This window comes from Diadema antillarum, unplaced genomic scaffold (genome assembly GCF_040938485.1).
Source record: "Diadema antillarum isolate AM-2024a unplaced genomic scaffold, OU_Dant_1.0 scf00000093, whole genome shotgun sequence".
Classification (NCBI taxonomy): Eukaryota; Metazoa; Echinodermata; class Echinoidea; order Diadematoida; family Diadematidae; genus Diadema; species Diadema antillarum.
Window position 1 is genome coordinate 196,127 of NW_027270982.1, and position 120,122 is coordinate 316,248.

Here is a 120,122-nt window from a genome sequence, read left to right on the forward strand (position 1 = left end):
TTTAGCAAAAATAAGCATGTACAGACTGATAGTTGGGGGGGGGGGGGGCTAGGGCTCAAAATGGGTCGTTTGGTTCAGATTCTTCCAAAAGCACCAAATTTGGCTCATAGGTCCCTTGTACCATACTCTTTCGATTTTTGATGGGCGCCAAGACTAAAAACCCTTGGGGCCGCCATATTGGTGAAATCCAATATGGCCGCCATCCGGGTTAAAGGTCAACTGCAATTACAAATTGAAAAGGTTGATTAATGTTATGAATCCCATGTGGAAGATTTTACGGGGTTAGAGAATTTGATTCTAAATATCATTTCTGCAATTCAAGGTCACTATCACCTCTCAAGGTCACTTTCAAGGTCAAATAAGGGTCAAATCAGGCATTGTGTGCATTTTCGAAATGGCGTCTGTGAGCATTCAACTGCAATTCACTGGTACCCCTATTATTTGTCGCATTTGTCATCTCTTCAATACTCCTTCAATGGTCAATTAGGGCCAAGAGTGGTTCCACCCCCTACATATCAATAATGATTATGACAAATAAATGAAAAAATATATATTGAAATCTTTGCGCACAGAAAACGGACTTCCATCGGTTTCGTTTTCTTTTCTCATTTTCTTTGCTCGAAGTTTTCACTATTTATCAATTATTTCTGGTCAGTTTTCCTTTCTTTGTTTCAATAAGTATATATATATATATGTATATATATTTACATGCATAACTCTTTATGTGCCATGGTGGAAACCCCCTGTGTGCCATGTTATTCTGAGACACGAAGGTAGTCATGCTTTGAGAAAGAATTCTGTTTTTCCAATTTGTATAACTTCTACAAATTTCTGTTAGGATGGGCATAATAGTAGGCAAAGTTAAAGAGGAATGCCAAGCTTTGTTTCGATATTAATTGTATGACGAATCTATTTTCAATTTTTCTTTTGAATGACCAGTTGCTACATTACGTAAAGGCATGACTTCTGCACATAAACCGTGAAAGAAACTTAGAATGTACGAGCAAATCTAGTTGGGAACATCGCTTGATAGTCGATCACCACATAGAATGCAAGCCGTATATGAGATGAACAAAGCACGAGAAACGCTTTCATCGTGCCGCAGGATTAGCAGTAATTAGCGGTTTATCGATCGGTCTTGGCGGCTTTGTTTGTTGAGCAGAATATGCGAAGTTGGCACGCCGTCGACTGAGTCGGACGTGCGAACGTGGCACATAAAGAGTTAAATACGGCCGCCATCCTATTCCAAGGTGCCGAATCAGGGTGCATTGGCAAAGAGGGTAATAAGCACGCCTAATCTTATTTTGTCTTCTTTTTCCTTCTGACGAGATAGCTGGATAGCCCGTATGCAACTAGCTGGTCAGTTGTGTGTACTTGGGGTGGACTACTTTACCGGTTTATGCACCTTGAATTTTCCGATAACGGAATGTCGATTCAGGATCTTTTCATGTGTCTGGGTTTGTGATTTTTTCACACAAGGGACTTCCACTCTTTATATCCAAGTGATGAGGTGCAAAGTGTTGTGCCTCTACTAGAGGGGACGGTATGACAACACACACCATTGCTCAGCTAGACTTGAGATAAGTGGGATTCGAACCCGCGCCGGAACACAAGTCTTTAGACCGCAAGCCATACGCTACCGACTGAGCCACCTCGTCACCTTTCATGGTCAATTATATAACTTTCAAGCTGGCAAGCGATATGATGATTCTCCTCCTGCTGAAATTGGTGTATGCCTGCTCCCCCTTGACAAGACAGCGTCTGCTTCTTCAGTGAAGGAAGCAATGGCCGAACCTTCCTGGGAATCGAGCTTCTCAATCCAGGTCAGACCAGTATTCTAGGAGCAGTTAACTAAATTCGATCATTAAAGCCCTTTAATCTGTTAATGGCAGTATCTTATCAGAGTAGGTGAAGACAATTCAGCTGAAGGATTTTTATATCTTTTTTAATTCTCTTTTTATCAAACGAAACCGTTTCTTTACTGAAAGCGCAAATGACTAGGGAAACTGAACACCTATTGATGTTGTATGGGATACTGATCCTGAAGAAAATAATCTTAACATTTTTGCGCAGCAACACTGTGCAGTCCTCTGACAAGAGATGGTGATGGCACCACTCAAATCTCAAATTATGATTGGAAGAGCGTAGCGGCTTTCTGAAAATTAAGATTGAAAAATAAAGAACTGACGCCCTCATTTATCAGCGAACAGATATCAAAGAATAAATGGCAAGGACAACTCACCCTGAGCACCTGATTCGAGACGGAAATATCCAACAAGAATTGTGATCTCACAACCCTTCAGCTTTCCAACAACTTAGATGCGATCTACGCAAAGATATCCTTACAAAGGATGACATAATTTTTTCTGAAAGCATTTTCTGAAAACAGTGTACAATCGCACGGATGAGCATAACATCACATTTTCGGTAGTGTGCTTTTTTTTAAATCCCTTTGATCTGAGGGAGTTACGGGTGGGTCGTGGTATTCAAAAGATAAATGACTTTTCATCTTTTTCTTGTTCAGCATACCTCTCTTCCAGAGCCCAACATCAGGCACTGACAGGGTGCGACATTACTTCAGACTTGCTTTGATGTGACATGAAAAATGCCTAAGTAGTATGGGTCAGCAAACCAGAGCTCACTGACACATTAACCATGTTAACTACTTTAATAATCGTGCTCATGTCCAGCAAGGACTGATGAGCAACAAGGTTTATGGGGCAGCCAGCGTCGAGGGTAGGCATCATCTCGTCATAACGTGGGAGTAGATCATCAGAAACCACCTTATCTGCTCAAGCGGCGCTGTATCAACATTTCGGAGATGAGTGCTGCTATAGTGAGTTTCTACTGGAATCATGACTGCGTGGGTCATGATGTGATCCCTGACTTCAGGGAGTGGAGTTGGAGGAAAGATGGCACAGGTACATGGCAATTACTAGTACTATCAGCCACTCTCCGCAATGCTTCAGTACCAAATTTCATTCTTCTGCACCACAGCTGTTTCAAGGCATGCATTGGGAGGTGGAAAACATGGAAATGGAAAAAAAAATGAATGAAATGAATGAATGAATGAATGAATGAATGAATGAATGGAGGTGAAAATGCACAATGTAGAGCAGGTGTCAGACGAGCCATGGTCAGTAGTTTGATATTGCTGCAAACTTAAGGGGGGGGGGGGGGAGGGGATTGAGGGCCTATCTGACGGGAGGAAACATTGTCGCAATGCCAGCGTCTCGAAGAAATTATTTTCGCTGTCACAACTAACGCGATTTCCAGGGCGACGTCCAAGATGTCTCCAAACAAAGGGACAACTTATTTGCTTGGAAGTCACGGGGATGTTGGCAAGGCTTTTGCAGTCGCAGGGACTTATCAGAGACGTCTTTTCTCAGTGACTTCTCCCTTTCGTCGCCATTATGTTATTACGGTCTCCACAAGATGTGGGGACATCTCGAAGATGTTGGAGACAAATTTAGTCCCCACAATCTACATGGCCACAGTGATGGAGACTTCGCAGAGACGTCTCGGAGACAAGCTGGAAGACGGAAGTAGTCTCTGCAAAAATCGAAAATGTTCGATTATCCTGCGAATCCTGGAGATTGGGCTCGTCTTCGGGAGACTTGCGTCGTAGAGATGTTGCGGAGAGTAGAGTTGCAACATATAGTCTTCAGACCAACGAGATACCAACTTATAAAGTCTTGTGATATCATACCAATTTGCGTCCAAGCACTTTGGATAGAATCTTAATAGACCCTAGAAGGTGTCATGAAAGTTGTACTATAGCATATCTAATCTGTACCCTGTTAATGGTGTCACTGTGGCACCTGTGAAATATGCTTGTTCCCTACATGGCGTCACCAGGACCGTCATGTTCTCTGAACGGCATATTTAGCTGTGGAGGCACATAAAATTTCCTATAAGGACTTTAGAATCGAATTTTCTTACACAAGTTCGAAAATAGCAAATTGATGCCAACCTGATGTACTAAAAACTCTCTAAAACACGACAGATTTTTTTCTTTTTTCATCCAGATTAGGAGTGATCTATATAATTATTATTCCATTGAATTTAAATCTGAATTATGAATATCTATTTTGATTGAGGATCCCTGAACTGCAACAGAGAAATAAAACACTTCTCTTTTTAGTTGCAACGTCAAGGACGCCGGTAATATAAGAGTAGCCCCCCCCCCCCCCCCTTATTGCTAAACTATATGGAGGTAGCAATAGGATTCTATTTCTCATATATGTATGTATTTATTGCATTCCTTACAGATGAAGATGAAAATAATAATCCAATAATCAAATCTTGAAAACTCTTTGAAAAGGCATTACCCATAATTATAACTAGCTGTTTTTGGCTGTCATTAAAGCAAATGCAAATATATTGAATTCCGCAAATATGACCAGTCGGTGAGGACATTTCCTCTTAGCGCCTGTAATATAAAAGTGATTAATGGAATGATTGTGACATGAACTATGATATTCCATAGCTTTGGACAGAGCCTCACTCTAAAAGCTTGTGTAGCCATATTATAACAGACCATAATTGAAATGATGCAGAAAAAAAATTACCGGAAGTAATCATTAAAAATGAAATTGAAGGGTTGCCAAGTCTTCAAATTTAATTGTGAAATAAGGATCTGAGTAAGATCCCTTAAACCTAACTACTCTCAGAAAGGGGTTCTTATTATAATTCATGAGTGTATACCTATTGAAGTGTTTGAAATCTTAACACGAAAGCAGATACATCGATGTTACTAGTGAGAAAGCCCACCTGTCCCTCTCCCACAGCCTTCAACTGCAATTCTATTAGCAGGGCTGCCATTAATCCTATATTTAGTATAGGCAAGCCATTTTCTATTGTGAATATAATGGTTTGACCCCAAATGACCTTTAGGGAGACCTTATAAGGAAAAGTTGACATCAGACCATAAAAACAACTTCAGAATCGAATTCCTTGACCCTTAAAATCTCTGAAGCTGACTTTTCAAATTATTGTAATACTTTAAAGGGGATGGCTAGTAACCGATCAGTGGGAGTCAGTGGGAATGCTGAGGGATGATTGTTCCAATCCTTGTGGGATTTATTTAAGAGTACATTATATATCTACTGTTGTGTGAAAATTATTTGCTTCAGAACGGTCTCACATTCAAGTAATGTGCAGATTAATGCCCCGTCACTGACCAGGGATGCTTACCTGGAAACATTAAACTGCACATTACTTGAATATGAGACCATTCTGAAGCAAATAATTTTCACACAAGAATAGATATATAGTGTACTCTTAAATGAATCCCACAAGGATTGGAACAATCATCCTCCAGCATTCCCACTGATTCCGACTGGTCAGTTACTAGCCATCCCCTTTAAAGGCTTTTAATTGTTATACTGGCCTCTAAACGTAGGTGACAGCCATATTGGATTTTGCAAATATGCCGACCCGGAGGGCACCCTTCACAAGAAATACGCCTTTTTCCAGCTGTCGGCAACTGCAATTCTATTACTAAGGCTGGCATTCCTGGAATATTGACCATTGGCAAGCCTTTTTTTTTTCAATAAACTTATGAATACAATGGCTTGACCCCTAAATGACCTTAAGGTGACCTTATAAGTAAAAAATGACTTCAGACCATGAAAACAACTTCAGATTCGAATTCCTTGACCCAGAAAACCTCTTAACCTGACTTTTTAAATGATTGTAACCCTTAGATGTTTTCAAATGCAAGTGACCTTTAAACATATATGGCGGCCATATTGGATTTTGCCAATATGGCCGCCCCAGAGGGCGCCCTTCTTGGCGCCCATCAAAAATCGAAATAGTATGGTTTGGGCTACATGTGTGCCAAATTTTGGTGCTTTTGGAAAAATTTGAACCAAAAATCCCTTGCGCCCCCCACTATGACATTCTGATGCAGTTTAAAAAATGTTCTTGCTGGGATGATTGTGTTGGAGGAAGAAGTAGGGAGTTGATGGTGCGGGTGATTATGTACTGGGTCGACTTGACGGCGCATAGCGAGTAACGAATAGCGAATACCGTATACCGAATATCGTATACTTCTATACAATATGTGAACGCAGCTTAATGGACGCATATCTAGAGTAGTAGCTCGGCTATTTATCTTCACTGTTTGCATTGGGTGGAATTAATATGCTGTTAGTTCTGCATTGTGCATGTCGTTATTGGCGTAAGCACTAGTGTACCCCTTTATGTGTATTTTTTCACTGTTTCGTAATTACATTCAAAATCGTAAAATGATTTGTCTATCTGCACTAGTTTTGAATAATGATGTTCGACTATGAAAACAGAAACGGTTATTTGATTTTATTCCCGAGAAAGGCATATTTTTAAATGTCTTTGCTAGGATTCTCAGTTTCACATTTGAATTATACTGTTAATTTTCTGTGCTTTTGTTGGACTACACTACTTGTTACCTATAATGTGCTCCAATTTCCCCCTCCTTTGTTTCTGCAGTATGACAACCATGCATTACTTCATTAGTATCTTTACGACCTAGCACGCCGGGAGCTCCGCCATGCTACACGCATGACGTTAAGGTAGTCACGACCTGGGTTTTGCGTGCGCCCCTGTCTTGTTTATTTATATATTGCAGCTTATATGTTTTCATGTTTATGTTGTCGCTAGTCATGCATTAAATTAAGTTTTAATTCAGTCTTTATCCTATCTCTTCTCCTTTAACAGGTCCCGCTCTGCATAAGCAAAAATGCATGTCAAATTCTATGTAGGATATTTCATCCTCTGTTCTGTTATTATGACACAGATAAATAATATTTCGCTTTTCAATCTCTTAATGATGATGATTTCAGTATCGATATTATCGACATCGCTAAACGATAATTATCTGGCGGCCGCCACTTAATTATCGTTTAGCGATATCGATAATCATGAGAAATATCGACCACAAGTAGCGTTACAAGTAGCGTTACACAAGTAGCGTTACATGTAGCACTTCGTCATATAAAAGACGTCTGAGTGGTGATGAAGGCGATCGACCAGCTGTAGACTGAATTGTGATCTGTAACGCTACTTGTGGTCGATATTTCTCATGTGGCGGCCGCCACTTAATTATCGTTTAGCCATATCGATAATATCGATATCGATAATTATGTGGCGGCCGACAGATAATTAAGTGGCGGCCGCCATTTAGCTCCACTGAAAGTTTTATCCTGTGTGGCACGAATGGGCTTCCGTACATTATTATAGTATTTTGTCATTCTTTCCCATTCATTTAAGGTATATAACATCTTATCTCACTTCAAATAAGAAAATGATAGCAGTCAATGCAACTACATGCATTTGAAAAATCAGGAGGGTTCTGCACGTGGAAACTACTCCAAAATTACTGCCGAATGCAAACCTCTCACTGTTGTTGTAAAGTCTTCGAGATATTCACTGTGATTGTCGCTTCTGAAAGTGTAATCTATGATCTTTTCCCATTGGTATTTTTTTTTACTTTGAAATACTCTATATTTTCATAGTAAATCTATTAAGATATTTGCTAAACAGCAATAAAATCTGCCGTCAAGATAACAATCTCTATTGCCAAGCACCATCTACATTAGACAGGCATTTCGTGGGTGATCACACTATTATAGGAAAACCCGTCCGTGGTACATTTCATGTTACAGGGGAAAGAGAGGATCTGCAACACAAAAGGATTCCTACAAAGCCAAAGTGCCAGGGGAATATGGTGCATTCTTTGCAATCATGAAATCATTAACGTGACGCCAGTGTCACAGAAGGCTCAATATATATAGGTATTGATTAACATTTTAATCTCAAATGTAGACAAGGACATCTCTTCTAGATATTCAAAATGCATGCCTATGTAGAAAGTGAACTCTGAATTAAATAACATTAACGAGCTAATCTATGTGGATGGCGGGCGCGCACACACACACACACACACACACACACAATGACCAAAAAAACAAACAAACAAACAAACAAAACAAAACAAAAACCCCGACATGTTACCAAACTAGAGCACAACGCACAAAATCTATGACCATGTCAAAAGCGCCAGAAAAGATCCATGTGGCTCAAAGTTTAATGAAGCGTCTGGTACCACTGTTTAGAGGAGGGCCATTAATTGTTGATTACGAATGTACAAATTTGTTTAGATCTGTCAGAGATAAACACTCTCTGCCTTTTATGACAACATTTCATAAGAATTGTGTTCTTTCATGTCATTGCAACTGATTGACAAATTGCCCTACATCGACGTAAATAAGCACTGAATATTTATTGATCAGTGTTTTAGTAGTAGCCATGATAAAAATCATGGGCGTACATACTCGAGCAGGATTCGAACCTACGACCTCCTGATAACCGGGCAGGCGTCATCTCCACTAGACCACCGAGCTTTCGCCCGACAGCAAGTGGCAAGTGTTGATTCTAATCCTTTTTAGCATGCAGCGGGTACTGCCATGTTATTCAAATTCATTAAATTCTTCCGTCGAGATGTTTTTTCATTGCAACTGATTGACAAATTGCCGTACATCAAAAACATTGATCAATTCACTGATCAATTCAGTGCTTATTTACGTCGAGAAATAAAGTTGCATAATCAAAATAAAGTAAATTGAGAAAAACATAATTGTGGAACCTTGGAGTAACAATAACAAAATATTACAGTCTTCGGTCTCTAAAAGAAGTTCATTTCATTTTCGGAATTTGAACTTTATTTCGTTTTCGGATTAACGATCATTCGAATACCTTTGACAAAGAAAATGAAAGAACACAGTATTAATAAAATCCTGTCAAGAAAGATGGGAAGAGCATATTTCTGACAGATCTAAACAAATAAGTATCTACGTAATCAACAATAACATTCCTCTAACCGAGATTAACGGTGCCAGACGCTTCAATATTGAGCCCCACCGATATTGACTGGCGCTTTGGACTCAGTCATAGATTTTGCGTGTTGCGCCCCACTTTCCTAACATGTCGTTTTTGTGCATCATCCACGCACATACAGCTGGTGTTATTCAATTTAGCTTCACATTTTTCTACATAGGCATATCCGAATAGACAGAAGAGATGTCCTTATCTACATAATAATTATTTGTGTAGAAAATGTTAATCAGCATCGACTTCCCTTTACTAGTATACCTGTACCGCCATCATTAAGCCTTCTGAAAGACTGGCGTCTCGTAATTTCGTGATTGCAAAGAATGCAACATAATTCCCCTGGGCCTTTGGCTTTGCAGGAATCCTTTTTGTGTCGCAGATCCTCTCTTTTCCCAAGTTTCTCTTTCACAGGAAATGAATTACGGACGAGTTTTCCTATGACGAGTCGTGTGAACACCAAAGAAAACGTCAGGAAATGCCTGTTTAATGTCAGTGGTGCTTGGCAGTAAAGATTGTTATATTGACGGCAGATTTGATTGATGTTTAGCAAATATCTTAATAGATTTACTATGAAAATATAGAGTATTTCAAAGTGAAAAAAAAATTGCCAATGGGAAAATTCATAAATTACATTTTCAAAACCGACAATCAAAGTGAATATCTCGCAGACTTTACAACTACAGTGAGAGGTTTGCATTCGGCAGTAATTTTGGAGTAGTTTCCACGTGAAGAACCCTCATGAATTTTCAAATGCATGTAGTTGCATTGACTGCTATCATTCTCTTATTTGAAGTATATAAGGTAAGATGTTATACACTTGAAAATGAATGGGAAAGAATGACAAAATACTATGATAATGTGAAAGAGACAGGGAAATTCTATTTTCACTGAAAGACAATCTGTATTATACCTAGGAGAGTAGACAAGAATGTCTGTGGGCTCTGCAACGTGTTTTGATTGACATTGGTGCTCAGCCAATGAAACTTCGATATTAAATACTGGCAACTGTCTTGCCACGCCCGGTTCCACGCCTCTATTGGGAGGTTTCTGAGTAGACGTATTTTTAGTCGACTTGACTTCCACACCGTCACGCCCTCTATCGACTGGCGATCAAAGACTGATTCAGGCTAAAAATACGTCGCCCGCTAGCGTTTTTTTTTAGACGGCACAGATTGGGCACGGTGCGTATTAAACCTATGGGAAACACGTTGGGTAGGGTTTAGGGTTAGGGTTAGGGTTTGATGGTTAGGGTTAGGCCTAGCTAGGGTTAGGGTCCCCAATGTGTGCCGTCTAAAAAAAACACGCCGCCCGGTAGACCATTCTCTCCTTTGTTGAAAAAGTTGCCAAAGCCGTAGACCAACATTACTATATAATATGGGGAGTTTTCCTGGACTTCTCCAAGGCCTTCGATACCATCGATCATGAAATACTTCTTTATAAATATTATTGTGTCACTATGGTATCCGTGGGAAGGCCTTGGAGTGGTTGAGGAGCTACCTTACAGATCGCAAATATATTTGTATCTTTATCCGGTCACAGTTCCACAAATCGACATTGTTTTTTTCTTTGTATTTTCCAACCATGTTATCAGTTCTTCTTCATCTTTCTGTCTTACATTCTATGTTCTATTTTCTGCATGACAGCGACTTATTATAGTTTGTGGATTTGTCTGAGTGTTTGTCTAGGGCTAGTTAGGTTTTTATCTGTAGCTTGTGTAATTATTTTTGTAAATTTAGTCTCATGTGCTAAGTAGAAGATCAATGATATAAGATGATAATATAAATATGTTTGGGGGAATGCACCCTACAAGCTTTGCTTCTTCAGCATTCCTCCCCATCTCCTGCATTTTCGTAACTTCAGAATGTTTTTTTTTTTGTGGTGCTTTTTCTTTTTCACCTTATCCTTTGTATATCTATAACTTTCATTTATCATGTTTTGTAATATTCACATATATGTATATATGTATCTATATTTTATGTGGAAGGAAAAATGTATTTACAAGTTCTGATGGAGATGGAAAAAACTAAATGAAGTGAAAAAAAAATATAACGATTTTTGCTAAAAACAGACTTATTTATGTAGGCCCATATTATTGGAATTCTTTGAATCATGACATAAAAAAACGCTCCATCCATATATTCTTTCAAGAGAAGACTGAAGTCCTTTTTATTGCAATCGTATGACTCTACAGTACTGAACTAGCCATTTGGCCTTCTTTCTTGTACATACTGACCTGCTCACTTTGTCCCCTCTTCGAAGAATTAATGGTATTTTTTCCTGGATGTTTGTTGTCATCAATGCCATTTTGCCCAAAGCGTCTAGGAGTTTAATTTCCGTATGTTACTCCTGTTCATACGTCCCTCTATTTTCTTGTCGGGGTCATCCCACGAGACCGCATGGGCGTCACCAGGGGGGGGGGGGGGGTGCGTTGGGTGCGAACGCACCCCCCTTCAGATCCTTAAAAAAAAAAAAAAAAAAAAAGAAGAAGAAAAAAAATCAGTCTGCGAGCGACCTCAACGCCGGACGCAAAATAATTATTCTTTTCTATTTTTTTTTTAGATATTTGACACCAGGGACACACACACACACACACACACACACACACACAAATCGTCGGCAAAAACAATTCGCACCCCTGGTTCTGGCAGCACTGATTTTATACATATCTATTAGTATTCTACAGTGTTTACTATCTATCGACCGTATCGTACATCCGTGCGATACGGAGCACTTATACACGTTTGCATGTACGTGTGCTACTTACAAGTATGTAGGGACTATGTACGTTACTTCTGACCAATCCATATTGCCAGCCCAAGAGCGAGCCTTAGCCTCATAAAAAAAAATGAAAAAAAAAATGGAGGGGCAAGCATATCATTTTGCCCACCCCCCCCCCTCTCCATAATTCCAGAGACGAGAAGATTTTCTTTTTTTTTTTGACAGAAAAACAAAATGTTACCCCCATAAAAATATTGGAGGGGCAAGCATATTTGAATTTTGCCCCCCCCCCATAATTAATAATTCCCGTAATGAGAAGATTTTCTTGCTTTTGAAAGAAAACAAAAATGTTGCCCCCATAAAAATATTGGAAGGCAAGCGCACCATTTGCCCCACCCCACATAATCATAATTCCCGCGATGAAAAGATTTTCTTGCTTTTTTGTTAGAATTTAAGAAATCTGTCCAATTATTTCACCCAAAAGCAGTGGCGTAACTACGGAGGGGGGGGGGGGGTGCGCCCCCTCCCAATCCGCTGGTTAAAAAAAACAAACAAAACCTACCGAAATAGTAGTTCAAGTGTTAGTAAACTGCTTTTTGAATGAAAGGGTGATCAAGAAATAAGATATTTTTTCTATGATTTCTTTAAACCATAATTAAATAGGTATATAGTGTGAAACATTGTTCAAAAAACCCGAACGCGACAAAAGATTGTGATTTAGCGTGATTCCTGGTTGGCATTCTGCATATTATAAGCAGGATGTGCGCAGTGTACTCGGTACATCCGAACGAAGAGTCGCTACAATGTTGCGCAATGTGATGTGAGAATGTACACCTTTGTACCTCACGCTTCGTTATATCAAAGCGAGATCATTGATTTTGCAGTGTTGCTTTACATACTAAATGTCTTGCATTGCCAATAAAAAGACTTGACCTGGGCTAATTCCTAACTTTTCCATGTATATAATACACACACACAAACAAACACAATTAGTTTAGGGAATGCTCTAAAGTGCAGATTTTGGACATCCTTTCCACGACGCCACCTCGCTGGTCATAGCTCCCCCAGTCATGAACATAAACCCACACCCTTGACTACAGTGGCGGATCCGGGGGGAGGGGCGCACCGGTCCCCCCCCCCCTTTAATTTCCAAAGAGAAAAAAAAAATAATATAGCTTCAAACGACAGTTTTTGGACAGTAAAATGTCAAAATTTTCAAGCTCGCTCGCTCCTCTCGCTCGCATTTAGTCGTAATGCCATTCTCCTGAAGTTGCTGCCAGTAATTGCCGGCAGTTGCGCCTGGTGCGCCCCCCCCCCTTTGATTTCCAAAGCGAAAAAATATAGCTACAAACGGCAGTTTGGGGACTGTAAAATGTCAAAGTTTTCAAGCTCGCTCGCCCGTTCGCTCGCATTTAATGTTTATGCCATTCTTCTGATGTTGCTGCCAGTAATTGCCTGCAGTTGCGCGCGGTGCGCCCCCCCTTAATTTCCAAAGCGAAAAAATATGGCTTAGAACGGCGGTTTTTGGACTGTAAAATGTAAAATTTTCAAGCTCGCTCTCTCCGCTCCCTCGCATTTAATCGTTATGTAATTCACCTGATGTTGCTGCCATTAATTGCCAGCAGTTCCGCCCGGTGCCCCTCCCCCTTAATTTCCAAGACGAAAAAATATGGCTAAGAACGGCAGTTTTTGGACTGTAAAATGTAAAATTTTCAAGCTCGCTCGTTCCGCTCGCTCGAATGTAATCATTATGCTCTCCTGATAATGCTGCCATTATTTGCCAGCAGTTGCGCCCGATGCGCCCCCTTAAATTCTAAAGCGAAGAAATATAGCTACAAACAGCAGTTTGTTTTTTACTGTAAATGTCAAAATTTTCAAGCTCGCTCGCTCGCTCGCATTTAATTGTTACGCAATTCTCCTGATGTTACTACCAGTAATTACAAGCAGTTAGGCCCGGTGCGCCCCCCCCCCCTCCTTTATTTCCAAAGCGAAAAAATATGGCTACAAATGGCAGTTTTAGGACTGTAAAATGTCAATATTTTCAAGCTCGCTCTCTTCGCTCGCTCGCATTTAATTGTTATGCCATTCACCTGATGTTGCTGCCAGTAATTGCCAGCAGTTGCGCCCGGTGCGCCCCCCCCCTTAATTTCCAAAGCAAAAAAATATGGCTACAAACGGCATTTTTTGGACTTTAAAATGTCAAAATTTTCAAGCTCGCTCGCTCGCTCGCTCGCATTTAATTGTTATGCAATTCTCCTGATGTTGCTGCCAGTAATTACCGGCAGTTGCGCCCGTTGCGCCCCCACCTCTCCTTTATTTCCAAAGCGAAAAAATATGGCTCCAAATGGCAGTTTTGGGACTGTAAAATGTCAAAATTTTCAAGCTCGCTCTCTTCGCCCGCTCGCATTTAATTGTTATGCCAATCACCTGATGTTGCTGCCAGTAATTGCCAGCAGTTGCGCCCGGTGCGCCCCCCTTAATTTCCAAAGCAAAAAAATATGGCTATACAAACGGCAGTTTTTGGACTGTAAAATGTCAAAATTTTCAAGCTCGCATTTAATTGTTATGCAGTTCTCCTGATGTTGCTGCCAGTAATTACCCGCAGTTGCGCCCGTTACGCCCCCCACCCCTCCTTTATTTCCAAAGCGAAAAAATATGGCTCCAAATGGCAGTTTTTGGACTGTAAAATGTCAAAATTTCCAAGCTCGCTCTCTTTGCTCGCTCGCATTTAACTGTTTAATTATTATGCCATTCTCCTGATGTTGCTGCCAGTAATTACCAACAGTTGCGCCCGGTGCGCCCCCCTTAATTTCCAAAGCAAAAAAAATATGGCTACAAACGGCAGTTTTTGGACTTTAAAATGTCAAAATTTTCAAGCTCGCTCGCTCGCTCGCTCGCTCGCATTTAATTGTTATGCAATTCTCCTGATGTTGCTGCCAGTAATTACCGGCAGTTGCGCCCGTTGCGCCCCCACCCCTCCTTTATTTCCAAAGCGAAAAAATATGGCTCCAAATGGCAGTTTTGGGACTGTAAAATGTCAAAATTTTCAAGCTCGCTCTCTTCGCCCGCTCGCATTTAATTGTTATGCCATTCACCTGATCTTGCTGCCAGTAATTGCCAGCAGTTGCGCCCGGTGCGCCCCCCCCCCCTAATTTCCAAAGCAAAAAAATATGGCTATACAAACGGCAGTTTTTGGACTGTAAAATGTCAAAATTTTCAAGCTCGCATTTAATTGTTATGCAGTTCTCCTGATGTTGCTGTCAGTAATTACCCGCAGTTGCGCCCGTTACGCCCCCCACCCCTCCTTTATTTCCAAAGCGAAAAAATATGGCTCCAAATGGCAGTTTTTGGACTGTAAAATGTCAAAATTTCCAAGCTCGCTCTCTTTGCTCGCTCGCATTTAATTATTATGCCATTCTCCTGATGTTGCTGCCAGTAATTACCAGCAGTTGCGCCCGATACGCGCCCCCCCCTTAATTTACAAAGCACAGAAATATGGCTACAAACGGCAGTTCTTGGACTGTAAAATGTCAAAATTTTCAAGCTCGCTCGCTCCCCTCGCTCGCATGTAGTCGTTATGCCATTCTCCTGATATCGTTGCCAGTAATTTGTCGTTTCACACCGTCATTCCATAATCCATTTATAGGGGGTACACCCCCCTCCGGCACTTCTACACCCTCCCCCACCCTTGCTCGCTCCCTCGCATACTAACCCCCCTCCCCCCATCCCCCCCCCCCCCAAGATGAAATCCTAGTTACGCCGGTGCCCTTTCCCCGCTTGGTTTCCCTAAAAAACAAAACAGTAAAAGTCTAGGGATTGAGAGCTTCCTATATTCCAAATGTCTGTCCAAAAAAATCTCGTAAACATTTTAGTGTCAAAACGCACCCCCCTTGAAAAAATGCTGGTGACGCCCCTGGACCGACACCCACGAGTCATACGGTCCACGAGACCGACATCAATAAAAGGTCCAGGAGTCATACAGCCCATGAGTTATACGGCTCAGGAGTCATACAGCCCATGAGTTCGACACTAAGTACAAAAGGCTCATGAGACCGACACTAAGCAAACACAGCCCACGAGACCGACACTAAACAATAAAGGCTCACGAGACCGACACTAAGCAAAGAAAGCCCACGAGGGCAAAGAAGGCCCACGAGACCGACACTAAGCAAAAAAGGCTCACGAGACCGACACTAAGCAAAGAAAGCCCACGAGACCGACAGGAGGCAAAGGAGGCCCACGAGACCGACAAGATAAACAGCGCCATCTACATGTCAATTACCTGTACAGGGTGTTACATGAACGGAAAAATAACATACTGGCGGGTGCAATTTCGTCACGCTATCAAGTGAAAGATGGTAACCATCTACATATGAACGACATCAAATATGTATTTCCACATACTTCCAGGGGCAGGTCTGTCAGAGAGCGACATTGTTATCAATCAGAAAAATAGAATTGCATTCTTCATGCCCTTCCCCCCCCCCCTCCCCCCAAAAAAGGAGAAGACAAAAAAACACACGGTCAAATGAATTGATAAAAGAGGACAAGAACGATGTATGGATTCATTTTAGAGCTTTGATAATGCCACCGTGCTACTTTTAATAGGCTTTCCTAGTTTTTAGCTAGAAGATGGACAGGATGTACTTTTTACCTCTTCTCTTTCTCTATTCACTATTTTCTTAGGCTATATTAGATATCCTACCCCCGTGCTTAGACGTTTTGGAGAAAGATCTATTTGTAATTTTCTCTGTAACTATAATGTATGTAATTCAACTGATTAAAACGTTTTATATCGCAGGGAGTCACCTCGATTTGTGGCTTGTGTTATTCTCCTCCAAAACAGTACATTTTTCGTGAAATACAATAGCTGTTTTCATGGATGCATCTTTTTATTTCCGAATCCGAATCGAATATGTATATATGATATAGGACCTATATGAGAAATTGTCATGTTTTAATCATTTACTGCCATCACATTTTGTGATATTTTTTTCCTTGATAATCTGATTCGTCGAGCCAATGCAGATTAACATCATAGTACAACAGTATCTCATAAGATCCCAGAATTCGTGAAGTATAGCTAAAACCACTTATCTCTCATCAATTCAATGTATTGTATTTGCATTAAAAAAAAATGTATATGCTTTATTTTCTTACTAATTCGTTGACTTGTATTAAATTCTTGTCTGCAGCTCCACCTCTCATCATGTAATTTAAGTGATGTTAATTTGCCAGTTCTGTGACGAGTTTTCCGCAAGCAACCACCTACAAGAATAAAAACGTAATGATTTTGGTAGCCACTTTGTTTATACAGATTACATTGAATTGCACTAACAATTTTTCTTACAAGCCGTTTTTTCTCTATTCAACCCATACGCATACTCGAATCATGCCGATTTTTACTCTATAAAATGCCTCCCACTAGAATATAATAACTTAAAATCACCAAAGGCAGATCTCTCTCTCTCTCTCTCTCTCTCTCTCTCTCTCTTTATTTTTTTTTGGGGGGGGGGGGGTGGGTGCCGGGATTAGGAATATATAAAAGAGGTCAAAGGGTTAACATGCAAACAAGGGTGTCTTGGTATCTTTAGTTAATGTGGAAAGATCTGTTGCACACTTTTACTGAATTTTGTTCACTTTTTTTTTTCACAAACACACACCCACGCAAACACAACTAAAGATCCTGATCATTTGGGGGGGGGGGGGGGGGCAACTGATGGGGTAACGCCCCGGTAACTCTTCTTTTCTATCTCTCAGATCTTCCTTATGCCATTATCAGGACACCCTATACTATTTATTGGTCTATAGGTGGCGCTGTTCATCCTGTCGGTCTCGTGGGTCTTCTTTGCTTAGTGTCGGTCTCGTGAACCTCTTTTGCGTAATGTCGGTCTCGTGAGCCTTGTAAGCGTAGCGTCGGTCTCGTGGGCCTTTTAAGTGTAGTGTCGGTCTCGTGGGCTTTGTTTGCCTATATAGTGTCGGTCTCATGAGCCTTTTGTGCGTAGTGTCGGTCTCGTGAGCCGTATAACTCCTGGGCTTATTTCATTCATTCATTCATTTATTTTCTATTTCCAACAAAAACATATAAACATATTACAAAAATTGAATACAGTGCATAAATTTCATCATACAAAGTAAAGGATAAATTTACAGAAAACTTGTAGGTATAGGAAAATGTTGGAAATGGGGAGGAATGCTAAAAAGCTGAGCTTGTAGGCTGCATTCCCCCAACACGTAATACAAGAAATTATATGATCGATAGACTGATAAGCATTGAAAATGGATGAAACAAAGAAACTAAGACAAAAAGACCTATAACCTAACTTATCCGAAACAAAAACCCTGAACAAATCCCTACACTAAGTCGCTGTCATGCCGGAAAAGAGAGGAGAGAAACAAAGTAGTATGTGTGTGTGTGTGTGTGTGTGAGTGTGTGTGTGTGTGTGTGTGAGAGAGAGAGAGAGAGAGAGGGGGGGGGGGAGAAAGCAGCTTAATGCGTGGAGTGAAGATAAAAGAAAAAAAAATAGAAGGACACGAGTGGAAGTGGATGGATGGAGCCGCTTAGCTGTAATTTCAATAGAATATAAGGTTGGATTTTACACTTCTTTGCAAAAAATAAAGAATCAACAATTCTTATAACTATTCAAAATATTTTTCTTCAGATTACTCTTAAAAGAACTTAAACTTGGAGATGTCCTCAAACTGTTAGAAAGGTTGTTCCAATATCTAGGTCCAGCAAATGTAAATATAGATTGTGTAAACATTGTTCTAGTAAAGGCAGATGGAATTCATCTGAGTGACGAGTTGGATATTTATGGAACGAGCGGTTTCTCGCAAACATGCTTGTGAAGACAGACGGCAGCAAATTATTAGAAAGTTTATACATAAATTGGCCAAGACAATAATAATAAATATCAGTTATCTTTAAAATTTTGTTTTCAGAAAATAAAACATCGGTGTGGGCTCTCCAAGAAACATGACAAATTATTTTACTTGATGACAAATTATTTTACTTGATGTCGAACTCGCGGGCTTTATTTACTCAGTGTCGAACTCGTGGGCTGTATAACTGGTGGGCTGTATGACTTGTGGGCTGTATGACTCGTGGGCTGTATGACTTGTGAGCTGTATAACTTGTGGGCTGTATGACTCGTGGGTGTCGGTCTCGTGACGTGCACCCTTTCTTGTCTTTTTTTTTTCAGGCGTAATAAAATATTATTTTCCCCCACAACTATCATCTGTTTCTCTTGGCATGCTACTGCCTAACATCGCTGTCTCCGTTGTGCGTTTTTGTCTGCTATTTTGTCTTCTGTTTTTCAGCCTTGTAGATCCCATTTATCCCGTACAGTATTTTCTTCAGTAGTCGTTTTGTTGTCTAGACCTTGAGTGAGTTGGCTCAGTCGGTAGCGCGTCTGTCTCACGATCACGCGGCCCGGGTTCGAACCCGAGTCTGGACTGAGCAATGTTGTGTGTAAACATACCGTCCCCTCTACCAAGAGGCAAAACACTCTGTCCCTCGGATATGACATAAAATGGAGTTCCCGTGTATGAGAGAGTCACAGCTCATGCACGTAAAAGATCCCGCTTCATTCATTCATCGCAAAGAGCAGGGTGTCTAACCCGGTGAAGTGGTCCCACCCCACATCCAACTGGACCCCATGGAAGACCAGCTTATTGTAGCTGAATATGGGCTATCCAGCCATCTTCACAGATGGAAAATGAACAACAACAACAACAACAACAAACAACAAACAACAAACAACAAACAACAAACAACAAACAACAAACAACAAACAACAAACAACAAACAACAAACAACAAACAACAAACAACAAACAACAAACAACAAACAACAACAACATTGTTTCATGGTTTGTTTGTTTTTATTTCGCGTCTATGAAAGTGTATTTATCTGTGAATCTTTCCATCGATGTTCTTTTCCAGAGGGGCCCACATTCTATACAAGCTCTGTCTTTTTAGTGGGTCCCTCCATTTTTCCCAGTTTAAACAACGACATACATGCACTTCATTTCGATCACTTCAGTTTCTTTTTTTAATATACAAAGTATAATTACTATAGGTCCTCAATTGTTGTACAGTCTTTTCATTTCACAATGTTCTGTTTACATTTTTCTCTGTTATCAAAGGAAGTGAAACATATATGTTTTGTCGAAAAATGAAATAAACTTTGAAATTGAAATTGAAAAATTGTTGTTCAGAAGGTTCATTTTTTCCAAAGTTTCGTCAATCCGATATTGAAAAAGGGTACATTATTCCGAAGATTACATCAGTTATACAAACAATTGGGGTTCTAATTTAAAGGGTTTGTATACGCACCTTCTTGTAATTTTCGGATTAACGAACCTTCGAAATTAACTAACCAAATTTTCCTATTACAGGGAATTTGTGTATTTCAAAACAACGGACCTTATACTTCATTTCGAATTATGAGCAATAACGAACATCACCACCGCATTTAGGGCCTACAGGTTATGATATTAGCATGAATAATCATGACTGGGTATACATGACCTGAGCACTAACGAAAAAATTGTGTTGAGCCTGTTGAAAGTACTCTTTGCTAAAATACTTTAGTAGACTTGTATATCGCAAATTTTGGTTCGAACTTGAGGGATGATAATAATGAAGTAATTATCGCCCATTGTGATGGATATTTCTGAATTTCTGCGGCGAAATGCATGTTTTCCAGTGCTAAGAAAGTTTAAATGTCATTAAATTTTTACCACATATACGTTTAGATAATGATTTCTGTATGAAATACAAGTACAGTGTATAATTATCAATAAGCAAAGTTATCAGAGGAGAGTTAAATTTCACACTTAGCACGTATATACTAGTATTGTAGAAACTTGTATTTGTTCCCTTTCTTTTTTCTTTTTTCATTAGTATAATTCACGTCAACTTGTATGTTCTGGAGTGAAAGAGACAGCATCCATTGAGGGGGTTAAAGAAAGAGTTTAAGGGGTTATCGCCGGTGGACTCGCGGGGGTGATGGGGGAAATTTTACTGGAAAAGCTTGGAGTTGATCCACGGTAAGAGGGACGCCCACATCATACAAGCTTATATTCTTTTCAGCGGGTACCTCCACTTTTTTATTTCGCAGAGTGTATGAATACGAGCAGTGTAGTCTCTTTTTGTTGTTACTAAACTTAATGATCAAGTAGACATCATTAGAACATCCGCTATCTCTTGCCATGCAGGTTATGTATATTTCTAACGATACGCATGTCAAATTTCATATATTTCTTATAAGGCCTACACTATGTTAAAAAGTGAAAATAGCAAAAGTTTGAAAAGGCGTATAGACAGTGCTCTCAAAGTGATCTCTGTTATACTGTGCATGAAATTTGCTGATAACACTTCACTATCACACACAATAGGCCCAGTAGACATCATAATGTGCACATATTATTCAGGAAAGGATTTTAAGAGAGCGACGAAAAAAAGACACACGTCACAATTGAGTATATGAATATATTGTAAGAACGACCCAAGTCCATGGAAGACCATGTCGAGTAAACTAAAAAAAAAAACTACATATCTTTTTTATTTGTCCAATAATATTCTATTTAACTGTGATGGGAAGGCAACATTGTATATGCAAATTAGAACATATATCATTATGACAATTCGGATTAATTGTGGACAGGCCATTTTGTGTGGTGGACTTGGGTCGTTCTTTGATGCATATGGACTTGGGTCGTTCTTTGATTCATATACGTGATAGAGATGAGAGAACGATGAGAGAGGGCGCTATAATATGAATGTAAGAATGGCCCAAGTCCTTCATTCTTACATTAATATAAGATTTAACTCATTCATTTCAGGCACTTCCGGGGGTACCCAACACAAGATGAGTCCATGCATAAGCTACAATTTCCCATTTCAAACTGAATTTGGCCAAAAATTGGACTTGGGTCGTTCTTATATTCAGGTCTTCAATTCTCCGAGACAATGACGAGAGAGGAAAATCAAAACAGTTTTGTTTTGTGACATGCTGTTATACGCTCCAGCTAGCATTGCGTATTATCCTTTCCCGCTTTATTTGATGAATGAACTTTGCCTTTGTTCACAAGCAATTAAAAACAGCGTGAGGAACACTGTCACGTATGCCTGTGTATACATGACCATGAAAGCGAGTGATCATTTAAAGACGTTGAAGGAGTAAAACTTTCCTGGTTTGTTTCTGTATTTGCTTTCCGATTTAATTTGTTTTTATTTATAGGCCTTTTAATCCTTTCTATACCAATGAGCCTAATGTGCACAAATTTCACAAATTATCATATGGAGAGGAATTAAGGTGGCACGTACACAAAGATTGAAAGAGTTGATGTTCTGTATCTTGATTAACAGTGTATAGTCATTACAGAAACAAAATGTAGAGAGGGAGACTAGTGTCGGTCGTACTAATTAAAAGTGGCAAAGAAAGTGAAAGTTAGTTATTTTAGGACAATAAGAGATTACTTCGTTGGCAGGGGACCGATCGATGGACAGGCCCTGTCCTATACGTAACGTAATCTCACCATCGTTCTGGATCCTGAAAATTAAAGGACAAGTTCACCTTCATAAACATAAGGATTGAGAGAATGCAACAATATTAGTAGAACACGTCAGTGAAAGTTTCAGGAAAATTGGACAATCGATGCAAAAGTTATGAATTTTTAAAATTTTTGTGTTGGAACCGCTGGATGAGAAGACTACTACAGCTTGTGAGTCATATGCGTACAACAGTATAAAGAAAATGTAAAAGAAAATTCAACATATTTTCACTTTTTTCGCATAATAAAAGAGCTCTTGACTTGCCTCTTTCTAAAGGCAGGGGGAATAATATTGCCCATAACATTTGTCGGTAACGAGTCAGGGGAATGTGTACTTTTTTCAAAAGATGGAATTTTGTGAAATTCTCTTTATATTTTCCTTATATTGTTGTACGCAAGTTATTCTTACACTGCAGTAGTCTTCTCATCCAGCGGTTGCTGCACACAAATTTTAAAAATTCATAACTTTTGAACGGATTGTCTGATTTTCCTCAAACTTTCAATGATGTGTTCTACTAATATTGCTACATTCTCTCAATCCTTATGTTTATAAAGGTGAACTTGTCCTTTAAGGAAAGTAACGATTTTACTTGGAAGTAAAGTGAAACAGTGCCAATCGACTTCTCGTCTCAGTGCGATATCTGTAACTTATAAGAAACAAGCAGCCCCACCCCCAAAGAAAAAAACAAAACAAAAAGAAACAAACCAACAGCGTGTACGTGACCCCCCCCCCCCCCCCCCCTTGCCTAGAGCTGTGACCCTGCTTGAATGCACTAACAGGTCAAAGGTGATAATTGAGCAAAGTGGGTCAAGGTTATAAACCACGGATATTATTGTCAACGTGTGTGTGATGTGTTGCCCCCATGACCCACTCTGGACTTTACACAAGACTTCAGTGGCCCAAGCCACTAATTTTATGTACCAATCTAAGCGCGCGAGACGTCGACGTGCATCTGCATCCCTCTTGTGCAGTGTATCATTTATGACGCAATTTGGGATCTAGAGCATACAAGTATCCATAACGAGACAAGAGCTCAGAGCTAGAGGCGTACGTCAAGGCCAGATGTGAAAGTGAGAACTTGGTGAAGAGAAAGGCGACTTTTCAACTTAATTGCATCATTCCATAGATGGGAAAACGATCAGCCAAGTTCGTCGTCATCGATCTCCTATCGTTACGTTAGGGGACTACGTTACGATGTCAAAGTTATTGAACTTCGTCAGAGATGCGAAGTTTTTATCGAGCCCTGCTATCCATATCCAGCAAGTGCCAGTTCAACGCACGGATGATCATTGACACGTACGTGTACGTGATCAGTACCACAGTGCTGATACTACAGGCAGGCCCAGCCCAGCTGCTTTTGTTGGGGGTTTCCCCGATTCAGGTACCGTATGTGGCTTGCTATGCTGTGCCCCTGTGGTATAGATTGTACGAAATTAGAGTAGATCTACTTGTTATGATAGGTAGTTCCAAAACATTTTTGTAGTTATTTAGCTCTATCAGCAGTAATAGTGCACCCCTCTTTTGTCTGAACCATGTTTTGTTCTGCACTGCTGAAGAGTAGCCAAAATTATAACTGTAAATTGTGATACATCACTGAGCTGTGAGCATTGTTTGAATGCGAGTACCCATGTATGGCTATTTGGGCCTCAAAAGTTTTGGCTGTAAGCTAGCTGTGGTCCTTGGACGTAATTACTTGTGTGCATTTTTATTGTAATAATCATTTCTTTCAAAGCTTTTTGACTAAAACTTGAGTTTGGAAAATGCAATTTTAAACTACTTTTGTGTAGTCAGTTAATGTGATTGCAAGATGTGCGCAACAATCAAATTTTGAGTTCATGTGTAAAAAACGTAAAAATATGGAACGCTTCACGATTTTGCGTGTCATCCTTGCGCAGGGGCCATGCTAATCTTCTCTGTATCGTTCCAATTTTAATAGATGTGCTGCCGGAGCGAGCACGACTGAGCACTGAAATCGTACCATTATATACCCCAGAGCAGACATCAACACTCTAGGTCAGGTTGCTGCGCACAGAAGACCAGGGAAGTATCGTTTGCCATGAATAGTCATTAAATCATTGTTGAAGTGCGCACTAGCGGATCGGATAAAAGAACTCACGTAAATTATGCCCCGTCCCGTGCCTGGTGCTGTGTGTGTGTGTGTGTCCCTGTGTGTGTGTGGTATTCAAATGCAAACTTCCTTTGTCCGTGTGCGTTGAGAGCTATGCTGTTATACTGCAGCAGGAAACCAGCATGTGTTCAGGTTTGCCGGAGGCTTTGTATGTGAGAGACAGGTCAAAATGGGAAGTTATTCTGTAGTCTGCATATTCAGCCTGTCCGCTGCTTTCATTCACATGGCAACAGCAAAGAGTGCCATAACTAACATCGTCTGTGTTACGAAAACCTTTGCAATCAGTATTCAGACAAGATGTAACGCTGAAAACAAAGTGTAATTGCAGATTTCATTATCTATGTGGGGCAAGAAACTTCATGAGGGTCTAGATTACTTACATGCAAAGGTCACCTGCACTTCGTAGTCTGGTAGAGGGAACACTTTTATGCTATAATTCTTGTCCCACAAGGGTAGCTTTCATGCACCAAAGAACTCATCTTTTTTACTTAAACAGAAAATGGAATACATAGTCCGCTGTTCTATTGGGAATATATGAGTTGCGAGGAGAGTATAAAAGTACATGTAAGTCAATGAATTATACCACTCGGAAGCTCTATGGATATCAGTGAGCTGTACCACACTTGTTTACCTTGAAGGTTTGTGAGGCAGTGACAAAAATTAAAGGGTTAGATGTTCAACAGGTGAAACGTTCATAGACAGGGGCGTGTGAGCTATGCAGTAGTATGCATAATAGTTTTTTGTGTGTGGTGCTATCCTACAAATGTACATGTTTTATAGCTCAAAATCAACCAGTGGTGTGTTGTGTCTGTTATGATAAGCTGATATCAGTGTGGAGTGCCTAGCTGTTGGTACGTACGTATTACTATTATTTATATGTAACTGTAACTGTGTGTTAGATGACTACATTCATCAGTCAGTTAAGTGGCAGTGCATTACACAGAACACTGATATCACTAATATGGGCAAACAGTTTAATATAAGGTGCTTGGGTGGTATCTTCCAAAGGTAAATTCCAACCAATTTGATGGTGTTTTCTGTATTGTGTGTTTTGTAATTAATGTGTCCAGTATGTAGGACCTACTGTACTGATGTGAACCTACAATGTATGTGATTGTGATTGGTAGTTTGAAGTCATGCTGAAGACAAGCTATCTTGTCAATCTCATTCATTTTACTTTGTATTGCTCCTGGCCATATAGTTATTATAGAAAGGGTTGTATGTTGGTACATGTTGATCAGAGGGAATTGTTATTTCATATTGTAAGAAGCTGTAAACAGTTAGAGCTTCAATTCACTTCCCTATAAAAGAAGAGTGTTTCTATTATTTGCAGTTGAAGTGTATCACTTACATTGTCTATGCAAACTGCAGTGTGACATATTTCTCATAGTATTCAGCTAACACATTCATAATTGTATTCTCTTCTGGACATTGCATTTTAAATGTACCACATGATGCTATTCATGTTTAACTTTCTTTCTGTGAGTGACAACCCAGACTGGAATCAGATATTTATTCCCACCAACCTACTTTGGATTTGTTTTCACAGGCCAGCCCCAACCATATCAATAGCATCCCCAACCATTACATGTCAAATATATTGGCAAATTTTCAAGTTCCTCTGAAAGGCACTTTCAGGAATGATTTCCCTTCTCCAAACTGAATTGCAATTTTAGTCGGTGGGCATACATTTTTTAAAGAACAATATGGTGTACAATGAAATTGCTACACAAATGACATTTTGTATAGCAGTTATATCAAAAATACATGGTGAATTGCTGTGTGATACCAGGAAAATTATTCCGATTTCTGTTCCGTGGCAAAGATGAAGATACAAATGGCAGTGTTGTAAAAACTTTTTTATACGTGTGGGATTTATTGTGTACTATGAGTTCAGTGTCACGTGCTATTTCATGTCATCATACTTTCCTGTTACAGCCTGTGCGTGTTGTAATGAGTTCGGCCACACCTCCGCCTTTCTTCACCTGGGTGTCTGACCTTCTTGCCGCCCATGGCATGCCCTCCGAAGTGGGCCACCTGCAGTTTCTGCGGGAGAACAACATCCGGTATCTGGTCTCCCTGACGACGGAGAGTCGTCCACCCGTAGAAGCCATGCAAGACATCACCTGGGTGCCCATTGGCATCGACGACTTCCATCCGCCCACCCTGGAGCAGGTGTCAGAGTTTGTTCGGGTCGTCGAAGAGGCGGAGAGCAAGAAAGAGGTGGGGTAATGATGGATTTAAGGTGAATGCTGTCAAGGAAGATGTGTACAAGTGCATTTGAATTGTAAGTCAGAGAATATTTGAAGTGGTGCAGTGAAAATTTACTTGTAGTTTTGAAAAAGATCTGCAAGACAATGAGGATACATAGATGAAGGAAGTGAGGAGAAAAATTGGTTTATTGCCACTTGGTTTAATATCAGATTATCTACTGTCCAGTTCGTCTAACACCACTATGGCTAAACTCATTTCGTCTACTATCAATTTCATCTAATGTCTGTTTGGTCTAATCCTCACTTGGTCTAATGTCCAGTTTGGCTAAAGTTGATCATTTCATCTAATGAGCAGATGGTCTAATTGCAATTTTGTCTCCTTGAATTATTTCCCATTTTGTCTAATAAACTGTGGGTATTAGACAAAATGGGCATAGCCCATCTAGAAGTAGACCAACTGGTAATAAGGCTAAGTGGCAATTGGAATAAATGGCATTAGTTGAATTAGTTGTAGATGAATGGGATTCGACCATGTGGGTTGAGACTAAATGGCCATTAGATGAAGTAGGAGTAGACCAAGTGATAGATCACCAAAAAATCATCAAATATCTCAGACTAGGATGTTCCCTGGTTTGAGAAGTGTAAACTAGATTTTGTTGCTTGTGAGAAAAAATAGACTGTCCGTTTAAATCTTGTACAGTAATTAGTTTCAGGTTGTAGTCATTGAAAATGAAAATAACATAAGGGCTCTTGTCTCATGATTCAAAAGGCTGTCTCGGTGCACTGTATGCGCGGACGAGGGAGGACGGGAACCATGGTGGCGTGCTATCTTGTCAAGCATCTCAAGATGTCGGCCGCCGAGGCCATTGCAGAGGTGCGGAACAAACGGCCGGGCTCTGTCGAGACAGCCGAGCAGGAGAGTCTGGTGCACGATTACTTCACCCTCCTCCAGATGCAGTCCACATGAATTGTGAAAGTTTATTCTTGCCATAGCTTTTTCTCTTTTTTTTTTTCAAGCTCTTGGAGGTATGATGTAAGTAGCCATCCTTCATAAGTCATCTTGAAATCTGCCTTGTGCTTCTGTTCAATCTCTGGTACATGGTGTTCTACAATTGTACCAGTATGTTGAATTTCAGATTGTTTTAGGCAATGTTGCAGACTTAGTAGCTTTCATATGTACAGATTTGGCTTTGGTAGTTTGACTGCCATTCAAAAATTTGTCTCTTGATTGTAACATCGGATGTGAAATGACTTCATTGTTTTTAGAATAAAAATCTTAATTGTCTCATTTTTATATCATACAGAAAGCTATCTGAGAAACTTGCTATAACTTTATCATTTTCTTTCCTCTTGTTAACAGCAATAAAACTGTTCTGTCAGTGGTTATATGGTTTACACGTATATCATTGTCACTCATCCATGTCATCAGGTGATAGTATCATATGTGTTGATAGCCTGACTTCTGACGAAAAAGCGTAGCAACGTTCCTATGTGTACGTTGGAAAATAGTGTGTGATTTATAACCTGAGAAAGATGAAGTATATCTTAGTGCTTGACAGATCACTTCTATCATTATCACTATGCTTTCAGCATTTGTCGTTGTCTGTTAACAACCCTGTAAAAGAATATCCTGTTCAAAGAAAATTGTCAGGTCTGGCTAATTCACTTTCTTACTGTATTTATACCGGACTCTCGTATCCAAACGCGTGGAACACACCCACAAATGTACACTGTATGAACATGTTCTGCTACCCAATAATAGAAGCACATACATAGTATGACACAATAGGTGCGATGGGCAAATGCTAAGAGTATTCTCACGAAAAAGTCTGATTTTTGTTAGATGTCTTAGATTTGACAACTATAGCGCAGACAGGACCTGCCTTTCATCACATCCTTGTCCAGTAAGCCAGTTGGAGCTCAGTTTATATGGATCATACATTTACAATTGTAAGTGGTGCTGGTCATTGGGATAGTCACTGTTAGCACGCAACGATAATGAAGACCAGTTTTCCTTGTTATCATATTCACACAAAGTTAATTGCCTTTGTTTTTTGCTTGCTTGTTTGTTTGTTTAGTTTTGTTTTGCCTTTGTTTTTTGCTTGCTTGTTTGTTTGTTTAGTTTTGTTTTGCCTGAATTTTATTTTGCAAGAAAAGAAACTTTGAATTTAGGTTAAAATGTAATGTTCTAAAAGTTGAGAATCAATGATTTACCTCAGTAAAAATGGATTTTGGTTGTACAGTATGTGACGTCACCATACCAGGACTCTGTGGTACTTCGATTTTTGAACAGAAAAATCTTACCCGAAGCCACAAGGCCACTTGCTGCATTCTGCAGTCAAAAATTGGATGTATTCACAGTTGTGATACTATTAAAAAGGCAGCGGTTTGGTTTGAAGTGCAAATCAACAACGAACCTTGGAATATACAGTATATACATGTACTGTATGTTTTGACAAATGGAATGCAAATATGATGACAAACAGACAAGATGACAAACGGGTACATACAAACTCCTCTATCGCTGTGATTGCAGAAAGGCATGACAATGAATATGTGTACACAGAGTGGAATCAGTGTGATTTCAAGGGTGAAGGTACTCTACAAAGCTGTCGTCATGGAGCACAAAAAAAAAGAAGAAGAGAAAGATGCAATGAACTCATTCCATCATTTGCCAAGTATGAAACATTTCTTCTGTCATGCGCACAACTCGGTGTTTATACCTCTATTCTCCTCACAAAATGTGTGTGTTATGATATCATTTTATCATTTTGATTTGTATATAAATACATGTAGTATACTGGTATTTTTGGATGGCTGAAAGTCATTTTTTTTAAATGTCTTGGGTTGATTTTGAAAACTTGATAAACTACATAAGTTTAATACATGTAAAAAATGTAGTTGGCACCTGGCTTGTTGTTGAGATGATAGTGTACCAAAAGGAGAAGTGTATGATACTGGAGAGATTTGAGAACAGAAGATGAAAAAAGTTGTATTTTCATGGTTTAAAAGATGTGTACTTTCTCATGAAATCCTTTTCATACACAAAATGGGGTCAAAATGTTGATTCTTTAACTGTGCTATAGGACATTATACAGTAAAAACAACCTTGTTTGGGACACCATAAGTGTGACATGCATTTGGTGTACATATATAGCAAGAAAGAAGCTTGTGAACTTTCTTCAGATGCAAGTGTACATACTGAATAATTTGTTATTTCAGATTTGATTTTTCGCAAAGTGAATGCAACTTGCAATTTTGCAGTGAATATCAAAAAATCCCACAAAAAATGTTTGTTTGAGTACTTCATCTAGCTAGTTTCCCATGAGTGTGATGCGCATTACCCTTGGCATCCAAAACGTTTTGTATTTCGAGCCTTACAGATGAGATGAATATGGGATTGAAATTTCTGGTTTTAAGCTCCGAATGCAGAATAACAACACACCAAAATGTAACCCAAACAGCAGTGTCATTAACATAGTAAAGCTGCAGGGTACTAAGATTGAAATACAACATTGTACTGTGCATGTGGTTGGTGACCAAAATAATGCACTTTTCAGCTGAATTGACTTATTGCCTTCACCAAGCATTTCTATCATCTTTAGGAGAACTTGATGCTTCAGAACTATGGCACACTTCATTCACCAATAGGTCTACTGTAAAAGTAGTGGGTACTTATATATTTTGAATGAACATGGAGAAGTAGAATAAACAAATTAGAAAACGTGGGCAAAGTTGCACAAATACTAATTTGATGCAGTTATGGCTAAGCGAATATCATTCATCAATTATTGTACCTCTGAGTTGCCACTTTAGCCCTGTCACTTCAACAGTGCTTGTACATTCCAAAATACTTAAGTTATGCTTATTATTAATAAGGATTGTGATCCTCTTATTTAACTCTCATGATTTCATAGTCCAAGTTTTTAGACTTTTCTTGTGATTTGACTAATATGATATACTCAAAACTATGTCTCCTTCATTCTCATTCTTCTGGAATGACACACATTAAAGGGATATATTGCTTCCTTAAGTACACCATTCACATCAACAACTCACCATTTAAAGTGCAATGAGAGACACACTTTTGAGGGAGAGAAGGTTGTATTTGTATTTCCTGTAAACTCTCAAAGTCGTTTCCCTTGCTAGCACTCAGCAGAAGAATCAAAAGATCATTCACATCACCAGTCTATGATTTCATGTTTGTATGATATTGTGTCTTGAGAGTTGTTTGGGTGTAATCTTTTGACCTTGTCATGAGTCAACTTTGATTTGCTGAGTAATAAGATTATTTACAGGATGTGCTTTGCCAAAAGAAACCATTAATCAATTTTCATGTATTCCATTTGTTGTTTTTGTTTTTGTTTTGTTTTTGTTTTTTTTTGCTGCAAAAATTATCATCTCATCATTAATGTGGCAACTCTAAAATTTGCTGTATGATACTCTATCAGGGAATGTTTTGGTTGAACTGGGCAAAGTCTGTGTGAGTGCATAAAATCTGAGAATTTCTGAGAAATATACCTACAATACTGTATAAGCTGCTGTTTTCACAAGGGTTTAATAATTTTTGTGAATTTCACAAATCATGTTTGGATTGCCAATTTAACACCATGATGCAAAAATATCTTGAACTGACAGGCATTAGTGCACATATTTGTTGTAGCTTGCATTGTCAAAATTGCGAAAATGTCCGTAACCTCATTTGTGAAAATATCTGTATACAAAATTAACAGCTTGTTATAGTTCTGAACGGATGAATGTTTCCTTAATAATCGAAGCGTGAAACTCTCGGGTGATTGTCATTGGATTTGAAAAAAGTTTGAGTGAAAATTGCCCACGAACTGTACCAAATTCCACCAGAAACTTTGCACAAAATCTTACAAGTCAGAGTGCAAAATTTTTAACATCACACAAAACTTTGCTAGTTGTTTTGTAATGACAATTATGCATACAGTGGGAAAGTCATTAATTTACTTAAATATGTATTTTCTGCAGCCACAAGGCATGTTATCATCATGAGTAAACTGGGCATTTGCAGTTCTTCCAGAAACTTTACACAATTTTCATCAGAGCCAACACAGAGTTTCTGGAGTAATGAGGACACACAGTGTAAAGTGTGGCAAGTTTTCATGTCACTTTTTTTTTTTTTTTTTTTTTAAATGAGAATGGCCCTTCTGTATAACTTTGCTGCAGTGAAGGAGAAACAGTGTATACATGTATCAAGGATATGTATGATTCTAGTGCTGTCTGTAAAACCTAATATCTTGATGCCTCTGTGTCTTCGTATGGACCATTCATCTCAGACTTGCCAATTGAAAAGTTGAGATTCTTTGCCTGATGTACACTTTGTGATAGAGTTTAAATGTAATTAGACAATCTATGCAAAGTAAATCCACTTGAATGAACTGAGTGAAATATATCCATCTGTAAGTGGCAAGTGATTTTCCCATGATGTTTTCAAAATCACTTTTTTTTTATTTTATACAATGACTTGAGTATTTGCAATGTAATAAGAAAATGCCTGTTTTACATCTTTATATTGATTTTTAACAACATGTATGTAATTGTTTGATGGTACATAATTATGTAAGCTGGTACCATAAAAAAGTAGACAGGTTGACTCTCTTTATTTTGTCACCTCTTTTACCCTGGTATGAGTTATAGAGTGTACAGCAATACTAATCGCACAAAGTACATGTACTGTAACTTGTAGTCACACTGCCCTATGAGGTAGTACATGTAAAAATAATACATTATTCATTTTCAATACTCCTATGACTTACCAGTCATAATGTATAGTGTGTGATGATGTTGAAAAAGGAATGGAACATGGTATATATTGCATTCCCATTGTCTTTCAGAAAAAGTACATCTTCCTAGACATATGTGACTGTGCAGCACAAAATCAACAAAAAGTCGCACCCCTTGATTTTATGTGAGGACTCGAAAAAGGTAAAACGCGTCAACCAATCAATCTTGAGTTTTTCATGTTTTTTGAAAGAACTATTCTTCTTCTACATGATTTGTAAGCTTAGGATCATGAAATGGAGTGGGAATTCAGTATGTTTTCAGCAGTTTTTCTAAAACCCCTTTTTTGTAGATATGTGTGATCAGGTATGTCTTAGAGGCCCCTTTTCATTTAATGAAAATCCTTTGCACTCTTCACTTTCAACTCTGATAACATTTGAAAGCAAAATGCTACTGCTTTGAAAGCTGGCACTAATCAGGGAGAGAATGTGTTGATAGAGCCTGCTCAATTTCCGCTTAATCTGATAATCCCTTCATTGTTGCTGCTCTGGTGGTTTACAATGTACATCCTCTTTTTGTCCAATTCATCACACAGCTTGCACAGCTTGGTAAATTAAGCACTTTAAATAGACCTTGTACTTTAGAGCCTCTTTTCTCAGTTCACACCTTTCCAATGTGTGCTTTCTTTCCAATATTGAGATACATTGTAGGTTAGAAGAGTCCATTTGAATGGAGTTATATATCATTTTAAAGCTTAGAGTCTGCTCTCTCAGAATCTGCCCTTAACTAAAAATCTGTGTCTGGCAACAATTTGTTGGTTTTGTGATGCAGGGTCATATATTGTATAGATGAGTAGCAATTTGTACTTCACAGTGCAGTTGTACATCATTTCAGGGACCAGGGCAAGAAAATTTGCAGACCGTTTATACTCACTAGAACTTGGTCCTCATTTCGATCAAGTGTTTTGATGTTTGGGTGATGATATCATGGGTTTCTACGTAGGAAATCAGTTGTATTATAACCTTGCCTTGTAACCAACTCTGCTTTCATCTGATGTCTTCTTGCCATCACAGTGCACAAAACTTCTTTGCTTGTAGGAAAATGGTACTAATGAATTTATATTACAATAAAATGGTATATTGTCCTAACAAAATGATGTCTCCAGTCAGAATGTATTATTGTGTGGAAATGAGCTGATGGTGCTGACTTTGTATGAGGAGATTTACCTGTTTGTGTGTTCCTTTTGCTACACTGAAAATTAGATTCCTTCTCTATTTACAGCTGGTACAGTTCTACTAGCATTATAACGAACACTGATAATGAAATTCTCGTTCCAATGAAGTAAAAATTCAGATCCCCAAATTATCATCCGTATGCTCTACTGCTCAGCCATGAAAAAATAAAAACAAGTTCATGTCTCCCACCTTCAGTCTCTGCTTTCATACACATATGTATCACACACATACAACATAGTACACTCACAGACAGAATTATGATGTGTTTCTGTCAAGATTTCCTCACTTACCTTTTCAACACACACATACACTTCTCACCTGTGTACAGTAAAGAAAATAACAGTGTACAGCCCCACAAATTATTCAACCACAAACTTGCAAATTGAGTGTCAACTTTTTTTCTTTCTTTTTAATTCTGAATTCAAGATTCCATCATCTGATATAAAACAAGTACAGTGTATCTGAATTTGTATCTTCACAATCATTCACACAATTATACATATCATATCAATTATGAACATGCCCAAAAGGTTTGGAGCACTCGTCCTAATATTAATTGAACTCTATATACATATTAAGTATACCATCAAAACATGTAGTACATAGACCTGAATATATTACTCTCAATAGGTTTTAAAAATACACCTGCCACAGGAATGAGACGTAAGTGCTTCCAGTCGACGAGGAAGTTTGCCAGAATCCCGATGGAACACGATACTTGGTACTGAGCTATCATCATGGGTGGTAGGAGGAGTAGGTCCCTCACAAAAGACAACACAAAATACTGATGTATTCTGAGGGGGATGCATTTCAGAGTTTTAGAACATTTCTGGTAGCATTTCATGAACCGCCTAGCCCCACGGTGCCTCTTTTTCGTCATCACCAATTACCAGTAAACTGAATGTCTTGCACAATGATATTTCAATTTTTTTTCCAGAACAAAAAAAGTGTGTCTTAATCACGAGTGTTTACTGTGTGTAGTAATATCCTGCAAATCCAATCATAACGAAAAGGGGTAATACACAATTTCATTAGAACAAGAGGATTTGTGCATTAAAATTTTCCCCCATTTACTCTGTCTGTTCCAGCAAGATTTTTTTTCCCCCCAAGAAAAATTAATGTGGTCGTACCATGATATAACAGGATTTGCCATTATTCACACCCAAAAGAAAACCAAAACTAACCCCCCCCCCAAAAAAAAAACCCAAACAAACAAACAAACAAACAAACAAAAAAACAGTTGATCTGGGACACTGAAGAACAGAGTTTCTATTTTGTTGCTTTGCTATCCCTTTATACCTAATCTACAGCATTACCAAAAAATTTAGACTGGCTTATGCAAAACATCCTAATATGATGTCCTTCAATTCTAAGAAACTGAACCGACATCACAGAAGTGAATACTCTCTATTTTCTCGCCGTCAAGACATGAACCTTGAATTGAGATTGATCAGTACATCTACTTCTACAAGATGCTACATTACAAATGCCATTCCATCTCTCATTCAAAAAGAGCTACGTATATGAAAATTATTCTCAAATAGAGGAGTATTTATATGCACTTAATATGACATACACCACTGCATAGTTGTAATTCAATGTTGCACCTGTGACAAAAGTGCATACCATGGTAGTGCCTTTATTTGATATGCAATAATATCATCCAAAGAAACTCCTGTGTATTAAAAAACCAAAAATCAAAACTTTTGGTCATACAAGTCAGCCTGATTTCTGGACATCAATATAATGTTCTGGTCAGCATCCATCTGCTGTTCAAATGAAATGCATGTACACTGTATATAGCTCTTGGGGCAGTGCTCTGGTGGACATCTTAATGAATCGTGACAGATGGGCAGCGAAAATGAAGAAGGATCAAGCTCGGCAAACCTAATATATGTTGCTCTTTAACTCTGGTGATGTCACATTTTAAATCAAAAATTTTCCCTCAATACAAATTCTTTTAAATACAACAATTACAACAAATCTATGTAGTGCAATATATAAACATACATTAGAAAGTTGGTACAGAACAGTGTTTTTTTTTTTTCACTTTCTTTTCTAAACTTTCCAATTTTATGTCTTGTCTATTTTGTATTACATTGATTTGATTACTGTAAAACGAGGAATGTTCGCGTGCATTTTAATTTCGCGAATTTCGTGAGTGCCAAGATTCGCAAAATTAAAATGCACATGGAAGTTCTTGTATACACTATATGCATTGAATACTAGTGGCAATTCGCGAAAATTACATGCCACGAAAAAGGCCATCGGCTCCAATTCACAAAAATTTCATGCCGCGAATATATCATGTTTTACAGTAACTGTTGTATTTGAAAGAATTTGTGATATTGGAAATAAAATCTAATTTGATTTGATTTACTTCTATAGAAGCTGATTGTCATGCTATCTTACAGATGAATGACTTTTGGCTTAGCAGAGGTTTCTTTAGCTCATATCGTGTCAGTTTAATTTTATTCTGCATAATTATGATACAAGTCCTGTACCATATAAAACACAGTGAATAAACTAAACTGTAAGGCCTGCCAACCTCTAGATACTACAAAAAAATTGACTGGTGTTAAAGAAAAAAAAATCAAACACCAAAATAAACTTATGTTAAAAATGGGAAAATATCACGATAACTACATTTGGGATTTTCTTCATTTCATAGCTGCACAGTCATATTTGAAATGACGAAAAAAAAATTCTGCCTATACAGGTTGACTCTGGCACATTGCTGCATAGGTCCTATAGAGAACGACTCATATAGGATGAAGGAAATGACATAATACACCGAATACATGATGAATGAATATTCTGTTAAGCCTCTGTTTTCACCTGGTGCAATAAACATGTGCACACATCCTTTTAACTGGTAGTTGGCAGGTTACTGAAGAATACAGGGAAATGGTCCAAAAGGAAAAATGCTTCAGGCAAATGCAATGAAAGTAATGGAACTGATAAATATTGAGCAAAGAATTACCAGTAAAGGAAATATTGGAAAAGAAGTTACCATGGTGAAATATTAAAACCCATGTCCCCTGAAGATCACAGCACAGATGCCCACTCAAATTACCATACACTGTATTATTGCTTCTTGAATCCCAACTCTGTCTTGTTTGCCAATTAGCAAGCATGATGGAGAACCTTCTTCACCAATGCCCATAAACAAACTCCTATTTGTGAAATACTTGGTATGGCTGCTTTTTTTGTTTTGTTTTGTTTTGTTTTGTTTTGTTTTATTTTAATTTTAATTTTTGATTTTTTGCTTTGATTGTTTTAATTTTATGTATGATTTGTTTTTGAAAATCAATAAAAAAAACCAAAAAAAACAAAATGTCAATGAATACTGTATACACCATATATTAGCGAGTCTGGTGCAATTCGTAAATGGAACAACATGAGAAAATACCAACTCTGATCCCGACCATAATGCGACATGCATGCATCCATTTCTCTGTTCATACACTGTAGCTGAACTCCCCGTTTGCGAAATTTGACTAACTCGCATAATTGTCGGGGAGTCCCGATTCATGAAAAATTAGACTCGCTATCTAAAATATATGGCGTACTATACAGTTGGTATTACCTAATTCCCCTAATCCCTATTGTCTCAACGCCGCCATTCTGCTGGACTGAAGCACACTGCTACACCTTAGTGGGCTTACTAATCTGCAAATGTGACTGTGCATCACAAAATGAACAAAAAGTCGCACACACTGAATTTGTGTGAGGACTGAAAATAGGTGAACTGGGTCAACCTAGCCAATCTTGACTTTTTCATATTTTCTGAAAGAGCAAGTCTTTTTCTACATTATACTAAAATTTGGGATCATAAAACAAATGGGAAAGCGTGTTTTTGGCAGATTATCTCGAACACTTTTTAAAGAATAGTGTGATTAGGTGTGTCCTGAGAGTCCCCTTTTCATTTCTTAAAAAAACCCTGTACACACTCTTCACTTTCAACTCCCAATAACATTAGAAAGGATGATGCTACTGCTTTGAAAGTTGAAATCATGGACAGAATGGGTTAATGGAGCGTGCTAAATTTCAGCTTCATCTGATAATCCCTTCATTGTTGTTACTCTGGTGGTTTACATCCTGTTTTTTGTCCCATTCATCGCACAGCTAGCACAGCTTGGTAAAGATTAAGCACCTGAATAAACCCCATGCTTCAGAGCCTCTTTTCTCATTCCGGAATGTGTGCCTTCTTTCCAATATTATTATTTTTATATTAATAATATTATATGATAATATATAATAATATTATATTAATATTATTTGAGTTATGCATCAATCTCAAACTGTGTTTCATAAACAACTTTGTGATTGATCGCAAGTAACACTCAATCTACTGAAAGTTACGCTTGATTTTTCTTGAATTGAAGCATAAGTGTCTTTATGAAATGGGACTTACGCTCAATGTTAAACTTATGCTCATTTCAAAGAGTTACGTTCAATAAATTGAGTGCAAGATCAATCGCAACTCTTTATGAAACAGGCCCTAGGATGGATTACTGAGAAAACTGATCAAAGAGCTTGACAAGTTGAGCTAATTAGTGTCTGGGCACATGAAAGGTTGAAAAGAGCCTCTTATGTCATGTTCATTTATTGTGACCAAGTCTGAGCTTTTTTCGAGACAAAGTCAGCTTCTTCCGCGCTATAAAATCCTACCCACAGCCTGTGGAAGAAAATCACATTCTCACACATCAACCAAAATATGGGACATCTAGCTCTCTGTGACGAATGGAGAGAAATCAAATTCTAATGTCACTGTCTACAAAGCAAATATATATTTGTAGTACTATGCATACAGTGTCACGGTCAGCAAACCAAGACAGCAATTGTTTTTATGTGGTCATACAAAGGTAGTGTCTGATCGGTCACTTTGGTACGTGTCACGACCCGTTCGCCAAATTACAATCTCCCTTGAGGTAATTTTTCTAGCCACTCTAAAATTCTCCTTCAATAACTTGTAGATTAATTTCCACATATTCCACATCTGTTTCTAATTGCACTAATTACTTTTCGTACAGTTGGCAGCAGAGACAAAAGAATGCCCACCAAGTTTCCCATAGATGCATACTATATGAATGTATCTTCTGTAGGCAGCATGGCTTTTGGCAGGTGCTGATGTTGAATTACCAGTATGCCCACTGCTCCACTACGTACATAACCTTCCCCATCAACCCATGGCTTATTTTCTAGTCATTTCAAACTTCTTGAAGGTCAAATGTGATCCGCTGCTTTTTCCTTAACATCATTCACCCTTCCACTCTATTTTCAGCATCTAAACTTCATAGATAAGACCAGCTTTGACAAATGCTTTTGCTCAGTCCCACACAATCAATATGATGTTTGCTTAACTCAAAGAGGATGCATAGGCTACTGTGCTGGCAGTGCATATTCCTCATCAGAATACTTTTTGGCAATGCTCAATCTTCTGTATAGGTCTCGACTTCACACACTGGATAAACAAAAGGCCTTATCAGCACTAAATTTATGAATCTGCTCTAATCTTTGCATGTCCGCACCATTTCTTTTTGTTGCTCTACAAACCAACCTAGCACACACTATGAGTGAAGCTATACGGGCATAAGGACGTTGCAATGCTGTACAGATAAAAACATGGTGATAGTCTCACTGTGGCGATAAAAGGTGTTTAGTGCTGTTACGTATGTGTAATACTATAAATATATCAGCCATTAGTAATTCATAGTACATAACATCTTTGCAGAATGATGCCTTAAAGTGAAAAAATGAAATGGAGAAATAAATAAATAAACCAGCCTCCCAACATTCTGTCAGCACCACAGGTATTCATGCTTTACATGCTATCAATGGTACTTCCTAGCACTTAGTCTGCGGAGGGTAACGGAGTGGGGCAAATAAACACCCATGACATATTTGACTGTGAGCGCAAATGTTGAAGAGCTACCAGTGATGAGAAGATTTAACACAAGTATGATGGCAGCGGTGCAGAGACGATGATAAATATGCAAGTTGTGGAGCGAAACACGTGAGAGAACATTAAAAAAAATAATAATGATCACACCGATGCTCAAGACTGCAACACCAGACTGACAAAGGCACTATAAACCAACAGGGTGGATCCTCATCCACATTGGACCTTCTACAACATGTAGGCCCAGTGAAAGTATCGTAATACTGTAATAGTAAGCAAATGAGTGCTGACACAAATCCTTACACACAATAATTACATTTCGTGATCAGAATGTAGTTATATAAAAAAATAAATAAATAAAAGCGAAAGTTGGGCCAATGGTCTCCATGCAAATGCCTGAATTAGGGTATGTACCTCTTGCAGTGAATTACCAATAAATTTTAGGAATGGCCAGAAACTCAGAAAAGAAACTACTGTAAAAGTGGATATTTTCACGCGAGTAATTTTTCGCGCTTGGCCCGTTGAGAAGTGTTTCGCGTGTTTTTAATTCCGCGGAATCAAGACACCAAGTGCAGTAACATACGGCAAGCAAAAATATTTGCGTGCTTTTATTTTCGCGCTAGTTTCTGGTTGCACAAAATGGCACGAAAATTTCCACTTTTACAGTATTTCCCTGGTATGTTTTGCAGAGTTTATTTCTTTCCATCATTTCATTTTCCTTTTCTCGGTTGTCTTCTTTATAGTTGCACAGGATGGTGAGAGTTCTTATTATAAAGGCAAATTTCACCCACTGTCAAATCTGCAGACCTCCCACTCTTTCTGACTGAAAAATAGGAATGATTTGACGCAAAAGCAGGAAAGAAAGAGCAGTTCCCATCGGAGTGTGTAGCAAAATTATCCAGAAAGAAATAGGAAACTCCAGTTGAAACAAGAGCTGGGAATGGTCAAAATTCAGATTCTTTCCTTCAAATTCAGAATGGTTTGGAGGTCTGACTTTGTCTTACTCGTCCACATTAGTCAAACATTAGAGCACTTGTGAAATATATGCCGCATGAAGCAAAGGGGAAAAGATATCTCACACCCATGTTCCACCCGACCTCAAGCTTTCCAGTCAATTCATACTCTTTCACCCATGCAACATATTGCACTGTGCGCTTGCATGACCTGAGGTCCGTTTCATGAAGGTCTTACAAGAGACTTTTCACTCATAAGACACACTAGTATGAGGGACTTAATGAAATGGATTTTGTTCCTCTTTGAAAGTCTCTCATAGCTACATATCAGCGACTTTAGCCATTCTGAGACTTACTGTATATGCCATATATTTAGCGAGTCTAAACTTTCGTGAATCGGGAATTCCCGATGATTTTGCGAGTGGTTGAATTCGCGATCATGGAGTACTGCACTGAACGGAGAAATGTATACATATGCGTCTCATTGAATATCGGGATCAGAGTCATTATTTTCACGAGTCTATAATTTTGTGAATAGCATCCAACTCACAAAATTCGTGCAAATAAAAACCTTGCGAAATATTTGGCGTATACAGTACGTAAAGACTGTTTGATGATTTCATGACACGGACCCCTATGTTGTTGCATTTCCATCCATGCATGTTTTGCATAATTCTGCGTAAGATTCTGTCTCTGTCATGGCACCATTAGGCTTTAGTTGGGTGGCCAAGGAGTTTTAATGCTGGGTGTACACTTTTTCAGAACCAGAAGTGAATATTTCCAATTTATCATTCATAACAGATGTACATTAATATTGATTGTCTTTAACGTGGAATGAACATCCCATGTCTTAACCCTTTCTGCCTAAGAGACTTTGGACAGAGTTTAGATGCTATGAGGTTTTTTGATGCCAATTGACACTTGAGGCAGACAAAAGGGAAAATGAACAAGAATATAATTTCAGCAAAAATAAGTTTTGTCTAGCAATAAATAAACGCAAGAGAGAAACAATGTTGAAATGCAGGTCGGTAAGGTAAAGTATGTATTATAAGAATGATGAGTGAAGAGGGTGTCCCATTACAACGAACAATGCTGTAACAAAATTTCAGTTCAACAGAGTAAAAATTCAGGTCCCAAAATCACTATTATGAAAGTCTACAGTACAGTGCAAAAATTCCCTTTGGTTATAACAAAATTTTGCTATAATGAAAGAAAACTGCTGGTTCCCAAAGCTTTGTTATAACAGGAGTTGTCCTCACTTAGTTTGATATTCCTTGTGACATCCTTGGAAGGTTTACAGCAACAGAGGAAAAAAACCCACTCCCTTTAATGTACAGACTGGTCCCAATACCAAAATGTAGTTCCATAATAGTAAGACCTCCACCTCAGAGTCAAGAATATAAATACCCCATAGAGTAATTTCAAAAATTGTGTATTCGTTTTTCACGGTACTTCCACAGTAACATAGGGAGTACCATTTCAGAAAAGGATGTAGAAAGTGTCTGTCTATCTATTTGAAGAAGGTCAGTCCTGCAACCATCATGAACTTCTCGATGAAGAGCTCGGAGTCGAGCACGGCTATGTGGGCGGCGCGACCGATGATGGAGTTTGCCGACGTCTGGAGGGTGTGGTGGACGTCATAGCGTACGACGGAAACGTCCGGGTTGATGACCAGGGGATGTAGGATGTTGTGCAGCATCTCTGTGTAAACGGAACCTGCCACAGGAGAAAAGCGTAAAAGACAAGAGTAATAACCTACCCCCTTGAAATAATAGGAAATTTGATCATATAACTCCCATTCTTCGTAGTCTTCATTGGTTGCCCATAAGAGCTCGTATCAGGTTTAAGATTTTGACCCTTGTATTCAAATGTTTTCATGGAAATGCCCCTGTATATCTCAGTGAACTCATCAAGCCATATCATCCTGGTCGTAATCTGCGCTCAAAATCAAAAAATCTCCTCTCTGAAATAAGTGTCAAATCGAAGACATATGGTGATAGGTCTTTTGGAAAAATGGCACCCTCATTATGGAATAATCTCCCTCTCAGTGTTAGATGCATTACAGATTTTGATAAATTCAAATCTGTGTTAAAAACTCACCTTTTTGACAATTGTTGATTATATGTTTGAATAGAGAAATATGTGATAGATTTTGTTTCATTAATTTTGTACACGCATAGAGACTATCTTATGGTATTATGCGTTTCTAAGAACTGACTATTATTATTATTATTATATGGTCAATCGCATCCAATTTCAAATCATTGAAGGGGAAGAGGTGAGATACACCTGTATCCACTGGTACATTTGTCATATCTTTTCCTTTTTTTTTCTGTATCTACCATATTGCTCTCTCTCTCTCTCTCTATTTTGACCGTTTATCAGCTGAAGTTTCAATAATATAGCATGTTATTATGAGGTTAGGAAATTAGCCCGATGTCAAATTAACTCGCTATTTGTGCTATGGAGATGAAAATAGTGCGCTAATTGACTGGGAAAACTTCCCCTAAAATCTTACTCTAGTTCGTGGAAGAGCAAAGCATGCTAATCTGTGAATTAGGGCATGATTTGGGTTGCATCTTCATCTGTCCAAAATTTTCTTGATCCCATCATACTGGGGAAACCACTTTCGAACCTTGGGCTGCACTGAGCAGAGTAATGATACCAAGTCCGCATGCGTCAATTTCAGGCTAATTTCCCAAGCTGGCTGTTTTCGAGCTTAATGAAGACGCACATTCATAATATCAGGCTATCATCCCAAACCGCAAAATAGCTCCCTAATTAAAACTTCGGTCTGATGAAGACACACTTATTCTCTTCAATAATCTTTCATTGATCATTCTTCAGAGGGTGACAAGCCCCTACAAAAGAGCAGTTTTAAGCTGTAAGAAGAACTGCATTTGAGCGGAACCACTTGACTAGACCGAATGCATCATTGGACTAATGTTTGCTCTTTTGTTACGGAGCTCAACAATCTTGGCCAATTCATCAAACATTTAAGGGCACAAAATGAGTCTGACACGACAAAACACACACACATATGCACACACACAAAAAAATCTCTCTCACTATCTATATCTGTCATTCCCTCTCTCCCTAAAAAAAACCCATGAGAGTCAAATCCTATATATGATATCAACACCCCTACATTTGACCAAGATGATGCCCTGAGGATGAACTCACCATAGAGTGACCGGTCCTTCAGGGCTGCCCGGCAGAGTTCTATTCGTGCCGAGTGGATGGGAACGTATCGGTCCTGAAGTGACCCTACTAAAACCACATGCTTAAAGTTGGTGAGGCCTGCAGAGAAAGATAAATAATACTGTGTAAATCCTAAATAGCTCTTGTAACAGATGTGTACAATATTCTTCGCCAAAATTGCAATTCATTAAATCCATCAAGGTATTTGGTATATTGGCTACAAGTAAACAAACAAAAACAAATTTCCACTAATTAAAACGTTTCAAAGAAGTTGAAATCACACTAGAATAACAGAGATGAAGAATTCATTCCATATCAAACTTTGCCATATACATGCTGTACCTACATGAAAAATATGTTACACAATGACTTTTCTAAAACCATCACGGTAGTTCAACAGGTGAACTTTCTGATGTTGCCTTTCACACAGAAATTGGTAAAAATGTATTTTTCCTCTGGTTTTATGCAAATGGGCATTCATTAATTCATTCAAACATAAAGCACAATGTGTCTGATTGATACCATTTGCTGACTATGATTGCTAGTCACCTGGGGCAAACCACATGGGGTTGGCATCTAAGTTTTGGACATCATCACTTTCCTGAGCTGAAAGGAGATCTATGCTTTGGACATTGTCACTTTTGTGAGCATCTTGCTAATGGGTGTTTAGAGGACATCTTAGTTTTGGACATTGCTACTTTCATGAGCAGTCTCGCAAACAGGTGTTGAGAGGACTTTTAAGTTTCGGACATCATCCTTTTCATGAGCAGTCCCACAAACAGGTGTTTCCGTTGTCATGAGCAGGTGCAGTTTTTCCCGATGTGAGGGAGAAGTGGAAGAGGGAAGAGGGTGTGGTACGCACCAGGGGCCTTGCTGAGTTTGTAGAGGAATGTTTGTCGGAGGTCAGTGTGGTCCCTCAGTGCCAGCTGGAGGAGAGAGTTGGACTTCTTCCACTTCTGCATCAGCCACATGCCTGGAAACAAAACAAATTGAGTATGCATATATGCAAACCTCAAATACGTGCAGCTTGAATTTCCAGGTTCATTTACCCTATCTGCCAAAACATAGAAAATCCTTCAAAAATTCATTAAAGTTCCCAGATCACTAGCAAAAGTTACTAATCTGTTTCCTGTGTCTCTATCAACATTCTCTGTAAGTTTCATGCATATCTGTTTGCAACATTTTAAGTTATTTTGCACACAGACAAACAAACCAACACCGACAAACAAACCAACACCGACAAAAACATAACCCCCTTGGCAGAGGTAACAATGACAATTATACGGCCATATACAACACAGAATTCTACTAGAGAAGGCTGTTTCACCTGTATTCACGATGGTACTGCTGTTGTAGAGCTGACCGAGATGGGGGCCAGACAGGGAGAGAAATGTATGCAGCTTGTCCTGGAATGGCTGTAGCTCCGGCCTGGTCAGGGCTGACCGGATGATGATGTTACCCAGCGAGTGACCGATGAAGCTACCGGAGAAAAAAGAAACTAGACTCTAATCGTTTGCTAGATCATGTGGTTGGATTTATTAAAGTAGCCACCAAGGAAGTATGGGGAAACCTCTTTATAATGAGCTTGCTTACAATGAGGTACCCCTTTTAATAAGGCAAATTCAGCTGTTCTTGATTTTCCATCAGTGTATCTAGCTGGTCTCATTATCTATTGTGTCTGCAACGAGGGATGGATTATAACAAGGTAAAGTCTGCAGTCACAGCAACGAAAGTTTAATGGGGGGATGTTTATGGGCAATCGACGATGGGACCTTTTGTATGGTCTACTCTGACGGACTACGCAATGAGAATAAAGTGCCTTGGATGGGGCCACAACTATTGCTGTCAGGACTTGAACTAGGGACCTCACAATTGAGAGTCCCTTGCCTAATCCACTGAGCCATGATGTCTTCAAACATTCCCACATTCTGAATACATAGAGCTAAAACCACAAATGTAGGCATTCTATACATTTATTCATTTCGTTCATTGGCCTTTGCTTTGGACATGGCAGAGAAAATGTAAAGGCATTAGGCACAGGAGGGGAAAACTTACCTGACTCTGTTGGGTTTGATGCGAAAGACTTCAGTGTAGTACACAATCTCACGGACCAGTCGGTCTGTCATCGTCTCAAAGTTAGCGAATGTGTCGCCCTGGATCGGACCAAAAATATCAGTTTAAGATTTGTAAGAACAACTCCTTTTCTTCTCTTTGCACTGACAAATCTCAAACTTCCTGGGAAAGAAACTCTTTGTTTTCTCCATAATACAATCTATGATGCCCCAACTGCCTAAATCCTCCCACTTTCCACTCCTGACCTCAAACCACGGATTCGATTGGTAAGGACAGCAGAAATGGAAAGATATCTACATTGTGTAATTATTCATTTATTTCATTTCATTTCAATCATTTATTGTCCATATCATAGATATTTGTTTTGTCTGCATTCAGCAACTCTTTCACAGTGACACATATAACCCATTTGACCTTAACCCATAGAAGACTAGTCCCAAGTATAATTGGGTTAAGGTCAAGGGTGACTGACCTGGTTGCTCTCCGACATGAGGAAGTCCAGTTTCTCTCCCGGCAGGCCGAGTTCCAGGTACGTCCTAAGCAGCCGGAGATCGGCCCGGTTACCGTCCAGGCCGTGGACACATATGACCAGGTGGACCTCGATGCCCTGCTCCTCATCCTCAGGGTGAGGGGTCAAAGGTGCGACGCTGAAGTAAGGTACCTGGGACGCCCTCTGTGGCAGGTCGCAGTACATGCGGCCGGGATAGTGCAGCTTCTGCTTGAACACGTTTCTGGCATGCACATAGCTGTTGTTCGTTGACAACAATCGAGAAGATGGAGAGACAGTAGTAAAATGAACACCATTCGGGCAAGATAGGCACTTGATCTCAGAGCTTCTGTAATATTTCTTTCAGGGATGGTATTGTTTTGGTTGAGACGGGGATTAAGATTTGAACTTTTTGTGAGATAATAATAGAAACCACTTATATGAAGTATCCAACAGCATACAATTCTAAGAGGAATCAAACATATTTCATGAAAATCAGTTTTGAAATGGCTGAGATATCCACAAACGAAGCAAAACAAAGTGGTTCTAAAAAAAGGTGGGTCCCACCTTTTATCGGGACCCATCCAAATTCTCCAACATGCTATCTTGTGGGAGACTGCCTCCTTTCCAAAGAAAAACAAAGAATTGGTACGTTGGGAGAAGGCAACTGATCCACACTGAAGACACATGCAATTCCTAAAACCAAACAATACGTGCAGTCTGTGGAGGGAGATACACTTCATACGCTACAATCAGCTAAAATGAAAGTGATCAATAGTGTGTGGGGTTAATGAAGTTTACCTCTGTCCGTCGGTCGGTTTGGGGTTGTCCCCTTCCGTGCCGCCGTCTTGGGAGCCCGAACTGGACGCGCCATTGCTCTGGCCTATGGCATTGACGCTGGAGGATGAGGTACTGGTGGATGACTCCAGGGGCAGGACCGGTTTCACCAGGCATGGCTCGGTGAAGGAGTTTGATGGCGACGCCGAGGAATGAATGAAGGAGAAGCAGCCGGCGCAGTTGCCGACCCCGCCCGAGGGCTTGTGCTCGTGTTTCTTGCTCTTCTGGCCCTTTGGCTTCTTGGACTTGCCGCAGGGCTCGATGTCCGTGATGACCGCGGGGGCTTCCACGCTTTCTCGGCTTGGCTGCCTGACGATGAGTTCGCCCTCTGAAGTGGCGTCCGCGGGCGCATCAGTATGGATCACGTCAATATCCAAAGTCAGTTCCGCGGCTCCCTCCATTGATGAGGTGGGTGCAGGCCAAGAGCCAATGCCCTCCTCTAATCGATCTTTAGTTCTGTCATCGCTATCATCATTACCTTGCTCACCCACACCTCCTATATGCATGTTATTCCTGTTTGAATGCACCCCATTTGTGATTGCATTTGTCAATTGCACATTTCCACTTGCACCTATTGCAGCATTTTCCTCTTCCTCACTGTCAAGCGTCATGCCATTCACCGCTAAGTCATCAAACTCCTCATCCTCCTTCTCTGGCGTTTCAATACCATTTTCCATTTCACCATGGTTACGAGACACACCTTGTTCCTCTTGCTGATGCTGGGAGGAGTCGGCATTCTCGTTCTCCCTCTGCCGCGCTGCTGCATCAGCCTGTTGCAGGTTCGCCTCCGACATGGTCATCTGCTTCTGGAGGTACTTGGAGAGGCTGTTCAGGATCTGGTCCTCGCTGGGATCACCGCTCTGCAGGAAGCTCAGACGGACGCTCCTCCGCTGATCACTGCCGTCCGAGAGCCCCGTGTGGTCCAGAAGACTGATGTCGATGTCGTCAGCCTCGAGCATGGCGATGCTCTCGCTGGTCAGCACGTCCAGTGGGCCATCGGGATTCAGGACAGCATCCAGGAGAGGGTTGCCTTCCTCCTGAACATCGCCCGTAATACTGCTCAAACTTGTTCCATTGCTCTGCTCGCCCAGCTTCCCATTGAGGATGTCCTCGGCAGACATGGCATTCCGTACTGGTCTCACGGAGCATCCGTTTCCCACGGTGTCATAGAGACTGCCCTCAGCCAAGAGATCAAGATCTGCAGCAGCAGATCCCACGCTTGGAGACAGGATTGGCATTGATATGGAGTTGGGGACGGCTCCAGACAGCATGGGAGACGTCGCCTTACCGCCCTCCTTCAAGGAGGATCGCTTCTGCAGACCAGAACAAGTCCCCTCGTTGATCTCATAGCACTTCACATCCCGAGGTATGGCACCTCCGCGCGACGACGGCGAGCCGAGAGTCTTGCGCAAGAACTCAGGCTTTATGTGTCTGATGGATTTCACCATCCCTCTCTTGGCTTTACTCTTCACCGTCGGACTCTTCTCTCCACCTCTGCCATCAGTCACTAAATCTCTGTGAGTCCTTCTCTCCGCAAATGGAGATCTACTCTTGATGCTCTTGAAAGGAGATGAGGGCTTGGTCAGATTCTTGAGGCTCAGCGTAACTTCCTCCAAGTTTAGCCTCCGTCCTGGGGAGAAAAAGTACAAATGATTTGTGTCTGCACTTTTCAAGCTCCCAATACCAATGAAACACATACACAAACAAACTCTCCACTATCTCACATTCCATCATTTAACTGTATTTTACAGATGCTATATTTCATGGAATAATGGCATAATCATGATCACCAGTAGCATTTGAGATTTTCCATGACACTTTGCTGCATTTTGAGACAGTCAAAACAGGTTAGTATTTTGCAGGTTACATTTAACAAATTTGGGCACTTATAGGCTTGCTAAAATAAGCACTAACTTTCACAAGGAACTGCTTCTGTCAACTACAACCTTCCTATAGATGGAACTCCGCAGAAGTGAAATCATTTCTGAGAGAGAAACTGGCATCAAGAAGTCAATTAAAATAATAAAAAACTAGCAATGTCGCTATGGCGACTGGTATGCCTCCGAAATAATGCATTCATTCTCCCAACAGGTGTATAGTACAATGTCTTCACAATGTGTGATGACAGTTTCACATAACTGGCAAACTATTGAAATGACAGGTTTGTCAGAAATGTCTTCAATGTTCACTTTCCTTGAACTAGGTTTGCTATATTTGTCTAAGAGTGCAGGTACATGTATTTGGGGAATTGAGGATTTTTACTTTCAATCGACTTTTGACAAACCCTTTTATAAGTTTATGCATTGAGTAATTTTCAAGGTATAAAGAAAAAACTGTAATTACAGTAAAATATTTTTGCGCTTTAGCCTGGCCTTTGACCCTTAACCTTTGACCTTTGATGTTCTGGCAGGAAATCTCCCAGAGAATCTCCACTAGGCAATATATGTATAAGTTTTAAAAATAATCCTGCAAGCATTGCATATATTAGTATATGAGGAAAATAGTGAAATTTTGAGGGATTGACCTTGACCTTTGACCCCTGACTATTGACCCATGACCCCTGAATTCCCTAGATAATCCCTGCCAGTCAGTACATGCAAATGTACCAAGTTCCATGAAGATACATCGAACCATTTGCGAGAAAAGTTAAATTGTAACAATTTCACCTGACCTTTGACCTTTTGACCTTTGACCTTGTGACATGAAACTCTCTCTGAAGAATCTTTACGCAGTAGTACATGTCTACACTAAGTTTCAAGAAAATACCTTTGTGCATTGCATAGATATGGGGGAAATAGCAACTTTTTAGCATTTGACATTGACCTTTTGACCTTTGACCTCTTTCCAATTTCACTTAAAAACTTTTCAAGTAATTGCCTCATCATACATCATCCTTGGACCAAGTTTGGTGAAAGTTGCTTCTTCCAGTTTTGAGTTATCACGTAAACAGATAAATTTTAGAATTTGACCTTGATCTTTGACCTTTGACCTCTGTCCAATTTCACTCAAAAACTAATCAAGTGATTGTTCCATGATACATCATCCTCGGACAAAGTTTAGTGAAATTTGCTTGATCCAGTCTTGAGTTATCGCATAAACGGATACAATTTCATGATTTGACCTTGACCTTTGGCCTTTAGCCGATTTCACCCAAAATCTGATCAAGTAACTGCCCCATCATACTTTATACCTGGACCAAGTTTGGTAAAATTCCAGTCAATATTACTCCAGTTATCGCGTAAACGAATGCGGACGGACGTACAGACAGACGTATGGACGTACGGACAACCTGAAAACATAATGCCTCCGGCACCACTTCGTGGCGGAGGTATAAAACAAGGCAATCGCCAAATTGTGTCTCGCCCATTCGCGTACAAGGAATTAATAATTTTTATAACTACCAGAAGTTAATTGACCTGCTTATGACCTTTGACCTTGTGGTGACCTTCAACACCCTAAGGGACATTTACCATCCAAGTTTGGTCACAAACGGACAAAGGGATCAAAAGTAATGAGCCATAATTGAAATGCGCCATAAAAACTTAACATTGGGCCCTAAAAATTTGTTGACCCCTTTTTTTGACCTTTGACCTTTTGATGACCTTTAACTCCCCTAGGGACATCTACCATCCAAGTTTGGTCACAAACGGACATAGGGATCAAAAGTTATGAGCCACAATCAAAACGCGCCCTAAAAACATAACATTGGGCCCTAAAAGTTTGTTGACCCCTGTTTGTGACCTTTGACCTTGTGACGACCTTCACCTCCCCAAGGGACATCTTCCATCCAAGTTTGGTCACAAACGGACAAAGGGATCAAAAGTTATTGAGCCATAAACGAAATGCGCCCTAAAAACTTCACATTGGGCCCTAAAAGTTTGTTGACCCCTGTCAGTAACCTTTGACCTTGTGGTTACCTTCAACTTCCCAAGAGACATCTACCATCACCCAAGTTTGATTGCCATTGTAGCAACATGTGTCGAGTTACGTGTGATAAGAGAGTCTTGCAAGTAAACTTTAACGTATGACCTCAAATGACCTTTGACCTTATCCTGTGACCTCCAACGGCACCATAACATGAAGGTACCCCCAGTGCATCTATGACCCAAGTTACGTGGTAATCCAAGTAACTTATGTGAAGTTATTTGTCAAAAGAGAGTCTTGCAGGTAAACTTTAACATAGAAAAGAGAGTCTTGCACATACTCTTTAATATGACCTCAAATGACCTTTGACATCATCACATGACCTCCGACAACACCGTAACATGAAGATACCCCTAGTGCTTCTATCACCCAAGTGTGGCTGCCATTGCTGTAACAGTTGCCAAGTTATGCATGAGTCTTGCAGGTAAACTTTAACATTTGTGACGGATGACGGATGACGGACGGACGACGGACGGACGACGGACGACGGACGGACGACGGACGACGGACGGACGACGGACGGCGGACGGACGCCATTTGGATCCCTTAGTCTCGCCTTCACCTCCGGTGGGCGAGACAAAAACTATTCTGATACAGAAGGAAAATCTGATATTCCTTGGTCCTCAAGGGAAGTGGAGATTTAGTTTACCAGGACTCTTTGTGACCTCTGCCAGATAGCGATCTTCAAACACCACTGGCACTGAGTTGGCATCACCGTCCAGCTCCGAACATTCGATGGCCAGCGGGGGTAGGGTGGAACCATATGCTGACCCACGCAGGGTCTGGACGATGGACGGATAGCCCGAGCAGCTGAGCTCAGAGAAGGCCAGGCAGTCAGACTTGGGGTGATCCAGGGTGAAGAATGACTCAGAGAATCGCTGGACCTGCACCAAAAATAATGGGACGGGACTATGGTGATAAAATGGAATAAAAACAATGACGACAAAGAAACTACAAGACTAAAATATTTTCTCACAGTCTCCATAAATATCTTTCTTCTCAGTGCACTCATCAACACTCATCAACAATCACTCTGGTACTATCCTTTGTGTTCTAAAGCCCACAAGCAAATTGCTTCGGGTTCTCTTTCATTCCCAACGCAATTCATCTCATCAATAACAATGTCACAGGATAACTAGTTTTCTCTTCCCCAGAGCAATCTTCCTCAGTCCATGTACACACACATACCTTACCATGAATGGCTTTACCTGCAATAAGGGAGTTCACGGTTGTGATTTGCGCACGTGCAGAACAAAAGTCAAATCAGAATGTCTTTGTATTTGCCACTGACTTTAAAACGTAAAGAAGTCTCGAGCAACTATGAGAATCTGAACTATGTCAGTACAATGTATGTGTTTCAGACTAAATTAGAACGTACAGGTGTAAGTCATTCATCAACGCTGTTTAGCAAAATCTCTCCATGCATTTTCTCAACATTGATAATACAAGATGACATGCTTCAAGAAGGAATTCTTGATCACAACACATGTCCATGTTATTTCAAAGTCTGTGGTGTAGGGGTCAATTGAGACATGCACTAACCATGAACTCCCTTATTGTCTCATTTGGTTTCCGAGTTCCCTCTCTTGAATTTCCTCTATTACACGCCCTATTCTTTTCTAGTTTCCTACTTCCTAATTTATTCGTGATTCTAGCTTCTCATATTGACTGCAATTTTAGCGTCAAGAAGTTGGAAATTTGTTCTCTTAACTTAAAAAAAAAAAAAATTAATGTATGAAACATGTATTTGCGTAACACATGCACAGTTTCTCTTCTTTAATATGCCTCATTATTTGACATGTTCTTGCAAGAAATTTATAATGAATTTATTTTTTTCTTAATTTTTATTTAGCCAGTGGAAGTTAATTTTCTATGTATTTCTTATCATGGACGAATGAATGTAATAAATGAGTGAAATGAACCATTTATAACAGGTTGACTCTCTCTAACCTTCTAGTTCTAGAATCCAGGTTTCTGTGGTTTAGTGCTGCATGTTCTTTAATCCTGATCTTTTCTGTTCATTTTTGATCTTTTATAGAACAAAACGTAACTTCTACCTCCTTTGAGCCCTATTTCACTCAGGCACCATTGTTCATCATTGTTTCAGAATTATCAAAAGCCTCTAAATCTCTCAATTCAAAACTGATGCTTACTTTGGCAATGCATTTTGGATGATCAAAGTTTCTGTTTCAAATCAGCATTCCCCCCCCCCCCAAAAAAAAAAAAATGTTGTGCATACTTACTGAATTAGAATAGTTCCATCTAATCTTTCTAATATGTCTGAAAACAAAAAAAAATCTGAGTTAATAATTCCATAAGGGCAAGATGATAATTCTGCAGCAAAATTACTCCCGGTGATTGAAGGGTTAAATAAAGTCATTCTGTAGCAGGAAGTCCATTGTCAATCTGCCTTCTACCACGGATTAGTGGCCCACTGGGAGTGCTACAGGGACTGTGGTGGTTTTGCGTCTCCAGCACTAATCCCTGTTTGCGGTTGCCATGGCGACACACAGGAACAAAGGGATGACATGATGGCTGTAGGTAAATCTCTCTCTCATTCTCACCATCCCTCTCACTTTCTAAATGAGAATTAGATGTGTATTTCTCTTTCATGTGTGAATGTTTACACGTGCACGTACAATAGCTTTCGTCCGTTCTAATAGTGTCTCTCTCTCTTCTTTTTCTTTTTTTTTTCTCTTTTGCTCGACAATCATTTAGTTTCACTGTAAATGATGTGCAGCATGAGGGAAAATCGGCCCATCAGACAGTCTCACAACAAATCTGCTCAATGACATGTGTCTGAACTACAGTGCAGGACAAACTAGCATTATAGAAGTGTGGAGACGCTATAGGAAAATCACATTACTTCTCATCTTCTCTTCTAATAATCATGGTCACTGGGAAAGTCAACAGCTACCTTGTCCATTATGTTTTCAACAAAGAGTTTCTCCTTGCACAAATGAGTTCGCTATTAGTTTGCATGGAGAAACAAACTTTTCCCTTTTTTTTGTCATCATATGAAAAAACAGTAAGCCTGCATACATATCATAAGCAGAGTCAACATCTCCATGTAGATGTTGACAACGGTGTTACTTCAATGACATTCCATGCACAAAGAAATGGGGAGCTCTGTGCAAAGGAGAGTTTCACTACAGAGTTCTATGTGCTAACAAGATGTCAAGGTTGTTGAATGATCGACATTTAGGTGGTCTGCAGTCTTTTTCAGTACTTGGCTTACCATTGCAGATATCTCATTTTCTTCTCCATCGTTTTTCAGACTTTCATCGATAATTGCTCTTTCCCAGGGTTAATTCTTCTAGTAGATGTTCACACAATCACATGATATCCCATAAATAGATCATGAAATTCCCAAAGAAATCCAGATAATCATTCTTAACAACCAAAATCTCTGCTTCCAGTCTGAGCAATTCATGCACTGTGGAACCTGTGAGTAATGGCCCCCTGTCAATAAAGGTCAATTAACAAGATATACATACTGCATGTAAACACACACATATACAGTATATTTCCATTACACTACAGAACTAAAGAAGTGGAGAAATTTATATGGCAGGATTGCTATTTTATAGGACAATATCAATACCCAGCATCCAACTTCTTACCAGGTACCTATTCATTTCTACACTTGAGTAAAGAGAGGCATTGTACATTATCATATTAAGTGATTTGCTCATGAACCAAAGTAGTATTATTGCAGGGTTTGAACCCCCAACTCCTCACTCAAAGCACACTACAGAATCCACAGGACCTCATGACAGAATATCTAATCTCCCCATACATCACTTTTCTTCTTTTCTCACTAGTAGGAGAATTGGGGGTGGGGGGAGGAGGGCACGGTTTATAAGAAATCAGGTCAGCTTGGGATGAGGTACAGCTGCTCACCCTTGCTTGGTGGTACTTGTCTCGGAGGTGCGTCCTCACCCTCTCCTGGCCCACGATGACCTCCATGTATTGGGTCCAGACCAGACAGATCTCCCCGGAGAGCTGGGCGAGGGAGGTATTCACCGCCTCCACGATCTCCTCTTCGCTGTTCAGGTTCTGTCCCCATTCAGACCCAGACACATAAAATTTACACATGAACGACAAGGCCCCTTTCAAAACCTTTTGCACTGAAATACAAGTACAACCCAATTCACAGGTTCTTCATTATGAAAAAAAACTGCCATTCATGCATAGGTCACAGAAAAAGAGTTAGCTTACATTGTAACTTAAAAGTTAGCGTCTCAAGATGAATTGCCCATTTTTGACTCATCTCCTTTCCCAAATAAACAAACTTTGCCTGAAGGCCATTCAAAAACACAGTTTTACTCTGAACAAGCCATTGTTTACAAAGCTCCAAACTTGATCCATTGCTGTTGTATGAAATCTATGAGACTAAGAACAGTCACACTGATCTTTTGAGACATGTGAGCTGATATTTCCCAACCGCTTATCTTTAAAAAGCTATGTAATACCAAAGACAACAGGTGAATTTATCTTAAACAACATTTTGCAAAAAATAGCGAAAGAAAAAAAATCAGGAATATACATACTGTTCCACATTTAGCACCTGATTTATCTATGATAAGGTTTTTACTTTCATACTTACCAAAAAATTAGCATATGACAGAACACTTATGATCAAGAAACAGGTATCCAGGCAGCAATAAATATCCCCTGTGTAAAGACTGCACCATTGTCACAGAGGGAGTGCTATTGAATTCTGTCATATTTACATTAAAATATCTTTGATCCCATTAACTGTAAAGGTGGAAATTTTCGGTAGGAGTTTTCCAAACTCAGTTAATAGGTAAAATGAGTTTCACATGGTTTTTATTCCAAATATATTCCCACTCTTATTTTTGTGCTACTTTCATGTTGCGCAACATGTGTGACAATTTCCTCGCCGCAACCATTTCTACTTTTGCAGTAGTTTCAGGTATAAAGTTTGATTGCCTGCATTTACAAACCATTGCAGCATTTAAAATGTGACCACAGGTCATTTCTGACTCTATAATGACCTTTGACCAAATGACCTCTGTCTGAGTGGCAGCGCAACAAATAAAACTGTCTCCCATGGTTACTTCTCCTTTCTTTCTTTTTTAATTTTCATACCTTATTTCCCCATGAAAAACAACAATAAACAAGCTGTATTTGAAAAGAGCACTGAAGTGGAACTTACCCTTATGACCTCACACATGACCTCTAACCTCTCCTTGTCATTGAAGGGCTCTGAAACCAAAAAAAAAGAAGAAAACTTATATCAGTAAACAAAGGCAGAACAACTACTGCTCATGCTATAAGATTTAAACAAAACCTGAAATGCACAGAAGGAAAACCTGATTTCTTATTTTACATCGTTGTCACATCTGAAGAGTGGAGTTTAATGGCCAAAAGATGTCTATCACTATAAAAGCTCTGATGCAAAATGCATTATTACATTAACAAGACAGTTTACTGTTCTTTTTATCATTTCTGTCTTTCAATAATCTGACGAGACGGAAGACACTTTGGTTTGGACAACAGATCTATATCACATTTATAAAATCTACTTTGGTCAACAGGCTGACACCCAAAGTGGCTGAAAGTGGTATGACATGAGTGCAAGGAAAGAAACCACTGGTACGTCTCATTAGATGCCAAAATTTGTTTTATAAGGAACAATGATGGTGGTCCTCGTGAGGGCTGGAGCCATGAAGCTCCCCCCCCCCCCCCCCCCCCCCCCACAAAAAAAAAGAAGAAAAAAAAAGTGACAATTAAATTCCTAAATACTAACCCTAAGAAAAGACACTTTAAAATCTTGGCACGGAAGAAGACTGGATGATAAAGAAAAGTAGGGTAAAGTAAGAAATGTAAAGGTTGGAGAAGATCACGGAGATGAGGAAGAAGATGAGAATGAATAGGATGAGAACTTAAAGAAGAGACAGGGAAACATAAGAAGGTGACAACAGGAAACAAGAAGGTAAGGACAAAGACAGGGGAAAAAAGAAGGCTTTAGGAAAGGCAGAGCAGGAGGAGGAGATTGATTAAAAAGACAACAACTTGAAGGTACTGTAGATGACAGGGAGGAGGGGGAGGTTATAGGAGGGAGAAGGGGAAGGAAGGAAGGGGGAAGAGGAGAAAGGAGGTGAGGGAGAACATGAAAAAAACACTTGGAGGTAGAGGACAGGGACAAGGAGTAAAAGGAAGACTTGTGAGTGGCATAGGAAGAGGAAGAAGAGGAAAAAGAGATGGGAGGAGAACACGTTGGTTAACCCACTGAAGATGAGCTGATTTCACTATAACACATTTCCCATTGACACCTTCCCGAGTAATAGTCTTCAATGGGTTAAGATGAGAAAGACAGGAGCGCAAAAGGTCCTTGATGCCGTACTCACCCATACAGAATTGTTGATTCGGTGGCAGTAGCACGATGAACTCATTGAAGCTGTTACAGAGGCCTGTCCGAAGCCGCAGCAACGTTGTGCAGATGCTGCGGTATATGTGGTAGGCATGTGCAAGTATGCTGGCTGCCACAGTATACTTTTCAACCTGGCATCAGGAGAGAAAAGGCTTGGAAGTGTGTTCCTGCTTCAAAATATGAGTATGGCGCATGCGGTATTTTTTTTTTTTTTTTAGGGGGGGGGGAATTTTGCACGTTGACTGTTCTTTGCAAAATGACCAATTTGCAAAGATATGGCCTAAAGTTTTGGCGTTGAATTGCACTGGGGCTTCTCCATGCAAGTGTTGGAAAGTTGTTGAAATAAAATAAATGTTTGTTGCATCATTAAACAATCATCTTGGGGCTTCTGTATGGTTGGCTTTAATAGTGGGTTTGAAGGGGGACAAGTGAAAAAAGGTGGCTCTAAAACTATTTGCTTGCTTAACCCGTTGAGGACAAGTCCTGAGCATACTCGGGCAGGTGTCTATGGGAAATGCGTATTGTAGCAAAATCAGCCCGTCCTCAACTGGTTAATTCGGGAAAAGATTTGTTTCTCATTGTTCCAAAACCTATCTGACTTTGATTTCCACTTGCCCAGGGCAATCGGGCAAGCACTAATATGTAGCACCTTGCTTATATACAGAGGATACAGTATGATAGGCATACGTTGACTCAATAACTGAAACAAGCTGGTGGGCAAGCAGAAAAAAATTAGGATTTCAGAATCTTGTGAGGAAAGCGTTCATTATACCAGTCCATCTACAGACTACTGGTATAAGACATGAACACGTGGATAAATAACCATGTGGCAATTTTCCCTGGTGATAGCAATGCAAATATTTGTACAAGGATCAGTGTGTGCAGGTACTTGTGGCGTGTGATCCAAAGCCTGCAAACTGAAGGTAGGTTCACACGCTGTTCCTAAACTTTAAGTTTAGGTCGAAAATTAACTCTCGATGATTAGCCTGTAGTTTAGCGCCATGTGGACGCACTCAAAAGTTAGCAATCTTAACGTTTAGTCGATGATTAGAACCACAAGATACTTTAGGGTTTACACTCTATCTGCGAGCCACGGGGGGTCCCCACTCGTAAATTCATTCCGTGTGGACACAATAATCAATGAGCTTGTGAGTTAGCGCGCCCCTCGCTTCTCGTTCGCTTCTGGGTCAACCTCCAGCTATGCTTTTTTTTTGTATGGGCATAAGGTCATAGCGAAGACTCTGCACTTATGGTATAATCATCGAGCAGGATTTGCTCGTAAGTTGTATCTTAAAGTTTAGGTTTGCGTGTGGACCCATGTCATGAATTCACGAGTGGGAGTGGAGTTTATCATTGACAGTTAAGTTTCCGACCTAAACTTCAAGTTTGGCAACTGCGTGTGAACGTAACTTGAGACTCACATTGGCGCTGACAGGTGGGCGTGTCTGGTTTCCGAACAGCACACATTCCAGTGTTGGGATGGGGGCCTGGCGGGCTGGAGAGTTGCTCCCTGAAATTTTGTTTAACCATCCAGCTTTGGGCGCTCTTGGTACACTGCATTAAAAAAATAAAAAATAAAAATAGCATCTTGGATCTTTTCAACAAACTCTTTTCACACTGAATGTAATAGACAGAAAGATAGATGGCTAGATAGATAAATAGGGAAACAGATTCTGAAAGGAAGAAGAAAGAGAGCTCCGCTCAATCAGAATGTCTTCAGTTTGACAGATAGATGGACAAGTACATGTAAGTTAATAGACGGATGAAATAAGAGACAAATATAAAGTAAATTGGCACACAAGAGAAGATAGATAGATGTACACAGATAGATAGATAGATAGATAGATAGATAGATAGATAGATAGATAGATACGACAGATAGATGAAAGATACATAGATGCTGAACTCTACAATGATAATTACATGTAAGTTGTTTTTAAAATAGTCAACATCACAATGTCACTGAATATGGCTACATAAGATTATAGTATTCTGTAATTACATGTAGAGCAGTACTAATTAGCAAAGTGTCGCATATTACTTCTACTATGTAATGAGTTACAGGCATTACTAGACAAACAAAGACAAGCAAAAAAAAAAATACATAAAGACTGGCTTTGAGCATCACCTAAATGTGGCTTGATGTAGACTCGTGATGGTGCCATGTATCGTCATGGAAACAGCGGACAGGTGGAAGTAGTCGAAGAGGACCGGGATGTGGCTGTGGAGACCGGTGGGCAGGCCTAGATGCAGCTGCAGCGTCCGGCTACTGACAAGTTCCAAGGCTGCAGGAACCACGGGCCTAGGCAATGAAGAAATGAGTATCAACACTATTTGTACTGCACATCCACAGTGACTGAAGTACCTTGCTTTAATGGGAAATTGGGCACTTGGTTTGGTACAACTGTAGATTTCTTGCATTTTGGTTGCACAGTCTGGAGTGAAAAATGTGAACTATATCTTGTGTGTTTCAAAGCCATGTTAAATTGTGCTTTTAAATGTGAGTGTGCAAGTGTTTCTAACATATAGGGAGTTCGCAAGTTTGCATGTGATTGTACAGTGAATACACTTGGCATACAGTTGTATGTGTGTGTTTGTATTTCAAAGTGTGTGTGTGTGTGGGGGGGGGGGGGATAGTGTACATACTCTCATTGGAAAGAGATTTCTTGAAGACCCATTCTCTGGGAAATCAAGTCAGTTTCTTGCACAAACTGATTCCCTTTTCGGCTCCAATCCACAACACACATCCACACAAACACTTTGTTCAGTGACTCTACTCACGGCTGTTCGCTGGTCCCATAGTGGAGTTCTATGCCCAGCTGTATGTTGGCATTTCTTATGCAGTCCTCGATCTGAAACAGCCAAAAGATGGCCAAAGGTAAAGAGAATACAAATCGATCGTGTCTTCTACAACTGTATTTAAACCAGCACTATATATCATAGAGCATCTTCTAAGACACTATTAATAAACACTTCTGCTTTATCACACTTCATTTCCAGTCTTATTCCATCACTCTTTATGAACAAACCAATCTGGTTTATACATTCTCTTTCAATAATTTCAACAATCAGTATAATTGCATTACAGGTGCAGATATTCTAGCGGACACAATTATCTATTATACAATATTATTTGGTTTTGGATTTATATGTCATTGGATACATATGATTTTATGGGAGGAGCTTATAAGACCCTTGGTAGCATATCATATCATTTGGACTGATTAGTATTACTATATGTTCCCTGCCATGCCTAAAATCCTAATAATGTAATTCGTAACCAAAAATATTCTCAGTGCGAAATTTGTGAGAACTTGACCCAATGGCTTTGTTTTTGTTTGTTTTTGTTTTTGTTTTTTGCGGCATGAAATTTTAGCGAGTTGACACTACAATTCAATACATAAATGTACAGATAAGAACTTTTGTGTGCAATTTTAATTTCGTGAATCTTGGCTCCTTGCCTGAATTCATGTAACTTCCATGTTCTATGCTCGGCCGTCGACCACGTGATCGCGATGAAAATTGGTACACACATTGCCAATGACGTAACCAAAAGTACAATTGTACCATGAGGTTAAATTTTTCAAAAAAGTATCATTTATGCTATTAGAAACTTAAAGGGATAGTACAGTATTGGTGGAGATGAGAATTGGGCTTTTAACTTTTTGCGAGATACCAAGAAAACACTTATGATATAGTACAGAGCATACCATTTTAAGAGGAATTCAAAGTTTATTTGATGAAAATCGGGTTTGGAGTGAATGGAACATCCAAAAACAAAGTAAAACAAAGCGATCATAATAAAGTGTGGGTCCCACACTTTATAGAATCGATCTTTTTTGGATATCTCAGCCATTTCAAAACCAATTTTCATCAAATAAACGTTGAATTTCTCATAGAATTACATGCTCTTTCATATTTCATAAGAGGTTTCTCATTATCTCACCCAAAAATGTTAGAAACCTGAAATTATGTCTCAACCAAAACTGTATGATCCCTTTAAGCTAATTCATGCATAATGATGCAAGAAATCAGACAATTTGGTATAAATCACTAGATAAAGCTCAAAACAAGCACATTTTTTGTGTAAATATTCTCTTTAGTGTTCTTAGAAAATGTAAGAAAAAAAATTGTGGCATCAGAGAGTTATTTCCCTACTTAGTCTTAACCAAAACCCATTCAAGTGGGAGATATTGTGGCCGAAACACTTCTAATTTAATGTCCCTCAGTAATGTCTGCAAGTATGCTGACTGAAAATCCAGAGGAACAATTACAGGGATTTCCTTTCCTTGCAATAAATGTTCTTTTCTAACCAATCCCTGATAGACTCTGCCGATTACCAGTAATTTGTGGGACTACACAACAGACAGGGTGACGTTGTGCTGGCGGTCACACATTCCCAACATCTGATCATTTGCACCATTCCAGCAGGAGCCTTGCTTAAATGGGAGGAAAAAAAAGTTTGCTTCCCAACCCCTCCAAATCAAGCTGGGGGCCACCGTACCCCAATACCAGAAATAGAGAAAATGAGCAATGGTGAAGATCGAATAAATTGGGGGTGGGGCCACAGATGGGACTTTGAGGACCACAGCCAATCAAGATCAAGGCAATGAGCTTTGGATGATGAGCATGTACTAGTCTGTGAATACAGACCCCCAATCTCATACTCTATACCAAATCACTGCATAGAAAATATTGACTGATGGATGAAAGTACCCACAACATCAACTGCCCCATCAGAAGAGATCCCCAACGAGGTCAAGTCACAAACGGGGACAACCAAGTATCGTTCACAGCCGGTGGAAATGATCACTCTGCTCACATCATACAGGGAAAGCCTGAATAAAGACTAAACCTTTGAGTTACACAACTTTCCCTACGGGAGCAAAGACTGCTATGGCTTTAGGCATATAATAAAGAAAACATGAGTCATATCCTCACACACACACCCATCACCCAGGAGTACACATGGCCTCCAGTCGTTGATGGTAATTACTCTCTTGTTGTTGTTGTTGTTTTCCTTTCTTCTCTATCTTCAACACTGGCTTCATCTCTCATCAATACGAGAAGAGGCCAAGAACGATGTGTTCTCATCACAAATTGCACCTCCGACCAAAAAGCATTTAATGGTAATTAAACTTGCCCGTACACAGGCCATGTCAAGCCAAGCTTTACTATCGGACGTTGCATGATGCCAGTGCTGTGTAAAAGTGGATGCTGAAGGAGACCCTGGCATAAATTATAATTTGACTGATTTACCTGTGGAAATGACTGGATTAAAGATTGATCATGCAGAATAAATCTATGTCCTTGTTTAAGAACATGGGCACCTGGACATAATATCCAAAACAACTATTTTTTTTATTTCAATTTGTAGCACAAATTACCATGAAACCTCTCCCTCCCTGAAAACAAACGGAATGGAGAATGACTAAAGAAACTAACCCTCAAGAGGGACACAACTACAGAGATTTTCTTTAATAGAAATACTGATCTTTACAAAAAAAAAAGTGAGCGAATTTTCATGTGGGACTCGAGTTGCTCAAGATTGGGACACACTGCTGAGCTTGGTCTAGTAATCCATCTGAAAAATTATGCAAAACACATCATTCTTTCACAACCTCCAGAGGTTGTGCTGTGTTTATCACAGACACCTGGGACTCCAAACAGACATGGCACAAAAGGAAAAGCACGAGTCTGAGGTAAATGTCATGCTAGACAACCTCTGGAGGCTACCTCAGACAAGGGAACTCATGGGCCCGAATTCACGCAGGTGGTACACAAATGAAACCATGGTTTTAACCATGGACAAAAACCATGGAGTGCCAAGTGTCACATGGAATATTTCGTTACGAAATCAGTCATTTCGTCGATGAAATGTTTATTTTGTAACAAAATGACAACATTTTGTAACTAAATGAACATTTCGTCCACGAAATGATAATTTCATTAACGAAACGGTCATTTTGTTGACGAAGTGACCAATTTCGTAACGAAATATTCCGTGCGACACTTGGCGCTCCATTGTTTTTGTCCATAGTTTAAACCATGGTTTCATTTGTACCACCTTTGTGAATTTGGGCCATACAGTCATGGGGTAGACACGATACACACTTACAGTGACCTGCATTGTCCACTGCACTAGTACGCATTGTACATGTGTGCACTAAACCTGCCCACCTCTCTCAAGGAGACATGCATGGCCACTGATTTCCATAGAAAAGCATTGCCATACTCTGACTTCATGCTAGATGACCACGAACTATAGAAGGGGGTCGCTCTTAACCCCCGCTGGGTTACCCCAGTTCTACTGCCCGTTTACATCTGGCATGCCCTCGGATCTTGAGGTTCTCTGGGTAAAGGGGATTCAAAACAGGGTACACGAGACCTACTTGATTCTTTCCGAGGGAGACAGTATTTTTTACCTTTTGGGACAGGGGACAGCATGATGAGAGACACAACGCCTCCCCTCCCCCCCCCCCCAAAAAAAAAAAAAAAAATTCAAGTCCCTACTGACCCCTAAAATTCACCCACTACCACCCCATACAATTCACCCACCAAGACCCCTAAAAATTCACCCACGTACCTTGGTGCTGTCGACCAGGAGGGACACCTTGAAGAGAATGAGGTCGTCAAGCTGAACCTCTTCCTTCTTGTACAGGATCTGGAAGGTGGTGGAGACAGCCGTGTTGTCCTGGGCGATGCAGGGTGGGGCCACCAGCTCCACGGCTAAAGAAGGGAGGAGGAGGAGAAAGAAGAGGATGGGGAGAGAAGGTAATGAACAAACTTTTTGGTGGATATTGTCACATAATTATGATGTAGAAAAATTTCGCACAGCCTCTACATGTGCTGTGTGCACGTATCACGATTATTGTGCAGTTATAGCAAAATTATTGTTTAAATATTCAGATTACCCTGTCTAAGTTAATCTCACACATGTCATAACTGTGGCTATGATGATGCTGTTAAAAAGAAAATGTTAATTCCTCAATGAATGATTATCATTAATTGAAAAAAAGTCATATGAATATACTGTATTGAGATACAGTCTCCAGTACAACATATCATATAGTCTAATGCCCTACTTTTCAACCAGTGGGCTGCAAAGCTCTTGAAGGTGCCCACACTGTCAATTAAAAAAAAATGAACTACAAAAAATTCACATTTGATAGATCTACAATAAACTGTGGGCCTCCAAATAATTTGTAGAAGCCAATGTGGGCCTTGGGCTGAAAAAAAAAAGGTTGAGAAACATGGGTTTAATCCATGAAATAGACCGGCTTTACTAGTGGTTGAAAACACACACTATACAAACAAACAAACACATTATACACAGATTAAAAAGTGAAGAAGGGAAGGATGAACACATCAGTGAAACCCATTACATAGATTATTAATCCATTGATTCTTCCTGACTCAGACACTATGCAGTGCATTGGTGGCAATTCTATACTACAATCGGCATTCACTGCTGCATGAGTATAGCATGAATGCTTGATGGGTTATCATGATACTTGTGCCATTCAACCTGAATTTTTTATGAACTTATTAGAGCTAACTGCAAAGAAGCTTTTATACTCTGATTGTTTTTGTCAGTAGAAGACCCAAACATAAACACAATTTAAACACCAATGAAAAAACACACAAACCACATTTCCCTTCCCACATGCCGTCAATCCCTCGTTTGAGGCGAGTCCCCAACTGGGGCATACCCAAAGTGGGGTGCGTATATTTGTCGTTTGGGAGTTGGGAGTCGAAGGACTTGTCCATTGCAAATAAACTTTCTGCTCAGGCGTGACAAACCTGGAGGCCAAGCCAGGGTTTGATGACTCCAGCAGCTGTCGTATTACGTAAGAGCATGATAAGGATATCTGCCTGTGGCAGACCATTCAAAGTGAACTCAATTTTCTCTATCCTTTCTAAAGTTTTCAATTTTATATTCTATTGAGAAATTCTATGGTCATCCATTTTACATTTCGAACGAAAAAAATTGACCCGTAAATAACGAAAATACAGGAATAAGAAGGAGAGCATTGCTAGTTTGCCGGTGCTGACAATGTGCTATTTGGCAGTGAGTTACAACGGGGAGGTGAGACTACCTCCCTGGTTACGGAATCAGCCTGCTGACTGGATCTTGAGAAAGCAGCTGTCGTATTACGGAAGAGCATGATAAGGATATCTGCCTGTGGCAGACCATTCAAAGTGTACTCAATTTTCTCTATCCTTTCTAAAGTTTTCAATTTTATATTCTATTGAGAAATTCTATGGTCATCCATTTTACATTTCGAACGAAAAAAATCGACCCGTAAATAACGAAAATACAGGAATAAGAAGGAGAGCATTGCCAGTTTGCCGGTGCTGACAATGTGCTATTTGGCAGTGAGTTACAACGGGGAGGTGAGACTACCTCCCTGGTTACAATCAGCCTGCTGACTGGATCATGAGGCGTGTCTTCATCAGCCCGAAGTTCAAACTAGCGGGACATTTTGCGGTCTTAGAAAATAGCCCGATACAGCGAATGTGCGTCTTCATCAGCTCGAACAGCCTGCTTCGGGAAATTAGTCCGAAAATTGACGCATGCGCACTTTGCAATATTACTCTGCCTGGCTCGCGGTTCGAAAGTGGATTTCCCCGCTCAAAATCTCCCATATCACCGTATGTACGATTCTACAACCAGGGAGGTGAGCAGTACAGCAAATTCTCTCCAAAGGGATATTAATAACGCTGCTCTTTCTTCTGTCCAGTGAGGTATCTTATACACGTGTATGAAATTAACGAATTGAAATGTTTAAACAAATCCAAAATGCACACAATCTGCAAGAATCTTCAGCTAAGGTAGAGTGGACCAGAAGAAGAAGTTTACAAAAGAACAGCCAGCATGCACGGCTCTGTTTTAATAGGGAGGTGAGAGAAATCACCTCCCTGGTTCAGATGACAACAACAGTAGGCCTATAGTACACACATGTGATCCTTGAATACACCGTGCATGTAATGTACTACACACAATCACTAGCTGCTTGTACATGCGCTTTCCATTGCCAGCTGGCTAACCAGAAGCGTGGAGAGATCGAGAAAATTTCGGGCTGATGGAGACGCACCCAAGATAGCGCGCTATTTCACGAATTAGCGCTCTAGTTGACGAACTAGACCAAGATTTTGGGGGAATTTTTCCCGATCAAATAGCGCGCTATCTGCGTCTTCACTACACAGATAGCGCGCTATTTTGACATCGGACTAGTTTGGTAACCGCAAGATAGCGCGCTATTTTGAAACTTCGGGCTGATGAAGACATAAAGAGAGAGAGAGGGAGAGAGAGAGAGAGGGGGGGGGGGGGAGCGAGGGGAAGAGAGGGAGGGAGAGGGGGGAGAGATGCGGAAGGGAGAAGGGGAGAGCAAAATGGAATGACAATAGTTCCGGTCACTACAGTACAGGCATGGAGCTACTAACACTAACTGATCTCTGTTAGTAGCTCCATGGTACAGGCATGCTCTGTCTGCATACGCTGAATGTCTACACTCACACACACACACACGTACACACACACACGCACCATGGAGCTACATGGCCCATGCCAAAACCAAAACAATCTCCTCCTCTCGCGGTGCCCCCCCCCCCCCCCCCCCCCCTCCTGTGGCGCTGTGGCGATGACTGATGCTTAGATTAGGCCAGGGTCAAGAAACAGGTGTTTTATATCTTTGACTTTAAGTCATTGATTGCCAAGATATGCACTGGCATTATTTACTGGGGTGTAGCCTCTTCAAACGAGAGATTTGCGTCATGCAGAAGGAAAAAAATATTAAACAGACTTGCAAAATCCTGGCCCGGGGCAGTTTCAAAAACATCTTGTCAACATACAAAAGTTTGTAATCAAAGTCACAGTGAAAAAAATCCCCCATGAATTCACAGTATTGAATTTCCCACGAGAGATGGAGCAGAAAAAGAAAGAGAGACCGGAAAGGAATGAGACACAAACAGATCATAAGCCACTGAAAACTAGTCTTGTGTATAATCGGTAGATATGTCTATGGGAAATGTGTGTTATAGCAAAATCAGCTTGTCCTCATACTGGCATGGGGAACAGAACAGATGTGAAGGAGGTATGAGAACATAATATGTGACAGTGCACCTCAAAACGAACATAAAGTCGCACACACTGATTTTGCGTGAGGACTGAAAATAAGTGAAATGGGTCAACCTAGCCGAACTTGACTTTTTCATATTTTCTGAAAGAGCAAGTCTTCTTTTACATAATGCTAAAATTTGGGGTCATAAAAAGAGCGGGAAAGTGTTTTTTTTTAGCAGTTTATCTCGAACATTTTTGGGAGAATAGTGTGATTAGGTGTGTCTTTTAGAGTCCTTATTTCATTTTTGAAAAACCTTGTCCATACTCTTCACTCTCAACTCTAATAACTTTTGAAAGGATAGCGCTACTGCTTTGAAATTTGGCATTAATTATGGACAGAATTTGTTAATAAGGCATGCTTAATTTCAGTTTAATCTGATAATCCCTTCATTGTTGTTACTCTGGTGGTTTACTTCCTGTTTTTGTCCCATTCATCGCACAGCCAGCGCGGTTTGGTAAAGATTAAGCGCTTGAATAGACACTGTACTTTAGAGCCTCTTTTCTCAGTTCACACTTTTCCTGAGTTTGTGCTTTCTTTCCAATATTTAGATAGGTTAGGAGAGTCCATTTGATTTGAGTTATACATCATTTTAAAGCTTAAAGTCTGCTCTTTCAGAATATGGTCTTAACTAAAAATTCATGTCTGGCGACTTTTTGTTTGTTTTGAGGTGCACTGTCACATATGTTCTCTATGGCTAGATATCTAAAGTAGCGAGTCTTATTTTTCACGAATCGGGAATTCGCAAAAATTTTGCAAGTGGTTAAATTTGCAATTGTGGGGCACAGTACTGAATGTAGAAAAGTATGCAGGCATGTCATACACTACATGTATGTTGGGAGGAGAGGTTAATATTTTTGCGTTCGTAAATTTGCGAATATAATCTGACTTGCAAAAGTCGCGAAAATAAAAACCTTGTGAAATATTCGGTCTATACAGTACTCAGTAAAGGCGATAGATAATCTGCTGTATACGCCATATATTTTGTGAGTCTAAATTTTCGCAAATTGGGACTTCCCGAGTTCCGACAATTTCGTGAGTGGTTAAATTCGCGATCATGGAGTCCTGTACTGAACGGAGAAATGTACAGCGTATGTCACACCCATATCGGCATTAGAGTCATTATTATTTTTGTGTGTTTTTAATTTTGCGAATAGCAGCTCACTCGCGAAATTCGCTAAAATAAAAATTTCGCGAAATATAAGGCATATACAGTAGATGCGGTGGGGGGGGGGGGGGGGTGGGGGGGGGGTGGGGTGGGTCCCACAGGGAAAGAGAACAATTTCTTACCAGAGGTGGATGAAAACAGAATAGAAATTTTAAGCATAAACTGCCCATGAGCAGAGATGAAAACGGAAGGACTTGGAATATATGAAAGGGAAAGAGAGAAAGAAAGAAAGAAAGAAAGTGAGACAGAGGAGAGAGAGAGAGAGAGAGAGAGACGAGAGAAAGACAGAGAATGCATAGAAAGAGCATGCAACATACATATAAATTTAATATACATCATGTATTTTATATATTATATAAAATCAGCGCCATTTTATTTCAGTTGAAATTTGCAGCGTAATGTGCAAGAGAAGGATTACAATAGGAGGTGGACCAAAAGGGAGAGGGAGAGAGAGAAGATAGAAAGGTCTATTTTATCTGTGAGTGAGCCAAATATAGTCCATCTGGGAGAGAAGAGCTTGTCGAAGCGGTAGCACAAATTCTCTGAGAGCTCTCTCCCAGAATCCTTGATGCATTCACACTTTTTTTTTCTCTCTTTTTTTTTTTTGAATACAGAGTATATTACATCAAGAGTAAATGAGATTCACTGCGCTGGGTCAGGAAAAAGAGATCAGTGCGTACTTGACAGAGACACAATGCAACCCATAACAGCCAGAGTGATAGTGCAATTTGCAAAGAATGGCATCCTTTATCCATATAAATGAAAATTCACTCCAACAGAGGGTGGGAAGATATCCCTTTGGACATTTTATAATTTCCATAGCATATCACTTCTGTATACATATATACAGCGTATGCTGGCGATATTACCCTCAGTCTGGTGAAATAACCTGACGAAATGAAATGCTTTGACATGAGTACCACTTTTATGAGGGACAACCGGCTCTAGAGTTATTGTTATTTGACACTTTTTCTTACCGCACATAAATTTAAAACATATATATGCCCTGTTAAGGAAATCATTAGTTAATCCTTTTTATTTCTTGTACATGTCCTACAACAGAGTAATATCTTCTTTCATTTACTTGTGAAAATATGTGTAAGATTTCTGTTGATCACATCCTAAGACTTACTGTAAAATGAGGAATGTTCGCGTGCATTTTATTTTCACGAATTTCGTGAGAGCCAAGATTAATAAAATTAAAATGCAATGTGAAAGTTCTTGTCTACACTATACGCATTGAATGTTAGTGGCAACTCACGAAAATTTCATGCCGCGAAAAAGGCAGTTGGCTCCAATTCGCGAAAATATCGTATTTAACAATAGATTTGGTAATTACACTTTCAAGGACAATACACATGTTGTGTATTGTTCACATTTCTAAAATTGAAAAAGCTAGCAGTTGATATTATGACCAAACACTAGACTATACGAGCATTTGCTAAAGAATTTAAATAAACTAAATCAATATTAAAACAAATGCAATGAAGGAAATGCTTCTTTGTATGTGGAGTGGAGGAAAGATACAGCTGTACATCTGGAGTAAATAGACTAAAATAAAGAGATGCATAGTAGATAGAGAGAAAGAAACTTACGTGGACCAATGCAGACCTCCCAAACTTAACGAATGAAAAAACAGGGATGATTTGGTTCAAAAAATAGGAAAGAAAGGGCAGTCCCCATTCATAGAGTGTGTTAGTAAATTTAACAAGAAAACTCGGGAAGTCCTATCAAAACAAGAAGTGGGAACCATGAAAATTAAAATTCTTTCCTCCAGTTTCAGAATGGTTGAGAGGTCTGTCAATGGAAAGATACAGTTAGATGGAGTGACAGAAATCAATAAATACAGAAGACTGACAGAAGGGAAGTTCTAATGGATGGACAGATGGAAAGATACATTTTACAAAGCAGATTGATTAAAGGAAAGATCCATACAAAGTCAATGGACTGGTATTAAAGAAGATATAAAGTAGATGGATTAAACGATAAAGTAGATGGACGGACGGAGAGCTACAAAGTAACATGGAACAAAGGAAGATACCATAGTAGATGGACTGAAAGAAAGTAAGACACAAAGGCTACATTCCAACCAGGGAGGTGAGAAGGAAAGTTTTCTTCTCATCTCCCTTTTCCAACTTTCAGTTTATATCATAGACTATACTGATTATGCTTCAATAGAGAGATATCTAGGTGTTGGAAATACAATTTAATATGAATATCTTTATAGCCAACTTCGGGCATTGGCACATTTGAAAATTATATCAAATTACTTTCATCTGTACTGCCCCAGTAAAAGCTGATTGGTTTGACCTATTTATTGAGATGAATGAAATACTGATTTCTTGGTAGTCATGAATAGATATTGGCAGCAGGGTGGTACTGTGTACCACACAATACCAACTGGGAAAATAGAATATCAATGATTCTGATGTATTTGGGTCATCAAATTTTCTGTGACAGAAAGACAGAAATTATATGACAATCAACTCTGGCAATTTCAGAAATTGCTCAATCAACTGACCTGTGACTGTGTTTAATACAATATGCAATTTAAGAGGATTTTCTGATTAATCTTGTTACACTACATTGTAGTCTGATCTAGAAAGGAACAGTTTTTTTAAGAAAATGTACCTTGATATGTAATACATTGTATACAAAGTGCATGTAGCAGTATCTCAATATTACTTTGCATGGGGATATATGTACACATGTACACAATGAAAGGGTTGATGAAAACTTTAATAGTTGCATGGACTTTAGCTTTTATATTGCTGTATGTTCATCAGGTTGGGTGAGGCTTTTGTGTTGCTTCAGGCCCCTTGGGCAACTCCCTCCTACACTAGAGTGGAGTACAGTTCGACCTCGATTATCCGGCCTCCTTTTATCCGGAAATCTCTATTATCCGGACGCGTTCACGCAGAGAAGGACTTTTTTTTTTCATCCAAAAATTGAGAAAAAACAGTGACTTTAAACTCAATTGAAATTTCTACAAAACTCACACGATTTACCAACAAGATATACTTTATTTTTGTGAAGAAGGGACTACAATTTTGCGCAGGCTAGCATAGATTACACCACCGTTGCGGGGTACGATACCTGCCCAGCTGCCAGCTTGGACGGCAGCTTTTGTATATACATTAACATTGTGTCTCCCATATCCGGCCAATTCGCTTTATCCGGATGAGCGCCGGTCCCGACATGGCCGGATAATCGAGGTCGAACTGTACTGTAAAACATGATATATTCACGGCATGAAATTTTTGCGAATTGGAGCCGACGGCCTTTTTAGCGGCATGAAATTTTCACGAATTGCCACTGGCATTCAATGCATGTTATAGTGTAGACACGAACTTTCGCGTGCATTTTAATTTCGCGAATTTTGGCGCTCACGAAATTCGCGAAATTAAAATGCACGCGAACATTCCTCATTTTACAGTATGTGGGCCTAGCCCTCAAGGTTCGGTGTAAAAATGGCAGAGGTAAAAATGGCAGAGGTAAAAATGGCAGAGGTAAAAATGGCAAGGGTAAATATGGCAGAGGTAAAAACGGCAGAGGTAAAAATGGCAGGGGTAAAAATGGCAGAGGTAAAAATGGCAGAGGTAAAAATGGCAGAGGTAAAAATGGCAGAGGTAAGAATGGCAGAGGTAAAAACGGCAAGGGTAAAAATGGCAGAGGTAAAAATGGCAGAGGTAAAAATGGCAGAGGTAAAAATGGCAGAGGTAAAAATGGCAGGGGTAAAAATGGCAGAGGTAAAAATGGCAGGGGTAAAAATGGCGGAGGTAAAAATGGCAGAGGTAAAAATGGCAGAGGTAAAAATGACAAAGGTAAAAATGTCAGAGGTAAATATGGCAGGGGTATAATGTCAGAGGTAAATGATTATGTCAGTGGTAAAAATGTCAGAGGTAATATTGTCAGTGGTCGAAATGTCAGTGGTCAAAATGCTAGAGATAAAAATGCCATTGATAAAGAGGACGAGGTAAAAGTGACAGATTTTTTTTTTCTTCATGTTTCTGACACCTTTCTCGCAATACGCGCTTTTCGTGCCTTCTGAAATAAAGCACGGGGGAGACCGGGGAGAAATGGGACACAGGGAGAAATATGGGAGACTCATGTAACTTGAAATATGCTTGGCCAGTCAACAATCCAATTATATCAGTAAAAAGATGAGCCTCGGTACACCTGAAAATGGACATATTACCACTAACAGTGAAATATCAAACTTACTATAGGTCTGGTAGGTCCTATACTATTATTACAGTATTCATCGCATAATCGGGCATCTGATAATCGGGATCCTCGCTTAAATGATATACGCTTCCCAGAAACATTTCCAACGCACGTTATTTTCACTGGATAATCGGGCGGGGACCTCTGATAAACGGGACAATTTTTCTTCAAGCGATCTTTGATTTTCTTAATATTTTACACAAAAAATCTACCAAAATACCACAACAATATTTCAAAGATTCCGTATCAGTTGTCGTTTACGACAAACTTACAAAGCAAGCTTCGGATTGGTGTGTTTTGACCTCCGTCCATCCAGTACATGTACATGCATAGCCACGAAAGCACCGTGTATAAGTATCCATGCCATTGCAAAGCACATGCCTTCGCGAACATTCTTCTCCCCTACATAAGCAAAGCCATGTGCTCGCTTGCAATTCCTACTCGACTCACATCCAATAAAAAACATGCCTCGCTCATACAGCCCAGGCTGTGTGCGTTGTTTAATCTCAGTCATAAGCCGCATTTACACTTACTAACATCGCGATTTTTAAAATCGCGATATTTTGGTCCACCGTTTACACTTGCGCAAAAGCACGCGAAGTTTTAGCTTCACGAAACATCGCAATTTTTTGGTCGGTAGTGCGCATGCGTAATTTACCTGTTTTCAACACGGTAGCTGAGTGGAAGCGCGCGCTATTCTTTCTGTTCGTTTTCACTGCAGTGCAGTATATTTTGATCACAGCTGGCTGGTTGGAACGTTGAGCCAGGGCTTTTTATCACATCAGTACAATGCACACATAAATTTGTGCTTCTCGAGACTGTTTACTTACGGTAAAACTATGTAGCTTGCTATATTAGATCACGTACGTAGTAGGTGTGTAAAACTTCTTCTACAGCAGCATTCAGGAGGATCATGAAATTTCGCCGATATGACGAAAGTGGGAAGTAAGACTTGGAAGTTAGGACTGGTATTTTATCAGGCGACAGCAAGAACTTACACTTGTTACGTACTCCTGAGTCCTGTATTCCACAAACAACGTATATATATCGAGAGCAGTACGGGCACTCCCACAATCTGAATCAACGCATTTCTGGGAGAACATTATTTTGTTTAGTTGTCATGGGGTGATGATACGTGTTTGGAGAACTTCAGGTTTGCTACCAGTAGTAGTTTTCACGTACAGTGTACTAGTTTCATCAGGGAGGGGGAGGTGAGAGACCACGAGCCAACCGAGGATCGGCCGTTTAGACCTGTGGCTGTACACAGCTGTCTTTCCCGTGTACTAGTACAGTACTCTCCTGCTGGCCAGTGACCAACGTGCTCTCTACACGTTCCAAAGAGGGATCGGGAGCGCGCGTAAACTCCCAGTGCAATCCGATACCGAGAGTCACGTGATGAAAAATCGCGATATTTCTGCAGCTTGGGTTTACACTCGCTAACTTTGCCTCAAACTTCGCGATGTTTCAAAAAATCGCACTCCGGCTGGCGATTTTTCTGGCGATGTTTCGAGGGCGTTTGGGTGTAGTAGTTGCTTAGCAACTTACACCAAAATGTCGCGATTTTAGAAAAATCGCGATTTTTCCATGCAAGTGTAAATGGGCCTATACACTCTGAGGGCAAAGTCCATTGTTATCGCGCGCCTTCGTATCTTGTTATCTACTGTCTTTGGTTTCAACTTTCAATACAGCTGTACAGTGCACTGTGATCTGTGTGTACGTCACAATCTTCCTCAGTTGTGACTGGGCAAAAGTTACGTGATTGAAATGAGGGCTATGAACAGTTACGTATTCAGTGAAATGGGGGAGAGAGTGGGAGGGAGAGCATGAAAGATGAGAAGGGTTCAATGTATGTGCGAATACGTAACGTTTTATGAATCTACACTATGAGCTGACATTGATTACGTGTACACGCGTGTTTGACAGAAGAATCGAACCCGGTTGCGATTACTCTACATCATTGCGAGAATGCAGGGAGAGCTGGAGGGTCGCGCCGAGGGGTAGCGTGTTGTGTATTCATGTACATGTACAGTACATGTACGTCAGTATGCATGTGTGTGTGTGTGTGTGTGTGTGTGTGTGCACTACATGTACATGTCGTATGCCGTTAGTGTATGGTGAGTACTCATCGCGAAATCGGGCACCTCGCTTAATAAGTGTGCAAACTTCTGAAAAGAAAATTGCTTGATAACAGACATGCAAGTATGAAAAATTGGCAGGGACCTTTTACTGTTTCTGTTACTACAGGGAGAAATTTAATAGGTCAGTGTTACATTCTCCCCGCGGCATATGTAAATCCTACTTTGGTCATGATGGTTATCCAATTTCTCTCCAGGTTGTCTAATTTCTCCCCGCTTGATGTCCCATTCCCCCAAAATTAGGGGTTAAACAAATCATTAATTACACGAAAATGTTTTATATATAAAGGGGTACTACTAAATACTCTTAGTGGGGCAGCTTAGCAAACCTATCGTGCATTTTGAGATACAAGCACCAAATTTGGCACAAATGTACATTAACATAGTTATTGCAAACATTTTCAGATATTGGGCCACTTGGAATTCTCTCTTTATGTCCGCCATATTGGATTTCAAAATGGTCGCCATTTGAAATCTACAGTTGCGATTATCTCTGGGTCTAATGGTGCTATTGACCTGATTCTGGTGTGTTCCGGGATTTACGCCCATGCTTTGGGGCAACAGCTAGGTTTGAAAGGAATCAAACATTTAAAATTTTTCGCCTGCGGATTCGTTCAACAATAATTGAAAGAAATCCCACGGCAAACTATCGCTCTTTTCTCTCACTAGAACAGTTTATTGCTAAAGTTCGTCTCCAGTTTTAATAGGCATAAGTTTGTAAAGTGACCACAAAGTGTTCATTAAACTTCGAGATATTTTTTACGCCATGTGATACTTGAACAATGTAATAAAATATTTTGCAAGAGCTTACTAATGTCTGCCGATACATCTGCTGTAGTTTGTTTTTTTGCGTTTTGTATTTGTACTTCTACATAATGTCGCGATCAGGCCTTGTGAGATAGATAGGCTCCTAGAAACCTGAATGTGAGAAAAAAACATAGAACAGGTGAAAAATTAGCGGTTTGCTTCGACTATGATTATCTCCTTCACTTCTTTACACTAAACAGTTCAAAAAAATGAAAAATAATGACAATATACTAGCCTGGACGTGAGCGGAATTCGTTTGTGTAAGAGTGTGTTATGTGAGAGTATGTACAAACATTGTATATCTGCGTATGGAAGTACACTGTATATGTACCAAAAGTGGGTTCGTGCTTGTGTGTGTGCTTGTGTGTGTGTGTGTGTGTGTGTGTGTGTGTGTGTGCTGTGTGTGATAACTTCATTGGGCGAAACAACGTGTTGGAACCCCTATAGATAACAGTAATAATAATAATGATAATGATAATACTGAATAATAAAAATAATTTCCCATAGGCCTACTAGGCTCTTAGCTGGTTTATCATTCCTCTGAACAGACAGATTACGCCACTGCACTTGAATCAAACTCAGAATAATGAGAGTGCTCTAATCTTTTTAAAACATAATTCAATAAACATTCTTCAAATCTGCAGTTTGGATTTGATAATTCGATAAATACAGTTTGCTCTGGCTAGGTTGTCATTAAAAACCTCTTCACACGTTTATCTCTGACGAAATCGCTCTCATTACTTCTAACATTTTACCTCTGCCATTTTTACCTCTGCTATTTTTACCCCTGCCATTTTTACCTCTGCTATTTTTACCTCTGCCATTTTTACCTCTGCCATTTTTACCTCCGCCATTTTTACCCCTGCCATTTTTACCTCTGCCATTTTTACCTCTGCCATTTTTACCCCTGCCATTTTTACCTCTGCCATTTTTACCTCTGCCATTTTTACCCCTGCCATTTTTACCTCTGCCATTTTTACCTCTGCCATTTTTACCCCTGCCATTTTTACCTCTGCCATTTTTACCTCTGCCATTTTTACCTCTGCCATTTTTACCCCTGCCATTTTTACCCCTGCCATTTTTACCTCTGCCATTTTTACCTCTGCCATTTTTACCCCTGCCATTTTTACCTCTGCCATTTTTACCTCTGCCATTTTTACCTGGCACCGCCCTCAACCCCCTCCCCCAACCCCAGCCAGCCCCAGTGGCAATCAACACTACTTGTTCAAACTATAATTCCCTTCCTCCTGTGATGATTTCTGCTATTTAAAGTTTGGTCAAAATTCATTCCCCCCTTTTTTATCAAGAAATTATGAATTTGTTTTGGGTGGTGTTTTGACCTAGCCCTAACAGCCCCCGAGGGAAGCATCACCATCATTTGTTCAAACTATGATCTTCTCCCCCATGGATAATTCCTGCTAAGTTTGATCAAATTTGAGAAGCTTGTTTTCAAAAAGAAGATGACGCACACTGTATGATAGATGCCAGACGCCAGCTAGCAAATGACTGCAATATATACTACATCGTATAATAGCTCACTTGAGTCATTTGGCTCAGGTGAGCTTAAAAAGAAATTAAACGAGATCAGCGGGTCTCGTGCTCACCTGAGTAATGCAAGTTCACCTTCTACACATGTTTACAGACTTTTAAATTACAGTGTATAGCAACTTTACTCTATCGCTTCTATTTCTGTAGAAGATTTTTAAAGATTCCATAATTTTGAGGGGTTTGGGTCTCCATGGGGAGCATGATGCCCATTTGAACAAATTGAGATCCTATCCCCCTAGGGATGCTACATCTGTCAAGTTTGGTGAAAATCCGTCATGGGGTTTTCAAGAAGATAAAAAAATGTAAACTTTAGGGTCCAACTTGGACCCCCCCCCCCCCCTCATATCTGCCATGAAACTTGAAACTACAGACATCAATATGTACTTACCCATAGTATTAACTTTGATCTAGTTCTGGTTCTAGAGAAGAAGATTTTTGAATATTCCTCAATGGGGGTGGGGGGGGGGGGGCATGGTGCCCACTTGACCAAATCAAGATCCTATCTCCCTAGGGATGCTACAACTGTACTTCTGTCAAATTTGGTGAAAATCCGTCATGGGGTTTTCAAGAAGATGAATACATGTAAAATTTAGGGTCCAACTTGGACCCCTCATATCTGCCATGAACAAACTTGAAACTACAGACATCAATATGTACAATGTACTTACCCATAGTATTAACTTTGATCTAGTTCTGGTTCTAGAGAAGATTTTTAAGAAGAAGATGAAAATGTAAAAAGCAAAGTAAAATAGCAATAGTTACAAAGGCGCTCACCCTGCTATGTTGACAGTACTGACAGCTGTGAGTAGAAAGGTAGAGAGCCGAGCACACATTGGTGCAAGGGCCTTTTGAGAGCTGTGATTGTGATTATTAATATTATTCATGATATGGACAGACTGTATGCACCACTCCTACTGAATAATTCACTTAGTCACTTTGACTAATGAAATTACTCGATGCGACCATCGACCCTGAGTGCGAAATATGTATGAATGAAAGAGCTTCTTCAGATGGCACTCTGTTGACTGGTTGCGGTTTTTGTTTAATCCAATGCCGTAGGCAAGTTTGGTAATAATTTAAATTCAGTAGTGTAGAAATTTGGACGTACAGTTATCTCTGGCCGGTGGCTTGACTAGTTTTGCGTAACGACCTTCTCCTTACTCCACTTGCGCTCACTGTAGCGGGACAACCTTTGACAAAGGCTGACAGGGATCTTGCCCTAATTACCATCAGGGCAAGTCTATGGAAGTGTTTGGTATTACAGGGCTGCCAACTCTGGAAACTAGTTGAGAGTGAGACTCCCATAGGCCAATGCTATAATTTAGGAGTCAAAATGGGTGAGATCAATAGAATCAAAAAATGTGTGAGTCTCACGCTCAATACTTGAGAGTTGGCAGCCTTGTATTACCGGTAACCCAGCAAACTGTGCAATCAGTTGTTGCTACATATTTGTAAGTCTGACAAGGCTAATACTACAACAGATGGTTCCTTGCTTTGAAAAATGTGCACAGAATGATTATGCACTGACTGAACCCCCCCCCCCACAAAAAAAAAAAACCCAGCCCTTTTTACAGCACTTCCGGTTTTCAATCAATTACACAATAGATTTGACATGCACTATGAGGGCAGTGTAACATACATGTACACCTGTGTACAATGCAGCAAATGGGGGAAGTCCCCAAGTCAGACAAACTCTGAGGATTATGTAATTATCAACACACTGTATAAGTTTGGAAGTCAGCTTTTAAAACTCATGCACAGACATCTCAAAGTACACACTGGTCACATGACCATAATCTCTTTTGATCGCTGCAAGTACAAATTGTATACAATTGTACCTTACTCTCAAGAAGGTGTACAATAAGTTTGTATTCACAGTCGCAGTGAAATACGCACTGTATTTTGCAATGTGAATGCAAATACAACCATAAAATAAAGGCAACTCCTGTTTTTATCAAAGTCCTCGGGACGGGCGGTTTTCTGTTGATGTATTGAAATTTCATCAAACCTAAATAGCAAACCCTAATTTCAGGATATGAATCTTACTTCATTGTAACAAAAATTCTGCTGTAACCATGTTTGTTGTTTCAACAGGAGTGCACTGTACAGTACCAGAGGGTGTTAATTCACACTTCGAATGAAATAAATGCTCATGAGATTTGAATGTGAATTATGTCATGAAAGAGCAATTACAGCATCTTGTTGTTCTCACGTGACCAGCAAATCTGATGACAAATTTCTTGTGATGATATGTGCGTGAACGATGCTTTATACCAGAAATATCATGGCATTACATAAATGAGTTTAAATTACCACAGTATCTGTTACGTACTGTAAAACACGATATATTCGCGGCATGAAAATTTCGGGAATTGGAGCCGACAGCCTTTCTCGCAGCACGACATTTTCACGAATTGCCACTGGCATCCATTGCATATTGTGTAGGGAAAAACTTTCACGTGTATTTTAATTTCGCGAATGTTGGCGCTCGCGAAATTCGTGATATTAAAATGCATGTGAACATTTCTCGTTTTACAGTACCCTGGTATTTTTGCCAATAAAAACGATGTCCAAAAATTACTGTCATGGTATTTACAACGTAATACTCCTACCTTAATTTTAATGCGAATGCACCTTCTGTCTATAGATACTACAGTTGTAGATACAGAAATGCCAAACTAAGTCTTTTTTTTTTTCTGTGAAAGTCTCATTTGACATTTCATATTCTATTCCATTGCCACCAATTACTGCATCGCTTCATTTCATGCTCATAAATACTAGATGAGCTTTCAGACAAGACTAGGTCTGTACAACAAACACCTCCCCACATCTTTATTCACACTCTCATCTTCATTTTGATAGCCTCACCTGGTTGCCGCGGCAGCGAGACCTCACATCTTAGCGGTGCTTTTGGCGGTACCTTGATGTACGTCTGCAAGTTGTAGAATCTGCACGAGGGACACAACCAGAGACAAGAAAGGTCAAAAGTGAAAATGGTATTAACAGTGAATGCACTTAGTGATTCTGGATCTTGAATGCGCTTGTGGAGTAAAATCAACATTTATCATCTTGCATTTTCTACTCTGGCTGGCAGAAAAATCTTTTACAATAATTCCCATTTTAGAAATGGTCTCACAGGGAAGAAATGCATTTCTTTTCATCACAATTCTCTCGAGTTGAAATGAATGAAGGAGCTACAGTCTGCAAAAACCACTGAACACAAAAATGATTGCTGAAATATTTTTACCAAAAGAGACAGAAATGATGCATGAGTTGTAAGGCAATGATGCTATTACATGTATAACCTGATCTGTAAAAACACACTGTGACACATACATTGTAGGCCTATATATGGAAAGTGATTGCAAAGTTTGATTATTGCTTTGAAAAAACAAAATGATATTATACAAAACTTTATATTCCCTGTACTGTACTTTTATTCAAACGTGATTTGCTATTAGAGTGGACTTTCTCTTGTATAGGAATAATTTGATTACCATCGGCACATAAATGTACCGGTACGACGTCAAAGCTGAATTAGGCACAAATTATTCCAACTGATGTAATAGCCTGGAATTTACTCTCAGCAATCTCAGTCATGCCGGTTAGGTGGCCTAGAATTTTAATTAGTCTAACAGATTTTATCTTATAAATGCTTTCACGTCAGTTGTATGTGTACCAGTACTTGCTCAGTGCATAATACCCCTGTACTTTATCACACTCGACCAGGCATGTGTGACACACACAGGATATTTTGTGGACGCATTTGAAGTGTATGCACAAACACATGCATATCACATTTGTACACATTTACACATAAAACAGGAACACAGACAACCACACACACACACACACACACACACACACACACACATTTGGATTTGCTTCACTATGTACATTGTACACAATAATTATACACTTGTGTGGCGGACTAAAGCCCCCGTTCCACTATCACGATTTGGACCCCGATCTGTCCCGATCTAGCAGATCGGGAGAGAGCGGCAAAAGCGTACGGGGATCGGAAGCATCGTAGCAGCAGCGTGTGGAGGTCGGGGTTGGAGCGGGCAGTTTTTCAGATCGGGAAGAAATTTTGAACCGGTTCAAAATTTCTTCCCGATCTCCCCGATCAAAATTGACATATTTTTAATCGTACGGCAAGCGGGGAGAGCGTAGTGACAGCGTAAACGCAGCAGGGAGAGCGTAATGACGGCGTAAACGCAGCGGGATGAGCGTAACAAGGTCTTTCTGAGCGTAGTAACATCGGCACAAGAACGGGAAGTAATTTTAGCTGTAATTTTCGAAGAAGAAGAAGAGATGAAGAAAAAGAAGAGAAGAAAGCAGCGAAGCAGCTACCCAAAAGACGAAGAAAGAGAGACTGCACGTGATGCTGAAAGAGGAGGAAGAGGACATAGCAGAATTTTGAAGAATATGAAATCATCTACAACTGGAGGAAGACGGACTATGAAAGCAAGTACATCAAGAAAAATCCTTTGAAAAATCAGCACGTCTTTGTTTATACAATGGATTGCTGCAAAAGAACCGTGAGTTGAGGAGGCTCTTCAAGTTCAAGTTCAAGTTGATTTATTTCACTTCCAACAAACAAATAATAAAAAATACAAAGAAACGCTCATATACACAGACGTCATGAAATCAATACCACAATGGGATGAACAGAATAACATTGTTAAAGAGATACAGGCTAATTATCAACAGAGATACAAATAACAGTTACGTCACTTTGGTAAATGCATACAAAATATTGCTGGAAATGGAGGGGACTGCTAAAAAGCAGAGCTTGTAGTATTAGAATGCAGTCCCCTCATAGAGAAAAATATATAATTGCAAAAAAACAACAACAACAAATTTCCCTAAGCGGTAGCAAAAAAAAAAAGACAGACAGAGTAATACACACATACATGCACACATACGGACGCACATTAACAAACACATGGCGGCTCTCTTGTAAGGTAAAAATTGATGAGAGGATAGAAAGATATAGTAGTGAAGAAGGTAGTAAGTCCGAGGTGGACTGGGGGGGGGGGGGAGGAGGGGAGAGGAGAGGGAAATGGTGGGTCATAACCAGGGCACTGGAGGCACAGAAGCACGGGCTCGCTGATGAAGAAAGAGTAGTGAGAATAACGAAGCAACAACAACTTTGAAAATCAAAAGTAAAAAAAGAAGAATGAATCTTCGAGGTCCACAGTATATTTCTTCAGTTCTGCATGCTAATAAGTTGACTGACTGCAGACCGACAGTCGAATCGGGGTACATCGGGGCACATCGGGCACTTTTCAGCTCTCTGAACGGGGTAACAGCGTGATAAGATCGTATAGATCGTTCAGAGCGTAGATACAGCGTGCATCGATCGGATAACATCGGCAACATCGCACTGACAGCGTAGCTACATCGTTCTAAAGCGTACCGGCAGCGGCAGAGATCGTAATGTCTCATTCCCGATCATCGTAGTAAGAGCGTAGCAAGCACTTGGTAGTCGTAACTGCAGCGTACTTAGAGCGTTCTAACATCGTACTGTGTCCAGATCGGCTCAGGTTTTACCCGATCCTTCCCGACCTGAGAAAATTGTCAAATCGTAGCGAGAACGGCATAGTGGAACGGGGGCTTAAAGAAGGTCAAGTTCCATACTGTATGTTCTTGAAATAATCAAATAGGTCAGAGTATTAATACCCTGGTATCAGAGTGGATATTACGTTTGGGGAAACTAGTTTGGAGAAACATTGTGAAGCTAAGCTTTAATCCTATAAAAGCATACGGCTTTCAAGAATGTAGTTTACTGAGATTAAGATGCTTACTTTCATAAGCCGTCTATAGTTCAAGGTCAAGCTCATCAAACTGGAAATGCAGAATCGGTCTGATGAATCATACATGTATGATGGAAATGCAATATTTGCATCAATCATTTAGAATATTACCCTGCTCTCATTAAAGTATGGAACCTTCCATGGCGATATGGCTGTAGCATCTGAGATGTTACCTCAAGGCCAATTGATACCAATATGCAGGTGGCTACATAGAATGGATTGAAACATATTGGATGTTTTGAGATTTAATACTCATTCCAAAAAGGCATCCTTAATTCTCTCACAGGAGAATTCATCTTGAGTACAAGTCTTTTAAATCAGATAAAAGTAAAAGTGCAGCAATAGATCTACAGTTTGAGCAAATAAATTCATAAGACTATTATGATGTAAGGAGTCAACTATGGTACAGTGTATCTCAAAGAAACTATAAAAGCATCCTGTTGAAAACAAAACTTGTACTGTTTTTCGTAAAGATTACTTCAATATCCAATTTATTTTGTAGGCATTTAGCAGCAGCAAAATAAAGCGACGTTTTGAATTTTGAGAACAAACTGGATCAAATTCTATTTAAAGTGGTGTGCGCATTTAAAATTAAAGCAATGACAAAAAGTCCTTGAATAATTCAAAGGTCTTTAATAGGATAAAGGCATTAAACTTTTTTTAGAAGTTGTACAACCTAAGTACTGTATGTAAGACCCTGAGCTCTAAAACAGCAAAATTGTGCACATCAGTGCGGCTACTACAATGCATATTTATGAAATGAAATGAAAGGACTGAAATTGTTGTATTTTGCACTGAAAATGTACAGATAATCGAGAGCCAATCCATGTCTGGATAACAGAGTGATCCAGAAAAGAGATGGCCTGATAACCAAGGTCGGAATGTATACATGCAAGTGTTTGGAGAAACTTTCCCTTTAAAGGAGCACACTAGCTCCTGCAAACTGGGAATGACACTGGGCAGGGTAATACGATCCCTGAGTCATGCCCAGAATATATTTGCTTCTTTGGGGGATGGGATGGGAGGGGAGGGGAATTGGGGTGTCCCATCACATGAAATCATATGGTGTCTTAAATGCCACGCACTACTGGGGCCACATCAACAGATACAGTCATAGAACAACAGTACGACTTTGATACACCATGTGTATGGGATATCATATGCGACACACAAGCTGGTGCGTGTATGGGCTGAATGAGTCACTGGGTATCACTGATAATGCTGTATAGCCCCCTCCCCACCCCCAACCCTGAATTCTTTTCACGTCCAAGGTTCGTCCACTCCATCTACATAGAACCCATTCTAGACAGATCAACAGTATGATCAGGCTGCTGGTTTATATCATAAATTTGCTTTGCCTATGATGGAACCACTGGGAGGAATGCCGTCCAAACATACATCTAGTAGCAGTTGCAGCCCTCATTGGAACTTGAAACCATACATACAAATGTACAAATGTACAATGTAATTTAGTCTTAAATTGTGGACTAAATGTAGCCAAACTTGTATACATATGTACATTGTATATGAAGTGGTGAACAAATAAACATGAGCTACTACATTGTAATTGTAAACAGACAATCAAAGATTATGATGTATAAATGTCTAAATGTGACCCGCGACAACGGTTTCAGGCAAAAGTCGCAAGAGCAAATTCCCTCCTAGGAGGGGTACAAAGATTTTGACCATTATTTTTGTCGATTTAGTTTTTTTGCAGAAATCGAATCTTTGGTATGTTTTCTACATCTACATTAAATTTCATAGCATAAGACTAAGTTTTTCCTATCGAAAATGGAATTTTAAGCACCCTATGTTGGATCGCACTCGTCAGTTTCGAGCTTCTTTCGAATGCCGCGCCAATATCCCCAGTGTTGCTACGGCGCACGGTCTCGCATGCGATTGGCTGGTGCGTCGCATACATTTACATAATTCGGCTTTCGGAGACACCAGTTGCAGCGTGTGGGGAATGCTTTGTCCACGCGTGCACGATGTACATGCTCCATTGCTCTTGCTATAGTGGTTTATACGCTCGCTCGCTCGCTCTGTAGTGCGTGCTCTTCGTGTGGCTTTCTGTCCAAACTATTCTACCGCAATGTTCGACAACGGAAGTGAAACAAAAATCGTGTAGCATGACATAATCTTGTGAAAAGAAAACTAAATATTCTCAAATGTGTCTACTTGTACATGTAGTAAAGATTATGACAGCAGACTGACTCAATGGAAGGCAGATAAGAGGAAAGGAGCAGTCACATGTGACCAATTATATTCAAATACTACACGTCAAAATCGCACCAAACTAACGAGTTGTGTTTTTTTTTTATTCAAGCATGACCCTTGCCAGCACTAGCAATTCTGCTTTCAAAAGGGTCGCCAATGATAAAGACAAATTAACCACAATGAAAACGCGATTTGTAAATGTGTGGATTCGCCACCGCTCCTGTTACATATGCACATTGCACAGTCATGGCGTGTGGATGCCATTGCGTATACGTGCACCATACACGTCATGTACATGTACACCATACGTGCAATTATCGTATTCGCCATCTTGAAAGATGTAGGGCAAGTCCAAGATAAGGTCCCCTCAGAAGGCAAAATTTCATCTTTGCTCAATATTGACATGTTTGGTATCATTTTGAAGCTTATGAGTTGAAGTTTTTATTTCCATGGAGGAAAAAATTATATTACGTAAATTTATGCAAATTTCAAGGGCTTCATTTGCATAAATGTGAAACACAGCGTTACGTATGGGACATTTATAAAAATTCATATTAATTCAAAGGAAAGCAAATGATATTTGATTAATATGTGGACATAAGAAGTTCATCAAATAGTTTAACTTGGTATGAAAATTTAGGGATTATGCAAATGATTATGCAAATTAGCTCGTGTCCTATCATGAGATGTCCCATACGTAACAAATTGAGGTCATTTTTTTAGGTTTTTTGTGAAATTGCTAAGGTTACATTAATGCCCTTTTGGAAAGTTCTAATTTATTGTTTAGAGAAATCAAATACCACAGAAAAAAGAAAAAACAGTAAAAGGAATATTTTTTATAAGGCATTGAAATAATGTTACGTATGGGACAAATGCGTTACGTATGGGACATCCTCATACATAATGCATGTGAATGCATGTAGCTAGCTGGGAAGGTCTCTCAGTACACAAATGGTCAATCATCCTGAAGAAAGCATCCCGACATTGTCGCTACTTTTTGAGTTATAGACACTTTAAACAATACATGTACTTGACTGAACAATTTTCAGAAAGGGGGAGGGGGAAATGGCAAAATACACAATGAAAAAACAGCATTAAAGGGATGGTATAGTTTTTTGTAGAAATGGGGATTCAGTTTTCAACATTTAATGAGATGATTGGAAACCAATTATATGAATTACTAAAGAGCATACAATCCTAAGACTAGAGGAATTCAAAGTTTAGTGATGGAGATCCAATTTGAAATGGTTGTGATATAAATATTTAAAAAGAATATAAAGTAAAATGATTTTTTTTTATTGCAAGTGATACACAAATTGTCCTTATTCAGGTTTCAATAATAGCCACGACAAAATTCATGGGTATACATACTGAGGTGTGACTCGAATCAATGACCTGACTGCTAGAGAGACATCATATATCTACTCGATCACAGGGGTTCCACGCAGCAGGTATTGCTTATTTTGTAATATTTCTTGTGTCAAGTTGTTTTTTATTGAAAGGAAATGGCAAACTGCCCTTCATCAATGGAAGTAAACACTTTAAACTATTCAGTTTTTCAGTAGTAACTATCCTGATAAAAATAGGGCATACCCCATACTCAGGTTGGTCATGAAAATATAGAATATGATTAAATATGATTATGATGGTAAATATTTGGGGAATATTGTTCCCTTGTCAATCTGGATCAGTATTTGAGTAGTTTCAACTGATTCCATTTCAATAATTATGCAAAAATTTGTTTATGGGTATTTTGCAAAATTATTTTGCAAAATTATTTTGCAAAATACCCATAAATGTGTCTCTCCACACACTAAACGAATGGGGGACAAAGGGCATGCATACTCAGGTTGGTCATAAAAATATAAAAATATGATTGAATATGATTAGGATGGTGAATATTTGGGGAATATTGTTTCCTTGACAATCTGGATCAGTATTTGAGTAGTTTCAACTGATTTTACTTCAATAAGTATGCAAAATACCCATAAACATGGTTCTTCACACACTAAATGAATGGGGGACAAACTGTCCCATACGTAACTGTCCCATACGTAACACGTCATGTCTGTCTTTAATTAGAACCTGTAATTAGAGCTTTTTACCTAATGACACGAAACTTACCTATGATAATCTTGAGTGTTGTGACTTTCATCATAGTGAGTTACAAGTTGTAGAATGAAATACTTTCAGAGAGTTTTGAGGTTGAAAAAAATGTTCAAAAAAACAAAATTTTTCTGGTCCCATACGTAACGGCACATATTTTCTCTTCTAGAATATAATTGTGAAGGTCATTTTTCTCCATTTTTTGCATGATTATACTTCTCCTAGATATCAATCACCATGATAAAGTTTAATATGATCAAAAGCCATTAACACTATTTTTCAGGTCATAAAAGTCTCTGAATGTCCCATACGTAACGCGCGTGTTATCTTGGACTTGCCCTGTACTGGTAAACAAACCCGAGCGAAACGCATTGTTTTTCGGCTCCACACGCTGAGCTCCGAGGAAGGTGCCCGGGAAATTTGACTCTCTCAGGGAGCCAATCAGAAGGCGATGTGGTTGCTAAAGGCGGGGCTTAACATCGATTGGCACCATCGTACGGATGGGTGATTCTCCCCTCGCATCGCCGCTCGGACATTGTCCTTGAGAAAGAGGTGAATCTTCAAAGCCTGTTTTCTCGCAATTTTGTGGGGCTAACAACTTAAAAAGTGCATTTTATTTCTCTTTCTATGCCCACTTATGGTGCCGAAGAATACAAGTGTTTTATATCAATGCAAAGCTTAGGAAATGAGCAATGTGATTCAGTGAAAAAATGAATTTTCAAAATTCCCGACTTTTGCCTGAAACCGTTGTCGCCGGTCACAAATGCTTGGAATACTGATACACAGTAAAGATGAAGTGATGCCCGTTGTCAAAACCGTACATTTGTACAGTACATGCTACTTCATTGCGAGTAAATATCTAGAGCACAAAAATAGTTTGTAAGATGACAAATGACTACCGTGGCAGTCCACAGATAATGACCTTGAAAAATACAATTTATCCTATCAGGGGTATCTTGCTACTTGTATGCCTGGATTGACAGTCTCAGCCAATTTTCAATACTGGTAGTCCATTTGATGCAACGGACCAAAATATGATTTCTTTGAATATGCCTGTAAAGGCATCAACTTCCCTTTCTACAGTGAAGGATGAGCATACAATGTGCATTTATATCAGGGATGCCAACTTTAACACCAATGCAGTATTTTGTAGGCCTGAAAAGGTATGTTTGGTGGAAAACCAGCTCTCGATTTTACCATTCCAGAATTAAACATGCATAGTAATACAATTTTGGGAAAATGGTACTTCCAACTAAACCTGCAGTATTTTTGGCACCCCCTCCCCCCAAACCAGTACAAAATGCTGCAAAAAGAAAAGTACAACATTTATCAAAGCATCTCTGCATGTTGTAAATGATATAAAAAATCAGTTGGTCAAACCTGCAAACAGTGACCACTAAAGGGAAACAAAATGCACTTTGTGTAAAGTGGAAAAAGGCACTGTACATGAATATTACTGAACTTGTTTTATTATCAATGTGACCTTTAACAGTGGCGGATCCAGAGGGGGTGCACTGGGGGCGCGCGCCCCCTCTTTATTTTTTATTAAGCAAAAGAAAGAAAAGGCAAAAATGGGGGCGTGTGCACCCCGAGCCCCCTTTTAATTTTGTAAAGGCGCCTCCCCTTTACAGAATTCCTGGATCCGCCCCTGTTTAAGGACATGTGACCACTTGAACAGTTGATAGTTTCTGTAATCTAATTCCATCAAGTCATAGAATACACACCACATGCACATAATCCCATTCAAACATTGGGTACAGCAGAAGGTTTAGAATTTTACTCGTTATGCAAAGCTACAGAAGTTGTAATTGTTGTGCTCAGAAATGAATGAGCGCAGAAAAGTCCCCTGTTGTTAGTTTCTTTTACTCTCAGGAAACAAATTGGTTATCCCCCCCAAAAAATAAAAAATAAAAAAATAAAAAAATAAAAAAAGACAAGCTGTTGTGTGAGACATAGAAAGTATAGTGCACATGTATGTAGCTTTTGAATAAGCATACAAACAGAATTTTAGCTCACCCTGAAGTTTGTAACTGTTTTACAATCACAGCAAATTATTGTCCACCTAAGTATTGTATTAGAACTGCATGATACACGTACACTGTAAATCAAAGTGGCTACAACAGGCAAAGGGTCACTACAACTGTATCTGGGGATTAAAGTATATTCACAGTAGACTATTACAAAAAGAAGAAAACAGAAATACAAAAACTCCCACCATTCCATACATAATACTACAAAACACACAAAGAGATGTACATGTACATCCTGTAGAACTACAGTGTACCCTACTACAATGTGTATGCCAGCAGCAGTCTTTTTTTTCTCTCCCTCTCTCTCAAAAGGATAAACTGATGCACTTTTTCAATACCAGATTTGATGAATTTTCTGCATGTATTCAAATAGTTGTAAGTTTTGGTGGTTTGTCGATGTCGATTTGTTGATGTCACTGAAATGCTCTGTTTTTATGAGTGGCTTTAAAAGTTGAATGCAAAAGTACTTCCTGGAACTGTGTATTTACACTGTACTGCCTATTAAATAGGCTGGACAGAATGGTCTGTTTCAGATGCCTAATGATGCTGATCAAATGGAGAACATGGTGACAACTGTCAGTGCCTACATGTGTACTTTGACAGGTAATGCTCATTACACAGGGGAATAATGAATACACTGCAATTGCAGCAGTGTAATCATAATTAAGGTTCATTGTTCTGTGTGATAGTGAACACAGCATGCACAATACAATTTGTACACGTTGAGTACTGCTGTATGATATGTACACATGTAATCATGGTGAGCAAACATATTACTGAAGGTCGAATTTTTCTGTGCCATCATGAGAAAAGTATCTGCAAAAGAGGCTGAAGTTCAATTAATCATTCAACTTGATCAAAGACATTTCAGCTGACAGAAATCCATGTTTAAAAAGATACAACTTAAAAATTGTTAACTTTGCTCACTGAGCTACTGTACATCCTATAGATGTACATTGTATGTGAAGTGTTCAAATCTTCAGATCAGAAGTTTGTCATTTATGCTGTCAATATAGTATGATGTTATGAACAACTACACTGTATCACTGTGCTCATAAATGCCGAAATGAATGATTTAAAAAATAAGGGCCTACCCAGTGGGATGTACATTCCAGCACTACTGTTTATGAGCAATACTGAAGATGTATTGTACATTTCTTACATCTGGGCATCAAAACATTTAGGGCTTTTTTGATACATTTAATATCAGCATCAATTTTCAACAACAATTTGACATAGCTTCAAATAAAAGAAACTTAGGTAGCAGGTACGACCAAACTTCAGTTTGTTTACATATGTACAGTATTTAGAACTTTTTTCTTTTCTACTGGCTACAGCGCCAAACAATTACAGCAATAAAGAAAGGTGAACTCTAAACTGAACACAAAGTACATTGTAGTTTTGTACAATCTGTATGCACTGCAGTTTCCTCTACCAAGAAGTCTTTAATACTGAAATGAATTTCAGAAAAAAAAGGCTGTCCCTTAGGATCACCTCTTCAACAAATAAGTTGCTTCCCACCTAAAATCTCTCCTTCTCCCCACCACAACAGAATATTTCGGTCGTTTCAGGGTTACCGTGGCAATAGAGGAAATCCAATTCCCACTCAGTGGGTAGCATATATCCAAATCAATCTACAGAGCAATCAATCATTCCATCCATCCTTCTATCTATTTATATCCATCTACATTGTACACTGTATTTCATTAATATATCTCACAGTCTACTACAAACATAGACAACATATCAGCAGGATATACAGTACAATTTGTCCCTGGTACACATTGATTTCTTACTCAAATGTAGTTCTAGAGGACTTCACACCTCCAATCTGATAGAATACATTATATGGCTAATTTATCATTTGACTTTTTTTTTTGTCTTTTTTTTTTCTCCAGGAGCAAGAACTTAACACTTTTTATAGCATCTGGAATTCATCTACAGTGTAGTGCCGGACACCATACAGGTTTGTACTTTTATAACAGCTGTACATTTTTAATTACACTTGATGGTACTCAGTACCAAGGTTATGTATCACACTTCGTGACTTTCACTGTGTAGTGTTGCATATGGGTGTCTTCAATTACAATTGTAACTTAAAGGAGACCTCCAGATGACTTTTAGATTTTTTAACTTGAATATGGGTCTACACACTGTACACATTGGTTATCCCTGGCATGTACTTTGTAAAGACATTCAGAATTTTAAAGGGCTTGGGATGACGAATAAGAATGTTTTCCAAATTGATAACAAATCACAATGAACGAGGATGATGACATGCAGCAGCTTTACAAATTACATAAAAAATGCATAACTGGGTGCTCAAGGAAGCAGAACAAAAGGAGAAAGCATGCATACCGTACAAACTCTAAACAATGTTCCAACTTGTTAAAAGCAAGTAGAATTTCTACTCGTAGAAAATCTCGTAGTGGGTTACAGTGAGCACTACAATACAGTACGGTACTGTGAGCCTTTCAAGTGTACACAAATGCTGTACAATATTTTATGTCACCATCCTTCTTCAGTGCATTATAACTGGGGTTTTTCAGAGTACTGGTTTGTAAATTCACTATTGCTTATAGGGGCCACAATGAATCCCACAAATCTATAGTACCAGATAGCACTACTAAACAATTTCTAATGTACTTTCTGATACATGATGTAAAAAATTGTCTGGAATGCCCAGAAAATGGCCCATCTTGATGTCACAATGCGATGTGTACTACTCCTCCTCATACAAATAGGCAACACAATACAATGCACTCCTGTTACACAAATTCAGGTCCCCAAATTATTTTCCCTGATGTCTATGGTACAAAATTTGCTTTAACAAACAAGGTCAGAGTAAAATTTTCGTTATCACGAAGTCATTTTTCTGAGCGCCATTGACAAAGAAAAACATGCACAATACATGGTACTCTATTGCTGTCCTGCATTATAATGAAATGCAGATGCTTGCAAAAAAAAAAAAAAAAAAAAAAAATAGAACACATTGATAGTGGTCTGCATCTACAATGTAGGCAAATGCTTCACATTTTAGTGACACAGCTTTATATCGCTTTACAGTATATTCCACTTCTTGTAAAAAAATGCACTGTTACCACGAACTTTTGTCGATACAATCTAATGAAATGAGGTTCGTTTGTACATACGAACATTCATGGCATCATTCCGAAAGTTCATTAATCCAACAATGATTAAAGAATCATCATTATTCTGTTCAGTTTTAATAGTCGGAATATGATACACCATAATGGTTTCGTAATCCAAACAATAAAAAAAAAGGTGAGTGTACACTAACAGAACTAACTAGATATATCGCTACGGCGACTGATATGCCTCCGCCATAATGCATGGTTCTCCTAATAGGTCTATAGTACAATGTCTTGACAATGTGTGATGACAGTTTCAAACAACTGGCAAAATATTAAAATGACAGGTTTGACACAAATGTGCTGAATGTTCACTTTCCTAGATAACTAGGTTCAATTGGATGAATGATTAAAATGTCAGAGTGCAGGTATTTGGGGAACTGATGATTTTTACTTGACTTTTGACCCTTTTATAAGTTTATGCATTGAGTAATTTTTCAAGGTATTGAGAAAAAGTATAATTTCATTATCAAATGGGAAAATAGCATTTAACCTGGCCTTTGACCTTTGACCTCACAGTTCCAAAGAGAATCACTGTTAGGTTGAACATGCATAAATATGTAAGTTTCATGATGATACCTTGAGTTACTTTTGAGATATGGAGGAAAAAGTGCAATTCAGCACTTTCACTTGACCTTTGACCTTTTGACCTTTTGGCAAGAAACCTCCCACAGAATATATATTGGGTAATCAAGTTAAAAAAAACTTCATTCATTGCATAAATATAAGGAAAGTAGTGATATTTTGAGAAGTTGACCTTGACCTTTGACCCCCCTGACCTTTGACCCATGACCCCCAACTTCCCTAGATAATCACTGCCCATCGGTACAAGCATATATACTAAGTTCCATGAAGATACCTCGAACCATTTGCGAGATATGGAGAAAAACATGAAATTTCAAATTTTTTTTCACAAAATAATCTGTGACCTTCGACCTTTGACCCTGTGACCCTAAAATCCACACAAAGTATTATCCCCCAAGGATATACCCTCATACCAAGTTTGATGTAAAACCACCACACGGTTCTTGAGATATCGACAAAACAAAACGGGACGGACGGACGGACGGACGACCCGAAAACATACATGTAATGCCTCCAGCCACTTCGTTGCGGAGGCATAAAAATTACACTCCTTATCGTCTTCAGATTAAATGAACCTTCGGGATAGCAAACTTTTTTATTATTAGATTACGAAACCTTCAGAATACTGAAACTTTTTTCATTTTCGAATTTACAAACCTTTGGGACAATGACATTTCTAACTTAAATTGGAATTATGAACTTTTGAAATACTGAATTTTTGGAAGAACAAAGGGCAAGTCCAAGATAACATGCGCGTTATGTATGGGACATTCAGAGACTTTTATGACCTGAAAAATAGTGTTAATGGCTTTTGATGATATTAAACTTTATCATGGTGATTGATATCTAGGAGAAGTATAATCATGCAAAAAATGGAGAAAAATGACCTTCACAATTATACTCTAGAAGAGAAAATATGTGCCGTTACGTATGGGACCAGAAAAATTTTGTTTTTTTGAACATTTTTTTCAACCTCAAAACTCTCTGAAAGTATTTCATTCTACAACTTGTAACTCACTGTGATGAAAGTCACAACACTCAAGATTATCACAGGTAAGTTTCGTGTCATTAGGTAAAAAGCTCTAATTACAGGTTCAAATTAAAGACAGACATGACATGTTACGTATGGGACAGTTACGTATGGGACAGTTTGTCCCCCATTCATTTAGTGTGTGAAGAACCATGTTTATGGGTATTTTGCATACAATTGAAGTAAAATCAGTTGAAACTACTCAAATACTGATCCAGATTGTCAAGGAAACAATATTCCCCAAATATTCACCATCCTAATCATATTCAATCGTATTTTTATATTTTTATGACCAACCTGAGTGTGCATGCCCTTTGTCCCCCATTCGTTTAGTGTGTGGAGAGACATGTTTATGGGTATTTTGCAAAATAATTTTGAAAAATACCCATAAACAAATTTTTGCATAATTATTGAAATGGAATCAGTTGAAACTACTCAAATACTGATCCAGATTGACAAGGGAACAATATTCCCCAAATATTTACCATCATAATCATATTTAATCATACATGTATTCTATATTTTTATGACCAACCTGAGTATGTATGCCCTATTTTTATCAGGATAGTTACTACTGAAAAATTGCATAGTTTAAAGTGTTTACTTCCATTGATGAAGGGCAGTTTGCCATTTCGTTTCAATAAAAAACAACTTGACACAAGAAATATTAATTTTTATAAATTTTAATAAGCAATACCTGCTGCGTGGAACCCAAGTGATGTATATATGATGTCTGTCTAGCAGTCAGGTCATTGATTCGAGTCACACCTCAGTATGTATACCCATGAATTTTGTCGTGGCTATCATTGAAACCTGAATAAGGACAATTAGTGTATCACTTGCAATGAAAAAAAAAAAATCATTTTTCTTTATTTTTTTTAAATATTTATATCACAACCATTTCAAATTGGATCTCAATCACTAAACTTTGAATTCCTCTAGTCTTAAGATTGTATGCTCTTTAGTAATTCATAATTTGTTTCCAATCATCTCATTAAATGTTGAAAACTGAATCCCCATTTCTACAAAAAACTATACCATCCCTTTAATGCTGATTTTTCATTGTGTACTTTGCCATTTTCCCCTCCCCCTTTCTGAAAATTGTTCAGTCAAGTACATGTATTGTTTAAAGTGTCTATAACTCAAAAAGTAGCTACAATGTTGGGATGCTTTCTTCAGGATGATTGACCATTTGTGTACTGAGAGACCTTCCCAGCTAGCTACATGCATTCACATGCATTATGTATGAGGATGTCCCATACACGTACGTAACGCATTTGTCCCATTATACGTAACATTATTTCAATGCCTAATAAAAAATATTCCTTTTACTGTTTTTTCTTTTTTCTATGGTATTTAATTTCTCTAAACAATAAATTAGAACTTTCCAAAAGGGCATTAATATAACCTTAGCAATTTCAGAATAAACCTAAAAAAATGACCTCAATTTGTCACATACAAATTATGGGACATCTCATGATAGGACACGAGCTAATTTGCATAATCATTTGCATAATCCCTAAATTTTCATACCAAGTTAAACTATTTGATGAACTTCTTATGTCCACATATTAATCAAATATCATTTGCTTTCCTTTGAATTAATATGAATTTTTATAAATGTCCCATACGTAACGCTGTGTTTCACATTTATGCAAATGAAGCCCTTGAAATTTGCATAAATTTACGTAATATAATTTTTTCGTCCATGGAAATCAAAACTTCAACTCATAAGCTTCAAAATGATACCAAACATGTCAATATTGAGCAAAGATGAAATTTTGCCTTCTGAGGGGACCTTATCTTGGACTTGCCCCAAAGCTTCGGAATAATGATGCCTATTTCATGGACAATTAAAAAACCTTAGAATAGTGAATCCTAGGTTTAACATAACTTTGTACATTGAGTGAGCCTTTTTAGAATAGAGTAACCAGCCTTCACGATAATGAAACTGAACCTTTGGAATGACAAACTATACAAATAGTCAAATCCTAAATTATGACTTTTTATACCTAGAGTATAGCATGTGTTTTCAAACTAAAGCGTGAAAATGGAAACAAGTACAGTATACACTGTATGTTCTCCATGATTTCGATGAAAATCATGAGATACAATGTTCTAGCATCCCATTTGGCATTGCTTTTTAGCATTATAGACTTCTATGTGTATTCAAAATACGTATGCATGGTTTGTGTGTTTCCTTTATTTGCGTGTATTTTACTTGTATTTGTTACGATGAAAGACAACTGCTGTTCCTGAGGACTTCACCATAATCCTGGGAGTGCGTTGTAGTTGGCCACACAAAGACAAAGTACAACTACAAGGTATGTTGTGTGGAATTTACTTGTACACTGTACAAGTTGCAGCTAAATTTTAGTAAAGACTAAACAACAAAGCATACAACCAGTCATCATGACATTCACACACACAAAAAGATTGAGAACCATTAAAATAGGTGTTGAATTATGTGCACTCCATTGTTCACAATGAAAACAAAGTGGGAAAGATAAATTACCAGTAAATGCTACATGTAGTCCAACATGTCCACATTACTAATATTACTGCTTTTGAAAACAGAGCATGGCTTTATGCACATATGTACAATGTACATGATGTAGCTTTTGGGCAATTCCGTATGGGAAGGGCAAAAACAGCAAAATTCAAAGTTAAGTAAATGCTCAGAAATTTAAGTTTCCCGTACAGACGGATTGTTGTATTTACGGAAACAAAAAACCCTTTTCCAATAACTTTCCTCGTTTTTGTTGTACACACTTTTAAAGTTGGGAGACTATTTATTGTATTCATCTAAAATTTTGCGATATTAAATGAAAATTCAAAATGAAACAACTTAAATATCTCTCTGCTTTAACCATACTTCCACATCTTTCTTCCTATGCTTCAACAATCACATTCAATGAAGCATTCAGTCGCTCTCATTATGATATTTTTTTGAGAAACTTTCAAAATCTACTGACAAATTAATGTAATTCCGTTACCATAAAAATGAAAAAAGTTTTCTCCTGAACAAACTAATCACTGATTTTTTCTCCCCTTGTAAATTTTTTCTCTACATGTGACTCCCTGAAAACTCACAAAACATTTTGTGAAATATCTCCTTCAGTTCTTCTGTAATTGTGGTAACGGAATTACATGGTAACGGAATTACACGCACATCTAATATGGAAGAGAATGACATAACCTACTTTTGTGCCAATATGCACGTGAACTGTTCATGAAATAGCTTCAGGGCATTATCATTGAGCTTAACAGTGTTAGTGATTGGCAGTAAAGGAGTGAAAGTTGAAATATATGTATGGTATGGTACACTGACATGACTCGGCATAGCTGGATGCCTCTGACAGTGAGTCCTAAACATCAGGGTACACGCTTGACAAGACTTCTTGTGCTGAAAGTCTCCTCCCTTCTTTCACCTTTCCTCATGCACAAGAACTACATGGAGACTGTGCTAACTGATAACTTCATAAGGTTTGCTACAGATACCCATTCTCAAATATTAAAAATCATACTGAATTCTGAGATATCAATGTATTGTCTTGCTAAAAAGTCTCATGGTTCCATACAAAATCTAAGTATAGTGACGAGGGACTATTGAATGGGTGTGATGCAGCATAAATTGAACAAAGGTTAGAAAGAAGAGGAAGGACATAAAATTTCTTTAAAATGAAAAGAGAGCACTGCTAGTGCTACTGACAGGGAGAAATGAACAGGATAATTTTGTGAGGAAAGATCAAGAATTTAAGAGAAGGATCATACACATTGTGATAGAACCAATTAGAAGTCATTATTTGACATGGGATGCCCACTGAATGTGACACCTTTGATCTTTTTGTATGCTAAAGGCTTTATCATCACCAAGTCGATAGTCTGACCTTTTATTGAACATGTCCTGTTTTCATCCTCAAGTCCTTTATCTTTAATGGTAAGTGTATGACTATGACCTTCTTTCATCTGTTTCTTAGATCTTTCCTCCACAGAGACTATGTATTTTTATTTTCATGCCCATTTGATACAGAGCATCTGCTACCCTTTGAAATTTGTTCTTTAATTTAATCCTTTCTTTTTAAAAGGAATAAAGACAAAAACACCATTTATGATGAACATTTCCCCAGTCAGTAATTGTGATACAGCTCTAAAATAAAACATTTAGGCCTATACTTTCCCATCCTAAGAAGATTTTAAATATTAAAGTCAATGGGCTTCTGCTTCTACCTTTACTCTTCATGTTACCATTTGCTGTACAATCCAGTTTCCTTTCATACAAGTGCCATTACAGTGTATTTTATCATTTGCTGTCAGGCAGTCAAAATACAACTTACTGCAAAAGAGAAGATGCACACTTCTTGTGATTAAATGGCAACACTCAGGATGAGAAAATAGACAAAGTCAAAGAAGAAAGACAGAGACAGGAAACTTGTAGGAAATTCATAGGCCAAGTCATGATTACAGTCGATGATCAAATCACTGTGGTGTTTCTGAAGACATCATTTGGAAATTTTGTGTGGTCAGAAGTAAATACTAACATTATTCACAGGTTGATTAATCTGACTCTAACTCAGTGAGTTTGCAGATGGATAAAAGAGGCCCTCTTACCTTTCTATGAATTAACAGAATTTGGTGGACTCACTATAATGGTTCAAAAAGTTGTAGTTTGTCAAAGTTATTTTGCTGTATTCTATTTCATTTTAGTTTAGTTCATTTTAAGTAGGACACTTTACACTGTAAAAGAATTATCAAATTATGCACTACATTATATACCAGGGGGCAACTTCAGCTATTAGTAAAATGTCACAAGTTTTTAGTGATTAATATAAGCCACAACATATAAATAATAATGATTGAGCACTGGTGCAGTACCATAATCATATAAGAAAATTTTCTTTTCAATTTATGATTGAATTGTAATTTGTTATATTTGTCATTGAACCATAATTGCATCTTTTCACTTAGCAAATTAAAAGTTTCAAGCATCCTTTGTATCAAACATTGTGTTCAATGATGGGTATGCACACTGTGATCTTGCACTGTAAATTGGCACTTTATGATTTAGATTTAAATTCAGTGTCAATTCGGACAGTTTTTCATTATTTTCTTGTGCGTGTGCACATAATGTTTGTGTCAATACACATTGTACTTGTATGAAATTAACACATATTATCAATTATTGGCATATTTAGGAAGAAGAAAACAGAGAAATCTGTCTTGCATGATATCAACAAAAGAAATACAAGAAAATTTGAGTATTGTTGACTGGATTTATAGAATTGTACTTGTGTAGGGCTATTCTAGCGTAATTACGTTACCATGTGTCATAGATGTCATTTACCTGCAGAGTGTGAAATTCTTAACTTGAAAGTAGACAAATTTTGATGGATGTGGTCCTTACAAGTTACGAGATCTTGATTGACATAGTTACAACTTCAAATCACAGTTGTTAGCATGAAAATTTTATATTTTTTGACAATAAAAACTAATTTGTCACCTATGCACTTGTAGCAGTTCAAGGTAAAAGGCTAGAGAGTACTTATTTAGTGGTTATATTATAGCTAAAGGCATAAACAATCTTTATCAAGACATTTCAGAATACATGAGTACCAAGAATGTGTATTTTTTCCAATGTATTTCAGAAGGCGTAATTCCGTTACCATTTGTGTAATTCCGTTACCACTGACTTTCCAGGGAAAAAGCCTGCTGCTGTGAAAATGTGATGAAATATTTAAAAAACAATACAACTAAATTGAAGTTGACACAATCAAAGATGACATCAAACAACAACCTATAGTGTAGATTTCAGAGAAACAACTCCCAAAGTCAGAGTTGAAGTTGTGACTCAATTCTCTGGTAATTCCGTTACCATCGGACATAGACCTCCTTTGTAACCAACCAAGTGAGAACATTTAACAAATTTGTATTTGGGGTGACAGTTTGAGTACCTCTGCATCTTTTAAATGTATCAAGAGAAGGCAAAGTAACCAATCCAGTATACAGGGTGAAAGAATATGAGCCAAAATTCTCTGATTTGTAATTCCGTTACCGCGGAATTGCCCTTTTGCTTCTTTTGTCACGGAATATTTTCTTGAGATACATGTAGCCAATTTATGCTTCCTGGCTGAATCTCATGCTTTATTTTATTTATTTATTTTTTTTCATAGCAAGAGTTTAATATTTAAGAGCGGGTTTCAAACGGTCAGCACAAGTAATGGTATATATCGTCTACAACCAGTGGCAGTACAAGAATGTGGATATGTGGAACTGATAAGGTTATTATTTGTTTATCATACTGTGTATAGCTCACCCTCTCTGGAACAGGTCTATGTTGTGAAAGCGTTCCAATTCCACAGAGAACTCTATGGTTGCCTGTAAATCCGACATTCTGCTGTTCTTGCCGTTTCACTGCTACAGAAGAAGTCCTCCTAGGGGATTGTTATTCCATGTTTGCGTTGCAAATTTTCACTAGGATTAGCCAAACATATTTCTGCAGATACTCAGCATGCCATCACTGCCAACTGAAGACCATGTTCCTGAATGAGAAAGTGTACAATTTGTAAAAGGATACAGAGCCACTAAATACCGGTAAATAAATCAGAATACAGTACTATACCTAACTAGTTAATGTAGTAAGGCTACAACAACTTCATTTGATTAGACCTTACAACAAAGGAAAAATACAACTAACAGTTAGATTTCTAGACCTCTTAGTCTATAATTAAATCAAGGTTAGGACCTAGACCGGCTAGCTATGAACTACTTAACATGGCCTGGCTACACCTAGTTAGTAGTACATGTACCAAGAAAAGGGGTTTTCTATAGATCTATAGGCCTAGATTCTAGATTTAGTTCTACTTTGTTTAATGGAGGAAGAAGAAGAGGAGGAGAAGGATCGAGGTAGACGAGGAGGAGGATTGAGGAAGTAAAGGAGGAGGATGATGGAGGAGGAGGATCGAGGATCGAGGATCGAGGATCGAAGATCAAGCCCAAGGGCAAGGAGGAGGAAGAGGAGGAAGAGGATGGAGGAAGAGGAGGATCGAGGAGGAGGAGGAGGAGGAGGAGGAGGAGGAGGAGGAGAAGGAGGAGGATGTAGACTAGGAGGAAGAGGAGGATCGAGGAGGAGGAGGAGGAGGAGGAAGAAGAAGAAGACACCTCCTCCTCACCTTGTATCAAAGTTGTAAGTTGTAAGGCACGGACTGGACTATGATGGACTACCCTGCCGTGTGAGGAGGCAGTTTTAGCGGTACGACAGGCTAGGCGATGTCCCGAGCTAAGCAGGGTCTCGAAGACGCTCCAGTGCATAAAACCAGGCAGGTACGAGTGCAAGAGTGAACGTAAACACTGACTTACCGATAGCAATATGGCAATACAAGGCTGTATGTAATCGGGAAGGCTTCCCCCAAAAGTGTGAAACCATCGGTTGAATCAATACTGATCACCGACGAACGAACAACAACAGAATTTTGCACACACGTTTACTCCCTAAATATCGGCGGATTGTTCATGTGTGTTGGTCATATTCAAGACCAACACCGTATGTATCCGAAGTTTGATCAATCAGTAGTCCAACGAGCAGTAGAATCTATTAGAAAATTGGTAGCAGCTCACAATTAATTCTCGTGATATACGTACCGCGGATACCGGTACCGGTACGTGTGTACTTGTGTATGCGATCGACGATCACTAGTCGAGTACTAGTATTCGTATCATATCGTGTACGTTGATGTATTGAATGCACGCACTTTAATACTACGTACATGTACAGTCGTATGGCAGGCATGCAGTTTACAGCAATCATCAATCCATTGAAGTTCGCTCGCTCTCATCTAGCTCGCCGCCGGTAAAGCGGACGTGCGGCCAAGAGAGCCCAATAGATTTTAGCTCGTCCAATGCTAGTTTCGCCCAAAGATTGGCCAGTTCAACTCGGCGGCTCCGTCAAATTCCCACGCATTTTGTTCTCCATGCAAATGAAGAGTTTGTTTGCTAAAACCGATAAGTCCATTTTTGAGGATTTTGAAGTATGGTTTCTGTCATAAAGTACAAAATAATACCTTTTAAATGATATATTGCTCACTACATAAAAAGGTAAATGTTTGAAGCTATGGTCAAAAGAAGCAAAAATTTCCTTATTATTCTCTTTATTTTTCTTGACCTTTAATCGCAAATATCTCCATTTGGCAAATATGGACTTATCGGTTTTTGCGAACAAACTCTTCAAATATCGTTTTCTTTTGTTTTTTATATATTCTGATGTGTGTTTAATTTTCTTAAAAAAAAAAAAAAAACGTATCAAAAGAAAAGAAAATGATAGGAGGTGCTTGCGCTTGTCAGCAAATGAAACCCGGAAGTGGCCGAGGAGCCCTTTTTTTTTTTTTTTTTTTTTTGCTTGTCAGGTGATCGGGGACTGTACAGTGCTGGTTGAGGTGGTAATTCATGTTTTGAACGTTCCTAAGTGAGATAATGAGAAACCCTCTTATGAAATATGAAAGAGCATGTAATTTTAAGAAGGATTCATCGTTTATTTGATGAAAATTGGTTTTCAAATGGCTGAGATATCCAAAGAGTGATAATGATAAAAGGCAACAGGCCACGCCTTTTATTAGGGTCTCTTTGTTTCACCTTGTTTTGGGATATCTCAGAAATTTCAAAACTGATTTTCATCAAAGAATTGCAGGCTCTTTGACATCTCATAGAGTGGTCTCTGAATATTTCGCAAAATGTTAAATGCTGAATCCTCACCTCAACCAGAACTGTGACACACCCTTTAAACCGGTTAACTTTTGTAGCACAGAAATTATTGTCCCCTCCCCTTTACAAATTTCTGGATCCGCCCCTGAATTAATCATGTGAACTAGTGTGCATTTTCCCATACTTCAGTGATTATCAAAGTTCATTCCAACCATTATTTTGTTGTTGTTAACTTTGCTGTGTATATCTTGTTTGTCTGTACTCTCCTTTTGTTGCATCTGTCAAAACCTCTGGCATTAGTTTGCTTTCAGCATTGCCTTCAGTTAAAGGGATGGTATAGTATTGGTGGAGATAAGGATTTGGCTTTAGTGCGAGATACCAAGTAACCCCTTACGAAATATACAGAGCATATCATTCTACGAGGAATTCAAATTTTATTTGATGAAATTTGGAATGGCCGAGACATCCAGAAACAAACTAAAACAAAGCATAAACTGATAAAATGTGGGTCCCACCTTTTATTATAGGATCTCGATGTATCTCTCAGGTGCCAGGTAAAACTTTATCAGAGGTAAAAATGTCAGAGGTAAAAATGTCAGAGGTAAAAATGTCAGAGGTAAAAATGTCAGACGTATAATGAGGTAAAATGACAGAAGTAAAACATTTTTACTTCTGACTTTTTACTTCTGACGTTTCACTTCTGACGTTTTTACCTCTGACATTTTTACCTCTGAAATTTTCACCTCTAACATTTTACCTGTGACATTATTACCTCTGATATTTTTACTTCTGACATTTTTACCTCTGATATTTTTTTTTTACCTCTGACATTATTAAACCCAACCATATCTCAGCCATTTCAAAACCAATTTACCTCAAATAAAATGTTGAATCCATTCTTGTAATTACATGTTCTTTCATATTTCATATATAGGTTTCTCATTACCTCACCAAAAATGTTAGTAACCTGCTAGGTCCCGGCCAAAACCATACGACTCCCTTTAAGTTAAATTAAGTTGTCACCCCCATCACTATTGCTTTAGATACTTTTCCTCTTATTCAGTTTTGTCACCTTCACTCTTTATTTCATCTAAAGATATCAACAGAGCTCATCGCCAACCTGATTCGTATTTGTGGCCCTGAGACTGCTCCTATGATGATTGTACTCCATCTCGATCTATACACTGAATGACCTTCTTCACTTATGCATTTGGTCTATTTACTATAAACAACTCCACCTTTAGATGCCCTCCATTCCTTATTTCTCTTGGTTATTGAAAATGATTTGAATACTTTGTGTATTTCTTGTATAGTCATTTTTTTTTCATTTGTTGTTGTTTTTTTACTACTCTCCCCTACTGAATGTTTTGTGTATTGTTATGTTGTTTTTACTTTGGTTGGACCCCTTCGAAAAACAGCAATTTGCTGAAAGGGCTATCCATCCTACAAGTGGTAAATAAATTAATACAAATGGATTGTTTATAATGTAGATTATGGTAATTTGTAAATTTGTTGAGTGCGAGTACTTTAGAAGTCTCAGAAAAAAAAAATCTGCACACCACCAAACTTCTTCCAGATTAGCATCTTCATTTGCGTTTTCTGCACTGTTAGATATCAGTGGTCTTCAGTAAGTTCGCACTATATATCAAGTTATCTCCCTTTTTAAATACACAATGAGTTCGAAGGTAGAGTTTCATTCAACCCTATGTCACAACGTTTACTTTGACACGCTATACACTATAATATTTAAGTACTGTCAGCATTAACAAGGGAGTAGCCTATATCATTTACAGGGGCGGATACAGGGGGAGTGCCCCATGCGGGCGCCCCCTAAAATCCCTTTTATGTTTTTGTTAAAACAAAAGAAATAAAGAGAAAAAATGCTCCCTGATTCATAATGAGATAAATTAGGTTTTAATAGCGGGTCCTGTGAGTAGTATTAAATTGGTCGGTATCATCAGGAGCCTTTTTTAGTGGTAACTAGTATTTTTTTCATTTTTTTTATACCATAACCCCCCCCCCCCCCAAAAAAAAAAAAACACCAAAAAACACAACAACAACAACGAAGAAATGATAATGAATATAAAATAAATGAATAGAAAGAAATAAGGGCCGATTGGGCTGCGTTTGGTTCGAGTGAGATATAGTGGTCGTGCGCCAATACCGAATTTTCATTGGACGAGTTGGTCAGTGCTTTTGAAAGAAAGTCTGCTCCGGTCTCTCTCTCTCTCTCTGTCTGTGTGTTTGATTGTTAAATAAGAGGTAAAATTTCTTCAATTTCTCTTATACTTCTTATGTCACAATCTGTGAATGGCCGTGCTGATATGACTGTCTTTCTGTTACAGGATCTGAGTTTGTAGAACACAGAAACGTTGGTTGCTAAAAATTTGATAAATAATGATGGATTCCGCGCAATTTAATGTAGTCCCATACGTAATGAAATGTGCATCTGTTTGTGCTTGGTAAACTCTAAGTACAGTTAGGCCCCCCTAAGTCGTTTAGATGAATTATTGCCGAATGTTCCTCTTTACTTTAGCTCTTTGTTAGCTTACTGTTAAATTACAAAGATCAAAACTGCCATGGATACGATGTTTATTAAATGTGATGTCGCATGTCGGCAGGCCATCAGTCGAGACCTGACCCCTGGCCTGGGTAAGAAGAGTAAGACTAGTGTCTAATTTAACTAACACGTTTAAGTGTAAAAGAGTTGAGTAACCTGACATTACGTGAGGCTTTCCTTATTGCCATTTTTTTTTTTAAACCTAAACTTAATTTTACTAGACTCTAAGTGGTCTAACACGGTTAGACACCGTCACTAGTAGATGTACGGTAACATAATTTTCATTATAATTATTATCAGTAGTAGGGGCCTAAACTTTAAATTTTATGCCATCCCTTTAAAGCCAGCATTTAACTTGCCAGCCAGCAAGGCAAGTATCGAAATGATATAGGTCTAGACTCTAGTGCCTTTAACAACAACAACAACCAACAACAACAACAACAACAACAACAACAACAACAACAACAACAACAACAACAACAACAACAACAACAACAACAACAACATCAACAAGAGCTAGTACTTGTCTTCACATACCATTTTCAGGTGAATACTGTATACCGATTATTGAGAGATGTTGCAGCATCAAACAGCAATCACAATTACCGGTATATCACTCTCAGTCCTAGCCTTGATCACCATCATCGGCGTCTCCAAAGCAGTGAGATGGAGCGGCACTCTGCGGTGTGTGCTACCGACACGCATGAGTTCCTGGAGCATCTCTCCCTTGTCTTGGACATGCTGGGCAACTCGGAGAAATCTGTCATAGATGATACTAGCCTTCAGAGATTGCTTGAATACTGCAAGGATGTTTTTAATGCAGAAGGTAAGTCTTTTTGTAATCATCTTCCTTTTCTAAAATGTTTTAAAAATTGGAATACAGTATGTTTTGTAGCATACACAGTTTTACTTATTAGGAAAGTAGACTGCAAATAAACAGTTGATCAAAATTCTTTGCTGACAGTGGTAATTATAATCTATTTCATTGTCTGTCATAAAAAGCCTGTCAATAGTCATAGGGCCTACATTAATTTTCCCTTCATTTGATAACTGTACTTGAAATTATGATTGTATGATAAATTGTGTTCTAATCTTTAACTAAACAAACATGAGAATTATATGTAGATTGTGAAAATATTTGCAAATCTAAGATTAAGAAGTCAATCATAACTTCACATTTTTATGACAGTTTTTTTTTTTTTCGAGGGGGGGGGGGGGTGGAGGGAGGAGGTGGTGGAGCATTATGTTTCCAAGTGTAAATAACTTTGTGATTTATGAATTTTCATTACCGGTACTTGTGAAAATCATATTCTCATTTATCTATGTAAACTGAAGATATCGTGGCTAACAAGGATGGCTTGCAGCTAGTCTTCAACTTCTTGGAGAATGCCATTGAAGTGGATGTTGATTCATTTGAACCCTCAACTCTGACCTTTGCCCTTCGTCTCACCGCTGTCATGTCTTCCAATCAGAAGCTCTTTGGGCAACTCATGATGAGCACAAAGGATTCCATGTCATCGTCAGGTATATTGTACAGCACCCACAAGATGAAAAGAAAGCTTTTATTTATCAATGTCCATCTGATTTAATTCATTTCATAAGAAGGGTTGTAGTTTATTTTCAATTGTTAGCCTAACACATATAATAAGGGTCATTGGCAGTGATGAAAGTTAAAAGTAGGACTTCTGTGGCACTAATGCAGCATGCCTTTAGAATCATTTTATTACCTCCGCCAAGGGGGGAGGTTGGGTTTTCGTTACCTTTGGTTTGTTAGTTAGTTTAGAGTTAGTTCGTTCATTTGTCCGTGTGCAAAATAACACAAAAATTAGTTAACGGATTGGGATGAAACTTGCAGGAAAGGTTGAGAATGACACAAGTAACAAACGATTAACTTTTGGTAGTGATCCAAGAATATTTTTGGAATTTATGAAGGATTTTTGATATTTTGGCAGGTAGGGTCAATGAACTTGGGAGTTCAGGCTGCGCGTATTTGAGGTTTGCATGCGCGCACTAAAGCGCGTGCGCTAGTTTCTGCTAGGGCGAAGCGTGCTGTGCAGCTGAGGGTTTATGACGTAACAAAGGCTTCTATATTGGGAAATTGGGCAGCTTTCAGCACACAATGCAGTACGTATGGGTGGAAATCACTGATCTCTGTGGAAGAACAAGATCAGTGCGGTTGGAAATGGGCTGCATGCTTGGCGGAGGTCTGTGCTCTCGGAGTGCTTCTCTAGTTGATATCTTCTTTGGTTTCTAGACACAGGGGACTGACATAAGATAATGAAGTCCGTGAGATCAGCAGTTTACTTTCATTGTATCAAAATTTTATTACAAGCAAACAAATAAACAATAAAAAACATAGAGAGGATAATGTTGCGGCCTTATTTCATGGTAACTGCAATTTCGTTATAACCATATTCGTTAGTATGAAAATACACTGTATTACAGTTATTGCACATGGGCCAGGTACAGAGTTTTGAAAAAAAAAAGTGTAAATGAAAAGTGCTGTGAGTATAACAATAAGAGTATGTTTCCTGCAGTGAATGTGAAATGTTAACACTTGGCAGTTTATGGGATTAAGAAAGGGCATTGTTTTTAAAATGTGGAGAAATCATGTGTAAGGAAGCAAACCTCTGAAGTAAATTTGAAACTCTGTGTGTCATTCAGCTCTAACATGGGTTTGTTTCTTCTCCCTCCTCGTAGATATCCAGAATGCAGTGCTTGTGAGATTGCTCACTAGAGGGCGCTGTAAGGAAGCCGTCAGAGAGCCATCCGTGCAAGGGGCGTGGCTCAAGCTGCTGCATGCCATCAGCAGATTCGATGAATTTCTGGCGTTGTGTCGTTGCACGGGTGCGTTCATTTCTTCGGTTGATTCCCTGTGAGGCCTGTTTACAACAGGTTTTACTTGGTAGTAGTTCAAAAAATATTTTGAAACAGTAAGATTGCATAATCCCATTAATCTATACTACATCAAAATGTCCCTTGTGTGAGACTGTGGTATTGTAACGCCTGCATATTTTTCTTAACTTCCATTGCTGATTCAGTGTTTTTGTTTGTTGTTATTTTTGGGGGATTGTGTGTAGTAGAGGAAATCATAACCTGCTCATTGCCACCAAGATATTTCAGTAGGAAATGGTTAACTGAGAGGACACATTACAGACTGATGCAGGAGTTCCTGGGACCAAGGTATTAAAGATAAAACAATAAAACATTTGATATACATTTATATTCTGCGATCTCCTGTGCATTATCTATTTGATTATGCTGATGTTTGTTGTTAGTCAAAATGAGAATATATTGTATTCAAGCTCAAACATCCTGTAGCAAAATCTTTCTCTCTGTTTGAATATTGTGGCTTGAATTGTGTGACTCCAAAATCTGTCATAAATCACATTGTTTTATATCATATTTCAGATGCATTCAACACCGCCCTCACCCTCCTTGGAGATACCAGCATGTTTGTTGTCACAGCTGCCCAACAGCTTCTCGCCAAAATCCTCATTAAGCAGTACCAGAGAAAGGGGACGATTATGCATACATCCTCCAGGCTGTCACAGGGGAATGGTTCTTTAATGGCTGGAGGGACATTTGTTGCAGCAAGTGATGATGAGGAGTTATCCTTCAAGAGGCTGAACAGAAGTGAGGATGATGGCTTACCTGGAAAGATGGGGCAGCAAGGGTTGCCATGGGAAACCAGTGGTGGTGGTAGGAAGCGAGAGCTAGATGATGCGGACCAGGCCCGGGGTGATCCCAGAGGAGGGGGTGAGGTTGTGGATGCTGGAGGGATTCAGAAAAGGGTCAAGGTGGGGGAGGAGAGTGATGATGCAGTCTTGGAGGCAGAGGAGGAGGAAAACATCCAGGGCTTGATGATGAGCGAAGATGCTGCAAAGGTCTTGGAACATTTGCTGATGGATTTAGATCCTCTTCCGCAGCAGGGACACCCTCACATTTACCCTCTTCCAGCAAATCGTCTGATGGGGGAAAAGAGAATGCTCTCAAGTATCGGTGTCTTCAGAGTGCTCCTTGAGTCACAAGATGAGATGGCGGACCTCGCCATTGCACTGGCTCTGATGGATGACGTTGCCATGGAAACGAGATGCCAGAGGCTGCTAGGCAAAGATGGCTCCACATCGCAAACTGTGTGTGAGAGGGTGGCTGAAGTCTTGGCACTCATCATACGCTTGAAGTGGTAAGTTCAGATTTCTGGTGTGAGTTTCTTCAGTTTGTCTCCATCTACAAATCAAATTTGTTACGATCGCAACTGCTTATCTGTAGATTAACAAACATGTCGGAAAAAAGGAACCAATGGGACTCGAACCTGTCATCTACTGCTTTCCGGGCAGCGACACTACCACCAGGCTGTCCCTGGTTGCCGGCAGTGACACGATGAACATGGAACAAATACCCAAGCTCCGAAATTCTGACAGTGTTATGTTAAGTAGTCCAAGGTGGACAAGGCATAGGATAAGTGAAAGAAAGAAGGTTTGAGTCCCACTGGTTCCTTTTTTTTTAACATGTTTGTTAATTGACATATCAGCAGATGCGATCTTAACAAATTTTATTTGTAGAAGGTGACAAACTGAAGAAACTCGCATCTGAACCTTCACCCCTCTGAATAATATCTTTCTTTCAAGTTCAGACTTTATGTCTAAATTTCCTTTGTCTATCTTTGATGTTTATCTTCGATCTGGAACATCCTTAGCAACCCTTATGAAATGTTTGCATAGATATGTAGCTGTAAGTCACTGTGCTTTTTCATTAGCACTTAGAAACTTCCTCCATACTTAAGAGACTTGTAAGTTAGCCAGCCAACTTAGGTGTAACAATGTGCTATGGTCCAACAGGAGGGCCATAGTGACATGGTATTTAGGTGATGTGGTATTTTCTGTTAATGAGCAATAGATAGTTTCCAAACACCTCTGCCAATAGGCAAAGAGAGCACTCTAGCTTTAATACGTAGGGCCTACCAATCGGCTGACAAAGAATAGCTAGCAATCATGATGAGACAATATCTTTGGCCGAAAGTAGACCAAAATGCAGATTTTGAGTGCAACCGTTCGATATTTCATGTTTTACTCAACAGTGAGCGATGCAACCTGGCTGCAGTACAAGATCGCTTCTCCGATGTTTGCACCTTGCCCAGAGATCTCCTCGGGAGAGGGTTTGTAAGACCAGCAGGCTATCTAGCTTCAGAGGTCTTAAAGTGCATTGACACTGTCAAGGAGAGGTAAGTGTGAATTAACCCATTTAGGATGGGCTGATTTTATTGTAACACACTTTTCCAATATACACCTGCCAGAGTGTACTCGGGACTAGTCTCTAATGGGTTAAAGAGTAATACACTAAATGAGAATACATTTCTCTCAGCAAGTCCTGGTGTAATGTTTCAAGTTATTGGTGATGATAATTGCAATGTGCAGTAAGCCAGTTATATCTTGTTTTAACTCAGTTGCATTCTCTTCAGTGTTTGAGCATTTATTGCTATCATTGATGAGATGAGGTAAAACAATGAGGTGCAATTTTACAAATGTAGTCCTTCCATGATACTCCTAAGTTTCATATCATCACCATGTTATCTTCATAATCATTATGGTAGTCATATTAATAATATAGAGATGGTAATAAGCATGATGATTATAGTAAGGTGATGATATTTGAAGTGCATGAATTGTGGGATGCACAAGTATAGAAAATCCTCTGAAAACGTGAAAAAGTGTAATATATGTCTAATATGCCTAAAGTTGATTTAGCCAAGTATTTGCATTTTCATACACATTGATTGTCAAAAGAAAATTGGACAAAGCATTTTTGCTAACAAGATATTCTTATTGCCATATTTAAAAAAAGAAATATGGAATGATGGAAAGAGATTATCAAGCAGAGGGATGAAGATTGAGTTATGAGTTTTTCTTACCCTTCTAGAGAGAGACAAATTGAAGAAAACTCCTACCTTAAAACAAGGTATATTAGCTTAACACACATTATGTGCATTTCTGATAATGTTTAGGTTTCCACAGAGCAGGAATACTGACACCCAACGTGCTATGCTGTCCGTACTGCTCTGTCCATTACGCCTTACCCTCTCCCGCGGACCGGATGGTGCTGAGTATTTTGGTGATGAGAGATTAGATGACCTCTCCTCAGAGATGCTGCTGGATGAAAAGACAGCATCAACACTCATCCCAACATCCCTCTCTGCTCTCGAGAGCCTTCTCACAAAGGTAAGAGTGATTAAATTAGGGCAGCGAGATGTTGATACTCAAGAGCATTTTCTTCTCCTTCTGAGTCAGTTTTAATGATCATTTTAGATAAAAGGCAAAGTCCTGATAACTCTTATTCAGAGTATGTTTCACCATAATCTGTTTGTATGTTTTCATTTTCATTGCCTATGGAGGAAAGCTTCTTATGGTAGGGTCTGATTCGTATTGGTAGTCCTCAGACAGGCACTTCTTTGAGAATGTTATCTTTCTTTTATTTTTATTTTTTAATAAATACATTAAATTTCATACTTCTACTTAACACTGTTACCTTTTACCTTAACTTAAAGAATATAGAAAATAAAAGGTAGCAAATGTAAGATTTTAAGATATGGCTTACATGCCACCCTGCCCTGTGCAAGCAGTGACGAGCAATGTACTTTCTGACTAGCTTCTTTGAATACAAGAGATATCTTCTCCTCACATCAGATAAGATATTTTGATTCAATCTTTATAGTAATCGGTACAGTAAGTTTTAAAGTAAGTTTTAAATCATTACCCAGCATGGATCCTCTGATACATTGTACATGTCTTCACATATCAAGCATCTGTGAACAAGTTTTGGATGTCTTTTTTTTTACGATACTGCCAGCGTCTCTCAAATGAGGACAAGAAAATCCCCCATCTCCCAAACTCCTCATTATTTCTCACCTTGTTCAGTCCCCCCCTCCCCCCCCCCCCCCCCCCCACTAGGCCCTGCATTAAAAACTAAACTGGCTGTAACTGTATGGGGTAATGTAGCGGTAAAAACATACAGAGCAACCCCAGCTATCCCATTTTTATTGCTTCTTCTGTATCACTGAAATTTATGTGCCTGCTTTGGAAGAAAAGCAAGTCCCAAAAGAGTGGGGGAAAGCAAGGTATTGTTTTAGGTTTGTTTAGAATATCATGTTTTACCACTCAGAGATTTAAAGTACACTTATGACTGGAGAACTTTGTAGAGAGCATCAATGAGAAACCCAATGATAACAAATCTGTCATTGCATTTCTAAATTTGTTTTCTTCAGAACCCATCGTCATTATGTCCGTTTGTGCCACAAATCCTGAGACTGACCATCGAGCTACTCTCTGGCGTGACCCCAGACACGGACACAGCCAACCAATCCACAACCCTCTTACTGAAGTACCGCTCTCTGACTGGATCGCGGAAGGTCACTCTTGCTGCGATTGCTGTGCTGAAGGGCGCCCTCAGTTGTGAGTGAGACACCGTGCATAAAATTCTATGGTGGACAGCCTTGTGGCAGAAGAATATCACTACATACAGCTAGTTACAAGCGAGATATTAGATGAGAATTGATTTTAGCGTCAAGGTATATGGTAACATGATTTTCGACTTTCCTCAGGATGTGTAACAAACATGCAGCTTTTCTCCTGCCCCCAAGGATAAAAGACTTTCAGTCCATCATAGACGATTGTGATAAATTATTTTTTCTTTGCTGGTTACATCAAAAAGCAATTTGATACAAGTGACATTATGAACATATGCCAGGGATAGCTTGCTACACATTCTCAGAGGGTGCCATGGTACAATTCTTGGTATCGCCAATACCTAGGTGCCATGCGGAGAGTAGCTTTTAAGATGCATTATGGGATAGCTCACGGGACAAACTTACCCCGGTTTAGGCTGCACATGCACTCAGATCATGCTCTGTCTTTAAGCAGAGGTATTTTTGTTGAGGATTTCTTCGCTTTCCATCATGTGACCAGCACATTGAAGCCTTGCAGTAGTGAACCATGGCTCTAGTGACCACAAATAAGTAAAACTTAGAAACTTTCACCTCTTTTAAGCTGAATTATAGCCAAGAAAAAATGGGGTAACAATGGAAAAGCAGACAAATAACTCCATTAAATCCTATGGGAACTGCGACTTGTGTGAGACAACCGGAAGTGAACAAGGGCACCAAGGAATCCCACAGTGCATCTGTGACAGAGCTCCTCAGCATATGCAGAAATTTTCTGCGCATTAGCTATACCGAGAATTTTAGATGCCACAGTAACTTTCAGAGTGTGTTTAGCTGCCTTTTGATCTAATCTAATTGACACAAACTTTTGTTGATTTCTTTCAAAACAACCTTCTCTGATAGATAACATACTCTTCAAAGAATAAGATACAAAATGAAAAAAAGAGAAAATTGCGTTGTTGGGTCGCTATTCCTTCAAAATATTGTCTCTATAGGTGTTTGTAGTGTCGAAAGCAAAACCAGGAAGCAGCAAGAATCCCTTTGACTGTTATTCTGTCACCTCTCAGATACGCTCCTTTTCAAGTTTGTGACTCTCCTCTGCTTTTTCTCTCTCTTATGGCAGCAACAACACCGTCACAGTCTGACGCAGAGGAGCTTGCCGAGATCCTCACGAGGATACTGACAAACCCTGATGCAGACTATATGGTGAGCTGAGCATAGTTGCCATGGTTACTCCTGTGATATCATGTGACTCATGAAAGTCTATTGCCATAGTGATGAGAGCGCATGGACTGCCTTCTCTTCTCTTTTGCTGCTACTGGACCAAACATCCCTCAAACATCATGCTGTTTTTGCCCGTTTGTTGGTCTGTGGATATTCTGCTGTGTTCATGATACAGTTATACAGAAGCCATTAGATGCTTGTTTATCTAGATAATGATCATTCACACTGAAATCTTGAGATTCTTGGAAATTTCTTGTCAGAAATTCTTTTGCAGGGCTGTCTTCTTTATCTTGCAATCATGGTTGCTGTTTTTCCTCTCTTTATGAGTGTAGGAGGGTCATCATGTTGTTTTAGTCACCCTTATAGGTAAAGACTGATAATTCATCATATGGCCTGTAAAAGGTGGTTTACATGACAAGTGTGGATAATAACAAGGCACAGGGAATATTTAGGTACTCACAGGGATCAAAATGAATGCCAGTCATATCAAGAGAGTCTGGTTCAAAAAGGAGAAATTGGTCACAAGACCTTCACCATTTTTCATTCAATAAGATTCCACATGAATATGCCAGACATTTATGCTACGTATATTCTAATTTCTGTTTCATGTGACTTTGCTTTCCTGTTAGAAAATAAGTCTTTGTTCATCTAATTTGTCAATAGTTTCAGATATCGATATTCTTCTTTTTGTCTTTGCACAGGTAGTCTTAAAAGGACTGAGTTTCCTTCCAGATGTTATCTCTGTTGCCATGTCAACCAAGGAATCCGAGGTAGACCCAGATCCGCCTGCCGATCGCTTCGTCGACCTGGGGTATTCGCTGCAGAAGAAGATGTGTGACATTGAGTGGGAGATCAGAGATTCTGCCATAGTTAGCGTGAAGCAGCTCCTACAGCTGAAGTCTGGTGAGTGTGAATGGAGTCTGTCTGGATGTGGTCAATCCTCACCTGTAGATATCCTGCCCCCCCCCCCCCCCCCCAATCCTTTGTTAAGTATAGTAATGGGCTGATTGTGGTTTTTAAGGTCATCAAGTTGCTGTAAGAGGGCAGTGCAGTAGCAATGATGAGATAGATTTGAGGAAAGAAGAGAAATTAAAAGTCAAGTACCGTGTTTGTAATGTAATATAGATGAAATGATATGAAACCCCCCAAGGTTCTTGCAGAGCTCCCCTTACCTACACTGTACCTAGTCTGTTTTTATGATGTTTAGTATGTTTGTCATGTTCTTACTAAAATTTGATCAAACATGCTTTCTGTGTGAAATTTTGGAATCTTAAACAGAGAAAGACTTATTCGACATCAAAATGTGTTGCTGTTTTTTGCCTCTTTTTTTTTTTCAGCAACTGTGCATCAGTATGTTGTTACCGGTAGTTGTTGGATGTTGGCAGCCCTGTTCATTTTGAATGTTTGATATGTGAACATTGCCATGGACGGTAAAGCAGACATCATTTTGATTTGTTTTCCCCATACAGGAGCGATTACTGAATGGATCAGGGGGAATAATCTTCATAAGAGGCTGTGGGAGAGTCTAGTGGATGGGGAGAGCTATGTGAGGGCTTCCAGTGTGACTGCTCTGCCTGCACTGGTGGCCTGCCCAGAGCTCTGGCTGGATGTGTGCTCAGTGACTGGTGTTACCCAGGTGAGCAGCATTGGCAACACCAGTGATGGAGAGCAAAAAGAGGAATAGATGGATTTTTTTATGAATCGTTAGGATTTGTATGAATAGCTTCTGTAAGAGAGATAATCATTTAAATCAATTGACTCTATGTGCAGATGATCTAACCAGTTGATGATGGAGTGATATAAGCTATTCAAATCAATTGATTAAGCAATAATGTGATCAATAAGGTATTTATGGAACTGCTTATAAACTTGATAGCCGATTACTCAATAGATTGTTAGGTTGATTGACTGAGAACTGATCAAAAGACTGATCACTTGATGAATAAGGAGAAAGATTAAAAAAAAGATAGACAATAAAAATATTGATGATTTAATTGAGTGATTGATTGATGGATCAGTTGCATTGATTGCTGTTTAGCGGTTGGTTACTTTGTTGGTTTGTAAGCTGATTAGCATTTTGATTGGTTGGTTGAAGAAACAAAATGACCTAGAAGATAAAGTTATGGATCACCCTATGTGCCAACTCTCTTGTAGGTGGATATGATCAACACGCTTACTGGCATCATCAAGACGGACAGTGAGGCTTTTGCGAGAAGAGCTGCCCTGGACTGCCTGGTTCTGTGGCTCCAGGAAGAGAAATGGATGCGGGACTGCATCAATGCCAGCATCTCCAAGGCAACCAGACATGTGACACCAGGGGAGACGTGTGATGCCCGAACAGCTGCCGAAGAAAGTCTTGTGAAGAAGGATTCCAATATCAGCCAGTTGGGGACAGACCGCCTCACAGTCCAAGCTGAATCACAAAATATGGAATCAGATGGGAATGATGTCCAAAGTCAACCCACAAGGAGTGAGAGTGATGCTGGTTACAGTCAAGAGACTATGGGAGATGTGGTGCTGGATGCGGTTGCCATAGCAGCAAGGGACCTGGATTGGGAAATGAAACTGGAGGCCCTCAAATTCTACGAACATCTTTTGACCCTAAACATTCCTGGACTCATCTTCCCAAGTGCATCTCCCAGAGGAGGTGAGTTAGTGGCATCGGGAATGTCAACATCTAGAGAGAAACTGAAAGAAGCTTCCGGAGACAGGCTGGATGATCGAAGAGATGTGAGAAGGAAGGAGCATGAGAAGTTTTTGTCGTCATCAGGTATCCTAAAGATGTTGATCGGGATCAGCAAGGATGAGGATGTGAGTGTCAGCTCCAGGGCGTGTGTGATACTCCACCACCTTAAGGAAACACTAATGGCTCCGGTCCCAAGAGGAGAAAAACTGGGCGTGGCGTGTGGAAACTTGGAGACTGGTGGCAGCTCAGGTAGTCAATCTGTAACTAGGGAAGATGGCAGCTGTAACGGTGGAACCTGCCAAACTCGAGATGGTGAAGACAGTAGAGGATGCGTAGATGAAGAAGCGCAAGACACGGATCCGATTGGACAACTTTTTGACCGTGACTGGACTGCTCTGCTAGAGCACAGGGAGGCGGAAACCGTTGAGGGACCGGTGTCGCTGATGTTGGATATCATCTCTGCAGCGGAGGACAGGGATGAAAACCTGTTGGACTGCTACTAAAGTAGAGATTCCTCCTTGTGGGAGTCTTAATCCTGCCGTGAGCATGCCAATATGGTGTGTGAATTTAAGCTGAAGCCGCAAATACATCTTTGGAATGGCTGACTTGGTCAGTACAGATCTATGAATATGGTGCTTGTCCATTATAATGACCATGGTTATAACAAAAGTTTGTCAGAACAAAGTAAAATTTCAGGTCCCAAAATCATTTTCCATACATATTTATATTTTTTGTTGTCCGTCTGTAACAAAATATTGATATAAAGAAAGAAAACTGCCTGTCCCGAGGGCTTCATTGTAACCGTAGTCATCTGTGTGGGTAAACTATCAAATCTTCTCTGGGAAACTGATACACTGTAATGGCATGTGATTCCAATGTCAGAGAAATGTTTGTGGCCTTTGACAGTTTACTGGCATCTTCAAATTAATGCACCATATTCCCTGTTAGACCTTATAACAAGTCATTTCACTTCATGTGACCTTTGCAATTTATTTCACTGCTTGGAATCCACTTTGCATGTATAAGTTGTTACTATGCAAGAGCACACCATAATCATTTAATACAGTACCATATGCTCCTGTAATAAGGAACACGGTTCTAATGTAGTAAGAATTAGGGTCCCCAAATCATTATCTGTACATAACTGTGAAGCAAGATATTTTCGTGGCTTGGAATTTTCATGAATTGGAGCCGACAGCCTTTTTCACAGTATGAAATTTTTGCAAATTGCGACTGGCATTCAATGCATGTAGTGTAGACAAGAACTTGTGCATCCATTTTAATTTCATGAATCTTGGCTTTTGCGAAATTCACAAATTAAAATGCACACAAACATTTCTTGTTTTGCAGTATATGTGATTTGTTTGGCTGTAACAAAATTTTGATGTATCAAAAGTAAACTGCTGGTCCCAAGGACTTTGTTATGATGGGAGTTACCTGTATGTTCTATCTCCAACTTGCGCAAGGACGCCATAGAGTTAGCAAGTAACACTCGGTCATGTTGTGTACTTGTGGGCAAGTTGGTCCATAGTACCTTGTTATGTTTGGAAAACCTCTAGCAAGTTCATGTTAGTAGCACACAGCCTTTCATGTAAAAGTTTGCATATGAATTTGAATGTTTTAATTAACTATGATACTGGTCAATTCGTTGCAGATTGAATGAAATCAATATGCATTTGGGTTCAATGGCTGTATTAAATAAGGTGTTTGTAATCATAAAAAACGAAAGTGTCTGCCCCAATTTCACAGGCTTCTTTATTCTTTTTACTATTTTTGATATCAAAGACATTTCAGTATAACAACATGACTTCACAGGTCCAAAGGAGTCTTGTTATAGCAAGAGTCCACCATGTGATAGTTGAATAGCCTGTCTGCCTTGTCAGTAAATTAGTCCAAACATAGCAAGTGAACTTCAAAAACTCACTTTGGTGTTATATTGACTCATTTACATGTACATACATGTACATCAAATACATATTCCTTCACTATTACACAGTGACTTCTCAAAGTATGCTATATCATACTCTGACCTGGTTCACTCTTTAGTATTTTGCAGTATATTGAGAGTATGACCGGCATGAAGTTGTTATACATTGTATAGTGGTGTGTGTGTGTGTGTGTAAATATGGGTCTTATAAACCTTCATTGAGTACACACGTCACCCCAAATCCTGGCAACTGCTGGACATAGAGACTCTCTCTCTCATGGGTGTCTATCAGGAGGCTGATTGGTTTCGTAGTCTTGTGTAGGATTGTACACCTACTGCCTCTACTTACCGGTACAGCCCCTCCCCCCCCCCCCCCCCCCCCCCCACACACACACACACACAACAGCAATTCTTGCAATGATTGTCATCTTACGACATAACTGAAACACGGATCTGATTATGTTGATGATGATGATGACATATATTATTTCTTTGCCTCAACTGCATCAAACACAAGCCTTAAAGAAAAAATACTACTGAGCAAACTTTCTCATTAATGTAAATACATAAAGTTGGCAACTGATATACTGAAGGAGAATTAAAAGCACAACACCACGACCTATTGAATATCAATTCAAAAAAGTAAAAACAAACATTTAAACAGAATGAAAATATATTCACAGAATCGGACATTGGATATTATACTGTAAATTGAGACTTTAGATTGGGCTAAAAAAAGAACAGGCAATCTTACAGAGTGTGCACAGGTCAGTGAAAGAATTATTATTAGGTGAGAGCATCACTATATCCCCTGATTAGCATATACATTGTAAGCCTGTGACCAACATCACTGATTGTGTTTGACAATAAATATAATGTTAAGGTCTTGTAGTTTCTCATCTTATGTCTGAGTGGTCGTAGAGAAACTTCTACCAGTCAATTATCTGATTTTACTCATTTTTTCCCACAAGAATACTACAGGGTAAGTCAAAATTTGATGGTATTGCACTCTGTCTTTGTGAATGGCATTTTCCTACAAACTGATTAATTATGAAATACATTGTAGCTACTTATCATAAACTTTACACATAACTACAGTACAATGAACCTGTACTAAAAAAGGCCAACATACATTGCATCAATGTTTTACTCTTCACGTATTCAAATTGCAGCATTACGACTTTATGATCCCGTCACATACTATTAGAGTGAATTAAAATCATTGCAGAACGTGTCTTAACAAGCACCATTACGATTACAGGATTAACAGTTTTTGTGGTGATTACTATCATGTCACGTCACAATAGCGACCCCTTTTAGATCTGCGACGCTAATAGTTAATACGACGCGCCTCGTCCCGGATTGGACAATGCATTGGGAACAGCTGTCTCGTGCTTA

General features: G+C 39.2%; 2 protein-coding genes and 1 non-coding gene across 3 annotated transcripts; 1 reads left to right on the forward strand and 2 right to left on the reverse strand.

The window, feature by feature from the left end:
* Nucleotides 1–23,999: 23,999 nt before the first annotated feature.
* Nucleotides 24,000–24,106, reverse strand: LOC139718394 (U6 spliceosomal RNA). Its single transcript, XR_011710032.1, has one exon. It is a non-coding gene; the product is annotated as a U6 spliceosomal RNA (small nuclear RNA).
* A 2,124-nt stretch (nt 24,107–26,230) lies between these two features.
* On the forward strand, nt 26,231–27,473 carry LOC139718317 (dual specificity protein phosphatase 23-like). Its single transcript, XM_071629796.1, has 2 exons — nt 26,231–26,500; nt 27,260–27,473. Exons 1-2 carry the CDS (start codon nt 26,231–26,233, stop codon nt 27,455–27,457), a joined length of 468 nt encoding a protein of 155 aa, XP_071485897.1. The 3' UTR covers nt 27,458–27,473.
* Nucleotides 27,474–41,317: 13,844 nt separating this feature from the next.
* Nucleotides 41,318–100,588, reverse strand: LOC139718381 (protein FAM135A-like). Its single transcript, XM_071629851.1, has 17 exons — nt 100,512–100,588; nt 80,128–80,207; nt 63,840–63,982; nt 60,035–60,105; nt 59,382–59,555; nt 58,675–58,807; nt 57,231–57,384; nt 56,036–56,085; nt 54,757–54,912; nt 51,503–51,737; nt 46,894–48,559; nt 46,078–46,351; nt 45,588–45,685; nt 44,860–45,011; nt 44,395–44,505; nt 43,515–43,631; nt 41,318–42,047 (listed from the first exon to the last, which is right to left on the reverse strand). Exons 1-17 carry the CDS (start codon nt 100,586–100,588, stop codon nt 41,842–41,844), a joined length of 3,897 nt encoding a protein of 1,298 aa, XP_071485952.1. The 3' UTR covers nt 41,318–41,841.
* Nucleotides 100,589–120,122: the final 19,534 nt, after the last annotated feature.

What these genes read in the sequence shown, in the direction of transcription:
- LOC139718317 (XM_071629796.1), top strand. Translation starts at nt 26,231, where the DNA reads ATGAGTTCGGCCACACCTCCGCCTTTCTTCACCTGGGTGTCTGACCTT. An exon ending in AGGCGGAGAGCAAGAAAGAG is followed by an intron (nt 26,501 to 27,259) that starts GTGGGGTAATGA and finishes ATGATTCAAAAG; the next exon opens with GCTGTCTCGGTGCACTGTAT.
- LOC139718381 (XM_071629851.1), bottom strand. Translation starts at nt 100,588, where the DNA reads ATGTCGGATTTACAGGCAACCATAGAGTTCTCTGTGGAATTGGAACGC. An exon ending in AAACCGACCGACGGACAGAG is followed by an intron (nt 46,352 to 46,893) that starts GTAAACTTCATT and finishes AACGAACAACAG; the next exon opens with CTATGTGCATGCCAGAAACG. An exon ending in TCATGTCGGAGAGCAACCAG is followed by an intron (nt 45,686 to 46,077) that starts GTCAGTCACCCT and finishes GGTCCGATCCAG; the next exon opens with GGCGACACATTCGCTAACTT.